Below are 144,179 nucleotides of genomic sequence, written 5' to 3'. Positions count from 1 at the left end.
TTTTCCAAAGTGTGATTGAAAAAAAATCCCTAAGCACCAGAATTACCTAGGGAGCTTGTTGGAAAGGGAAATTCCTAGAGTCTACCAAGTCAATCTTTGCAAAAAGGTCCAGGAATATGCATTTCAATAAAGCACCTCATGTGTTTCTTGTTCCTGTTAAAGCACAAGAAGCAATTATTTAGGTGAAGCTAGTGAAAATGACCTGGGAGGCCTGAGACAGTGCTATGGGCTTTCCCCTTTGTAGGAGACAAACACACTGGTGAACAGACCTGGATTGAGACTTTGCCTACTCTGAAAGATCATAGCTGTTAAGAGTCTGGGCTTTGAAGCCAGAAAGACTTGAACTCAAATCCGGGCTTTGCCCCTTACTTACTGTTGCATCTTGAGCTGGTGACTTGGTCGCTGTGAACCTCAGTTTCTTCCTATGTAAAATATGGGTAATGATGGTAACCACCTCAGAGGGCTTGGGGATGATTAAAGGAAATAATAATGCAAGTAAAGTACAAAACATAGCACCTGGCACAGAGCAAGTGCTCAGTGAATGGTTGCCTTCTTGACAACTATTATCCACTCCTGGGAAAGCATGGAAAGTATACGACTAATAAAACGTTTCCTGTAAACTTCCAACCGCTAAGCTGTGGAAGTATTGGTTCCTCAATGGGACAATATAACTAGAAGATAAATCTTTGACTTAAAATTGGGGTGCCATAAAATTTACTATCAAGCTGGGCCATTTTTGTCCAGAACAAATGCTAAAACTAATCGAATGCCTAGATAGCAGCTGAAAACTGGGATCCGCTCAGGTAAATCAGGAGACTACACGGTCACCCTGCCTATAATCCAATATTCATACTACAAAGAGCCTGTCTTTGGAATGGAAAATCCCAATACTGTACAGAGTCTGTAATTTTCTGCTGGTATCTAAAAAAATTATGATCCCTATATCTCCCCAATTGTAAAATAAATCAGGGCTAACACTATGCTTTCCAATTTTGGATTAAATAAATTATTTCATTGTTTAGCAGGCTGTATTTGCCAGAAGGAGTTACCTTTTAGGTTTGACTCCTATGCATATGTAACAGATAAAATTACAAAAATCATTTGTCAGCAGTTCATAATTTAATTTCTGTGACTGTAGAGTGAAGTATGATGCAATGGAGAACCATCATAAAAATTTAGGAGAGGTAGATTATTTGGGTTGTCATCCTGGTGCCATCACAGCTGGCTGTGTGGTCACAGGGAAATTGCTAAACTCTGCTGTGTCACACAATTCCATCAGCTGCAAACTGAGAAAAGCGCCACCTGCCCTAAGTCCATCAGAGATTGGTAATAAGATCAAATGAGATGTCAGAATAAGTGCTTTGAAAACATATGACAAAAGAACACTTATTTTTCGTAAAGGATGGAGTCTCACTTCCTCAGCAGAAAACACCCATATCTCCTTTTAAGCCACCAAATTGAATCGAAAAAAGCAATGTATAATTATAATAGAGCTCAAAAGATCTGGTCTCATGGGCCTCATCTTCTTTTCCCTCCCATTGTTGTGGCAGATGATTAATCATCAGGTTCTTGACTTCCCTCTTTGCTGCCTGGCCACCCTAGGGTCATAGCTACTTTTCAAATCCATCTTTGGGCTTTACAGCTATGCAGGGCAAAAAGCCTTCCCTAATGTTAGGGCATGCCAAAGCTGAACCCGGAACCCCCATTAGCCTAATTGACAGCATGACTTTCCCCTGGGGAGAAGAGTGATAATCTAGCTATTTATCTTGTCTGTAGGTTTATCACCACTGTGCTCAGGCAGAGATGTTTAAATATAAAAATGAGGTAAGGCACATTCTTGCCAGACTATGTGCCATTAAAGCCAGGTTGGGGGGTCAGAGCATGAAAGGGGAGCATCTGGGATTGTGGTCCTTTCTGTTGTTGCTTAATGTCTCAAGTGGCCTTGGAGTAAGGGGCTGCACACGAGGGCACTAAAGGACATCTCTTTGTAATTGGGAGCAGGCTGGAGCTGTGTGGCCAATGCTACCCATGGAGCTGCTGCCTGCAAGCAGCTGGACTGCTGCTTTACTGCGAGGCAGGAGAGGCCCATTAGAAACATTGAGGGGTGGTTGAATTCTGCCACGAGATGTGTACAAATGTGTGCCTCCTATTGAAACCCATGCAACAGCTTCCAAAATTAATTAAAAGCTAATTTTCTAATGAGGTGGCAACACTGGCAACAACATGCTATCAGTATGAGAGCTGCAGCCAGCAGCCAGTGAGGGAACAGGCAACCTCCCTCTTACAGGATGGAACATCCTACATGTACCCATTAATTAGCCTCCAGCAGTATTGCTTTAATACTAGACACCAGTATAGACTGTCATAAAATCATAAATTGCTTTGGCATTGCCAAGATATTGTTGATATTTATTTACGGTAGGACTCCTTCCAGCAGTAAGGTCACAAGCAATGAAATCCATTCCTGGAAATATTAAATCCAGGGGTCAGTGCCACAAACACTCTATTATGTCACATGACATGGGTATTTTAATCCTTTGGGCAATTGTTAATTGTAAACCAGACTTGAAATTAGCTTTAACAAATAGAAAGTGTCTTAAATTAACTGTACTTATGTTGGTTTTGCCTCACATTTTGATTTCAGACACATAGCCAAGCAGGATGACTTGTGGTCATTATCCTAATGATATGGGTCTTTTGGCCATAGTCAGAATGTGCCAGACACCTGTGGCCATTCCTTGCCATTCTTCACAAGGAGTGTATAATGATGTCATGCAAATAGATGCTGAGAACAACCAAAGAAAGTTTCTATAGAAACTCCAGAATACTGGATATTTAAGTTGTAAATGTTGGTTAAATTCTATCAATAAATAATTTGAAGACATACTTAGGGTCTCTAAGATAATCTAATAAATTGAATAAAATTTATTATATATTCATTCAATGCTAAGCAGCAGGTACAAAAATCTACTTCAGATATATTGCTTCTACAGGAAGCTTCTTGCTGCCAACTCAACAGGAGAGTAATTTTTTATTATTTGTTCATCCTCTTGGAAAATAGTATAGAGACAAGTCTTTTCAGTTAACTAGTCTTTATGCACACACTTCTTTTCCTTATTGCTGGACTCATTTTTTCTCTCTCATAGTCTGTCTTTTAGCTTCAGTCTCATTCTCTCATTAATTTCTTATTTTCTTTGTCTCTTATATTTCCATTGTTTCCCTTTCTCTTACATTCTTAGCAGATAGTATGTCCTTAGTAATGATTTTCTAATTTCAGAATGAAATCATCATCAGGCAAGTCAAATATTATATACTTTATTGATTCTTTCAATAAATATTCATTAAGCAACAACTATGTGCCAGGTGCTGTTCTGGACCAGTGCTGAGGAACCACAATTAACAAAACCAATGACATTTCTTCTGTTGGGGAGCTGACATCCCCACCTAATTCTCACCCATTAAAAAGCAAACAATCAATGAAATAAATCATAATCATATTTAGCACAGGGAAATACTGTAACTTAGAGATATTAAATACCTTGATTAATGTTATATACCAAAGCCTTGTATTTTTCTATTATACACATTGCCTTAGTTGAATCAATAATACAAAATAGCTGTGGTGGAAAATGAAGGTGGTAAGCAAATCTTATGAAGACAGTCTTCAAAATATTCAGAGTAAAGACATGTATAAACCTGTGGTGTGAGACCCTAAAATAAATATTGTTATAATTAAATTATCTAAAAAGGACAAGTTACATCTGACACCACAGAAATACAAAGGACCATATGAGACCAATATGAACAGTTAAATACCAATAAAACAGACAACCTAGGAAAGATGACTGATTCCTAGATATGTACAATCTCCTAAGACTGAATCAGGAAGAAATAGAAAATATGAACAGACCAATTACCAGTAATGAAATTGAATCAATAATTTTTAAAACTCCCAACAAACAAAAGTCCAGGACCAGACAGTTTCACAGGTGAATTCTACCAAATATTTAGAGAAGAGTTAAAATCTATCCTTCTCAAACCGTACCAAAAAATTGCAGAGGAAGGAACACTTCCTAATTCATTCTACAAGACCAGCATCACCCTGATACCCAAACCAGACAAAGATATTACAAAAAAAGAAAAGTTATAGGCCAACATCACTGATGAACATAGATGCAAAAATCCTCAAGAAAACATTAGCAGACCGAATTCAACAATACGTTAAAAGGATCATACACCATAAACAAGTGGAATTTATCCCAGGGATGCAAAGGTGGTTCAATATCTGCAAATCAATCAATGTGATACACTACATTAAAAAAGTGAAGAATAAAAATTATATGAGTATCTCAATAGATTTGGAAAAAGCTTTTGACAAAAGTCAACATCTATTTGTGATAAAAACTCTCAACTAAATGAGTATAGAGGGAACATACCTCAACATAATAAAGGCCATATATGACAGACCCACAGCTAACATCATACTCAATGACAAAAAGCTGAAAGAATTTCCTCTAAGATCAGGAAAAAGACAATGATGCCTACTCTTGCCACTTTTATTTAAAATACTATTGGAAGTCCTAGCGACAACAAGCAGACAAAGAAAAGAAATAAAAGTGTCAACTACAAATTGGCACTTGCCATCTACCATCTAAGGATCAAATCACAAGCTGCTGTGACCGCTGGCCTTCAACACACCCTGAAAGGAGTCCAGGGTGGAGATCAGGAATGAGGCACTCTGTGCTCTGAAAAAAACTAGCAGAACAGGCCTTCAGATAGTTAGATATTTTTAGGAGAAGATTTTATGAGCCCAATTCTTGTATATTCTCATATCTAGAAAAGAACTAAAAACTTCCATGGTGACATCTGCTCCTTGTGACTAGCAGTAACCTTCACAAGACTAGCAGAAACCTTCTGCAAAAATATGTGCCTGATTGCATGTACTCCCCCTTCACCAAAATCACATATATACTGACCTTCCCGGCTCCCTCTTTGGAACAGTTTCTCAGAGCTATCTGGAATGCTGTCTCCTGGGCTATAGTCCTCATTTTGCCCCAAATAAAATTTAACTCACAACTATTATCTTGTGCATTTTTTTCAGTCAAAAAAAGAAATCCAAATTGGAAAGGAAGAAATAAAACTGTCATTGTTTGCAGGTGACATGATACTTTATATAGAAAATCCTAATGAAGCTGTCAAAAAACAGAACTCATCAATGAATTCAGAAAATGTTGCAGGATACAAAATTTATATACATAAATCTGTTGCATTTCTATACACTGGCAACAAAAAGAAAGAGAAATTAAGAAAATACTTCTATTTACAACTGCATCAAAAAGTACACAGGAATAAATCTAAATGAGGAGGAGGAGACCTGTATTTGGAAAACTATTAAGACACTGATGAAAGATGTTGAAGATGACACAAACAAATAGAACAATATACCCTGCTCATGAATTGGAAGAATTAATATTGTTTAAATGACCATATTCCCCAAGGCAATTTACAGATTCAATGTAATCTCTATCAAAATACCAAGGGCATTTTCCACAGAACCTGAACAAATAATTCTAAAATTTGTATGGAAATACAAAAGACCCTCAACAGCCAAAACAATCTTTAGTAAGAAGGATAAAGCTGGATGTATCATGCTCCCTGATTTCAAACTATACTACAAAGCTACAGTAATCAAAACATTACGGCACTAGCACAAAAATAGACACATAGATCAATGGAACAGAATACAGAGCCCAGAAGAAAATCTAAAATTTTATAGTCAATTAACCTACAACAAAGGAGGCAAAAATATACAGTGGGGAGAAGACAGTCCCTTCAATAAATGGTGCTGGGAAAACTGGACAGCTACATGCAAAAGAATCAAACTGGATTACTTTTTCACACCATATACAAACATAAAATCAAAGTGGATGAAAAACTCAAATGTAAGTCCTGAAACCTTAAAACTCCTAGAAGAAAACACAGGCAGTATACTCTTTGACATTTCTTCAGCAATATTATTTTTGTATCTGTCTCCTCAGGCAAGAGAAATAAAAGCAAAAATAAACAAATGAGACTACAACAAACTAAAAATATTCTGAAGAGCAAAGGAAACTACTGACAAAACCAAAAGGCCATCTACTGAATGGGGAAAGATATACGTAAATGATTTATCTGATAAAGGGTTAATATCCAGTTATACAAAGAATGTGTACAATTCAGTATCAAACAAACAACCTGATTAAAAAATGGGCAGAGGGCCTTGAATAGACATTTTCCCTGAAGACATACAGATGACAACAGGCACAGAAAAAGATGCTCAACATTGCAAATCAAAACCACCATAAGATATCACCTCACACCTATCAGAAGGGCTATTATCAAAAAGATAAATAGCAAGTGTTGGTGAGGATGTGAAGAAAAGGGGACACTGGTGCACTCTTGGTGGGTATAAAAACTGGTGCAGCCGCTATGGAAAACAGTATGGAGGTTCCTCAGAAAATTAAAAATAGAACTACCATATGATTCAGTAATTCTACTCCTGGGCATTGATCTGAAGAAAACAAAAACATTAATTTGAAAAGATACATGCACCCCTATGTTTATAGCAGCACTATTTACAATAGCCAAGATATGGAAGCAACCAAAGTGCCAATAGATAGATAAATGGATAAAGAAGATGTGGCATATGGATAAAGAAGATGTGGCATATAAATATATATATATATATGTATATTATGCACACATACATACACAGATATACAGACAGACACAATGGAATATTTCTCAGGCATAAAAAAATAATGAAATCTTGCTATTTGTGACAACATGCATGGACCTAGAGGATGTTATGCTAAGTAAAGTAAGTCAGACAGAGAAAGAAAAATACTGAATAATTTCACTTATATGTGGGATCTAAAAAATAAAACAAATGAACAAACCCCTGGATACAGAGAACAGGTGGTTGCCAGGTGGGGAGGGGCTGAAGGAGATGAGAGAAATAAGTGAGAGAGATTAAGAGGTACAAACTTCCAGTTACAAAATAAATAAGTCAGGGGTAGGAAATATACAGTGTGGGAAATATAGCCAATAATAAAGTAATATCTTTGTATGGTAACAGATGGTAACTAGACTTAACATGGTTATCATTTGTAAGGTATAGAAATATTGAATCACTATGTTATATACCAGGAACTAACATAGTGTTGTAGGCCAATTATATTTCAAAATCAAACAAACTCTTATAAAAAAAGATCAGATTTGGGGTAACTGGAGGTGGGGTGGGGGAAGGGGGAATTGGAATAAGATGGTCAAAAGGTACAAACTTCTAGTTATAAGATAAATAAGTACTAGAGGTGTAATGTACAACATGATTAATATAATTAACACTGCTGTATGTTGTTAAGAGAGAAAACCCTGGGTTCTCATCACTAGAAAAATTTCTTTTTCTTTAATTTTGTATCTATCTGGGATGATAGGTGTTCACTAAATTTATTGTGATAATTATTTCATGATGTATGTAAGTTAAATCATTATGCTCTACACCTTAAACTTATACAGTGTTGTATGTCAATTAGAAGGAAAACGTGAAAAAAGAAAAAAATTAAATTATTTATATTAAAATTTTAATTGCCTCAATACAACTGTGATAATACTAATGAAGGTAAGAATGAGAAAGTCTTTAATTATGGTGGCTCTACTCAGAATTTTTTCTATAAGGGTCCATAGATGAAAGCCATTGGTTTATAAATTCCCTGAACTTATAAGAAATTTCAAACTGTAGGTGCATTATTCAGGGGAGGGGTGCCCCGAGCTTTCATCAGATTCCCAAAGCTTGCTCAGTCAAATGGTCTAGAACCATCAACTTTAGAAGTTACATATACCCCTAAAGGGAGCTTTCTAATGGATTTCAATGTAAAAAAGGTGTATTAAAGAAGAACAAATACCAAAAATGTAGCAGAGATTTTAAAGAATTCCATCAGGAAGTCTTAGCCCCTAAATGAATTGAAGTGAGAGAAAATGATAAGGACAAATACAAAAAAAGTTTCACTTACTTATATTCCAAATAAGAGCAGGGAAGGTCCAGGTTGCCTATTGCTCAGGTCTAATTGTACAGTACTGACAGATGACAAGTAGAGAACAGATCTGGTAAGGGCTAATGATTTTTCTGCCTTGGTTGTCAAAGGAGAGTGATCCTCAGATAGGAAAGCCAGGACAAATGCTGGTAAGAGGAAATCGAAGCCTGAAATCCATAAGAAAACTGGAAGAATTTCTGTCTCAACTACATTTGTCTCTTAGCTTTCAAACATTACTTATTTAGAACATTAAGGAAACAGTATCATTTCATCAATCTAATTGGATGTCCTAGGGAATCATGAAGATTTGAAATTTTGGGAGGCTGGAGTGGGCAAACTTGGCTCTCCTCTTTCAAAGCAGGTCAGAGAACTTGACTCTAGTCAAGAGTCTAGAATGGGTTGTTTAAAAATACATTTTGTGAGCACTTAAAATGAAGTCAACATTGTATAATAAGAACCTATTTCAGGTTCATTTTCTTTTAAGTTAATGTTTCTCAAAAAATTATGGAAATGCAGTAACCATACTTCATACCATAATGTGTTTAATAAGTTCCCTATCTGGGAACATTTGGTTTTTCCTAGAGCAAAGTACATCATGACCTTACAGATGTTGAATACGACAACTGACAAACTCAGTAGAAGTGTTATTGTTTATACAAATATATGTCTTACTGAGAGCAAAGAGATTTAGAAGCTAAATAAGCTTGGGTTAAAGACTGGCTCTTAAATCAGACATCTTTATTATGAAAACTTAGATCCATTACTTCCAGTTAATGACCTCGAAATAGTCACTTCACTTTCCCAAGCTTCAGTTTCAATGTAAAATGGGGATAACAATATGGTTTCCCTCCTGAGGTTCCGTAAGGATCAAAGAAAATGATGCACATAAAGTGCTTACCAGTAGGCCTACACTGGCACAGTGCTCAGTAAATGGTAGCTTTTGTTGCTATTATTATTACTAGCTAATAAATGTCATAGTTTTGGGGCTTCCCTGGTGTTGCAGTGGTTGAGAGTCCGCCTGCTGATGCAGGGCACATGGGTTTGTGCCCCGGTCCGGGAGGATCCCACGTGCCGCGGAGCGGCTGGGCCCGTGAGCCATGGCCGCTGAGCCTGCGCGTCCGGAGCCTGTGCTCTGCACGGGAGAGGCCACAATAGTGAGAGGCCGGCGTACCGCAAAAAAAAAAAAAAAAAAAAGTCATAGTTTTGGTAGTTGTAAGTCCAAGCAATGCTTAAGGAAAAGGGGCCAATATAATGACATGACAAATTTTAAAACTGTTAAAGAAATTAGCATATGAGGAATATTAATAATAAGTGTAATAAGCCCTAATCTTCGTACATGTTAATATAATGCCCCATTAAATTGTTATTAATAATCATTACTGTTAATTTTATTTCAGAGTGAGCTCTGCCAAGGTACTCAGAGAACTGTGAAGTCATACATAATAAATGTCTAAAACATTATAAAAACATGAAATAGCAGTATTGATGTACATATAAATGATTCACTGAAAGTAAATGAAGAAAAGATAACCACTGTAATTTGCATATTTGTAAATGTGTTTCTATATTTTAATGTCCAGTTATTCAGAACTATGAAAAAGTTATCTACTGCTCAGTGAATCTGTGCCAAACCCACCGCTCATTGAGATGCTTCGTCAAGCACAGTAATTTCAACAGGACAGGAATTAATTTGCTCACTTCTTAATTCACAGTGTGCTAGGTAATTCAGGAAGTTGCTAACTAAATGGCCTTTTCCTGGATACCATTATCATGTCATTGTAATATCAGCCCATTTATTGAGTTTCAGCTGTCTAAGGCCAATGTAGGAAAGGATGAATTAGACATGTGGCCAGCCTGCAGGGGGATGATAGGATACATGAATAATGCTAATGCTTGATGGGCTGTGGAAAGCACCTTATTAAAGGTACAGCTGAGGTGCTCTGGGGAGGAAAGGACAAGGCTATTTCAGTTGAGTCATGAAGGACCAGTACTACAGATCTGATAGTGGGTTGATGGTGAAAGTAGGAAGAAAAATCTAGAAAGTAGGGACAGTGTGACCGAAGAGCAGAGAAGAAAAACGTAGGTGAGCATTGGGGAATGAATGAATTTAGTTCAATTTAATTAGATTGGAACAAGGGACTCATATAGATTAAAGACAGAGGTGTGCTGAGAGGACCACAGATTGACCTCTGAGGAACACTGACATTTTAAGACTAGAGAGAGAAAAGGGAGGCTGCAGAGGAGGCTGCAAAGAATCAGGAGAAGTGAAAAAGTAGGATATAATGTAGTATGACAGAAGCCATGAGAAGAAAAGGTGTCAAGTGGAAGAAAGCTTCCAACGTCTAGTGCCACAAATAGGCAAAGTAAGAACTGAAAAAGTTCACTTAAGTGGATAGTTAGGTGGTTAGTAGTAATCCCAGCTGAAGCAGATGTGACAGAGATGTGAGAACAGTACAGTTAAAGTACAGTAGGTGAGGAATGAAAGGGGGTGACAAGGGGAGTTAGTGAATGCAGATGAACCTTAAGAGAGACAGCTTTGATGACACTTGGTTATGAAGAGAAGACAGAAACTGTAGTATTAAGGGCCTGAAAGAAGATGCCCTTAGTAAGGAAGGAGCAAACAGGATGCAGTAAAAGCAACAGAGGCAACATAGGCAGGATACAAAACCAACACAGCTGGTCCCTTGGCTGGAAGGGAGGGAAGAGGAATCATGTAGAATAGTGAAGCTTTTACAGAAAGATGTGCCACATATGGGAGAAGAAATCATTAGAGGAGGAAGGGAACTGAGAAAGCAGGTGATGAGTCTCATTTGAATAAGCTCAACCTTAGGTCCCTTGGAGTGTTATTTTGCAGATGAATGGATTTCTAAAGGGAAGCCTGTGCATCTTAAGAGATTCAGGATACTTGCTGTTCATTTACTGGGCCACCCTGCAGTTTATGTGCACGTATTGCCAGCAGCTCATTTTCTAAAAAACAGAATATTTATAATACTTCGTAATGAAATTGGAGTGACAAAAAATTGTTTTTACTACTCAGAAATACAGAGCTTATCTTGCAGTGTAGTAGTTAAAAGAGTAGTAAAAATTAAGGTATGTTGCATATTTATCTTTTACAAAAAGACAAATATTCTAAATTTGTTGACGTTTTCTTTATTGAAGCATTTTCTTCCCTCATATGACAGGAGGCCAAACACAATTGGTTTTCCCCCTGCCTTACTACCCTCTTTTCTCAGCCTTCCTCCCTGGAGTGCCCCCATCTTGTTGATTCCTTAACATTTCTAAGGGCCTCTTCTCTATTGTTACTTATTCCCTAGGAGGTCTCATACAATGTTATGACTTAAAATGTCACCCTATATGACTCCCAAATTTGTATTTCTAGGCTGGATTTCTCTCGCCAGAATTGAGTCTTAGATATTCAACTGCTTATTCAACATCTCCACTTTAATCATCCAACAAATTTTTTTTTTTTTTTTTTTTTTTTTTTTGTGCAGTACGCGGGCCTCTCACTGCTGTGGCCTCTCCCGTTGCGGAGCACAGGCTCCGGACGTGCAGGCTCAGCGGCCATGGCTCACGGGCCCAGCTGCTCCGCGGCATGTGGGATCTTCCCGGACCGGGGCACGAACCCGTGTCCCCCCGCATCGGCAGGCAGACTCTCAACCACTGCGCCACCAGGGAAGCCCCAACAAATATTTTTTGAACATTTATTTTGTACCAGATGCTAGTTTCAGCACTTGGAATACATTAGTGATCAGGCAAAAATCTCTGCTCTTATGGACCTTCCATTCCAGTGGAGAGAGACTGAAAATAGACAATATGCTTAATAACTAAGTAAACTATGCAGAATGTTCAAAAGTGATAAGCCTTAGGTAGTGACAAAATACGATGATGGCTTAGGAGTGCTGGTGAGGGCAGATGGCATCAGGTTGCAATTTTAAGTAGACTAGTTAGGGTTGGCCTCATTGAGAAGTTATCATTTGAGCAAAGATTAGAAAGAGATGAAAGAGGGAGTCCAATAGAAAAAACAGTCAGTGCAAAGGCCCTCAGGTCAAAGCATGTCTGGTCAAATCAAGAACAGTCTGGGACTTCCCTGGTGGCACAGTGGTTCAGAATCCACCTGCCAATGCAGGGGACACAGGTTCAAGCCCTGGTCCATGAAGATCCCACATGGCACGGAGCAACTAAGCCTGAGCGCCACAACTACTGAGCCCATGTGCCACAATTACTGAAGCCCAGGCACCTAGAGCCTGTGCTCTGTAACAAGAGACCCATGCACCGCAACAAAGAGTGGCCCCCACTCACCACAATTAGAGAAAGTCTGTGCGCAGCAACGAAGACCCAACACAGCCATAAATAAATAAATAAATTAATTAATTAAAAAAAATAGTCTGAATTGTCTGGTAGAGCAAGTGGGGTGAAGAGACATTCATTTTCCACCTCCCTCACCTTCTTTTTCTCCATAGCACTTCTCATCACCTGGCATATTATGTTTATATATTTGTATGTATTTTTTCATTTGTTTATTTTATATCTCTGCTCAGCTATTCTTCCAGAATACGAGCTCTGTGTGGACAGATTTCATTATTTTTGGTTCACTGCTATATTTCTAGTTGCTAAAAAGTGCCTTGCTTCTAGTGGAAATACAGTAAATATTTGTTGAGTGAATAAATAAATAAGAATATGACAATATGGTAGGCCTATATATGCCTACATTTGTGCATTTTTTGATTAAAGACAGCAAAAATTTGGGTATTACAGTAGTCACAGGCTATTGAGGCCTGGGAACAAATAAATTGCATACTTTTATAATAACATGAAAGTATAAAGTCTAGAAGGCTAAAAGCAAAATAATTAATGTATAAACATTATTAGGGAATATTTCTGGATAATATGATTTTGGTTATTTTTAATTCATTTTTGTATTTATTCTATAATTTTTTTCTCTCTCTCTCTCTATATATATATCCTAAAGCTGTGGTATTTGCTGAATTAACTTGAACTTTTGAAATAGAGAGAGGAGGTCTGTGTATATTAAAGCTTTGCTTTGGGATCTTATTATAATTTTTGGTTCAATGGACTATAATTGTAGTATACCTCCAAAAGTTACAATTTAATGAAACTGGGGCTTCATTTCTAGGACCAAAGAGAATTGGGAAACCTGGAGCTCGATAATACTGTTTTGTTTCATTAAATGTTCTCACTGTCTGTGTGGAAATAAATGTGACTCGTCCCTGACAGATGATAAAAGGCAGCAGACATCATTAGTGTCCATCATATGACTCCTGACACCTTCTGGAGAGAGGGCTTCTGTTCGTTCATGATCAGAGGTAAAATCTTTCTACAGATTGATTTGAAATTACTTCTTAACTTTGGTGTTCAGATCTAGCCATGAAGCCAAGAGTAGCTTCCTATTCCAACCTTAGAAACCTTCTTCTGAGGTTTTAAATCATTTTAGCTCTGTATTTCAGGATGTTTCAAGGGGCAACCATGCTCACAAAGAATGAGGGCTCTGTGGAATGCTTTATTAGAATTTCAAAAAAGTGCCATCTCTTGAACTGCTCATTACTAGGAACAACCTGGTACCAAGCAATTTATGATTAAAACATACAATTTGCATTTAAATTAAATGAATTAACAAATAGCAGAGATTACAATAATGTATTATATTTTCTTATTGTTTGCTGATTTAATTTTTACACGTGTTAAAATGAACAAAGTTTATGGGTTTCCATTTTTTTTTTTGCAGAGAAATTACTGAGAAAAATATGAATTGGAGAAACTACTTAGTCTATTATTTCCAGTTTTATCATGAGAACATGTTCTCATATTGGTGCTTCTCTTAAAACGTGGATTCTTTTTAAGAAACTGGACTACATTTTAATGGTTTTAGGAGATATTTCTCAGTATTTATCTAGGTATGAAATCTTTTTAAAAAGATATATAAAGAAACCAAATATTTTGCTTACAATTTCTTACATAAAAAGTTTTAATAACTGAATAATTAATATGTATTGAGAAGCTATTCTGTGTATGTTAGTATACCAGGTACTATGGTGAATATCAGAATTACAAGATCTTTCCCCTCAAAGTGTGGAGTCCATTTAGGGATATACAAGTTAAAGACAAAAAACATTTTAAAATTCAAAATATAATAAGGTCTATAGAAGACAAATCCAAAGCAGCGTTATACATTTAACCTAGAAAATAAGCAATTTCAAAATCTATTTAAAAATTGTGGGACTGGAGATAACGATATCCTCCTGAACTTGAATCTCTCAAGTCCTCCACCCAATGATAATATCAAAATAAGAATGCAAATATAATCACAAATGGCTCAAGTGTTTACCCTCATTAGGAAGTAGAAAACACCAAAATCAAGTTACCTGTAAACAGAGATATAAACACCACATTCCAACAAACATCTTAAGCCTGTAGGTGCCAAAATTAGGAAAGGGGACACTTAAGACACACCATTAAAAAGTGGAACACATCAACAAGTCAAAGACCCCAGAGAAAGGAAGTACAATACTAAGTGGCAAAATTTGAGGTCTGGTATTTGGCACTTCACAGTACCAGCTATAGGAAAAATATTCGAAATGGTTAATACTGAGGAAGTCAGCAGCCTCAAAGAGCATTGCTTCTTAGTGAGAATCATAAAAGTAGAGAAAAGATTATGCTCTTGAGAATGTAGCAGAAATGAGAAAGAAGGTAAGGGAAAACCTGAGGATCTTTCAGAAATGAAAGAGACAAGGCATGCGATCCTTTGTGTCTTCCCTACCACTGAAAGCATTCATTAAAGAAACTGGCTTCACTAAGCTTTTACAAGGAAGTAATCCTGAACTAGAGACTCAACCCCCAAAATGACTAGGAATAGGAAAAAAAAAAAAAAATCAAACCAACTACATACAAAGTTAATGGAAGAAGAAAACAGAAAATTCAAATCAAAATACTTCAGCTGATGAAATGGTCTGTACCAAAAAGCAACAACAAAAACAAACAAACAAAAACAACCAAAAACCACAAACCAGAAGAATATGCTTACACAATTTTTAACTGAATTAAAAATCCTCAAATGAGCATTTGAAAATTAGATATAGATACGTAGAGACACAGATATAGATACAGATATAAACTAGAAACAGAAAGTTTAAAACTAAGGCCACAGTGGGAAAAAAAAAGGGGAGTGATGGAGTAAGAGTTGATTGATCTCAGCAAAGAAACTGTAGAAAAAAACCAGCCCATCTCAGAAATAAAGAATAAATTGAGAGGTACCCAAGGTATAATAGATTCTAGTGAAATTTACTAAGGAACTTTGAAGGAAAGCAGGATAAAAGGATAAAATGAGATAAAGTAGTAAGTAAAAGGGTCAAAGAGAAAATGGTTGAAATTGACGACATGAAAAAAAAATTCAAAATACATATAATTGAAGTCTCTGAAGAAGGAAAACAAAACGTGCTATAACTGATATGTAAAAGTATAATCAAAGAAAACTTTTCAAAAGTAAGAAAAACCTTTTTTTACATATTCAAAGGGCCCACTGTGTGCCTAGAAAACTCAAAAATAATCAACTTAGAGACAAGTTCTAGAAAAACAATTAGAATTCAGGGTATACCGGCAATAACATCGAGTTGCTTATGCATAGAGGGGGTCTAGGAAAGACTGGCATCAAGCTTTTCAAAGGCAACACACAAACAAAAAAAATTGCAGGCCAAGTATTCTGTAATCACCCAACTGTCCCTCAGGTGTCAAGGCAATAGAAAAACTATTTTAAAGGTTCGTGAATCAAGAGAATAGTTTACACATGAGCTCTTCCTTGGTTGGATGACCTTCATTCAACTAGGAGATAACCTGGAAAATTTTGGCAAAATAAATGATGATAAGCATTTTATATATTTTAAATTTTTGAGTTAAATTTAATTTTTGAGTATTTTAAGAGTTAAATACCTAAAAGAAGGGTAGTGGCATGAGTAGAAGAATATACTCTAGAAAAGTAGAAAGAAAACAACTAGAAATAGAAGAAGGAAAAGACAAAGGAGAAAGCAGACTAAGATTATTGACTGTTTTATAGGTAATAGATGAAAGTCAAGGATATCATGTAAGACTGACAGTCTACTGAATAAAAGGTTATTTAAGAAAAGGTATATTAAGTGCACAAAAAAGGCATAAATATAAGTGAAATCTCTAAATAAAAATACCAATGTTCAAAAATACCAAAATAATTTTTTAGAAGCAAAGCCACATCAAATACAGAAACATAGTATATATAACTAAATATATTTGGTGACTGTAAAATAAAATTATATGCAGAGTTGATATCAATATATCACCCACATTGGAAAATGTGAATGGGCTTAATTCATCTATTAAAAAAAAAATCCAAATTGGCTCATAAAGCAAATCTGAACTCTGTGATTCTATGTAAGGGACACAACAAACATACAGTGTTTCAAAATGTTGAAATCATAGGTATGGGAAAAGACATATCAAAAAAGTGAAACTGGGCTTCCCTGGTGGTGCAGTGGTTGAGAGTCTGCCTGCCGATGCAGGGGACATGGGTTCGTGCCCTGGTCCAGGAAGATCCCACATGCCGCAGAGCGGCTGGGCCCGTGAGCCATGGCCGCTGAGCCTGTGCGTCCGGAGCCTGTGCTCCACAATGGGAGAGGCCACAACAGTGAGAGGCCTGTGTACCGCAAAAAAAAAAAAAAAAAAAAGTGAAACTATAAGACAGCAGGAATTGTGATATTGATATTAAAAAGGTAGAATTCAGGCCTAAAAGCATCAAGGACTCTCTATAATGCTAAAATCCAAAACTTATAATCAAGATATAATAATGAATATCAATACACCAAATAACAAGATACCAGATAACAAAGCAGTCATGTTCAAAATGCAAAACCCACAGAAGATATGAGAAAAAAAAATACTAATAAAAGACTTTAACACACCAATCTCAGTAAAAGGCAAGTCAAATGAATGAAAAATTAGAAAGTAAGAGATGAGTAGATCTCTGCACTTGCTGTCAGAATCATAACATTTATATAGAGGCCTTAACAGTCACGTACACAGTCCAAATGATTTCCACAATACATTGCCCTCCAAAGGTTGTGTCCTTGAAAATGGTTCCCACTGTGGAAACAGTGGGAAGAATATACATCCCAGGGAAGGGGCAAGGAACCTCCCATTGCCCTGGTCCAACTCATGGGCCAACCAGTTGTCCATCCTCTTGATGACCTCCTCCAACAATAACTGGGGCAGGAGGAGGTTCTACTGGCATCTAGTTGCATACTAGCATCTAAGTCTGCTGCTAAGCATCCTCCAATGCACAGGACAGGGCCCCACAACAGAATTATCTAGCCTAAGATGTCAATAGTGCCAATGTTGAGAAACCCTGTTCTAGGGAATGAGGTGTAGTATTTAGTCACTCAAGAATATTTACTGTGGCAAATGCCATGGGTCTAGAGGAGTGCTTGACATTTGAGATACAGCAATGAAACCCAGAGTTCCTTCCTGAAGGACCTCAGAGTCCAGTTGAAGAATTATATAAATGAATAATTGTCATGGAATAAATTCTAGCCTTGGGTTGGAGGTGTTGGTGGCTGGAGCGGGGGAAGTCCAGGAAAATCTGGGAACAGATGGGTCTTAAAGGATAGATATGTAGGCATTTTCCCGATTAAATATAAGGAAATGGTTTTAGGCAAAGGAAAGAAAGGTGACAATAAGTACAAAGGGACATTAACAAACAACCTTCTCACTCCATTTTACCACATACACTCTGTGTTTCAGCCACTCTTGGCTGCAACAGGCCAAGCACTCAAGCAGTAGTATGTATTTGTACTCTTGTATTGGTTTTCTCTCACTTCAGAATACGCTTTTCACGCTTTTTTTCTGTTTGATGAAAACATCACCATCTCTCAAGATCATATGTCATGAGAGCAAGGGTATTGTTTTTGTTTTTTAATGTTTATGGATATGTTGCAAGCACAAAAACAGTTCTGGCATGTAGTAAATGTTCAATTAAGTTATTTTTGAATGAACAAATGTATAAACCCAAATACTGTTACTGAGTCTAAGCTCGTACCACTCGCCACGTGACAGGCCAATAATCGAGCGACGAGTTGTTGGGACAAGGAATAATGACTTTATTTGGAAAGCCGGCAAACTAAAAAGATGGTGGGCATGCCCCAAAGAACCACATTGCCTGAGTTAGAATTCAGGCTTCTTTTATACTAAAAGTGGAGGGAGTAAAGTCAAGCATTTTCTGATTCCCATCAGCCTCCAGAAAGGATGTGTTAATTTCTTCCTCCCTGCAGTCATTCACAGGTGGGGCTGGTCAGGATGTTTCCTGTGAGCTAAACAAAGGTATTTTAGCTTAATGCTCATTACCTGGGAGTCAGGGTTCCCAGAGATGAGCCATTATGTATAATTTAAGCTCATAGGCAACATGCCTTGAGTTATTAGCTTGTAATAGGATACAAAAGTTCTTCCCTATTACATTATCAGTTCTTTTCTGAAGCATTCCTCAATTTCTCACTGTAAAACATACAAAAAAAACCCAGAACTGCCTTTTCCCATACTTCTTACATTGCATATAGATGGGTAAATGTAAAAGATGACTTATTATAACACCTAATAGGTGCTTAATGTTTATTAACTGAATGAAAAATGAAGAACATAATGGGAAAAAAAACCCCAAAACAGATAGATCTGCCAGGTGTCTGGACCCATGATGTAGCTCAGTAAAACATTTCCCTTCTAGTCTTTCCTGAAGAGCAGAGACTGAAGAATTCTCTCAATATAGAGAAGTAAAAATCACTTATAACTTAATATCCAAAGATAAATACTCTTTAATTTTTGCTAAATATTCTTCCAACAGACTCATATAAACACACACATATACAATACACAGACATGTATATACGTTCGAACAAGAGAACTGCATTACATGTAATCCTTTATGACTGCTTTTTCATCTCTCTCCATGTCAGTTAAGTATAAATATGTTATTTTTATAAATACATCACATTTTATTTTATAGATGTAACATGACTCATTTAAAAAGACTCCTACATTGGGCATTTACATTGCTTTCATTTTGTTTGCTTGCTTGTTTGTTTTGATGTTACGAAGAATGCTGTGGTTAACTTTGTGTATTTACACACTATAGGCATTATTATCTTGAGATAAATTTCTAAAGTATATATGAAATTTAAGACTTTTAAAGTACACTGCAAAAGTCCCTTCCATAAAGTGTGTAAGATTACCATTCCCCTAAGCAGTATATGAAAGAGACTGTTTTCTCACATCTTTAATTAACACTGGGTACCGGGTTATGTGTTAGATTTTAATTTAATGTGTTATAAACCAACAGTATTTCCTTTATGGTTTCTGACTCATGAATCAATGCCTAGAAATAATTTCCCTACTATAATTTTCTTAAAATGTCTACAATTTCTTCTAATACTTTTTATGGTTTCATTTATTTTCATACAGAAATCAAATTCCATCAGAAATTAATCTTGTTTTACGTCATGGTAGGCATCTTTTAATTTCAAAATGGACACTCAGTTGTTTTAATACATTTAATAAATAACCTATCTTTCCATCTTCATGACTTACAGGATACATTAAATGAATATCTACATTTGAATATATTTCTGGAAATTGTACTTTTTCTATTTGTTTGTCTACTTTTCCTTGACAATGATATTATTTTATGTATTATAACTTTATAATACACTTTAATATCTGATAAAGGTTCTCTTTTCTATTTCCAGATCAGAAGAAAATTTATATTTGTACAGTACTGAATGATCTCATTCAGGGAAATAGTTGGTCCCTTTTTATTAAAGTTTTATTACGTTCCCCTGTAAAGTTCTTTTTCCAATGAAGACTCTTCATATTTCTTTCTGATTTTTTCTAGATAATTCTGTAGTTTTGACTGCAATTGTAAAAATATTTTTATGTTATGATATTTAACTAATTATTGTATAGGTAGATAGATATTGATTTTCACAGATATTTTTCTAAAAGAGCATGTTATATAAAACTTAGTGTTTTCTTAGTTTTCTAGTCAATCATATAATATGAAAATATTATACTTTTTCCCATATTTACTACTTATTCCTGTTGTTTTTAAAATCTGATTGGACTGGTGTCACTTTCAGAATAACTTAAAATAGTGTAAAAGCATAAAACTTTCATGATTTTAATAACGTAAAGCATGATAATGGAATTCTCCTTTCAGTACTGAAAAGAACAAAGATTACAAAGGATTGAGCCACACCACATAGGTAAAATCTATGCCTTTATAATGATAATAAAAGAAACAACAGGAACAACAATGACACATCTTTATTGGCCACAGTTAGAGAGTGCTAAGCCATTACTCTGAAATTTGGATTTCAAGTATTTATGCTTCCTTCTTGTTATGAGCTGTGTAAGCTAACCAAATAGTTGATAAAATTGTTTTTAATAATTTCACTTAATATATGATAAAGGAATGATGGAAAATCACCAGTTTGAAATGCCTAATGAGATAATGAACCGAGGAAACAATTATGGATGGATGCTAAAAGCTTTAGGTAAAATGTTGATGTAAAACCTTATTTTGGAGGGAATCAGGTTACTAGCACATGAATCCACTATTAAATTTTAGCACCACCGTAAGTGAGACAACCAGATGTCATGTGTCTCACTATGAAATACTCTTGCCTTAAAAACAAACAAATGACAACAACAAAACTGTCTGGATCTAATCTAACTTAAAAGTTAACTCCTAGTTTACAGAAAATAGGAAAAATAGAGGAATAAAATGAATAACAAAATGAAAAAGCCAAATCTAGAATGTTGAACATCCAAAAGGACAAATAACTTGGTTTCTTCAACAATCAATGGCATGAAAGAAAAAGGTTTGTTGCAGAATACAGTTGACTCCTGAACAACATGGGTTTGAACTGCATGGGTCCACTCATACGCAGATATCTTTCGATAGTAAATACTACAGTACTACTACATGATCATGGTTGGTTGCATCTGCAGATGTGGAGCAACGAGGGATATGGAGGGCTGACTGAGTTATAAGGAGATTAATTCCCACATTGTTCAAGGGTCAACTTTAAAAGAAATTTAAGAGACATACAACCAAATGCAGTACAGATCTTGATTCAAAACTTATCTTAAATAGGTATCTTGGAGGCAGTTAAGGACATCTGAATATTGACTTGGTATTAAGTGATAACAAGAAAAAATTAATTATATTAGCTGTAATAGTAGCTTCTTAGTAACTCAAAAAATAATACCTAACAAATAACAAACAAACAAATATGAAAGTTCCTTCAGGGATGCATACTGAGATATTTACAGGTAAAATGTCAGCATATTTGAATTTTGCTATAAAATACCTCAGGTTACAGAAAATGCACGGAGTATATAAAGCAGTGGCAAAATATTGGTAATTGTTGAAACTAGGTGATGGGTAGACTGAGGTTCATTGTACTATTCTCTAGTTTTGTGTAATGCCTGTGGTTAGTGACAGATTAAAAAGAAAGCAGGTAAGAAGTAAGAGTAGAAAATATAGGTAAGGATCAATGATGATTCTAAGTAAAACAGTAGATAGAGGCAGTTAATATAGTAAGCACAAAGTTAAGTATTACAAAGTACAAGTGAGGTTCACACAAACAGAGAAGGAATGTTCGAGATTGCTGAGAATTTAGAATTGAGGTACATGGGTGAAGAGTAGGAGAAGTGAGCAAGAGAACTCAAATAAGATGCCTAGAAGGGCACTCGCTATCTGCATCACAAATGTTTAGGAACTAGTGTCATAAATGGGTTCTTAATGTCTGGATTATTTCTCTTTGGTCCACCAACTTCTCCCACACCCTTGTTTTATGTAAAGCATATTGATAAGGGCTAAGACTATGACCTCCATCTCATGGTCATTATAGCAAGACTTATATTTGGCCATGTTTATCTATAAAATCTTCTTTTAAAAAACTGCAATTAAAGAGACTTTTAAAAATGTTTTTAACCTCACTTTATATATATGAGAACAAAAACAAAAAAAAACCCTCTGAATTTTGTATTATCCTAGGATGTACAGAGAAGGCAATCCAATAAGACCTGCCTTGTCACATTCAATAGAGCAACTGCAGAAGCAATTTGTTACAAGCAGATGGATAGTTGAACACTGAAAAGGATGATAAACTAGAACAAAATTAGATATTGAAATCAATTTCTTTTAGGCTCACCATGAAACTTCAGATTTACACAAACAATTGTATTTGAAGAAGTCAGAAAAAAATGCCATACTAAGATGGGTGCCCGTGAAAACAGAACTTTACACATGCTATAGCCTTTATAGCCATCATTTACTTGGTTGGTCCAAATATTTATAGTTCATTGTTATGACTGCCAAAACTGGCAACCACAAGGATTGTTGTCTCAATTAGGACAGTAAACAGATTGTCTCTTTTTTTAATGAAAAAATCTAAAATGTAATACTTCACAGTTTAACATGTTTATTCATCTAAACGAGCTAAAAAATAATGGTGCGACATCTGTTCGAGAGGCATTGGTACCTCAAATTTTGGCTGCCTCCCCACCATTTTGGTTGTTGTTTTAAAAAATGAAGAATAGGAGGGGGTACTGTCATCAAAAAATCTTCTGGCATGTAAAGTATCTTATTTTTCTTGAAATAAGGATCTCATGTCTGTTGCTAGGGATAAAAAAAAAAAAATTGTCTAACAAAGAGGCACAATGCTGAATACGACAGCAGTTCAATTGTTTTAGATACATTTACTGACCCACTATAGATATTTCCACACTGATATAGTTCTTGAAGTGACTCTCCCAGTTCCCTCTATACTTACCTGTATAGCTAAAACCTATACAAAATAGTAAAGTGTTTCTGTAGGCACTGAATTCATCTGCTACAATTTTTACTGTAGGTTACACTGATTTTAGATACGGTGTCAGTGGAACAAAATCTAGCAAACATTCTATCCAGGCTGCATTGGAGCAATTCTAATAAAAGAAGGCAGTGCTGCTAAGGGAAAAGTGGTGAGAATCTCCCCAGAGAAGCCTCAGGTAAGTGTCTTCACCTAATTGTTGGTAAGAAAAAAATAAAAGTTTATCTTAGATAGTCTCTGACACAATAACCTTATGTTATGGATGAAATACATTAAAATTTAAGTTTAATATCTAGAAGTTTATTTCTGAAGCTTATCTAAAGCATAACTTGATCTACTGAATTATCAATGACTATATAATTTAGATTCTGGAAAATATAACACTTTAGTTTTCACATAAATATAGCATTATAATGAAAATTTAGTTTTTTTTACAATGGGAGTGAAGATTTAGACTAAGTTAAATTTAAAACAATGAGTATGATTTTTAACAATACTAAGATGAAAATAGCATATTTGATTTCCTAGAAAAGAGCAACGTTTCTGTTGTGTAGCAAATTTAATGCTAGTTGTCTTGATCTTAAAGAGAACCAGGATTAAATATATATGTGTCCCAATACAACCAAAGACCATAAATGTTAAATGCTGAGTTGATCAATATTGTGATTTTTAAGTTTTATTTATTAAATGCAAATAATTTTTGATCATCTGTTACATGCAAGAACTGTGCCAGGCTCTGAGAGGACTGAAAGAGATTAACTTAAATTCTAACATGCATTTACTAAAAATGTGCAGACCACTACACTACTGCAATTACAGAAATGAATAAGAACATATTCTCAGGATTTTGTAATCCTTGGTTGGAGTGGGAGTACTTCACCTACATTTACAAAAAATTGAAAAAGATTGGAAAATCTTCAAGTATTTTGCCACCTTAAAACAACAACAAAACCTCATTCTGGTAGTAAAATAGGATTTTGGCACATTTGTTTTAGAAGAAATTATAGATGAGGTTATATTTTTACAACATCGCCTCTCAAATGAATTTACATATTCTGTATTTTTCATGCAATATAAGAACCAGCAACCATTCAAGCTTCATTCAAAGTGTTCTATAGGCTGTACGTTAAGTCCAGCTGCGTTAGTTGAAATTTCTTCTGCAGAAAGAGTATGTTAACAGATAGATTCTAACATTCTGAAAAGTCATTAATTTTTTTTTTTTTTTTTTTGCCTTCTGAATTACTCTGAGCAGTGAATTATTGGAGGGGAAAAACCCATGCCTAAAATTTGTATGGTGCCAGTCTCAGATTTATGCCAAATACCACTCACTATTTAAAAGTGTAGTCCCCTGAAACTGCAGACCGGATATCACCTCTCTGTCTTCAAAGATTCAAACCAGACTTCAACTTGGGATTTCTCTACAGAGGATTGGCTGCTTCCCAGCTAATGTGAGTTTGAAAAATGTGCATTTCACGAAAACATTATTTTGTAAATATACATTGTCTCACTTTACCTGCTATTTATTAAAATCAGAGTTTAGCCTTTGGGACTTACCATAAGTTAATCAGTTAAGTTAGTTATGCTGTGTCTAGGCTAATATTCATTACTATCAGAAACAACATTTTTCCTCCAAAGAATACCTCAAGAGTAGAACAGGATAGTAAAGTTGTTTTTCTCCTTTTTTTCAGGGTAATGAATTTTCAAACATTTCCAAGAGTACAATCATCTATTTTAAATACTGTAAATTCTGTAATATCTCACTTGGATAGGTATTTAATAGACAATTATTACATATCCTTGCATTTAAATTACCACTGAAATTAGAAATAATCTTTATTTTATATGACTGTATTTAACACCAGATGGGCGGGGAAATAACTAAATGAAGATTGTTCACATAAATGTGATAGGAGTGGGGGAAAGCAGTATTTCTTGACATGTGGCATGTCACTCAGGAAAGTAAAAGACCCATCATATCCAAAATGCCAGCTTGGATATTCTCTTGCCACCCACTTCACAAACAGACATACCACATGGCATTAAATGCTGCAACCTTTCCTAAAAATGCCACTTGGATTTGTCCACTGTGGTGAATGTATAGGAACTCTTGGTCTGTCTCTTAAGTTTGTGATTTCAATGGGAAGAATCCAGGAAACAGCACTGGATAAATTTTGCCCTCAGATGTTTGGCATAAATGATCTGTGAGGACACTGGAACTTTTGGCTGTTTTCACACTGATGAAATAAGTTATGCTACTTGAAAAAATTCTACAGAACATAATGCTACACAACCACATTCAACTATCTGCAAAAGTCTCAAAGACTATCTAGGATATTTATCAATACTTTCTTCTCTTGGAGAGTATGGAAACAATCTTAACATTTTATTTACTCTTCATAAATACAATGTATTTACTATGAAACACCTTATGCACATGTTGCAAGCTATTCATTTTCTATACATATTTATGTAAGGTAGTAACTAACAACTCTGCTGTGGACACATATTTTTCCATTTTCTAATCTTTATGTACTCATGTGTTATAAAATTATTTTAAAATTCCATTACCAGTAAAAAATACTGACTACATTAGTCATTATACTCCAACAAATGTAAAATACCTTGAAAAATCATATAAACAAAAAACTCCATATGTGAGTAATATAAGACATATATTTTCTTCTATTACTTTTCATGAAAGGGTTCTAATTGATTTAATTCCCAAGAGACAAAATACAATTTTGTAAAACAAGTTTGTATTGTTCAGATATAAGAGACAACCCAAGAAAATGACTCTGAGTAGGTAGGACTTCTGCTATTACCGTTGTGTGAAAAACACTGCACAATTAGACAACAGGTTGCTACATATCTCCTTAACAAGAGGGGCAAACTGATACTGCAAGCAGCCAGGACAACATAATTAAAATAGAATTCCAAGTTTATATTAATAGAGTAATAAGTTAATTAAAATCAAGATCAACTGAACTTTCTATTTACACCAGTTCAGACAGCCCAAGAGGAAAGCAACTCTATTTTAGAGACATATGTGACTCTTTGAGCTTCTGTCATCCAGGTGCCATTTCTGATGGAGCACATGTGCACTGAACAGTTGGCAAAGAAGGAAAAAGATTACTGTAGATGTATGTGCAGATTGTCTCTCTAATGATATAAACTACGTCTGGAAAGAAAGCAGGGCTTCTCTGTAAAATGAAAAATTTCCCATGAGTTTTCATTCCTTCTTAGGCTCTGAATGTGACTAGAGAATGTTTCTGTAAATGAGGATATATACTTTTACTTAGAATGTATATGGAACAAAAATAGATTTAGTAATCTGTAAGTGATGGAGTTATACACATAAATTGCCTAAGACATCTGAAGAATTTAGGATCTGTTTTTCACTTTATCTAAATGCACCATGAATAGGTTGCCTGTCAAAGTAGAAAGATTTATAAAAGTATCTGGTAGCACACATACTACATTACTAGGTAAGGTTCTTTTCTTGATATCCTATGCAACATTTTAAAAGATATTTCTGCAAACTGAAAATACCAGCAGAAAAAATTCAAGACCTTGCTGTCTCAGTACTTCAGAAAGTATTGGTCCCTAGAGGTGCTTTTATAAAATTATATCCTTTTCATGCATTGATTGCTGCTCAACTAATCTTCATCTGGTTCCAGATCAGGGTCAACATCTGTGGACAGTCTGAGATAAAAGAAAGCATAGAAAGCCAGTAGGAGGGCCAATATAGCTGCAAGTAGAAGGCCAACTTCCTGAGGAAGGAAAAAAAAAGTAGATTTGAAATTCATGAAATGAGGTTGGTTAACTTTATCAGCTTCACGAGATAAAAACACACAGTCTAGAATTAATAATCACATTCTTTTTGTTTAACACTTTCTGTCATTAAGCAAAGAAACTTTTGTGCTTGACAATACCTAATATAATGGCAGGTACATCAATGGGTATAATAATAGATGTGTATTATTATTTTTATTTAAATTTGTGTTTTTCTAATAGTAAAATTAACATTTATAATTTTAATATATTTTCGTAGTTTGGATATCAAACTGTTGGATGTAAGCAATGTAGTTTGTGCCTACACAGTTTATCTTTCTCTATCTGAGAAAGAAATAACATTTGAGAAAGAAATAACATTATTTCTTGCTTCAATACGTTTATTATTAGCTATAGCATTTGGACACAGATTCTTTTTTAAATTATCATTCCTTTTCTAATAGGAAGAAACTATTATAACCAGTTTCTACATTATGTCTCTGTAAACATCCTTATTAAATATTATTTTTTAAAACTCATTTTTAAATTCTAAATTCTATAGTTTACAATGTGGCAGAACAAAACTAAGTACTCTTGGCTCATAAAGCATGATATGATATAATTAACACAACTATGAAGGATGGTCCTGGATACTTCATTTGGTGATTTGATATGGATTATATTAATCAATTATGCTGAAATAATAGCCAAAAAATTACCATATATACAATGGCAAAAATCATATTATTTTTCAAAAAGTCTATAAACTTATATATACACACACACACACACACACACACACACACACACACACACACACACACACACATACCATGAAGGAATTGTCTCAGTATTAACATATCATTTGGCTAAACAGAAAGAAGAATAAATAGTGCTAGTACAGTATCCTAAGGGGCTTAAATATTCCCTTGTAATTCTCACTTGCATATCACACCCCTTCCTGACATTATTTTATGGAGAAGCAATTTATTTGCACTTACACAAATGTAGTTTACATTTCAAAAGAATGCAAAATTAATAATTCAACATATGCCACCTAATAAACTTTAAAAGCATTAAAATAAATTTGGTTTATAATCAACATGTAATTTTTACCTGGATATTGAAATTACAAATGGACATTTTATACAGATTTTTAGCTTTATAATTAGATTTTTTTAGATTTGCAAACTATAAAAATAAATATTAATAAAATACATGGGGTTGAAAGACTTAGTGTCAACTATTTTTGTAAGATTTGATTTCTCAATCTACTCTATCAATATAATGTCAAATTAAAGTGAATTTTCTCTGCTGCAGTTGGAATACTTTGGCATCTCAAAAGGGCATGGCAGCATCAGACAGGTTTCATTTATTTTCTTGTATCCACAGCTGTGCTCCCAGACCCATCTGGTTACACAGCTACTAATTTTAAGAGGATGTAATAAACAAGTGACACACAACTGCAAACTCCATCTGTTCTGTACAGTGGACAAAAAACTGTTCAACAGCAGTCACCATTCCCATAAGCTTAACACAAGACTAAAGTTTTTACTCTTGATTAGAGTCTGTGATTCTCATCTCATTGATAATCACCTCTAATTGCTGTTTTTCAACTCCTTCTTATCCTTTCAAACAGCTCTGTATCATCTTCATTGTACATTTTCAGAATATCCAGAGGCGTGAAAAAGGGGTTTAAGGGTAGGAAGCAGAGAACATTCATAGAATACAACTTCAGAAGATCCATTAATTCAATTAAGTCTATTCAACATACTATGGTGTAGGGGGTGAGGCTTCCGAAGTATTGGACGAGGAGGTACAGCAAATCATTTGTTTCAGAATGTCCCTATTCTGCTAAGGAGATAAGTATTGTGGGGACTGCATACTTGGAGGGTTAAAACTATGGTAAAATTTGAAAATACTGCTTTCAGAATTCTGGTCACACTAACCATAACTTAGAGACCTACAGGCATTTATGACTCTCCCCACCCTTGGCCATTTTTAGTTTTAGATCAGGAATAACAAAGAGAACAAAAATAATGCTTCCAGCTGGCTCAACCCAAGGGGTTGTTAGCAGGATCTGGTTGCCATTTGAATATTTTATTTATGTAACAGATAAATCAAATTTCTGATCCTTATTTTTTATTATAATTACTTGTTTCAAATAAACTACTTAATAAACAAATATAGATTATCTTTTTCCTTCTAAATACTAGGAAACACAGGTTATTTGCATTCAAAAAAAATTTTCCCTGATGTTGCAACTCTTGAAAAATAATCTTCAAATTGAACAGCAACCAAATAGCAAATATTAGTTGTGCAAATAATTTTTAGGCGGTACTCATTACTGGGTCATAAATTATGACATTTTGTTTACATTGGTAAAAGACACAAACTAAAAATAGCTTCTCAATAGAAATAATTCCACATTTTGAAGAAGTGATATTCATATCTTATTCTGAATCATTACTGTTCCCTGAAATTTTCTATCACTAAACATACATTTATAAAAAAGCACTAGAAGCCCCTGAGGGTAAGTACCCTATTGTGTAATTTTTATATCTCTAATCCATGATTTCTCAATCATGTGATTTCTTGTAGAAATTCCTCCAAGATAATTGTGTCTTATTCATCTTTTTTTCCACAGGTTCTACAACATTGTAATGCTCATAGCAATTTCTAAATAAATGAAGGATTGAGTCAGATTTATATAATTTATGTACAAGGTATATTAAAATTATGTAATGTTTTGAAAACTTTACAGCAATAATATCCATAATACTATCTTCACAGCAAAACTGAAAACATTTTGTAATATGTAGTATAGTAACACAAAGCAGACTTAGTTGAGTAGGGGATCTTTAGGCCAATGACAAACATCCAAGGACAGTCTTATTTATGCAAACCAGTAATAGCTAATTCAAAGAAATATTTATGTTAAGTGTATTATTTAACTCTTCTGACTATACTGTGAGGTAAATGGCATAAAATCCATTTTACAAATGTGCCAGTTTAGACTCAGCTAGATCATTGTAACAGTAAGAGGAGTCATGTGATTCTAGGCCTCTCTCGTGTTCAGTTTTATCATTGCTGTTATTTTCCTATTCCTTGCAGCTGTTCATATTTTCTGTAGATTTAAATTATTTTAAAAGCATAGCAATGATTCATTCTAAAAAATAAGTAGTAAAGTGATAAAATATTATAACATTATGGCCATCCTGTATTAACTAGATAAGAGTCAAACATGTTTGATGTTCATTAATCCTTAGTTGCTTCTCTGACATTATCAACATGGATAAAATCACTCACTGGGGAAATTAAATAGCATTAAATGGCAATTGCTGAAAGAAATTTCGTTATTTAAAATACTATGCTAAAATGACAAGGCAATCAAAGTTTGACAGGGCAAACTAATTAGTATGCCAGATTTGAAATGTAAAACACCTCCATGGTTCTGATTCTAAAAAGTTTCCTATTATTTTAATGGGTTCATTACATAAATTTTCAAGCAAAGTAAACAGTGTTTAAAGATAAGGTTTTTGTTTTTCACAGGTTTACGAATCAAAATGATATGCTAGTTTATTAAAAAGGAGCTGTTTTTGATGTCAGAAACTTTTCTGTACATACTTTAAATCATCAATGAAACCTAAGAACAATTTTTTTCTCATAAAAGATAAACAAATTCTATATTGTTTTTAAAAAGACATTAGATTGCACTATAAGGTAGACTTATACTAGGAATATGGTTATTTCCTCAAGTTAAAACCATAGCAAAATGATAAGAGCAAATGAAATAGAGGATATATACAGGAAAGTGGTATACATCAATAAATGCATGGCTGCACTATCTTTCAAATTCTAATTTGCAGCTGCTCATTATACTGTGCCACAAGTGGATTGTGCTACCCCAATATTCTTCTAACAAGACAAAAACAAAGCCCTGTATTGTGAAAGATAAAAATAAGTGACATATTGCTTTCCTGGAAAATGACAGACAGTGCTCTCATTACAAGAGACAATCATCAGGTAACTAACTGCAAAATAAGAAACTAACCACTGGTTTTAGAAAGTTTGTGTCATGGAAATAATTTTAAAGATGAATGAAATTTCACATGAAATTAGAAGAAAACTTCAAAAGATTAATCATCTCTCTTTCAAACAAAAAGGCAATTCATTTTTTTTTTCTTTTTCTTCCGTTAAAAACTGACACATAGCACTAACTGAGGAGATTGTGCTGTGAAAACATACCGCAGCACACAGCAATGCTTGATCAAAATCAGTATCAGGAGTAAAAAGAAGGCAGTGTTTCGTGATCATAATAGCAAATTCTGGAAGACAACCAAATATATCATCTGGCAGTTCAACAGCTGTTACAGCTTGGTAGTAATACCTTGGCATTTGCTATAAGCTATAACTTAGAAAAATTGATTTTTCATCTGCCAGATAAAACCCAAAATCTCCTTTTAACATTTTAATATTTAAATAAAATATAGGTACTAGTCACTTTACTTTTGCACATTTGACAGTAGAGCTGTCAAATTAATTTTTCTATTTATAGTTTAATTTTACTCTAAACACTTGGCAGAGTTGACATGGGTAATAATGTAAATGTAATTTTGTTGAACTTCATTGTGCTAGCACATTGGATTAGCATCTGCTAACATCATTCTCAGTTGCTTTTATCCCTCTTAAGCAGTTAAAACACTGGTTTTCTAAAAGAACAAGTTTGGAAACATCATTAGAATTTCATCATAGGGAGTACTGACAACAAAAATAATACACGTGTAAAATTACATATATTAATGATCTAAGTATATACAATTATAATTAAAAGTTAAACAACCATAAAATGAAACTTATTGCAAGTGAGAAAAGTTTTTGATCCAGGCCACATATATCGCTGAAGTGTTTGAACAATAAATACAGTAGCTAGAGAAAAAGTAAATTGCAACTTTAAGTGTAACTGTCTCTCTTAAGTGACATTAGGTCTTATTCTAAGACCTAATAAAATCTTAGAATGGGAAGGATGTTTCTCATTAAGTAAATTCTCTTTAAAAGCCTTTAATCCTGGCATTTGACTTAGATTTTGAAATGTCATAAAACATTTAGAATTCAACATTTATGCAATCCAGTTTTAGAAAATGAGATGGCATGCAATATATCACATTTTAAAGTTATCAAATACAGGTACCTTTATGCCTATTGCTGTTTTCTTTGCTTCTGCTTTTAATTTGGTTGCTCGTAAAATAGATTTGGTTTTTTTATAATCTTGTTTACCTAGAAAGAGATAATTTCAGACAATGAGCTATAATTTAAGTTTAACGGCCATCTGAAATGTCAAAGAACCTTTAAATAGAGTAAAACTGGGAGACAAAGTTGCAAAGTAATTCCCAGTTATGGAAACCATAAACTGGTCACCCTAAGGTCAATTTTTCCTTCTCTCTTACTTTTTCAGGAAGAAGATTTGACAGACATCTTTCATTTGGTGTGAGGTGAATATCAACAAAGATAAAAAATTCTTTTAGAGAATAAGATGTTTAAAGCAAAGAGAGTAAACCTTTAGAAGCATTTGGAGACAAATGTGGAAATAAATGAAATTACATAAGATCCCTTTAAACAGATAAGATTAACTCTGTCTTCATAATTGAAGAATAACAGTTCATTAGAAATTTATTTTATTATCGATATATTAAGTATTCAATAATCAATCTGAGAAGTATCTTCAAAGTAAGAAACTAAAGACTGATCTGTAAATAACTTTCAGTTGCTGAATTCTTTAGAAAAAAGTATTTAACTTTTGTTTGCTCTCTGTGGAGGACAGAATAAATATGGCTAGATAAATGATGAAGGATAGCTATATTTAGACATTAGTTTCAATGTTCTTTACCACATTTAACAACCAAAAATGAACAAAACTGAGTTAGTGTCACCAAATTTGCTTTTTTGTGTGTGTGTATACCACCTGGTGACCCCACTAATGGGTAACAAAAGAGCTATTACACACCCTGTGAGGAAAACAGATTTAACAATAACAACAACAAAAGCATTGACTAGAATAATATACTCTTTTTGTTAACCAAACTGTTAGCTAAGAATTGGGTCCAGTTAGTCTCAAATATAATCATATGTCATTCTGAGTGAGAGTTAACATTTGACCATATAATCTCTTCAACTATTTTATATTCTTCTATTTGGCCTTGTTGTTTCCATTTTATTCCCTTTCCTTTCAAAGATCAATTACTTTCCAAAACTTACCCCTGTAGTCTATCAAAATAATACAACTGCTAACTTTAATTTCCACATCTTCCTCACACTGAAGTAAATCTGAAAGCAGTTTATCTAAAGTATACCATCAAAATTTAATGTGCAATATATTTTTTAATGTGTTTGCTAATGATTCAAAAGTACCTTTAAAATTCTATATAGATTTTTAGAGTTAGAAATGCCAGGGAGAAGTGAGACAAATGAATGGGAGGATGAAGAAATGCTATATCTGTGTTCATTAGACACATAAAAGTATTTATTTGGCTGAAGAGCTTTTTTTTTTTAAGAAGTGTGTATGCTATTTCCTTAACTGCAATGGTATAGCAGTCATTCTGGATCTATGAGCATGCAGCACCTTAATAAATATTATTTGATGATGGGGTTTAATGATCCAGAAATGAGCCAATTGTAAAAATGTATATCAAATGATCTAAATTTAAATTATGGAATGAACAAATACAGAAAAATATTACTCTGACCCATTTTAAATTAGCAACATTTAATTTTGCTGAAAAAATCTTGACAAGTGTTCACTCTGATTTCACATGTCAACAGTCAAACTATTCATGTCATTATTCCTGCTGAGATATAAACAGTTCAGAGCAATGAAACTGGTGACACATCAAATGTCTCCACTCAGGGTTACAAAGCAAGTTTCTAATGAGAACCTAAAAAGAAATTTCAATATTATAGATTTGAAGCCAAGAAGTCATTTCTTATGTTATATATGCCCTATAATAAACTCTGGGTGCAACAGGGACAAAATAAACAAAAAAAGAGATTATCTTAACCAATCTGCTTTTTGTAGACATATGCAATATTCTGGATGATGTGTCTGTCATAAAGCAGATTCAAATATGCTTAAAAGAGTCAATGTTAAAGTGAGATTTTATCATTCTACTTCACTTGCCATTGGTTAAATAATGTGTTCTATTTCAATTCAAGTCCTATAATCTCTTAAAGAATAATACTTCTAAATTTATATTAAAGTTGATATGAACATTTGAAGCAGTATTTATAATAAAAAGACAGTTTTAAAAATTATTACACACCTCATACTTCTCCAAAAAGTGCATCTGTCATTAATGTAGCATTCTCCTTGCTGACTGTGATATCCAAAAGTATATATTGCAAAACGTGGTTTCAGTCTACTAAGTGAAAACGTTTACAGGGGCATTTGTTAAGTTCTTTATAACTAAAACCAGATCTCTCCATTATACCCAAAAAGATATTTAACATTTTAATTTTTTATGGCTTCATGAAAAATACCTATGCGCACATGATTGTAAAAAAAAATATAAAATAAGAAGCTCCTGCCTTCTGAGTACTTACACCCAGGAAAAAACACATTTATGTAATCTAGATTTCATATGCAGACAGCTTTTTAAATACAATTGGATCTGATTTTGGTTATATCAATAATACGATAACAAAAGTGGCAATTTAGCAATTGCTCATTACATTTTATATGAGAGAAATTCGAGCCTACAAAGCCAATATGGGACCTCAATCATCTCGTTTCTCTCTTCTCAATTACACCATTCATCACAGTTCTGTATTTTAATTTCCTATGACATAGTTTAAGTAACAAAAGCTTTCTCCCCCATCTCCACACTTTCTGATGGACTGATTTATGCTTCCTCCCTCCAATATGATCCTATTATATTATTTCATTATATTTTATTTTTTACTTATCATACAGTGAATATAACATTTTTTTTCCTTTTGGTATACAGTTCTATGAATTTTAATGCTTATGTATAGATCATGTAATTACTACTATAATCAGGATATAGAAAAGTTATATTATTTCAAAAAACTCCCTGGCACTAACTTTCTAAACTCACCCTCCTTCCTACCATAATTCCTGGCAACCACTGATATATTGTCCATTTCTATAGCTTTGTCTTTTCAATAATGCAGCAAAAATGTGACAAGGGCTTCTTTTATTCAGCTTAAGGCCTTTAAATTTCACCCAAGTTGTATGTATCAGCATTTTATTCTTCTCTATTGCTGGTTAGTATTCCATTATAGGAAGGTACCAGAACTTGTTTATCCATTCACTCATTGAAGTACATTTGGGTTATGTCCAGTGTTTGGCAAGTATGACAAGAGCTACTATAAACACAGGTATGCAGGTTTTTATGTGAACATAAGTTTTCATTTATCTAGGGTAAGATTGCTGAGTCTTATGGTAAGTATATATTTAACTTTGTAAGAAATTGTCAAACCATTTTTCAGAGTGTTTGCATTCTCACCAGCAATGAATAAGAGTTCTGATAGCTTTGCATCATCACTAGCACTTGGTATTATTGTATCTAGGTTATCTAATTTTTTAGTGTACAATTAATTGTTCATAGTATTCTCTTATAATCCATGTTATATGTGTAAGGTTGATAGTAGTTACACTGTTTTGTTACTGGTATTAGTAATTTGTTCTTTTTTTTTCCTTAGTCTTAACTACAGGTTTTTTCAATTTCATTGATCTTTCTAAATAACAAATTTTGGGTTTTGTCGATTTTTTTCTACCATTTTTCTGTTTTGTATTTTGTTTATTTTCACTCTAATCTTTCTTATTTCCTTCCCTCAGATAGCTTTGAGTTTAGTTTGCACATTTTTTTCTAATTTTTTAGATAGAAATTTAAGTTATTGATTTGAAACCTTTCTTCTTTATTAATATAGTCATTAACAAGTATAAATCTCCATCTAAGTACTGCTTTATCATCATTTCATAAGTCAGCAAGGAGAAGAACAAAGTTATACACAAAAACACTTGTAGATATATTTACCTATGCAGTTACTTTTACTGGTGTTAACTTATTTTTTCTGTTTGTGGATTCTAGTAACTGCCTTATGCACTTTCATTTTAGCCTGGAGGACTTCTTTTAGTGTTTCTTATAGGGCAGGTGTACTACTGACAAATTTTCTGGTTTTGTTTATCCAAGAACATCTTGATTTCTCACTTTTTTGAAGGACAGTTGTGCTAGATGTAGAATTTTTGGTTGATGCTCTTTTGCTTTCATCACATCATATATAATGAATTACTTTTTACTTTCTGCTTTCAAGATTTACTCTTTATGTTTGACTTTCAGCAGTTTGACTATGATGTGGCCAGGTGTGGATCTCTGAGTTTATCCTTCTCAAAATTTTGTGAGGTTCTTGGATATACAAATTAAAGTTTTTCATCACATTTCAAGAAGGTTTTTGTCTTTTGAATATTCTTTTTGACACTCTCTCTTCCTCTTCTCATTCTGGAACTATTATTATGCATAGGCTGGTATGCTAGATAGAGTCCTATAGGTATCTATGGCTCTGTTCATTTTTTGTCATATCTCATTCATTATTTTTTATTCATGTTCCTCAGACTGGATAATCTCAATTAACCTCTCTTCATGTTCCCTGTTTCTCCTATAAGTTCAAATCTACTGCGAAGCCCCTCTAGTGAAATTTTTATATTGGTTATTATATTTTTTTCAAGTCCAGAATTTCTATTTTTTATATACATAATTTACATTTATATAATAATATTTTCTATTTGTTGGTACATCATTCTCATACTTTAATTCTTTAGACATGGTTTTCTTTATATTTTGAACATATTTTAAATGGCTGATTTAAAGTCTTTGTCTAGTAAGTCCAAGGTCTGAACTTGTCTAGAGATGCTTTCTATTCTTTTTCTGTGTATGGACCATAATTTGCTGATTTTTTTGTGTGTTTCATAATTTTTGTAGAGAACAGTTTTCTACAAAATGTTATGTAGCAACAGTTAAATAATGTAATGTGACAACTCGGCCAAACAGATCTCCCCTAGGATTTGTTGTTGCTGCTCTTTGTTCTTCTTTTGTTGGTGTTACTATTTGTTTGTTTAGTGACTTTTATGGTCTAATTCTGTAGAGTCTGTATTCTTTGTTATATGGAGTCACTTAGCTTAATGTTCATCTAATAACTGGACAGGTATTTTCTTAACTGTCTTTTACCAATATATCTTCCAGGTTTGTTGAACAGGTGTTCCATACTTTGACAGGACTTTATAGTTCTGCATTAGCCTTCACTTCCTGCTAGCTTCCTCAAGGTCAGCAAAGAGTGAGAGCTATGGCCTTTCCAGGTCTTTACTGGACATGGCATAGTCCTGCACAGGTTCATGACTTTCTAGATTCCCAAGAATCTATGTCAGGGATTTAAAAAGACACTATGAACATCTCATTGCCCAGTTTTAAAAACAATTTTAGGTCAGCCTTATGCTAGCCCCAACTAGTAATGCTGCCTCAGGTAGTCGTGATGTTAAATGCTTGCCACTGATTGTTTTTGCCAAATGCCATCAGGAAAGGACACTTCACACAGAATGAGCTCTAAGTCAGGTCAAATAAAGACAACTTCTGAGAATGGGGATTTTCAGTAAGCTCCCAGACACATCAAATAGTGATAGTTCTCAGAGGATGGGATTTGGGGTAGCTCCAAACACATTTGACCTCTCCAGTGACTGCAGGCTGCTGTTTTTCATGACTACTATTGTTGCAAAGCTGAGGAGGGGAAGATTGGATTAAGGCAAGTTGAACAAAACAAAGCTTGATGTTCTTACTCAGAGTTAGCTGTTTTTCTCAAATAAACACTCTTTGCACTGTTTTAAATTTTTTGAAAATTTGTAGATTTCTGAAAATTTTGATTTTGACAATTTTTTGTCATTGTTCTTGCTTTTATAGAAGAGCAGACTTTTGAGGTCCTTACTTTCCATTCAAGAAGTGCTTCTCTTCCATCCTTTTACCTTTAATCTCATTATATTTGAAGTGAATTTCTTATCTACAGCCTATATTTACATCAGTTTATAAAATTTCAACCTGAAAATCCTCTGTCCTTTTATTGGTATGTTTAAACATATACATTTAATGAAACTATTAATGTATATTTATTTAGGTCTACCATTTTATCTTTGTTTTCTTTTTGTTTCCTTTGATTTGTTTCTGTTTCACTTTTCATGCCTTTTTAAGTTATTTGAACATTTTTTAATATTTTGTTTAAATCATTTATTGTATTTTGATATATCTCTTAGAATAATGTTTCAATAGTTTCCCAAGAGATTACAAAATATACATTTAACTTTTAAGAGTCTAATTCAAATCATATTTTATTCAATTTCCTTTTTTTTTTTTTTTTTTGTGGTACACGGGCCTCTCACTGCTGTGGCCTCTCCCGTTGCTGAGCACAGGCTCTGGACGCGCAGGCTCAGCGGCCATGGCTCATGGGCCCAGCCGCTCCACAGCATGTGGGATCTTCCCGGACCGGGGCACTAATCCGTGTCCCCGGCATCAGCAGGTGGATTCTCAACCACTGCACCACCAGGGAAGCCCCAATTTCCTATTTTTAAAGATATTCTACATTTAAAAAAAATTTAACATGCACAATCCAATACATTTCACATTCTAATATAATGGAAACAAGCAGTACATTGCTTTGCAGTGCTAGTTTAACTAGTTGTTGTTTATCTCTTTTGACTTTGCTGTACTTATATTTGATCTTCTTGGACATGTGTCATAGGTTAGGAAAGTTGTTTCTATACAGTTGACTTTTAATAATTCAGGACTTTAAATGTCCACAGACAAAGAATTATACAAGTGAATATACTATTGTAGCACAGATGCATTTTCCTTAAAAATGCTAGACAAGACACTGGTGTTCCTATTTGATGCATGTTCTTATTATAGCTTAACTGTTTTGCAATAAAAAGTGAGAGGCACATGCATAGTTAGAAGGACTATTATACTTTGGTTACTGAAACTTTATATTCATGATAAAAACTGCAGGTTGTCCTTAGATAATACCTGTGTTTTAGTTCTGGAATAAAATTTCTAACTACTCTTCTCTAGAGTTTTGTGTTCAGTTTAGTTGAAGAGTATGCTTAAATTGCTAGATCTGTACTATTAAAAAGTTACATTAATATTGTAACTATTTATTTGTATTAATAGAATTTTCTTGATACTGTAAAACCAAAACAAAGTACAGGAACAAAACAAAGTTCAGGTTGATAAATGATGACAAATGTCACTCTTTTTTTTTTTTTTTTTTTTTGTGGTACGCGGGCCTCTCACTGTTGTGGCCTCTCCCGCTGTGGAGCACAGGCTCCAGACGCACAGGCTCAGTGGCCATGGCTCATGGGCCCAGCCACTCCACGGCATGTGGCATCTTCCTGGACCGGGGCACGAACCCGTGTCCCCTGCATCGACAGGCGGACTCTCAACCACTGTGCCACCAGGGAAGCCCACAAATGTTACTCTTAATCCTCAATCTCAATTACTTTCATCAAAACAGCCGTAACATTCCGTTTGATTTTCTCTAAAATAATGACATATTATATCTTAAACTTATGAGACATATTTATAATAATGAAATGCCACCTTTTGTACGTTTAAAATAAAGTTGCAAAATTATTATTCTAGTAAAACTTCCATGATACAGAAAACTATTTTTATGGCTTAGTAAGAATATAGATTCTATTATCCATTATGTATAAGACTTAACAATAAATATATATTTAGATGACTGCATTATTAATATTGCCAATACAAATAGAAAATTTCTCTGAAATCACGACATTGAAACTTAAAATTCCTTCAATACAATCTGAGATTCTTAATAGAGAGTGTGTGTTTCTGTCAATATCTCATTATAAAGCTTCTCCCTTTGCATGTAAAATCCAAGATCATTTTGGGAAGAAATATAAAAGGCCGTCCCCAAATATGCTAGTGATACAGCTAAGTAATGCACTTGGAACAATAAAACATATTAACTTTCGTGTTAATGCCTGGACTTACCATAACTTATATAAGGGAAAAATACACTTAGAATGTATGAACTTTGCTATTTATTCTAAAATAGAATTTAGTAATTTTTTTTTTCAAAATTAATCTGGACTTAATGCTGAAAACTGGGCATTTCAAAATAAAAAACATTAAAGCTTGCATTTTCACACAGGAAATCTGTACTATAAAATTGCTCTTTGAACAAATATTAGCAACTGATTATCAAACCTCTATGAGTATATACACATAGCTATTGAGTACATTGTAAAATCTCTGACATAAGGTTACTTTGGCTAGCAAGTAACAAAATATTGTTATCCATAAGGAAACAGAAAAGTTATACCTATGTGTTTATATATCTATATATAGATATATTATTACTACTATTATTATTATTATTTTCACCTGTATCCAAGCTCTTAATTGCATGAGACATTATTTTTTATGGTTAGCAGATAGAGTTGCTAGAATCTCTGAGAATAGTATTGTAAATAGTATAACATCAGGACATATCACCAATTATAATTTTTCTTAGTTAACCTTGTACCTAAGCATAACTGAAAATGTTCACTTATGGTCATAAGAATTCTTATATCTTATTTTCTTAAGCAGTGCTTTCATTCATTCATTAAAAATTATTGAGCACTTACACTATATAGAAACAGTGTTCAAGGTACTGAAAATAAAATAGTTTGGCAAAACAGACCAAATGCCTATTATCTTGAACCTTGCAAAAAGATGGATAATAAGCAAACAAAAATAATGGTTCAATTTGCTAGGTAATGAAAAGCACTAAATAGAAGAATACATTTGGCAAGCAGCAGAAAACAAAGGAGGGAGATGTATTGTTTCAGATAGAGTGGTTAGGGAAGGCCTTCTTGGTAACATCACTTGACATTATCATTTGATGTCACTTAACCAGGTACTTGAATGACGTCAGGGAGGAAGTCATGTGGATAACTGGTGGAAGCAATTCCAAATACTGGGAACATATTAAGTATAAAGATTCAGAAAACACTAACTTCTGGAGGGGGCCAAAATGTCACTGAAGTCTCCCAAGTCAGAAAGAGAGCTTAATAGGTAATAAAAGTAAAAAGTTCAATTTCTGATGTCAGGCTCAGTGGTCCAGAACCAACTGTCAATATCTGAGTATATAGGTTCAAATGATAACCTTGGAAATAGGCAGGATCTTCAGCTTTGTTCCCTGATATGTGATGTGAGAACTTTTGAAAGTAAGAGTGAAGTAGAAATATTAATCCCCTTGCTTACTAAAATGGTAAATCAAAGGGAATGCATATTCCTGGAGAAGTTTCAGAAACTGAGTATATCATCAAAAACAAAATATGTGGGTTTCCCTGGTGGTGCAGTGGTTGAAAATCTGCCTGCTAATGCAGGGGACACGGGTTCGAGCCCTGGTCTGGGAAGATCCCACATGCTGCGGAGCAACTAGGCCCGTGAGCCACAACTACTGAGCCTGTGCGTCTGGAGCCTGTGCTCCACAACAAGAGAGGCCACGATAGTGAAGAGGCCCGTGCACCGCGATGAAGAGTGGCCCCCACTTGCCGCAACTAGAGAAACCCTCGCACAGAAACGAAGACCTAACACAGCCAAAAATAAATAAATAAAAGATTACTCTAAAGAAAAAAAAACCCAAAATATGCAGTTACACTGATTATTTTCGCAGATCTATTTATTTCCTCACTGTGGCTAGTTGGTCTTGGAGACTGAGTACAATTAAATATAAACTTAATGTAGAATTTTTTTACTGTACTTACCATAGCAGAATATAAATGTTCTTTGCAAATGGTCACAACTAGCTAATTAATCTAGCCAATGCATTTTTCTAAATTCTGATCACAGATACCACAAGAGACTATCTGCCTTTACTGGAAGGAACAGCAGTATACTTACAAACCTGCTTTTAAACTATATCAACTCTCTATCTAATGCTATAATCTGATTCCAATAGACCAACTGCCTCACCAACCTGCAATATATCACAAGGACAATAAGACATAAGCCCTGGAGAAGATATGAAAACTGCCTGAGATGCCTCATTCATATCTATATCTATATCTATATCTATAGCTATCTATATCTATCTATGTCTATATCTGGGAGAAGAAAGAACATTCTGTCAAAAATACGGAGACTTATCAACTAAATCTGATTCATGGAAGTCCACTGATTTAGAGCATGTCAAGATTATCTCCAAGAAGAAAAGGTCAACTTGCTGCGCTTTGTGCTCTATCTACCATTAAGAAGGGAACATAGGTACAACTTCTTAAGAAACTGGCATTACTTGATAATGTCACATATCCATACCTATAATCCAACATTTTTCTACTGGGTATATATTGTAGAGAAAAACTCTTGCACATGGAACAGACATGTCTGAAAATATTTATAGAATCGTCATAATAGCATTCATAGGAAAAAAACTGAGAATCATGCAATTGTCAAAATGAGTAGGATAGAAAAATATTGATATAGTCATATAATGGAATGCTATAATGCATAGAAAATGAATGAACTATATCAACATTCATCAATAAGAATAAAACTTAAAAATATGTTCAATAAGAGCAAGATACATAACAACATATACAGCATGATTTCATTCATATAAAATTCATAAACTAAAAAATATATTGCTTAACACATATCTAGGTAGAAAATTCATAAAACAGAATTAATACAAAATCAAGATAGTGGTTATCTCTCACACGTATAGAGGCATAGAGGGTGTAGCAATTGGGAAGGTGCATAAAGAGGCAATCTAAGCTACTGGTATATGTCTAATATTTAATCTAGATGATGGATACATGGTTGCTCATGTTGTTAATTTTTTTAATCTACATGCATATTTTATATATGTAAAGAACCTGAAAAGCTGCTAAGACATGGTACAATAAAAGGTTCTCCAGTAGATTGGTGTACAAGCTCTTCTACTTCTTAGAACTTATGACATGGCATAGTCAATGGAGCCTGCAGTGCTTTAAGCTAACTGAGACATAGAAACAAGTCTTTAGCAGGTCCCAATTAAAAATAAGTGGCAGTCTCTAGGGTTTTGGAACAACACCATACTTCCTTCAACAGGTAACAGCTGCTAAGAAACAACTCCTGGATTGCTACCAAGCTCTGATGAAGACTGACTACCTGGTCATGAGACTCAGGGACCATCTGGCCTGAGCTAGCAGTCATGAATTGGGGGTTATCTAATTCAACAAATCATAAAATATTGTGTACTGTTTTAGTAGTTAAAAAATAATGTATGTGGATGGTTCATTATAATATGCTGCACAAGCTGGAAGTACACTGCTATCTTTGGAGGTGGTCCTAAAACACAATTTATAAGGGAAATCCTCCCAGTGCCCAAAGTTTAAGTAGCACATTTTGTTGTGTACTTTACCTAGAAAGAGAGGTAACCTAAAAAAAATACACAATATTAGTTTTCCTGAATTGGAAGCTGAGTCTGCTACCCAGTCAGTTTGGATTATTCATGCCTACGAGTAAACAGTAAAATGGGGACTCACAGTGTTGGCTGGGATAATTGATGTTGGCTATCAAGGAGAAAATGGTTTGTTAATACACAGTGAGGGCCAAAAGGAATATGGAAAGATGTGAAGGAACTCCTTGGTTAATCCCATGTACTACCATGACCAATGGTAGAATTTAATGAAATTTATATACAGTCAACTGTAATCTAGAAATGATTTAAAGTATACAGGAAGATGTGTGTAGGTTATACACAAATACAGTTGACCCTTGAAAAATGCAGGGGTTGGGGCACTGACCCTCTGCACAGTCAAAACTCTAGTACAACTTTATAGTCAGCCTGCTGTATCTCCAGTTCCACATCCATGGATTCAGCTAACCCAGGATCTTGTAGGACTCTCGTATATATTTATTGGGAAAAAAAAGTGTGTGTATAAGTGGGCCCGAGCAGTTCAAACTCATGTTGTTCAAGTGTCAACTGTATTTCACCATTTTACTTATATAAGGGACTTGAGAATCAGGATTTTGGTATCCATGGGGGTCCTGGAACCAATCTCCCATGGATACCAAGGGTCAACTGTGTGGTATGTAAATATACATCTAGAAGAAGCCCCATTTGGAAGATGGCGGAAGAATAAGACATGGAGATCACCTTCCTCCCCACAACTACATCAGAAATACATCTACATGTGGAACAACTCCTACAGGACACCTACTGAATGCTGGCAGAAGACCTCAGACTTCCCAAAAGGCAAGAAACTCCCCATGTACCTGAGTAGGGCAAAAGAAAAAAGAAAAAACAGAGACAAAAGAATAGGGAAGGGACCTGCACCAGTGGGAGGGAGCTGTGAAGGAGGAAAGGTTTCCACACACTAGGAAGCCCCTTCGCGGGCGGAGACTGCAGGTGGCGGAGGGGGGAAGCTTTGGAGCCGAGGAGGAGAGCACAGCAACAGGGTTGCGGAGGGCAAAGCAGAGAGATTCCCGCACAGAGGATCGGTGCAGACCAGCACTCACCAGCCCGAGAGGCTTGTCTGCTCACTTGCCGGGACAGGTGGGGGCAGGGAGCTGAGGCTCCGGCTTCGGTTGGATCCCAGGGAGAGGACTGGGGTTGGCTGCATGAACACAGCTTAAAGGGGGCTAGTGTGCTACGGCTAGCTGGGAGGGAGTCCAGGAAAACGTCTGGAATGGCTGAAGAGGCAAGAGACTTTTTCTTGCCTCTTTGTTTCCTGGTGCACAAGTAGAGGGGATTAAGAGCACTGCTTAAAAGAACTCCAGAGACGGGTGTGGGCCACGGCTATCAACGCGGACCCCAGAGATGGGCATGAGACGCTAAAGCTGCTGCTGCCGCCACCAAGAAGCCTGTGTGCGAGCACAGGTCACTATCCACACCGCCCCTACCGGGAGCCTGTGCAGCCCGCCACTGCCAGGGTCCCGTGATCCAAGAACAACTTACCCAGGAGAACACACAGCATGCCTCAGGGTGGTGCAACGCCATGCTGGCCTCTGCCACCGCAGACTCACCCCGAACTCCATACCACTGCCTCCCCCCCCCCCCCCCACCGGCCTCAGTGAGCCTGAGCCGCCGAAGCAGCTGCTCCTTTAACCCCGTCCTGTCTGAGTGAAGAACAGACGCCCTCAGGTGACCTACACACAGAGGCAGGGCCAAATCCAAGCTGAATCCAAGGAGCTGTGCAAATAAAGAAGAGAAAGGGAAAGCTCTCCCAGCAGCCTCATTAAATCCAAGCAGTGGATTAAATCACCACACCCAACTTGATGTGCCCTGCATCTGAGGAATACCTGAATACACAACGAATCATCCCAAATTGAGGAGGTGGACTTTGGGAGCAACGATATATATATATATATATATATTTTTTTTTTTTTTTCCCGTTTTCTCTTTTTGTGAGTATGTAGGCGTATGCTTCTGTGTTTGATTTTCTCTGTATAGCTTTGCTTTTCCCATTTGTCCTGGATTCTGTCTGTCTGTTTATTTTTGTTTGTTTGTTTCTGTTTTTGGTGTAGTTTTCAGTGCTTGTTATCATTGGTGGATTTGTTTTTTGGTTTGGTTGTTCTTTCTTTCTAATTACTTAAAAAAATTTAATAATTAATTTTTGTTTTTATTTTAATAACATTTTTATTTATTCTATCTTATATTATTTTATTTATTTTATTTTATCTTTTTCTTTCTTTCTTTCTTTTTTTCTCCCTTTTATTCTGAGCCATGTGGAGGACAGGCTCTTGGTGATCCAGCCAGGTGTCAGGGCTGTGCCTCTGAGGTGGGAGAGCCAAGTTCAGGACATTGGTCCACCAGAGACCTCCCAGCTCCACGTAATATCAAATGGCGAAAATCTCCCAGAGATCTCCATCTCAACGCCAAGACCCAGCTCCACTCTACGAACAGCAACCTACAGTGCTGGACACCCTATGCCAAACAACTAGTAAGACAGGAACACAAACCAACCTACTAGCAGAAAGGCTGCCTAAAATCATAATAAGGTCACAGACAGGCCAAAACACACCACCAGACATGGACCTGCCCACCAGAAAGACAAGATCCAGCCTCATCCACCAGAACACAGGCACTAGTCCCCTCCACCAGGAAGCCTACACAACCCACTGAACCAACCTTAGCCACTGGGGGCAGACACCAAAAACAACGGGAACTACGAAACCTGCAGCCTGTGAAAAGGAGACCCCAAACACAGTAGGTTAAGCAAAATGAGAAGACAAAGAAACACACAGCAGATGAAGGAGCAAGGTAAAAACCCATCAGGCCTAACAAATGAAGAGGAAATAGGCAGTCTACCTGAAAAAGAATTCAGAATAATGATAGCAAAGATGATCCAAAATCTTGTAAGTAGAATGGAGAAAATATACAAAACGTTTAACAAGGACTTAGAAGAACTAAACAGCAAACAAACATTCATTAACAACACAATAAATGAAATTAAAAATTCTCTGGAAGGGATAAATAGCAGAATAACTGAGGCAGAAGAATGGATAAGTGACCTGAAAGATAAAATAGTGGAAATAACTACGCAGAGCAGAATAAAGAAAAAAGAAGGAAAAGAATTGAGGATAGTCTCAGAGAACTCTGGGACAATATTAAATGCACCAACATTCGAATTAGGGGTCCCAGAAGGAGAAGAGAAAAAGAAAGGGACTGAGAAATATTTGAAGAGATTATAGTTGAAAACTTTCCTAATGTGGGTCAGGAAATAGGTAATCAAGTCCAGGAAGCACAGAGAGTCCAATACAGGTTAAATCCAAGGAGAAACATGACAAGACACATATTAATCAAACTATCAAAAATTAAATACAAAGAAAAAATATTAAAAGCAGCAAGGGAAAAGCAACAAATAACATACAAAAGAATCCCCATAAGTTTAACAGCTGATCTTTCAGCAGAAACTCTGCAAGCCAGAAGTGGGTGGCAGGACATATTTAAAGTGATGAGAGGGAAAAACCTACAACCAAGATTACTCTATCCAGCAAGGATCTCATTCAGATTTGATGGAGAAATTAAAAACTATACAGACAAGCAAAAGCTAAGAGAATTCAGCACAACCAAACCAGCATTACAACAAATGCTAAATGAACTTCAATAGGCAGGAAACACAAGAGAAGGAAAAGACCTACAATAACAAACCCGAAACAACATACAGATCAATAATTACCTTAAATGTAAATGGATTAAATGCTCCAACCAAAAGACATAGACTGGCTGAATGGATACAAAAACAAGACCCATATATATGTTGTCTACAAGAGACCCACTTCAGACCTAGGGACACATACGGACTGAAAGTGAGGGGATGCAAAAAGATAGTGCAAATGGAAATTAAAAGAAAGCTGGAGTAGCAATTCCCATATGAGACAAAATAGACTTTAAAATTGGGCTTCCCTGGTGGTGCAGTGGTTCAGCGTCCACCTGCTGATGCAGGGGACACGGGTTCGTGCCCCGGTCCGGGAAGATCCCACATGCTGCGGAGTCGCTGGGCCCGTGAGCCATGGATGCTGAGCCTGCACGTCCAGAGCCTGTTCTCTGCAATGGGAGCGGTCATAGCAGTGAGAGGCCCGCGTACCGCAAAAAAAAAAAAATAATAAATAAAATAAAATAAAAATAAAGACTATTACAAGAGATAAAGAAGGACACTACATAACGATCAAGGGATCAATCCAAAAGAGGAAAAAGACTCAAATCAATATTATTAGAAATGAAAAAGGGGAAGTAACAACTGTCACTGCAGAAATACAAAGGATCATGAGAGATTACTACAAGCAAGTATAGGCCAATAAAATGGGCAACCTGGAAGAAATGGACAAATTCTTAGAAAAGCACAAGCTTCTGAGACGGAACTAGGAAGAAATAGAAAATATCAACAGACCAATCACAAGCACTGAAATTGAAAATGTGACTAAAAATCTTCCAACAAACAAAAGCCCAGGACCAGATGGCTTCACAGGTGAATTCTATCAAACATTTAGAGAAGAGCTAACACCTATCCTTCTCAAACTCTTCCAAAATATAGCAGAGGGAGGAACACTCCCAAAATCATACTACATGGCCACTGTCACTCTGATACCAAAACCAGAAAAAGATGTCACAAAGAAAGAAAACTATAGGCCAATATCACTGATGAACATAAATGCAAAAATCCTCAACAGAATACTACCAAACAGATTCCAACAGCACATTAAAAGGATCATACACCATAATCAAGAGGGGTTTATCCCGGGATGCAACAATTCTTCAATATATGCAAATCAATGAATGTGATATACCATATTAACAAATTGAAGGAGAAAAAACATATGATCATCTCAATAGATGCAGAGTAAGTTTTCAACAAAATTCAACTCCCATTTATGATAAAAACCCTCCAGAAAGTAGGCATAGAGGGAACTTACCTCAACATAATAAAGGCCATATATGACAAACCCACAGCCAACATTGTCCTCAACGGTGAAAAACAAACTATTTCCACTAAGATCAGGAACAAGACAAGGTTGCCCACTCTCACCACTATTATTTAACATAGTTTTGGAAGTCTTAGCCACAGCAATCAGAGAAGAAAAAGAAATAAAAGGAATCCAAATCGGAAAAGAAGTAAAGCTGTCACAGTTTGCAGATGACATGATACCCTAAATAGAGAATCCTAAAGATGCTACCAGAAAACTACTAGAGCTCATCAATGAATTTGGTAAAGTAGCAGGATACAAAATTAATTCAGAGAAATCTCTTGCATTCCTCTACACTAATGATGAAAAATCTGAAAGTGAAATTAAGAAAACACTCTCATTTACCATTGCAACACAAAGAATAAAATACCTAGGAATTAACCAACCTAAGGAGACAAAAGACCTGTATGCAGAAAACTATAAGACACTGATGAAAGAAATTAAAGTTGATACATATAGATGGAGAGATATACCATGTCCTTAGACTGGAAGAATCAACACTGTGAAAATTACTATACTACCCAAAGCAGTCTATAGATTCAATGCAATCCCTATCAAACTACCACTGGCATTTTTCACAGAACTAGAAAAAAAAAATTCACAATTTGTATGGAAACACAAAAGACCCTGAATAGCCAAAGCAATCTTGAGAAAGAAAAACAGAGCTGGAGGAATTAGGCTCCCAGACTTCAGACTATATTACAAAGCTACAGTAATCAAGACAGTGTGGTACTGGCACCAAAACAGAAATATAGATCAATGGAGCAGGATAGAAAGCCCAGAGATAAACGCATATGCATATGTTCACCTTATCTTTGATAAAGGAGGCAAGAATATGCAATGGAGAAAAGCAGTCTCTTCAATAAGTGGTTCTGGGAAAACCGGACAGCTACATGTAAATGAATGAAATTAGAACACTATCTAACACCACACAAAAATAATCTCAAAATGGATTAAAGACCTAAATGTAAGGCCAGACACTATCAAACTCTTAGAGGAAAACCTAGGCAGAACACTCTATGAGAGAGTTCCACCTCCTAGAGAAATGAAAATAAAAACAAACAAATGGGACCGAATGAAACTTAAAAGCTTTTGCACAGAAATGGAAACCATAAGCCGAAAAGACAACCCTCAGAATGTGAGAAAATATTTGCAAATGAAGCAACTGACAAAGGATTTATCTCCAAAGTATACAAGCAACTCATGCAGCTCAATATCAAAAAAACAAACAACCCAATCCAAAAATGGGCAGAAGACCTAAATAGACATTTCTCCAAAGAAGATATACAGATTGCCAACAAACACATGAAAGAATGTTCAACATCATTAATCATTAGAGAAATGCAAATCAAAACTACAATGTGATATCATCTCACACCAGTCAGAATGGCCATCATCAAAAAATCTACAAACAATAAATGTTGGAGAGGTTGGGGAGAAAAGGGAACCCTCATACACTGTTGGTGGGAATGTAAATTGATACAGTTACTATTGAGAACAGTATGGAGGTTCCATAAAATACTAAAAATAGAACTACCATAGGACCCAGCAATCCCACTACTGGGCATATACCTTGAGAAAACCATAATTCAAAAAGAGTCATGTATCACAGTGTTCATTGCAGCTCTATTTACAATAACCAGGACATGGAAGCAACCTAAGTGTCCATCAACAGATGAATGGATAAAAAAGATGTGGCACATATATACAATGGTATATTACTAGCCATAAAAATAAATGAAATTGAGTTATTTGTAGTGAGGTGGATGGACCTTGAGCCTGTCATACAGAGTGAAGTAAGTCAGAAAGAGGAAAGCTGTATGCTAACACACATATATGGAATCTAAAAAAAAAAAAAAAGGTCATGAAGAACCTAGGGGCAAGACGGGTATATAGATGCAGACCTACTAGACTTGAGGGCACGGGGATGGGGAAGGGTAAGCTGGGACAAAGTGAGAGAGTGGTAGTGTATATATGGACATATATACACTACCAGATGTAAGATAGATAGGTAGTGGGAAGCAGCCACATAGCACAGGGAGATCAGCTCGTTGCTTTGTGACCAGCTAGAAGGGTGGAACAGGGAGTTTGGGAGGGAGGGAGATGCAAGAGGGAAGAGATATGGGGATATATGTATATGTACAAATGATTCACTTTGTTGTAAAGTAGAAACTAACACTCCATTGCAAAGTAATTAGACTCGAATAAAAATGTTAAAAATAAATAAATAAACACATATATCTATTTAAAAAATTGGTCAACTGTGTGACTTTATAACAAGAAGAATCACTTAGAAACTTCAGGAACGAAGATTTGTGTTACCCACTAATGGCAAAGGGTTCATCAAACTAAGATTCTTGCTAGAGATAAGATCTGGAATGAATATTGGAGAATGAAGGTCATAAATTATAACTACTATGACCAGCTAGAATACTGACCATGATAACCTGAACCTATAGTTCTTCGTTTTGTCCTAGAGTGTACTGCCCATCCTCTCTACACAACCAATTTCTCCTTTAAAGAACATTATAAAAATTTAAATATTTCTTTCTCATCTTTTAGGCTGGATCACAATAGAAAAAAGAAGAAAGAATAAAAAGACTAAATATTAATTAAGATCCTAGACTTGGAGAGTAACAGTCCCTGGCTTGGTTGGAAAATATCTGTGTAGTTGTTGAGGATCTTCTTAGATACTCTTCAGAATTGTTTTCATGATAAAGGACAGAAAGCCAACTTGAAATAACATGAAAATGAGAGAGAGAGGTTAATTGATTACTTCTTGATTCAAGGAGATAAGAGAAGAATAAGAGTTTATTTCTTGTTTCACTCTGGATTCACAGCTATTTCCAGCCCTGGCTCACACTTTATAAAACTAAGAGCAAAGTGGAATGTATACTTTTCTTTGGGATCATTTTAATCATCCTTATGCCCCAGAAGATTATCTCTCAAGTTACTTCTAATGACAGAGAACTAAGATTCACCTAATAATATGTGTTTAGTTCCCAATTCAAGCAACTTTAACAAAACAAACTAGTCTGTCTCTGATTTCTCCTGTTAAATATAAATTGAAAACATATACTTGACAACTCATTGTACATAATCACCAGAATTTCCTGTTTCAAGTCTTAAACAGGGATTATAAATATCAACTAAGAGCAAAGTAATAACTAAAAAGAAAACATTGATGCAAAAGAATTTTTGAATTATGCCTGAATTTTTTGATAGCAAAGATAATACCTACATTCTCATAATTTTTATTTATATATACTTTGCAAACAATCTGTGTAGTGTCTGCTTTTTTAAACAGAATACTTTAAAAGGCCATTTTCATTTATAATTTCTAATCAGTACATGTTATATATGTTAAAAATTCCTTTCTTATTCAGTATAATTAAAATATATTTAACTTTAGCATTGGCACTGTTTCTATAAAGAATCATGGGTAGATATAAGAACATATGTTTAATAAAGATCATATTTTGTTACCTCAATATTATCATTTTCCATTCCTCATATTACATTAATTTAGGAAAGAATAGAGTAATTTATATGCCCTATTTAATTCGACATAAAAACCTACATTTATGCCAAGAATTATTTTATATTTAAAGTAATAGTCTGTGTTAACTGTGCCACAGTTTTACAGACAGTTTCCTTAGTTTAATAAAATAATAGATTACTTAACTGCTTTTGGCTTTTGGCTTTTTAATTCCTTAGCTTTGCCCAGAAACAAGACTGCATCTTTGCCTTTTGTTGATATTGTGGCCTAAGCTCATTATCATGTGAATATCTGGTTATTGTTTTATAAATGTTCATTTTTCAGAAGCTCACTTTTTTTTTCTTTCTTAGAACAGTAGACTTTACAGTAGCCACACTCATTATCATCATGTGGCAGTACTGCTCTTCCTCTGCTTTTGCTGCTTTAAAAATTAATGCACTGTTATTTTCTGAATACTGCATAAGCTGCTTATGAGTACATTATGCTATCAAGCAAGCACATGCAGAAAAGCTTCCTCAACTGTTATTCTTTCAATGAAAATACAGCTGGTTCTGCTTCAAAGGCACATCTTTTCACCTGCAAATGGACTTGCTCCTACACTTATTCCTCAATTCATTGTCTTTTATTTGTGTCTGGAAATATTTAATTGCCTTTAATTAGAAAAAAGTAAATTCAGTGCTTTAATCTTGCGAACACATTCAATCATAATTCTGTCTAGGATGAATACCAAGTTCTATTCACTGTCTGATCTCTATAACAAAGATATATAATTTATTGTCCATTTATATAGACCACACCAATTAAGATACAATAGAAAAGTGAAGAGATAAGAGTCAAAATATTTGAAAAGAAAAATTTGCAATCTAAATTTAATTACTCAACTGAATTATTGGAAGATGAGTTATTTACAACATGTCAAAAATACTGACAAATAATAAAATTTGCTAATCAACAATAAAGACTTTTATATTTCCTACAACGTCTTTAGAATAATTTCTCAACTGCTTCAAATCCCTCCTCCATTCCTTAAAAAGCAAAATGCTATTTGAAATCTTACTTTTCTCATATTACCATAATTACACGTAAAAGAACAATACTATTTGGCATATAAAGTAATTTTCCAACTACTATATGAACACAATTTTTAGTTACTATATTACAAACTACAAATAACTATAGAAAACGCTTTGCAAAAGCAAGGTTCAATAGTCTTTCTTATGGAACTCTATAGCAAGCTCCAGTAGCTATGCCAGTAAACAAAAAGTCTGCATTTTGATAGCTGCAAGATGAATAAAATCACAAATTGCGTGGTCACAGGCAAAATATAATTAAAATTTTAATCCATCAAGTTGATAAAAAGAAAATTATTACAAAACCAGGAACACAATAAAAAATACAGATCTAATGGACTCTCATCAGCATTGTACACTTTTATACTTACTTAGTCATACAAAATGATGCCATATATTTACCTAGAAAAAGGAGGTATCTATAAAAGTAAATTTGAAAATAGTATTTTTCTTAAAATTATTGAGGGATATCTGGGCTATAGAGAGGAAGCTGGTAAATTAATCCTCAGAAACAAAAATCTCACACAAACTTTTAAAATCATGTCATAGAGGCAACTCAAACAATGATAATTTTTCAGTGCTTGCACAGAACAACTTAACATTAATCATACATTGTAAAGGACACATCACCATTTAACAGCACGTTAAGTCATTAAGTACTAAGAAACAAGTACTTTACTTTGGGTTTCTACAAAGATAATGCAACAAGTTGCTTATGAGATATAACTTCCCAGAAAAATACATTAAAAATGTTAACCAAGCAACAATTTAATATATGGAGAGCAACTTATACATGTAGGGGAGCAAAATTTGCCACCCCAAAATGTCTCTTTGGCATGCAGATTATTTTGAGCTTAAAACAATCAAGGCCCAAAAAGACTCAGGAAGAAACTTTGACCTTCTCCTGTTTAAAAAATTTAGGTAGCTTGTTCTAAAAATAGAGCTATCACCAGAGATATCTGCAAGAATAGGGGCTGGGTGTGGTGGGTGAAACTCATCAGTGCCTACAGATCACAGTGAACTCTGTGTTTAATTATCTCTGCAGGGCCCAGCAAACATTTGCTTACCAAAAGTTTGCTTCCATCTGCAATGTGAATTACCTTCTTTTCCTTTAAAATTCCAAACTACTACCCCCAAGTCCTCCTTTATTTTTAGCTGAAGATGGTATTTAAGGTGAGGGTTTCAGCCATTTTGGTGAGTTAATCAGTTTTTCCTGGGTCTCTCTTATGTATACATGTTATTTAAACTTTTGTTTGATTTTTCTCCTATTAATTTGTCTCATATCAATTTAATTCTTAGACCAGCCAGAAGAACCTAGAAAGATACAGGAAAGTTTCTTCCTCCCCAACAGAGGGAAATGTAGTTAAGTAAAAGGTATTATAAAGTATCTCAATCTTTAGTTTGTATTTAACCACCACTTCCCCCACCCCCAAAAAAATCAACAAACATTTTTTTAAGTAGCTGCTATGTGTAAAGTGGCCTTGGGGATACAGAGATAAAATTAAAGGAAAACAACAAAAAGTATCACACAGAAGATAAGAAACAAACTCCAGAAAAATTACATAACAGCATATATCAATAAGTTTTCAAGTTAGTTAAAGATACTGCTTATTATTTCAAGAGAGATTACAAAACAATAAATAATATAAACAGTAGGTTAAACAAAGGGCATATAGAATTTTAATTACCTAAGAATTAGGGAGATTGTTTTATTGATTATTTTAACAAATAATTATTAAGTACCTTCTATCATGAGGGATGATCATTAAGGATGCAAAAATTAGATAGAGCTTCTGCCTGCAAAAATGTTTAAGTCCTAGTAGGTACAAATAAAAATATAAATACTTAAACAAGGTAGAAAGGAAGTGGTATGTGCAATCAGCAAAGTTAAATGTTAAAAGGACTTCCAGTTCTGAAAACATGGTAGAGTGGGCTGAGATGGACCCTTCTCTGATATAAGTACATAGAAACAGTAGGAAAAAACAAACAAACAGACAAACATTCTATAAAGCTCTTAATATTAGATGTACACATATTTACATACACACATACATACATATATTTATAATAAAATAAAGGAAATAGAGAAAATGTTCAAATGCCAGAAACAAGGAAAAAACTCAAAACAAGACAGCTAGTTCCAGCTAATGTCCTAGTGGCCCTGGTTGCAGAAGTCGGGGTGGTCATATTAGTGCCTGTATTAGATGTCAAGAGGCTTGGCTATTAGATTTTAAAGGCCCAGGTCTGTATAGTGCCACTGTGAGATATATGGATAAAGTTGAGGTTCTCAAAGCACTGACCAAAACATACAAAAAATAATTCTGTGCTTGTTAGGAGAAATAGCAAGGGATCTTTCTGCTTCCTCTAAGCTCTGGGTGTGGAAGAGAGATGTGTCTCCTGTGGGAAATACAAATCTTAATACCGTTAGACCCAGAACAAGGTATGAGGTCCAAATTGTGGGAATCCTAGGCCAAGAAATAAGTCCAAAATAATAGTCCAAAATCTATAAAATCCCCATTGTCAATAAATAAATAGAACACTGTTCCATAAGAATATTTCATAATTCAGACTGCTGGGACTCTCACAGAGGGAGAAAACAGAAACAAAAACAAACCTCTGTTGAAGCTGAATACATACACACAAACTCAGAACCATAAAGCACAGAGAGATCAAAAAAAAAGAAAGAAAAAGAAGAAAACAGCATGACCTAGAATAAATAAGCCAATACAACAAATGGGGAAGTTGGTACCATAAGAAGAAGGAATAATTTAAAAAATCTGAAAGAATATATAAAATTGCTACTTAAAATAATTAAAGAGGAAAAAATTAAGGAACAGAATAAAAACAGAATGAGTTTTTAAATGATTAAATAGACTTTTTACCCAGGACAAAAAAAAAGGTCACTGAAATGATACATCTATGGGTGCAAGATAAACATAGTAATAAATAAATGAGAGAGGGAAAAAGAATTTGTGAATGCTAGTCAAAGGGAAGGTAGATCTGAGAAGTAACCCAGAGTAGGACAGAGATATGAAATATAAAAGTGATTTTAAGAGATATGGATGCTATAATGTGAAGACTGAACTTATATATAATAGGAATTCCAGAAGGAGAGATTAGAGAGGATAGTCATTATCAAAAAAAATCAGAGATTGAAGTCCTTCTGAAACTAAAGAAAGACGAGAATCCACAGGATGAAGAATCACAGCAATTCTGAAGCCCACCCCCTTTTTTTCTTTTTACCAATAAAAATAAATATTTGCATTAAATTAAAGTTGAAAAATATGTTAAAAAATTCTTAATGACAGGAAAAAAAATACACCAAAAAGAAATGACAATTAGACTAATGGATGAGTTCTCATCAGAAACACCTGAAACAATAATTCAAGTGTGAGTACAATGTAACAACAATATTGTCTTTTAAGCAGAGACAGAGGAATTTTTCCCTAATAGATATTTGCATTCAGGCAAAAGGAACAAGGAAACTTCACCAGGAGGAAGATGTAAAATATAAGAGGTAGTGGTTAGTAAAGAGAGCAAACATAAAGTTAGATCTAAGTAATTATTGGTGATTAAAAAGTTAAAAATAATAATTATTATCCTGTTGAAAACAAGAGAGAAAGTAATACACACAACAACAAGAACAACAGGAAAAAGTAATCAGATATAAAGAGTTAAAAATCTTTATATTGTTTAGGATAAATAAAAGTATTGATACACTTCAGTTTTCACTAGGTCAAATATACCAGATAACATTTGATGGAAGAAAAAATAAAACAAACAAAAAAACAAAAAAGAAAATAGAGAAAGAAATGAAAAGTAAAACTAAAATTTGAAGGAAAAAAGAAAAAAAGACAATCCAATTTTTTTTTGGAAAGAAGGTTAGGGTAGAGATTAGCAAGGAAAAACTGCCACAGATAAAAAATACAAAATAAAATTGTGGAAATATATTTAGATTTTTTTCACAGTAAATAATATACGATTAAATTTGCTTGCCCCAAAACAAAGATTCTTAGGCTGTATCAAAATCATAAAATATAACATTAAAGTCTAGATGAAAGTAAAAGGGTAGGAACAAAAATGTCAATCAGAATACTAAACAAAAGAAAGGTCATTACCAACATTAATTTAAGACAAAAAAAGATTTTCTGAAGAAAAATAATAGCACTTTATAAAGGCCAGGATTTAATAGAAAAGGGGGAATAATTATCAGAAATATATACCAATTTAGAAATGCTATGCAACAAAAACATAACCTCAAAATATACACAGTAAAAAATGACAGAATTACAAAAATTGACAGCTTCATGGAATTAGTGAGAATATTTCAATTATTCTTTCTCACAGAATGACAGCTCATACATTCATATTAAGTACAAAATAGATTTGAACACCACAGTTAATATAAGCAGTACTGCATCCCAATATTAGAGGATACCTATCCCTTGTAAGCACAGAGAGAATGTTAACAAAATTGACCATATATATAGTAAGCAATAGAGAAGAGCTTAATATCAAAAAGTAACATTATTCTAAAAACATTTTCTGAACAGAAAACAATAGGTTAAAAATCAATTTGAAATATATATATATGTGTATATATATACACATAGTTGACCCTTGAACAACATGGGTTTGAACCATGCAGGTCCACTTTTAGAAAGATTTTTTTTCCCGTAAATACAGACAGTACCACACAATTCAAGGTTGGCTGAATCCATAGATGCAGAGCCATTAATACAAAGGTCAACTATGGGACTTGAACATCCATGGATTTTGGTACCTTCAGAGGGTCCTGGAACCAATCCCTGGCAGATACTGAGGGATAACTGTATATAACTCAAGAAAGCTCTAAAATAATATAATAGAGCCAATAATGTAGTGAAGAAAACTGATCCATTAAATGAATACATTAGTAAAAAAAAATGTTTGTAAAGCAAATAGCAAAGAATTCAACTCAAATAATTATAAAAGAAAGAGACAAGTTAAAGAATTACAATGAAGGAAATCAGAGACAACACTAGAATTATGGAAAAGGAAATAATAAAATCTAGTAACAAAAGCTAATTCTTTAAGATGTCTAAAAAATTTAAACAAATCTCGAGTGATGAAAAAAGAGATAGAGTAAAATTAAATAACATCAATTAAAAATAGAAATTACAGTTATAATTTTAAAATATTAAAAGAATTTTATGCATAACTGTTTATGAATATATTCTATATTTTCCATTCAACTTTATCACTGAATATGTTACCCAAATTGGCTGAAAATATAGATCTATTAACTGATGGAAAAAAAAGGTAGTTAAAAGTCTACTCACCTAAAAAGCTTCAGACAGGGGTTTTGCTAGGGAGTTTTATAAACATTCCAGAAAGTCATATTTTCAAATTTATATAACCTATCCTGGAGCATATAAAAAAGATATTTCTCCAATTCATTATAGAAATCTTATATGACTCTGAAACTAAAACTGAACAAAGGTGGTAAGAGAATGGAAAGTTGGTGCCAATTTCATGCATGAAGAAGGATGTTAAAAAAATCTTAAATTATTAGTAAACTAAATTCAGCTGTGTATTAAAAAATATCAAGACAAAGTAGGATATATATCAGTATATATCAGTAATGCAAGGATAGTTTAACATTTGAAAATCTATAAATACAATTTGCCAAAATAACAAAAATATCCTTCCAACAGATACAGAAAAACTTCAATAAAATTCAACATACTTTATTATTTTAAAAAAGAAAAACAAACTCTTAGCAAACTAAGAACAAAGGGGAATTTCCTTAGTCCAACAAGTATGTACCAAAATCCTAGAGCTGTATTATACATAATGGCAAAATGATTGAAGTGTTTTCTTAAAAGTCAGTAATTTATATCCAATACTTGAAAAACACAACATAACAAGATATGAAAGATAAAATAAAAAGGTTAAAAAAATTTAATTATGCCTATTAGAAAGTCAAGAGAAATTACAAATTATTATTACTCTAATAAAATGCAGTCAGGTTGCTTAGTACAAGATTAATAATTAAAATTCATTACCATGTTTATATAGCAGCAAGAACCAATTACAAAATATAATTCTATATTAGCAAAAAAAATATGCAATAATAGCAAATAAATTATGTATCACTTCTGTTTAGCTCAAAAATACTCAATAACTTTATAAAGAAAATAATAAAAATTTATTGAATTTACCAGCCATATGATAATTTCAAAAGATAAAATTGATATGAATTTTCACATATAAAGACATAAATTCTCCACGAAGTAATCTACAAATCCCATGGAATTCAAATTTGACTACCAGTGGCCTTTTTCATGACTATTTAAAGTTAATTTTAAAATTCACATGAGCAGATAGAGGACCAAGAGTAGTTGAGACAAGTTTTAAAAACAACAAATAAGGGTGAGGATTTGTCCTACCATTTTAAAGACTATAAAAATAAAGTATAAAAGTATAAAAGCTATAGTAACTAAACAAGTAAGGTATTTCCAAAGCAAGAAGCAAATTGGATAATGGAATAAAGTAACAGAGAATTATTATCAGTATAAATAAAGAAATGAAACAATGCAATGAGAGAAAAACAACTCAGTAGATTTCATTCAGCTTCATCCCAGGATGTTAAACAAATTGGTTCAAGAAAATATAGATCTATTAACAGATGAAAAAAAAAAAAAGAATGAAAGAAAAGAATAGTAGTTTAGTCTACTCACACACAAAAAAAGAAAAAGAAAAATGGCAGCAATAGAATTGTCAAAGAGAGAAATCAAAAGATCAACAAATATATTAGATGATTAATCTTAGTAAGTAATAAAATGAAAACTAAAATAAGAATGAATACAATTTCATGTGTATGAGATTGGCAAAAATTTTAAGTCTAAGAAGTAACAAAGAATATGGAGAAATTGACATTTTACATCATTTCTCTGACTGTAAAATAGTGAGTGCATCCACTTTAGACAGTAATTTACCAGCATTTAGTAAAGCTGAAAATGCACCTTTCTATTGTACAGCAATAGAATATCTGGTATTTGCCAGAAATGAGAGAAAAAGAATGAAACTGGGGTAATATTTTCAGGAAACAATGGATAAGAATTTTCAAGAACATATTTTAAAAAATGAATCTACAACAACAGGAAGCCCAGTAAACCCCAAATAGGATAAATGAAGTCAAACCTATACTTAGACTTATCTTAGTGAAACTGCAGAAATCCAAAGACACATAAAATCTTAAAAGGAGGTTAAAAAAAAAAGATTGATTATTTTTAAAGAAGTAACATTTAGATTGAGTTCCTAGGAGTAAAAATAATAGACAAAATGCAAAGGAGTGATATTTTCATATATTGAAAGAACACACAATGAAATAAAAACAAAACCTTCCAAATTCAAATTCTATAGCCAGAGATAACATATTTCAGAAATAATGGTATATCAATATCACTTTTTAAAAAAAGAAACTGAGAAATTGCCACAAGCAGGCATATATTCTAGGAAATTCTAAAAAATGATGTCTACCAGGCACAAAAGAAAATGATTTTAGATAGAAGGTCTGGGACATAAAACAGAATTAGGAATAGAGGAAACAGTAAATACGTATACCATTATATACAAATTTTTAGTGAATAAACTACAGTAATAACATTAGGATTTTTAAAAATATAGAGAGAATTAAGAAATACCAGAATTTATTTTGGACATTGTATCTCTAAATTATGAGCAGAGTTTCCTCAGTCAGTCATAATAGCCATAGTGCTATTATACTGCCAATTCCATGAACTCAGATCTTATGACTTAATTATTTTTGCATCTGCCAGTACCTAATATTGTCTTTGGCCCCAAGGAAGCAGTATAGTGAAGGGATTCTGTGGTCGGTTTCTTGGAATGGAGTCCTGGCTCTACCTCTTACCAAATGTAGCACCTTGAGAAATTTCTTTAACCCATCTGTGCTGTATTTTCCTGATCTGTAAAAAATGAAGCTCCTATAGGACTACTATGAGGATGAAATAAGATGTGCGTGGCACAAGATGCCTATAATACCTCTGTTATATAAGAAAATAGGAATTTATAAGTAAATTAGTTATAATTTTTATATGATTTACCTAGCACATGTATTATTTGGCCTCATATATTTAATATCTATTTATAAAATATCTTAATTATGTTAGAAGTTTTAAAAATTCTATTCTTTTTCAATTTTGAAATAATTTATCTCTAGAATAATACATGTAATATTAGCCAGTCTCACACTATCTATTTTTAAAACATTATTTCTGAAGAAATTTAAGGCCCAAACCAATTTATTTCCCTTTGCAGTCAGCAATATTTCAGAATATTCAGTTTTTCTTAGTATACTGCCTTAAAAGTGAGAAGGGTATTCCATCTCAGTTCTCTACACATTTCAAGATCATGATACAGTAATTAACGTAGTGTCCATTTAATGTGAAAATTCTCTATCTACGAGGCGTTTCCAGTCACAGTGTCAGCTCATTTGATTCTTACCTGAGCAAAGACTATTGTAAGAAAGGCTTTTTGTGAAAGCCATTAATCACTGTCATTTACTACATAATTTAAAAGGCAAAACTTTTAGTGGAAGACAAATATTAAACAATGATACTGAAATCATCATTCAAAAATGGCACTAGTTTTGCCATGTACAGTCACTGACTGACCATACAAAAATTACATAAATAAATGAGATTTAGTAACAAGTGAACACTGAACACATACAACGCCTCTATTCATTGTGAAACTTTATTAGCAATCTAAATTAGCTTACTAACAGCTTGAATACTAAAAGAAAAACACTGTGATACTCAGTTTATTTGCTATTTGTACTTTGTTTTTTTACCATCAATACTGAAATATCTTCTTAAAATAATTCTAGTTGCTTTATTCCCTCCTCACATTTTGGATCATATCTGGGAAAATGTCTACATAGAACTCCATGTAAGGAAGACAGTGTCGGTGATAGACCATCTATCATCATTAGTATGAGTTGAGGCTTCTGGTACTTTCTAACTCTGACGCATTAAGTGAGAAAAAAAAATCCTTGAGAAAATTCTCGCATTAGTTAATATCCTAATTAATTAACTAATTAATATATTTTCTATTTCGTTTTTTTCTCTGTCTTTACAAAATCTTACATATTATTATTATTACTTACATAATATTACTATATTATTCTATAGTATATACATGAAAATCTAAACACTGCAGTGCATTATCCTTAAAAAGAGTAAACAAAAGTATACCCTTGCTATTTTAATTTTAGTATATTTTGTTTGATCATGATTACTGTATTTGCAAAGTTTACCCAGGATAACTCATGTCCATGCAACACTCTACTTTATAAACTGCTCTAACACTTTTTATGGATCTCACAAGCATCCTGTGAGAAGGGTAGATCTTGTGCCTGCTTATATTTTCAAGAGGAAGTGAAACAGGAAAGAGAACTCTATACGGGAACATAATGCATAACACAGAATCCTCAGAACAATTTAGTATAAGAAGAAGGCTGAGACTTTACAATTATATTACTTTCTCTGTCTTATTCTTTCTTGGCTCTTACATATATGAATGGAACTAAATCAAAGGAAAGATATGCAATGTTTATAGAACAGAATACTTTAGATTTTTAGGGTGTCTATTCTCAAAAATTGATCATTAGATATAATTCAATTTCAATAAAAATCTTAGCTGATGCTTTATTTTATTTTTCTGTCATCAGTGATGATAGAAATCAGAACAGTGGTTGCATATGGGGGGTGTGGGTAAGGACTGACTAGAACTATCTGAGAAGATGGAAATGTTCTATATTTTGATTGGCATATGTGGTTACATGGATATATACACTTGTCAAAATTCTAAGAATTGTTTATTTAAGAGTTGGATGTGGATTGATCCCCAATATGGTTATTCTTTATTTATGTGGTTTAGCACATCCCATCTGATCAAACTTCAATCTGGTAAGTCAGTCCTTCTGTTTAAACACATAAGTAATATAACAACCCACACTATTTACTCATGCTGCATCCTATAAGTGAAGGAAGATATATACAAAAGAAATCAAATATAATAAACCTTCTCCTAAGAAATAATATAGTCAGAAATACTGTTTTTTAATTTGCATTATCCATCAGTTAGGTGAGTTAAATCTTTCATAAGATTCTTTTGATTGCATTTTTTGTTGTAATAGTTGTTTGGTTTTGTTTGTGTATTTTGATTTCCTCTTTTATGAATTGCCTGCTCATATTTTTTGCCCATTTTACTATTGGATTTCCAGATTATTTTATTTATAGTAGGGCTTTATTTTTCTACATGTAAATTTTTAATTGGTTACATATTTTAAATATTTTTCACTTTGCTTTCATCTCCTTTGTTTTGCAGAAACATCTTTTCCCTTATGGAGTGTACCTTATGTATCATATTTATAAAACAGGTATATACTCTATTATTATCAATTACTTCTACTTATTTTCTGACTTGTATTGTAACTTCTTTGTTTATCTGTCAGTTATTTAGAAGAGGTTTTATTATTATTATTATTATTTTAATTTCCAAAAGAATGGGAACAGGTGGCAAAAGGAAGGAACATGTAAGAAGAGAGGGTAGCAGGTGGGGAAGGGGAAGTTAACTTTTTGGCTTCCAATTGATTTCTAATTTACTACACTTTGTTCAAAGTTGTGGTTGCAGGATATTGATTCTTTAAAATTGAGGGGACTTGGTTTGTGACGTAGTATGGAGGTAATTTTTTGTAAATACTCCATGCATCCTTGAAAAGATTGGGTAGGAAATCCTGTACCTAGAGCATAGTCTAAAACAGGGAAGCTTCCTGTTATCTTCCTTTGCTGTTGACTGGACTTTCCTCTAGTTCACCATTTTACTAAGTTAAAATTTTAATAGAGAATTTTGAGGTTATCACATTATTGCCACTAAGAGTCAAAAGAATTGAAAGGTTTTATAAGGATAAAAATAAATAATTAAACAGATGTTAATATTAAAAATACTGATTATACACAAGCACCTTGCCTTAAGAATAACAATAAAAGTATTTTTGCTTTACCAAATTAATAAAATCTAAAAGAGCTTTGAAAAATCATAAGTACAAAAAAGGTATTTCTTCAGAGGTAAACAGGGCTGCACTGATTTTTCTTCCTTAAAAATTCTGTGCAGTCCTTTGTTATTCATATTCTGTGCATCATATGTATTAGGGAAAAGTTATTTTCTTAATATCACACATAATTGCTTTTTTTCTTCATCTGAATTCACAAGAATGTATCAAAGGGAATTCATTGCTTACCAATTTGCTTTCTGTACTGATCAACAGGAAGTTTTATAGTGGAGGCATCTTTTCTTCCCATCTTTGATCTCCAAAGTGCCTGCTGCAAAGAAAGAAAATAATTATGATGAAGTCCTAAAAAATCAAAAGAACTATCTACAAACTTCAGAAATAATTTATTTCACAAAATCCATTTTTAAAGCAACAGGTAAAAATGCATTTGACTTATTCCCATTAGATATTGGTAAAGAATATAAAATTCGAGAGATCTTCAAGATGGCAGAGGAGTAAGACGTGGAGATCACCTTCCTCCCGACAAATACATCAGAAATACATCTACATGTGGAACAACTCCTACAGGACACCTACTGAATGCCGGCAGAAGACCTCAGACTTCCCAAAAGGCAAGAAACTCCCCACGTACCTAGATAAGGCAAAAGAAAAAAGTAAAAACAGAGACAAAAGGATAGGGATGGGACCTGCACCAGTGGGAGGGAGCTGTGAAGGAGGAAAGGTTTCCACACACTAGGAAGGCCCTTCGTGGGTGGAGACTGCAGGTGGCAGAGGGGGGAAGCTTCGGAGCCATGGAGGACAGCACAGCAACATGGGTGCAGAGGACAAAGCAGAGAGATTACCACACAGAGGATCATTGCCGATCAGCACTCACCAGCCCCAGAGACTTGTCTGCTCACCCACAGGGGCAGGTGGCGGCTGGGAGCTGACGCTTGGGCTTCAGAGGTCAGATCCCAGGGAGAGGACTGGGGTTGGCTGCATGAATACAGCCTGAAAGGGGCTAATGCACCACAGCTAGCCAGGAGGGAGTCCAGGAAAAAGTCTGGAACTGCCTAAGAGGCAAGAGACCAATGTTTTGGCGTGAGCAAGGAGAGGGGAATCAGAGCACAGCCTAAATGAGATCCAGAGATGGGCACAAGCCGTGGCTATCAGCACAGTCACCAGAGTCGGGCATGAGATGCTAAGGCTGCTGCTACAGCCACCAAGAAGTCTGTGTGCAAGCAGAGGTCACGATCCACCCCTCCTCTTCTGGTAGCCTGTGCAGCCCACCACTGCCAGGGTCCCATGATCCAGGGACAACTTCCCTGGGAGAACACACAGTGAACCTCAGGCTGTTGCAATGTCACATTGGCCTCTGCCCCACATTACATACCCCTCCCTCTCCCTGGCCTGAATGAGCCAGAGCCCCCAAATAAGCTGCTACTTTAACCCCGTCCTGTCTAAGGGAACAACAGATGCCCTCAGGCGACCTACACAGAGAGGCAGGGCCAAATCCAAAGCTGAAGCCAGGAGCTGTGTGAACAAAGAAGAGAAAGGGAAATTTCTCCCAGCAGCCTCAGGAGCAGCTGATTAAAACTCCACAATCAACTTGATGTACCCTGCATCTCTGGAATACCTGAATAGAGAACGAATCATCCCAAAATTGAGGTGGTAAACTTCGGGAGCAACTGTAGACTTGGGATTTGATTTCTGCATCTAATTTGTTTCTGATTTTATGTTTATCTTAGTTTAGCATTTTATGTTTATCTTAGTTTAGTATTTAGAGTTTATTGTCATTGGTAGATTTGTTTATTGATTTGGTTGCTCGCTTCCTATTTCTTTATATATATATATATTTTTTCCCCTTTTTCTCTTTTGGTCAGTGTGTATGTGTATGCTTCTTTGTGTGATTTTGTCTGTATAGCTTGGCTTTTAACATTATCCTAGGGTTCTGCCTGTCTGGATCTTTTTGATTGTTTTCTTTGGTTTTTGTATAATGTTTAGTGCTTATTATCATTGGTGGATTTGTTTTTGGGTTTGGTTGCTCTCTTCTTTCTTTCTTTCTTTTTATTACTTTTAATTTTTATTTTACTTTTAATAATTTTTAAAATTTATTTTATTTTATTCAGTTTTCTTTCTTTTTTACTCCCTTTTCTTCAGAGCTCTGTGGCTGACAAGGTCTTGGTGCTCCGGCTAGGTGTCAGGCCTGTGTCTCTGAGGTGGGAGTGCTGAGATCAGGACATTGGTCCACCAGAGACCTCCCAGTTCCACATAAAATCAAATGGCAAAAGCTCTCCCCGAGATCTCCATCTCAATGCTAAGACCCAGCTCCACTCAACAAACAGCAAGCTGGACATGCTATGCCAAACAATCAGCAAGACAGGAACAAAATCATACCCATTAGCAGAGAGGTTTAGTAAAATCATAATAAGGTCAAAGTCACCTCTGAACACACCACTGGACATGGTACTGCCCACCAGAAAGACAAGATCCAGCCTCAACCACCAAACATAGGCACCAGTCCCCTCCACCAGGAAGCCTACACAACCCACTGAACCAACCTTAGCCACTGCAGGCAGACACTAAAAACAATGGAAACAACGAATGTGCACCTGCGAAAAGGAGACCCCAAACACAGTAAGTGAAGCAAAATGAGAAGACAGAGAAACACACAACAGATGAAGGAGCAAGTTAAAAACCAACCAGAGCAAACAAATGAAGAGGAAACAGGCAGTCTACCTGAAAAAGAATTCAGAGTAATGATAGTAAAGAGGATCCAAAATTTTGGAAATAGAATGGAGAAAATACAAGAAACGTTTAACAAGTACCTAGAAGAACTAAAGAGCAAACAAATAATGATGAACTACACAATGAATGAAATTAAAAATTCTCTAGAAGGAATCAATAGTAGAATAACTGAGGCAGAAGAACGGATAAGTGACCTGAAAAATAAAATAGTGGAAATAACTACCGCAGAGCAGAATAAAGAAAAAAGAATGAAAAGAATTGAGGTCAATCTCAGAGACCTCTGGGACAACATTAAATGCACCAACATTTGAATTATAGAGATCTCAGAATAAGAAGAGAAAAAGAAAGGGACTGAGAAAATATTTGAAAAGATTATAGTTGAAAACTTTCCTAATATGGGAAAGGAAATAGTCAATAAGGTGCACTTCGCACAGAGAGTCCCATACAGGATAAATCAAAGGAGAAAAGGGCCAAGACAAATATTAATCAAACTATCAAAAATTAAATACAAAGAAAAAATATTAAAACCAGCAAGGAAAAACAACAAATAGCATACAAGGGAATCCACATAAGGTTAACAGCTGATATTTCAGCAGAAACTCTGCAAAGCAGAAGGGTGTGGCAGGACATATTTAAAGTGATGAGAGGGAAAAACCTACAACCAAGATTACTCTATCCAGCAAGGATCTCATTCAGATTTTAGGGGGAAATTAAAATATTTACAGAAAAGCAAAAACAAAGAGAATTCAGCATCACCAAACCAGGTTAACAACAAATGCTAAACGAGCTTCTCTAGGCAGGAAACATAAGAGAAGGAAAAGACCTATAATAACAAACCCAAAACAATTAAGAAAATGGTAATGGGAACATACATATCGATAATTACCTTAAAAGTAAATGGATTAAATGCTCCAAACAAAAGACATAGACTGGCTGAATGGATACAAAAACAAATACGCATATATATGCTGTCTACAAGAGACCCACTTCACACCTAGGGACACACACAAACTGAAAGTGAGGGGATGGAAAAAGATATTCCATGCAAATGGAAATCAAAAGAATCTAGAGTAGCAATTCTCATATCAAACAAAATAGACTTTAAAATAAGGGCTATTACAAGATAAAAAGAAGGACACTACATAATGATCAAGGGATCAATCCAAGAAGATATAACAATTGTAAATATTTATGCACCCAACATAGGAGCACCTCAATACATAAGGCAAATGCTAACAGCCAAAAAAGGGGAAATCGACAGTAACACATTCACAGTAGGGGACTTTAACACCCCTCTTTCACCAATGGACAGATCATCCAAAATGAAAATAAATAAGGAAACACAAGCTTTAAATGATACATTAAACAAGATGGACTTAATTGATATTTATAGGACATTCCAGCCAAAAACAACAGAATACAATTTCTTCTCAAGTGCTCATGGAACATTCTCCAGGATAGGTCATATCTTCATTCACAAATCAAGCCTTCATTCACAAATCAAGAAAACTGAAATCATATCAAGTATCTTTTCTGATGACAACACTGTGAGACTAGATATCAATTACGGAAAAAAATCTGTAAAAAATACAAACACATGGAGGCTAAACAATACACCATTCAATAACGAAGAGATCACTGAAGAAAACAAACAGGAAATCAAAAAATACCTAGAAACAAATGACAATGAAAAAATGATGACCTAAATCCTATGGGATGCAGCAAAAGCAATTTTAAGAGGGAAGTTTATAGCAATATAATCTTACCTGAAGAAACAAGAAACATCTCAAATAAACAACCTAACCTTATACCTAAAGCAATTAGAGAAAGAAGAAAAAAATAACTCCAAAGTTAGCAGAAAGGAAGAAATAATAAAGATCATACCAGAAATAAAAGAAGAAGAAATGAAGGAAACCATAGCAAAGCTCAGTAAAACTAAAAGCTATTTTTTTGAGAAGATAAACAAAATTGATAAGCCATTAGCCAGACTAATCAAGAAAAAAAGGGAGAAGACTCAAATGAATAGAATTAGAAATGAAAAAGGAGACGTAACAATTGACACTGCAGAAATAAAAAAGATCATGAGAGATTACTATAAGCAACTATATCACAATGAAATGGACAACCTGGAAGAAATGGAGAAATTCTTAGAAAAGTACAACATTCTGAGACTGTAGCAGGAAAAAAATAGAAAATATAAACAGACCAATCACAAGCAATGAAATTGAGACTGTGATTAAAAATCTTTCAGCAAACAAAAGCCCAGGATGAGATGCCTTCACAGGCGAATTCTACCTATCATTTAGAGAAGAGGTAACACCTATCCTTCTCAAAGTCTTCCAAAATATTGCAGAGGGAGGAACACTCCCAAACTCATTCTATGAGGCCACCATCACCCTGATACCAAAACCCGACAAAGCAGTCACAAAAAAAGAAATCTACAGGCCAATATCACTGAAGAACATAGATGCAAAAATCCTCAACAAAATACTAGCAAACAGAATCCAACAGCACATTAAAAGGCTCATACACCATGATCAAGTGGGGTTTATCCCAGGAATGCAAGGATTTTTCAATACACACAAATCAATGTGATAAACCATATTAACAAATTGAAGGAGAAAAACCATATGATCATTTCTATAGATGCAGAAAAAGCTTTCTACAAAATTCAACACCCATTTATGATAAAAACCCTCCAGAAAGTAAGCATAGAGGGAACCTACCTCAATATAATAAAGGTCACATATGACAAACCAACAGCCAACATCATTCTCAATGCTGAAAAACTGAAACCATTTCCTCTAAGATCTGGAACAAGACAAGGTTGTCCACTCTCACTACTATTATTCAACATAGTTTTGGAAGTTTTAGCCACAGCAATCAGAGAAGAAAAAGAAATAAAAGGAATCCAAATCAGAAAAGAAGAAGTAAAGCTGTCACTGTTTGCAGATGACATGATACTATGCACAGAGAATCCTAAAGACACTCTCAGAAAACTATTAGAGCTAATCAATGAATTTGGTAAAGTAGCAGGATACAAAATTAATGCACAAAAATCTCTTGCTTCCTATACACTAATGATGAAAAATCTGAATGAGAAATTAAAGAAACACTCCCATTTACCACTGCAACAAAGAGAATAAATTACCTAGGTGTAAACCTACCTGAGGAGACAAAAGACCTGTATGCAGAAATTATAAGAGACTGATGAAAGAAATTAAAGATGATAAAAACAGATGGAGAGATATACCATGTTTTTTTGATTGGAGGAATCAACATCGTGAAAATGACTATACTATCCAAAGCAATCTACAGATTCAATGCAATCCTTATCAAACTATCACTGGCATTTTTCACAGAACTAGAACAAAAAAATTCACAATTTGTATGGAAACACTGAAGACCCTGAAGAGCCAAAGCAACCCTGAGATAGAAATACAGAGCTGGAGGAATCAGGGTCCCTGACGTCAGACTATACTACAAAGCTACAGTAATCAAGACAGTATGGTACTGGCACAAAAACAGAAATATAGATCAATGGAACAGGATAGGAAGCCCAGAGATAAACCCACACACTGATGGTCAACTAATCTATGACAAAGGAGGCAAGGATATACTGTGGAGAAAGGCAGCCTCTTCAGTAAGTGGTGCTGGGAAAACTGAACAGCTACATATAAAAGAATGAAATTAGAACATTCCCTAACACAAAAATAAACTCAAAATGGATTAAAGATCTAAATGTAAGGCCAGACACTATAAAACCCTTAGAGGAAAACATAGGCAGAACACTCTATGACATAAATCACAGCAAGATCCTTTTTGACCCACCTCCTAGAGAAATGGAAATAAAAACAAAAATAAACAAATGGGACCTACTGAAACTTAAAACATTTTGCATAGCAAAGAAAACCATAAACAAGATGAAAAGACAACACTCAGAATGGGAGAAAATTTTTGCAAATGAAGCAACTGACAAAGGATTAATCTTCAAAATTTACAAGCAGCTCATGCTGCTCAATACCAAATAAACAAACAACCCAATTCAAAAATGGGCAGAAGACCTAAACAGACAATTCTCCAAAGAAGATATACAGATTGCCAACAAACACATGAAAGGATGCTCAACATCACTAATCATTGGAGAAATGCAAATCAAAACTACGATGAGGTATCACCTCACACCCGTCAGAATGGCCATCATCCAAAAATCGACCAACAATAAATGCTGGAGAGGGTGCGGAGAAAGGAGAACCCTCTTGCACTCTTGGTGGGAATGTAAATTGATAGAGCCACTATGGAGAACAGTATGGAGGTTCCTTAAAAAACTAAAGACAGAGCTACCATATGACCCAGCAATCCCACTACTGGGCATATACCCTGAGAAAACCATAATTCTAAAAGAGTCATATATTACAATGTTCACTGCAGCTCTATTTACAATAGCCAGGACATGGAAGCAACATAAGTGTCCATCAACAGATGAATGTATAAAGAAGATATGGCATATATATATATATACACACACACACACACACACACACACACACACAATGGAATATTACTCAGCCATAAAAAGAAATGAAATTGAGTTATTTGTAGTGAGGTGGATGGACCTAGCATCTGTCATACAGAATGAAGTAAGTCAGAAAGAGAAAAACAAATAGCATATGCCAGCACTTATATATGGAATCAGAAAAAAAAAGAAGTTCTGAAGAACCTAAGCGTATGACAGGAATAAAGATGCAGACATAGATAATGGACATGAGGACAAGGAAAGGGGGTAGGGTAAGCTGGGACAAAGTGAGAGAGTGGCATGGACATATATACACTACCAAATGTAAAATAGCTAGTGGGAAGCTGCCACATAGCACAGGGAGATCAGCTCAGTGCTTTGTGACCACCTAGAGGGGTGGGATAGGGAGGGTGGGAGGCAGGGAGATGCAAGAGGGAAGAGATATGGGAACATATGTATATGTATAACTAATACACTTTGTTATAAAGCAGAAACTAACACAACATTGTAAAACAATTATACTCCAATAAAGATGTAAAGAAAAAGAAAATATAAAATTCTTTCAAATAAATTGTCAAGGATACAATTGTTGGTGCAAATAAATACAATTAAATTTCCCAATTATTCATTCTTGGTAACATTCATTTTATCAAGTACTATTAATGCTCAATGAAACCACACTGTTACAGAGCTGGAGATCAGGGTATTTAAGGTGAGGGTTTCAGCCATTTTGATGAGTCACTCTGTTTTCCTGGGTCTCTCCCATGTATACATGTTATTAAAGTTCTGTTTGATTTTCTCCTGTTAATCTGTCTCACGTCAATTTAATTCTTAGACCAGCCAGAAGAACCTAGAAGTGTAGAAGAAAATTTCTTCCCCCCTGTACACTACATTATATGCACTGTTTGTTTTAATCCACAACATATCTTTCAAATCCTATTCTTTTTACTGAATTTAGATATTGTAGCAGAGACTGCAACCTACTAACCAAAATCCATATTGTCCTTTTCCTGGCACTATTTTTCCTAGCCTGAAATCAAACATTTAATTGAATTCTTATCAACAGAATATGAATTGAAGTCACGTGTGCCACTTCCAGACCTGAACACTAAAAATCTCCCGTGTTGAATCCTGTGTTCTTTTTCCCCTTCCAATTGGCTAGAATGGAAATAATCTCCAGAGAAACCATAAGGGTATCTTTGTAAGAACACAGAATCTTGATCTTCCTGGGATGGAGGAGGGTATTCTGTAACTCATTTACTATTGTCGACCGAAAAAACTGCACAACCTAGAAGTTGAGAGTTATGTTTTATTCAGTAAACATTCTTAGGACTTCAAGCCTGGGAGAAGGCATCTCAGATGACTCTGAGAGACTGCTCAAAGAGGCAAGGGGGGAAGTCAGGATATATAGGAGTTTCTGCAACAAAGACCAGGTAGTTGGAACATCAAAAGATTACTATTAATTAAAGAAAACCAGATAGCTCAGATTAAGGAATTTAGCTCTTTTCTATGTATGGGAAGATGCAAGAGTCTGGGCTCACTGAAATCATTCCTTTGATATGCCCTTCAGCTACCTGGGGCCAGTATCCTGTGTTTTCTCATCCTGAGTTTCCTCTGGTGTACTATCACAGGTGGCTACAGTGGCTGACTGCTAGATGAGCTTGGCAGTGGGCAGCCTGTTTGTCTCCACCCTGAGTTCCCTCAGGGCTCACCATCCAGTGGCTGTAATGTGATGGCTTGATGGCTGCCACATCCTTTGTTTCCTGACACGGCAGGCAATATTTTAGTTCAAACTATCATTGGACTTTACTGAAAAAGAAATGAAATTCTATTGTGATTGAATCATGTATGTTGGTAGGGACTATTACAGACTTAAGTGTTCCCCAGAGGGTGCCTGGAAGCATTCCTCAATACTTCGAGGAAGGAGCTACAGGATAAAGATGAAGTCAGGCAAGATCTGGCCAGTTCACAAGCAAAACTATGAGGGAATAGAGAGCCCAGTAATTTGGGAACAAGATTGGAAATGCCAACTTCTAAACGCCAAAAAGCAGTAAATAAAAGTTAAAGAGAAGCATTAAATCTATAGATTGCTTTGGGTAGTACAGTCATTTTCACAATTTTGATTTTTCCAGTCCAAGAACATCTGTTTGTGTCGTCTTTGATCCACCTGTTTGTGTCGTCTTTGATTTCTTTCATCAGTATCTTATAGTTTTCTGCATACAGGTCTTTTGCCTCCTTAGGTAGGTTTATTCCTAGATATTTTATTATTTTTGTTGCAGTAGTGAATGGGATTGTTTCCTTAATTTCTCTTTCTGACCTTTCATTGTTAGTGTATGGGAATGCAAGAGATTTCTGTGTATTAATTTTGTATCCTGCAACTTTACTAAATTCATTGATTAGCTCTTGTAGTTTTCTGGTAGCATCTTTAGGATTTTCTACATATAGTATCATGTCATCTGCAAACAGTGACAATTTTACTCTTCTTTGACAATTTGGATTCCTTTTATTTCTTTTTCTTCTCTGATCACCATGGCTAGGACTTCCAAATCTTTCTTGAATAATAGTAGTGAGAGTGGGCACCCTTGCCTTGTTCCTGATTTTAGAGGAAATGCCTTCAGTTTTCCACCATTGAGAATAATGTTTGCTGTGGGTTTGTCATATATGGCCTTTTTTTATGTTGAGGTAGGTTCCCTCTATGCCCACTTTCAATAAAAAATATAATTTAAAAAAATGCAATGGGGTACCACCTCACACCAGTCAGAATGGCCATCATTAAAAAGTCTACAAATAACAGATGCTGGAGAAGATGTGGAGAAAAAGGAAACCTCCTATATGTTGGTGGGAGTGTAAGTTGGTACAGCCACTTTGCAAAACAGTATGGAGCTTCCTCAGAAAACTAAAAATAGAATTACCATATGATCCAGCAATCCTACTCCTGGGCATATACCCAGACAAAACTATAATTCAAAAAGATACATGCACCCCTATGTTCATAGCAACACTATTCACAATAGTCAAGACATGTTAACAACCTAAATGTCCATTGATAGATGAACAGATAAAGATGATGAGATATCTAACTATCTATCTATCTATCTATCTATCTATACACACACACAAAGTGGAACATTACCCACCCATAAAAAAAGAATGAAATAATACCATTTGCAGCTAGAGATAATCACATTAAGGGAAGTCAGAAAGAGAAAGACAAATACCATATGATATCACTTACATGTTGAATTTAGAATATGACACAAATGAACCTATCTACGAAACAGAAACAGACTCAGAGGGGGTTGGGGGAGGGATGGAGTGGGAGGCTGGGGTTAGCAGATGTAAACTATTATATATAGAATGGCTAAAACAACAAGGTCCTACTGTAGAGTACAGAGAACTATATTCAATATCCTATGATACACCATAATGGAAAAAATATTTTAAAAAATGAATGTATATATATGTATAACAGAATCACTTTGCTGTACAGCAGAAATTAACACAGCATTGTAAATCAACTATACTTCAATAAAACTTTAAAAAAATTTTTGAAGACAGTTAAACAGATTTTGAAAAACAAATGCTCATTAAGACATCTCAGTTAAAAAAGAGAGAGAGAGGGGGGCAAAGAGCAGATCAAGGGTGTTCCTTTCTCACCTGAACGTAATGTTCCAGATCACCTAGAGGCAGCCACTATAGAAAGAGACGCGTGGGAGATCTGATGTTTATAAAGAAAGCAGACTTGAGAACCATGTCTAAGAAAGAAATCGCAGTGTGATTACTGGCACATGGAACTAACTAGAAATGGTAAAAATGTTACTAAAATATGAGGGAACTATATTTACAGGGAAACCAGAAATTTTGTTTAAAAAATTCTGTGAATGAAAACCAATCCCTGGGCCTCTAAACTTAAACCAGCAGAGTGCTGCCCCCAAAGAAGGCAAACTTTGTGGATTTGTAACACTCACTTCATATGAGACTAGGAAGGAGAACCATCCAGAAGGTAGAGCCATGACAAGGGAATTTCTCTAAAAAAGACCATAACTAGGGTCTAAGCAAGAAACTTCTACTGTCAGTATAATGGGCCTTCTCAGCGGTATCCTGCACAGCATGGATCAATGATCCCTGTGTGTTTCCCATTCTTCCCTTTCTAAATGGGAGTGATTATTGGAGCTATGAAGCAGTTATCCTTTGCTTTGCTGTTATTTATTAGGGGCCTGGTGAGGCTGGGAAACAGTAGGTAAACTTCATAGTCTGTAAACCTCAAGTAACCAGACAGTGCATTGGCTTGAGATCCTTGACTTTGTGCGGGATTCAGTAAGTGGGGAACTTTAGGATCTCCCTACTGGGGAGGCAGGAAAAAGGATGTGCATGGCTATATCATGACCAGAAAGGTGGAATGTAGGAAAAGCTGCTTCCTAAATTACATGCTCTCTTTTTTTTTTTCCTGGTCACACTCAATTACATGTTCCAGCCTCCTTTGCTGTTAGTTGTGGGAATGTGACTGAGTTTCAATTAATGAAATATGAATAAATTAATGTCTGCTACTTCTATAACTAAACTATAAAAACTTTTCATATGTACTCATTCATCTGGCTGAAATGGAGATGACCTCCAGAATGACCCTGTTAATAATGTGATGAAGATGGCAGAGCCCATGACATCCTGGATCCTGAATGACTGCATGGAGAACAGCTAGCTATTCAACCAACTTATTTTCCCTTTCATACTGCTATAAGCACAAGAAGTAAACTTGTAGCATTTGAGCCTCTATACATTTTGCATCTATTTGCCACAGTAGGTAGTATCACCCTAACTAAAACAAATAGATGTATAGATGTCTCCATATAAACTGATGCAATTATCTAACTGTAAATGAGCATTATTAACAATGCCAAATGCCAAACACATTTGAAATCTGTTCAGACCAAATTGTATTGTTTATTTATATTTATGGTCACACAGATAGAGCAATGAAAACAATGACCCCACTTTATACAGTAAAAGGCATTTCCAAAGTAATAATTTCTACTTATATATAGGAAAATTATAAATTCAGCTAAAAATTTATTTTTATATTCATAATAATCTTCAGATTTAATATTATGGTAATATCTAGGAATGTACAAAGCAAGACAAAAAGTCAAATAAATTGTCTTAATCTCTCATAAACCATGTAGTTATTACATCTAAGATAACACATGCTTAAAATTTCAGAATTGAAACTAAGACATCACCTAATCCTATATTCTCACTTGTTGTAATTCAGAATATCAAAAATAATTCTGATAAAGAAGTACCATAAATAATGTCAACAGATATATTATAATTTATTCATATAGCAATTCCATTTGCATAATGTTTTGCATTTGTTAATTGTAGAGAGGAGTCAAGTTATTTTAATCTTGATTGTGTGGGACTAGAGAAGATATCACTACATTTTAGGAGAGAAGTTAGTTTAAATGAATAAATACACAAGATATTATTCTCTCTTCAACTTAGTTTTGTTTTTTTGCCTTTATGGAATAGCTTAAATGTTTAAAAAGCAAGTTACTAAGGCAACCTACCAAAACAGTCACTAACTATGTTTCCCCCAATTCCTTCCTAGTCATTTAAACAAACATCCAAACAGAGATAACACTTTAGAGGCCAGTATTTTATTCATTCATTATCTGTAGTAAGTAAAAAAGTCAGGAACTCATAGAGAATCTTTTCACCAAAGTAAACTGGACTTTATTTACTTTAAAATGTACTTTAAATACACAAAATTATATCAAAAAAAAAAAAAGCTAAAGAACCTAAAGGTTTATAAGGGCCTACACTCTATAAATGACACATTTTATGTGTATAATAACCTGTGAATATAAAAACTTTAAGAGAATTTCAACCTAGGAGATACATTAAAGAGGAACTAGTTTTAAATGTTTGTTCCTAATTATTTTGGTGATTGATAACCCTTATGCAAAATTTCAAAAATTTAAACTTTATTCTTATCTTTGAAATTATTCTATTCTATTTTTTTTTTTTTTTGCGGTACGCGGGCCTCTCACTGTTGTGGCCTCTCCAGTTGTGGAGCACAGGCTCTGGACGTGCAGGCTCAGCGGCCATGGCTCACGGGCCCAGCCGCTCCGCAGCATGTGGGATCTTCCCAGACTGGGGCACGAACCCATGTCCCCTGCATCAGCAGGCAGACTCTCAACCACTGCGCCACCAGGGAACCTTTTTTAAGCAAGGTTACATTTGAACAAATGTTGAAACAAACAAAAAAATGCCTAGAGAGCACACACATGCACAAATGACTCACATTTTATCAGTTGCCACAAACACAAGAAGGTGGAAAATATTTTACTTTCCTAATAAACACATTGGGGCTATTTTAAATGATCTAAAGAGAAACCCATTCATGTGTATGGTGCAAACTGTCAATGCCTCAGACATCTAGAACCTCTAAAATGCTCTGTCTTTTCTTTGTTCTTCAAAGCCTTGCAGTAATCATCATTCATTTCTATTGTTTGATGGTTAGATAGCAAACCCCCTAGAAATCCAGGGAGACACTAGCACATACAGCCACAATTTCTAATAAGACAGCTATTTGCATACAAGATCAGTCACAATTTAAAGTGTGTTGTGATAGATGCAGAAAGGGAATAACAGATTTATATTAGCATGTACAATACCAAGATTGTTTTCACAATTTAATTCCTTGGAGATTACATCTCATCACCTTCTTTTACAAAGAAGACGACATTCCCTGAGCAACTAACTTGCTCTGAGACCCAGCTAAACTAAAATATGGATTAATAAGATAGTTATTATTTATGAATTTTGCTGTAAGAATTATTTTAGATTAAATCATCAGAGAAGTTTTTAACATTCTTGAAACTTGATAACACATTTTTAAGGAAGAAAAAAAGTTTATTTAATACCTAAATTGCATATTAAAATAATTCATAATTAATTTTTACTCCATTAAAACTGTACACTCTTTAGGACTTTTAAAATTAAAGAGAATACTTTTGTTTTTAATATCCTTTCTTAACCTGAATTTTGCACAGCAATTTCCCATACATATTTTTAAGCATAATATGTGACCTTTAAAAAAAAACAAAGGTAGTGTTATATTTAATCACATTCCAACCAACTTATTTTATTGCTCATTTATATCTTTTTTATGAAATCCAGAAAGAACATGTAAAGAAATAAGAAACCTGAAGCCTTCACATATGTCTCTGCTTCCAGAAAAAGCATTCAATCCAGACTGTGACATTTAAATACAGATCGAAACAAAGGTTATTAAAAAAAATTCAACCCATGACCACAAAAAATTAACCATCTCAGTTTTAAGACTACAAGATAGACTCTCACTTAAAAAAAAACAAAAAAAAAAAAACCCTCTAACCTAAGTATTAAGTTATAAACAGGCAAAAAAGATGTTTGGCTATAGCTTGATCAGAATTGAGAATCAATCATGAAATACAATCTTATGCTAGAAGCTGAACTGAAGAAAGTAGTAAATGAAGAAGATAAGGGTCCCTGATCTAACATTCCAGAGTAATGTTTTAAAATTTCAAAGCTGATCATGTAATTAACATACTTAAGTCATCCAAATTATGGCCTTTTTCCTATATGATGCAAAAATCCTTGGTATAAAGAAGCATTAATGATCCAAGTTTGTCATTTGTTCCCTGCTCATGTTCCAGTGCACTATCAAATTCAGCTTTTAGGTCCATGATTTTGAAACTCTGCAATTTACTTTAAATGTCACTTCCGTACCCCTCCCCCACTCATGGAATCTATATTTTAATATTTCAAGCAAGGGTACATGATTCAGATCTCCTGAGATAATTCTCCACACTTGAGGAAGTGAAAAATAAGTAATTAAAAGACTATCAAAATGTGACACAGCATCCAAGTAGACAATGTATACCTTGACATAAGTGTAATAGTGAGATAAGTCTGTAATAGGAACAAATTCCTATTGTATAAAACTGGAGAGCTAAACAGTGGTCTTCCTTATATTTTCAAGGATCAAGGTGACCATTTCATCTTTACTTTGCCAAATTAATTTCCTTTGTAGCTGCAGAAAGAGTATGTAAAAACTCGAATGTGTGAAAATGTGATTTCCAAAATCCTGATCACTTGCCAACATTGATATAAAAGTTCATTAGAAAAGTAACTACAAGACAGTAATCTGTATGACTCCAAAAAGTCATGTTCCAAAAGAGGAATCTTAGTGATTGGGACTACCCTTCATCTATACTTAGAACTAAAGTAATTACAGTATCAACAAATAGTGCTGGAACAACTCTATGTCCTTATGGGGAAAAAAAAAAAAACAGATCCCTATCTCATACCACACACAAAACTCAATTGAGGATAGACCATAGACCTAAACAAAAGAGAAAAACAACAAAACAATGAAGCTCTAGGAAAAAAGTTTATTTTCATGACCTTGGGGTAGGCAAATAACACTTAGAGAGAACACAGATGGTATGCACCATAAAAGCAAAAAGAAAAGGATGTAGTGAACTTTATCAAGTAAGAAAATAAGTAGGTGAGTTACCTATAGGAAGTAAATATTCATAATACCTGTATCTGACAAAAAGAACTTGCATCCAGAATGTATAAAGAGCTACTCAATAATATAAGACATACAGCTCAACAAAAAATGGGTAAAAGACTTGAACAGAAACTTCACCAAAGAAGATATGCAAATAACAAACAAGCACACGAAAAAGTTCTCAACACCATTAGTAATCAGCAAAATGCATATTAAAATTAGAATTGAAATATCACTATACACCCACTAGAATGATTCAAATAAAGATTTACTCTACAGAATATTGGGAGGATGTGGAGCAACTGAAACTCTCATGTATATAAGTTGTAAAATCATACAACCACTTTGGAAAATTGTTTAGCAATTTCTTACAAAATTAACTACCAACAATTCTACTCCTATGTATTTATCTAAGAGAGATAAATACATATGTCTACAAAAAAAGCTTTGTACAAGGGTGTTCATAGCATTTTTATTCATAGTAGCCAAAAAGTGGAAACAGCTCCAATGCTGATCAATAGAAAAACTGATAAACTGCAGTTTATTCATATAATGAGATACTACCCAGCAAAAAACTACTGATAGTGTGCAACAATGGAAATAAATCTCAAAAATACTATGCTGAGCAAAAGAAGCAATGGCTCCTTTGGACCTAAATTGAATGGGCATTCATCAGTTTCATTATAAGTGGCCTTATAATATGATTTAACAATGGTCATCCCTGCTTCTTCCCTGACACATACACTGAAACACTTAATTCCTATGGTCTAAGGAATATGTACAAGGTGAGAAAGCAGAGATGGAAAGCCTAGACAAATCTATTATAAAATAAGTAAAAGGAAGGAGAGATATAGGATAGTAAGTAGAGAGGAACTGAGGTTGAGGGAGATTTTTTTGTTATGCTTTGCTTTGTTTTACTCTTGAGGGCATGTTTGTTTTTGAATACAGATGGAAATTTGAGTTGGTCTAAATAGTAAGTAGAAGCAACCAGCACAAAGTGAGGAGGTGAAGACACAGGAAAAAAAAAAACAGAAAATGATTGAGGTTTCCAAGTAGATAGGAAGGGACAGAATTCAGTGTACACTTGAAGGAATAATCATAGCAGACTACCTATTTCACTTCAGCAGGAAAGAGGAAAAACGATGAGTAAAAATATATGTAAGTTTTGAGGTTTGGCTGCCGAAAGCAGAGGGAGCTCTAAGCTGTAGCTCTCCTTTCACCATGAATTAGGAAGCAAGGTTATCTCCTAAGAGTGAAACGGAAGGTGGGAAGTTTGGAGATTTGAGAGTGCAGAGGCTGGAATTTCTGTTGTGGAGAAATGGAAAGAGGTGTCTAGGGAAAACCAGATTAATGAGAAACACTAAGAGACCACATTAATTTGGTAACCATGAATCCACAGTAGCAGCAAGCTACATGATTGCAAATAATATATTTCTGAGTGTTCAGCTGTGCACTGCTGGTCTAGGGAAGGGATAGAGAGCTAGATTAAGCAAAGTTTTGTTTTTCCCGGACAGGCATAACAGAAGGGCAGTAGGGCAAGAAGATTAGGGTACTATAAAAAGTGGGTGAAATGATGTACCATGGAGTTTAAAGATAGAGAAAGAAGTGGAGACCGTGAGGATTTAAGAGTTAAGCAGAAAATAGATTGATTTTTGGACTTAAAGATTTGTATGAGGTCCAATAACCAAAGTCTTCATTTACTCTAGAAGAACTAAAGGTTATTAATAGAAAGTGTGAGGTGATTGATGTTATTATCGGGATGAAGCACATTAATCACCCATCATGGAGGGTGACTAAAATGATAGAAAAACAATATGGCAGATAAGGAAACGAGAGACCAGAATAATATATACTTCATACATATGAATAGTGAAGGTACTCAGGAGGGTGGAAAGATTTGGGGTAGGATGGAAAGAAAACTCTAAGTTAGGGAGACTCTGTGACCTGAATGTCCACAGATAACAGCAAAGAAGAGAGGTAAAGGGCACTACAGTCTAATGGAATGAACCACAAAGGAGCTGGGTTTTTTTTGTTTCATTTGTCATTCTATATGCATGGAAAAAGAAATGATCTGGAAGTGGTAATAAGGAAATGAAAAGATAACCAAAATCTTGATCCATGGGTATGTGGAGGGTTAAAGAAAGAAGTTTCCACTGAAGAAAGCTTCAGGGAAATGGTGTCTCTGAGAAGAATAAGGTTTCAATTAATGCCAGGAGGTAAAAGTAATAATCAATTGCTTGAGAATGGATGGGGTTCAAGAGGGACATAAAAAAAAATATAGGAACATAAGGGAACAGCAAAAGAGTGGTCCATGAAAAACAAAAACAAAAACAAAATAATGGGGAGCGTAAGTGTTAAGGGGAGGAAAAATGGCCAAATAGGTCATCTTAAAAAGTGAATGAATATAACACGAATGTGTAATATCTCGAACCAGCTTAACTCATAACTGCATGCAGTACTCAGGCCTCCCTCTTAGGAGGCAGCTGTGGCCTGGGTAAAATGGGGAGATTCCAGTCCCTGTGGAAAGGGTCAGCTGCCCAGAACTGAGCATCTCAGTTCCAGAGGAAAAGGCTCGGGTTTCCTGTTTTCAACAGGAAACCATAAAAGGGTATTGTGCAGTGAGGTAACCAAATCAGACACTTTCTAATGATATTAGAAAGACTGGAAGGTTTGAACATAATTAATAAGTTTTAAAAAAAATTTAGTTGTGTTCAAAGGCAATCCACTAAGGAAGGAATGCAGCAAATAGAAAGGAAGTGATGTTTTGGTGTTTGACTTTTAGAATTTGGGAACATGCTGGATGGGGGTATGAGTCAAAGGAAGAGCTGAAGATGACTATGCTTTTAAACTGAGTCATAACTAAAATACAAAGTCCCAGGTCTTATTCTTCAGAGACACCCGGTCAGAAATGTCGGGGTGGGTCCAAGGAAGCTGCATTTTAAACAAGCACCAGCTCCCTGCCGCAGTTTTCAAACTCAGGTGGTTCATGGCCTATACTTGCAAAATACTGGGTTAGCGAGATGGTAATGTCATTAACGGAAATAGGTAATATAGCGGGAGAAGAAGGTATGGGCTAGGCGATGAGGATAGAGTAGTAGTATAAATCCACACCATAAAATGTTTAAAATTGCTGTAAGAAAACAATGCACTTGTTTTTCCTGAAACCTAATAGAATTAGTTAATCCAAACATAATTGTATCACAAATTCCCAGGCCTTCATAAAAAAAAATACCTACAAATATTTTACTTACTTTTATTTTAATGCCTTTTTAATTCACAGATTGTTGTGGCATCTGGACACATGGCATACTTGAAAACAACACATTAAATTTATACTGCCCAGAATAGACAAAAAGCTGCCTGCATGTACCATCAGCAATGTTCATCATTTGGGGGTGGGGGAGTTACATTAGCTGGGTCCCATGGAATTATTTTTTAAAATTCTGAACCTCGCATAAATATCAAAGGAATAGGGACTTCAAATCTGACAGGGAGAGGATTTCTCTCTGGACCATGTTCCTAAGCAGAAAAATGATCATTATGATTTGCAGGGTTTAAATTCAGCAAAATGGGAAATGCACTTCAGTTAATTTCTCGTATTACATTTGCAAAAGATAATTAAGCTAGGATTGGCCTATGATATAACTTTTAATAGTTAATTAAAAAGTCATAAACTACACTCTTTCAAATAAGCATTTTATTTTTATTGTAAACTGCACTTTCAAAAAGTTTTTATAGGTTACAATAATATGGTACCAAATAAATAAAACTCCAGACCCTGTTTTTACTACTACAAAATGCTGATAAAAGAAGAGACACATATCCAACCATGTAAAAAGAGCAAAGACACCTACAGTTCTAGTATAAAATCAGTAAGTCAGGCAACATGTACACTGCATGCTAAGAGCTACTAACAGTCAAGAGGAATGAGAGGAACCAAGGCTATGTTTGGCTTGAGGGACTCAAGCAGAGAAAAGGCAGTTTCATATCTTTGACCTTTGACCAACACAGCTTCAGACTATTTTTCTTGAAGAGACAAAGAGTAATTAAAAATAGGGTTCTAGCTCTAAAGGTCACAAACTTTGATTTTTCAATACTTATAATCCCTTTAAACGAGGGGTTATTTTAAGGGAATTTTATGAAACCCAAGATTGTTTCAATTATCATATCAATAACAAAAAACTGTATTCCAACCAGATGCTACCAAAAACTGGTAGCTAAAAGATGAGGGAAAACAATAAGCTGTAAATGCAAACATCTCAGATGGCATCTATTCTTATCTCTGAAATTCCTAAGTAAACAGATGTATATCTATTTTATCATAATTCCTCAATATGAACTCCCTTACCTTGGTTCTGAAGTAACATTAGCAAATTCTTATTCAGAGCTTTCAGTAAGTTACCTGAAACAAAGCTTTACTAGCAAAAAGTATGTTTTTTATGTTTAGCCCAAAATAATATATATCTGTGTAGATGAAGTATTCTGATTCACTCTTAATCTATCAAAATCACTATTTATAACCAAGCTTGGCTTATTTTAAAGTTAAAATTTTTATTTTTCTTAATTTACATGTATTTTACATTGAAGTAAACGTGAACCAAGTTCCCAAAATGTGGTAGTTTTAGGACAAGTTTTCTGCAAAGCTTTACTGAATCTCCACATGTGTCTTGTCAATCTCTGAGAGGACTTGAAACTATGTTTCCAATGTTACTTGTCCAACTTTTCAAATTTTGCACATTATCATCCCATAAAACCTCTGTTTCATGTAAAGTTTGTTGAATTAAAGGGATTATTGGAAAGCTGATTTAGAAGGATTATAAGGAAGGGAATAAGCATCTGGTTAATGAATAAAAGATATCAAGAACTGGTTAAGAGACATGCTTATCAATCAGCTCCCCAGCTTCAGATGTGAAAGGAATATTCGAGGAAAAGAAAATCCTTAACAAGCTAGATCAGATATATAATAAGTTATTTTGAAAAATACAAATATGCACTATAAGAACATTATGAGAGTGAAAAATCATAAGCCAATCACAATTATGAAGAGAGATATAAAAATCCTAAATATAATATTATAAACTAAATCCAGTATGTATAATCAAAATAACAAAATTCACCATGAAGAAGCTGGACCAATAACAAAAATGGAAGGATAGTTTAATATTAGATAACACATTAATAATATTCTGCATGTAACTGTTTAAAGAAGAGAAAAAAATGAAAGTCCTCAATCAATAGATGCAAAAATAAAAGTTACATCTACTACCCATTGATTCTTAAAGAGAAGAGAGAAAGAAAATAAAGAAGAGTTGGGTGGGAGCAGGGGAGAAAGGGAGGGAGGAAACAGGAATAGAAAAGAACTTTCTCACTCTGCTTATGAATAGGCAAACAGATAAAAATTATCCTTAATAGTGAAAATCATAAACAAGACAAATACAGTCATTGTACTGAGAAATCCAGGTAATATAGTGAGACAAGGGGAGAAAGGATACAGGGATTGGAAAGAAAGAAAAAAAACTTATTATTCACAAATAATATGACTGGGGAGACAGAAAGGAAACTACAGGCAAATTATTAGAATGTGTGCAACATTCTTTACAAGGGCTCAGCAAGGCTACTGTATATTAAATCTAGGTACAAAGATCATAATTACTATAACAGTAAAATCTACAAAATACCTATAAATACTATGAATACCTCTAAAATGCATGCAAGATCACTTATAGAACTTTTTAAAGAGAATAGATTACTGTAAGAAAATAAGAGCAGTAACTAATGAGTATTTTGGGGAGTGATGCAGCAATATCTAGTAAAATTTAAAATATGCATTCACCAGAATCATCAATTCCTCTGCTAGTTATATGAATTAGAAAAACAATTCTAGATTTACATGCACAAAAACACTAGAAAGAATGTTCAGTGCAACATTTTTAATAACAGCAAAAAAAAAAAAGCCCTGCATGTACATCACAATTTATTCATCAATGAAATATAAGGCAGTAAAACATATGGACAAAATACATGTGTTAATACATTTATATAACATTTTAAAACATTCAAATCAATAGCCAATATTATTTAGGTAAAATATATACAATATTATATATACGTATATTCATGCTTCCTAATAATAAACACCAAAACACCAAATTCTTTAGTTATTTGGTGGAAACGAGGAAGGAAGATAACAATTGAGATAGTTTGCACAGAGGTATTTAATTATATCTGTTGATAGCATATAGTTGCGGCTTGTCTTTTTACCCAGGCTGAAAATACCTGTTTCAAATGGAGTTTTAAGATAATTTTGTTTATTGGACTTATGATATATTTCTGTTTATATCTACTATCATGCAATTTGTTCTTTATTTGTTCCATCTGTTCTTTTCCTTGTTCTTCTTTACCTGCCTCTTTGGGATTAATTGAACATTTTTTAATATTCTATCTTCACTTTTAATTTATTAGTTATTCCTCTTTGTTTTACATTTTCAGTGGTTACTCCAGAATTTATAACCCACATACATAACTAATCACAGTCTATCTTCAAATAACATTCTACTACTTAACATAGTATAAGGCCTTGCAACAGTACACTCCAAGCCATAGTTAATATGTTTGCTTTAAACCAGCATCCTTTTAAAAATTTATGAAATGAGAAAAATATATTTTATACTTACCAACATATTTACTATTTCCAGTTCTCTTTATTCCTTGTATAAATTGAGGTTTCATTTTCATTTTTCCTAAAGAACTATCTTTAATATTGCTTGTAATGCAAGTGTTTGGGCAACAAATTCTCTAAGGTTTTTTTTAAGTATTTTTTTGTGTTTCACTTTTGAAGAATATTTTTGCTGGGTATAGAATTCTAGGGTCACAATATTTTCTTTCAGTCTTCTGGCTGGCATAGTTTTGATGAACACTCTTCAAATTCACCATTTTTTCTTTGCTTCATATTTCTCCCCTGATCTAGCTAATTTAGAAGATTTCTTAAATCCTTGTTTTCAGCAATTTGATGCGTTTTGGTGTCTAATTTTTTTTTTTTTAACCTGGTTAGGATTCCTTGAGTTCTTAGATCTGTGAGTTTAAAGTTTTCATCAAATTTTAAAATTTTTCTGCCATGATTTCTACAAATATTTTCCTGCCCCCCACTTTCTAGGACTTAAGCTACATATATATTTGGCTACTTCATATTGTCTCATAAGTCACTGAGGCTCTGTGGGTTTTTGGTTGTTTGTTTTATTTTTAAGCAATCATTTTCTCTCTATTTTCCATTCGGGGCTGATTTTCTTACAATATGTCCAAACTGATCTTGTCTTCTACGGTGTCTAATCTATTAATATCATACAGTAAATTTTTTTAATTCATAAACTGTATTTTCTATTACTAGAACTTCCTTTGATTCTTTCTAATACCTTCCATTTTGTTCATGTTTTGTCTATTTTCATGTTTCCCACCAAAAATTTTTAAATATTCATAATAACTAATTAAATTCCTTGCTGGTAGGTCCACCAAATCTGTCATTTATGAGTCTGCTTCTATTGACTATCTTTTATCCTGGTTGTGGATCACATTTTCCTGCACTTTGACATGTCTAGTAATTTTTATTGGATGATGAACATTGTAAATGTTACATTGTTGAGTGTCTGGATATCATTTTCTTCCTTTGAAACATTTTGGGTTTCTTTTAGGGGGAGGGGAGGATGGGAAAGCAGTTAAGTTACAAATCAGTTTGATCAGGTGTTTTTTTTTTTTTTTGCGGTACGCAGGCCTCTCACTGTTGTGGCCTCTCCCGTTGTGGAGCACAGGCTCCAGACACGCAGGCTCAGCAGCCATGGCTCACAGGCCTAGCCGTTCCACGGCATGTGGGATCTTCCTGGACCAGGGCATGAACCTGTGTCCCCTGCATCAGCAGGCGGACTCTCAACCACTGCACCACCAGGGAAGCTCTGATCAGGTTTTATTTAAGTTTTTCTAGGCTGGATCTGGCACAGCCTTCACTCAGATCAGTCCTACTTCTAAGGCATTATAATCTCTAGGGTCCCACTAAATGCCCTACTTGACCATGAAGTCCCTCCATTCTGACTGGCCAAAGCTCTAATCTCCCCACTCTGTGTAAGCTCTCATAATTGTTCAATTTAACACACCCTTCCCATGCTATGCCCAGCCAAATAGAGTTACATACTAAACATGTATGGCATAGCACACAATAAAGATGCAAGGGAACCCCTATGTAGATTTCTGAAATGCTCTGACTGCATAGCTCCCTCCAGAACTCTGCCCCACCATATATAGCCCACTCAGCTTCTCCAAACTCCAATCCATATCAGCTAAATTCAGTGAGGTGGCTGGGTTCTGTTTGGGTTCCTCCTCTCTATACCCACAAGCAGGAAATTAATTCCAGGAAGAAATCCAGTGCTCACCGTTTTCCTTCTCTTAGGAATCACAATTCTACTGTCTGTTGTCCAATGTTTAAAATTGTTGAAATATACCAGTTTGTTATTGATAGTTGTTTAAAGCAGGCAAAGTGTGGCCCATATTCCTCCACCATGGCCATAAGATGAAGCTTTCAATTTGTAATTTTATTTCTTACTCTTGGGGGTGAGACATAGATATTTATAACATTGTTATATAACATTTCATTTGATAATGAAATATTTCATTATAAAACAGATAATATGCTTTTCATGTACAATTGACAATGAAAATGTACTTGAATTATACAAACTTAGATTGGTTTGTTTGTTCACTCAATCAACCACAAAATTTAGAGAGCTATTATTTTCTTCATAGTTAGAATTTTCCAAAAGTCAATCAAAATATAGTCCCAGAGATTAATATTTGAGGTTAGTTTGAAAGAAAAAAAAAATCTGGGACAAACATGGTAGTTAAAACCACAGAACTTAACTAAAAGACAGACATATGAATATACCTCAGTTTTTGAATGAGAATGGTAGTATTAAAGCCATGGAACTTACCTTAAATATATAAAAGGAAGGATCTGAGTATAAACAATAGTTTATTTAGTACAACAGAATCACAGAATCAGAAGAAACCTCAGAGATTAAATACATCTATTTGTTCTTAACCTTTATACCTTGGACAGTCCAACAAGCCTTATCAGAGAACCTGGGTTCAATCCTACCCTGATCCTAATAATAATAACAAAAAATAAATAATAACAAAATCTTTGTATAAGAAGACCATGTAAATGTTAATCTGAATTCTGCTGTTACAGTAATGGTGTGAAAATTAGACAATTGGCTTTTGTAAAGAATATTGACCTGGTTGAATACTCATATTTGAAAGGTAACACATCCACAAGATCAATGCCTTTCGGTATAACTCTAGGACTCAATTAACAATGGATATCCAAAGGAATGATATCTATTGCTTCTCACATTAATTATGCTTGATTATTTCCCCATCTATTAACAAATAAACTATCTAAATTTTGAAAAGACTATCTGATGACCAAGGAGATGATGTTATCTAAAAATTAAACTTCATAAACATTTAGTGAGTTTTAACTGTGACATAGGTACTATTAAAGGCACATTTACATATTATAAGGAATCTTTAAAGAAATTGACCAGATGCAATCACTACATGTCATTCTATGTTAGACCCAATTTATGTACTTCCACAGATTCACTGCCTCCTGGATCTTCAATCACTTACCCAATAGCACCAGCCATGAACCTCAACTAATCTTCAAATACCACTGGCTGACTTGGCTTCCTCTGGGGGTGAAGGTGAAGGTACAGCTTCCAACACTACCTCCACAGCTACAGCAATACCTACACCTAGACCCATAGGAAGCTTGGCTCCTCCTGCCACTTCCAAATCCCAAGCCCCATAGAACAACAATCTGAAAAGTACAGGGATAGTAACAAACCATGAGGTGAGCTTTGACCAGTGAAAAATAAGAGATAGGCAGATGCTGGCAGATAAATTACTTTCTTCTGCTCAACCCAACTAACTGGTTCTATACAGCCGGCCTGGAGAAGTCCCACATGACTACACAAAAGTCTACATTTTCTCTTGCACCTATGGCCAGCTTAGTAACCACCTTGTATTTGTTTTTCCTCCTTATCTAAAGTTTTTCTTTCTTCCATTTTTCACTCACTCTTGTCCCCCTAGTATTGCACTCAAGGTTAAGCTGAGCCTCAGAATCTGTTGTCTGGGGAACGTGTGATAATATATATATAATTCATTACTCTATTTCTGCCCCATCAATTCCTAAATACATTACAGCTTTTTGCAATTAACTGTGTTTTCTCAAAACAGTTTTGAATGTCCAAAAGAGACCCAGAATAACTCTCCCTAGGAATTCATTAGCTGCTTTTTAAAAGTAGAAATCTCAATGTGTGGTCCTATGTCTCACCTGTTCTAAACACAGATAAGAAGAAAACTATGATAATGCAGCAGAGATGTAGGAAGTAAAATGTTAGATGTAAATACAAAAATTTTAAGTGAGCAGAGCAAGAAAGACCTGGTATTAGCTACAAAAATAATGAGGTAATCTTAGAGCACACCGTCGATTAAAAGTTATCCATACACTCATATTGATAAGTAATGACTACATCAAATGTGATTGGTAGAATTCTAAGATGACCTCCAATATGGTTTTCTTTGTAAATCTCTTCCCCTCCTTAAGTGTGGGTGGAATCTGTGAATATGATAAAATATAACTCCTGTGATTATGCTACATTAACAGCAAAGGGGTTTCACATATGAGCATTTTAAATCTTGGTCTAGAGGTCAAAGCCAGAGAAGTCAGAGAAATTCAAAGTCAAAGGAATTCTGGGTATAAGAAATTCTCCATTGATGGAGGGGGCTATGTGGCAAAAAATAAGGCTGACCTGAAATAGATCAGTTAGCTGAGAAGGAAATGAGGACTTCAGTCCTACAACCAGAAGAAACTACATCCTGCCAAGAACATATAAGAGGTTAAAAGTGGATTCTTTCACAGAGCCTTGAACAGCCTGGTTGGCATTTGATTTCAGGTTTGTAAGACCCTGAGCAGAAAATCCATTCAGGCCATGTTGGACTTCTGACCCACAAAATTGTGAGCTAATAAATGGTTGTTGTTGCAAGACACTAAGTTTATGGTAATTTGTTATGCATCAATAGAAAACTAATACATACCTGGAAATTAATTATCTAATATCTAGTTTATTGAATCAGTTAAACATAGTCATGTTGGTTATTATTAGTAATTATTTTATTTATTGTTTGTTTGTTTTTTGTTTTTATGGCTGTGCCACACAGCTTACAGGATCTTAGTTCCCTAACCAGTGGTCGAACCTGGTCCCCACAGTGAAAACGCCAAGTCCTAACCATTGGACCACCAGGGAATTCCCAGTAATTATTTTTAAAGATAAAAGAATGTGTAGGGCTTCCCTGGTGGTGCAGTGGTTGAGAGTCCGCCTGCCGATGCAGGGGACACGGGTTCGTGCCCTGGTCCGGGAAGATCCCACATGCCGCGGAGTGGCTGGGCCCATGAGCCATGGCCGCTGAGCCTGCGCTTCCGGAGCCTGTGCTACGCAACGGGAGAGGCCACAACAGTGAGAGGCCCACATACCGCAAAAATAAATAAATAAATAATGTGTCACGTTTGTTAGATCCTTCCTAAACTACATTCTTATTAAGAAATTAAAGTGTCATTATATTTAGAATCAATTTTTATTCACTATAAAATGGCATTACTACTCTACAAGTTTTCTCTCTCTCCCACTGGTCAATTTTCAAGTGTTAATTAAATCCTCCTTCACATAAGCTAACATTTTACCTTGGAATCAGGTCCTCTAGAAGGATATTTCAAAAAAAGAGGGTGATTATTGTGAGCAGTTTGCTATTTTCCCCATGAACTAATAGAATAATGATAACTGATGTTCAAAATGAAAGGCTGCAAGCCTGGGAAACACATAAATACTTTCTGAATTAAAATTTCAATTATTTTAATATAGTTTATAAATATATTTTATTTCACTTTTTTTATACACTAATACTTCTATATGACTAAACAAAGCATCTCCTTCAGCCATATCATATAATAAAAGAATGTATTTTATTTCTGCCCTAGCTCTTTGTATTTGAACTTATGTGAGATTTAGATGTACAAGGTACTGACTGAAAGAACACCCTTTATTATTTTTATTTATAAATAAATTATTTATTTATTTTATTATATTTATTTATCTTTATTATTTTTATTATTTTCAAAGAATTTGAGAAATATATACTTTAGATCTCCTGGCTAAAGAAGTAGAAAATGAATATAGACAACCCCAGGTCACAGGATCCTTAAATGCTCACTCATACGGTATCCATTGGGAACATGCAGCAATAATAATAAAACCAGGAATAGTAAGGTGAAAGACTTTTGTTTGCAGTTTCATACCTTTTGTAGAATCACTTGCTTTGTTACATGGTGAGAGTACAGAATAATAGAATGCTGGCAGCTTTCACTAAGTGTTTCAAGTCAATTTGTTTATTTTGAGAATTCCATTTAAATTTTTACTAAACCCACATTAGGCAAACACTCATGCAAGGAAAAAATGGCATTTGTACAATGAACTAACATACTAGAGTGAAAAGCATTCCTTACAAAAAGATAGGGAGAGAGATGACACACCAACAAAGAGTTCACATATTCTTCACTTAACATTTTTAACTGTGATTATCATTATAAAGAATAAAGGGAGGTGTGGAATAAACTGAACTGATAAAATCTATTAAAGTTACTCATGTTCTATGTGGTTAAAGAGAGAGATTGATTATTTTATGAATCAAAGATTGAAGTTTAAAGGGTTTATTTAGAAAACAGCCAGAAACTCTCTGGAAATAAACTGTTTACTACTAATAATGGTTGGGGTTTTGTAAATTTAAGGAATATGCTGGTTTTCATGATATTAAATTAAATAGTTTAATTGTGAGTGCTGATAAACACTAAAAACTTTTAAATAAAAGTTTCAGCTTTAATTATTAAAAAGGAAAAATATATGTCTGACATAATCATAATTTGCATAATATTTCATATTCAAGAAGGTAATCTTTATGAAAATAGTGGGGCTTGCTTTAACTTGACAAGCAAGCTGTGTAAGTTATGTCCACTTAAATCAATAATCACACTTATTCACAATAAATCAATATATCTATTGATAAAATATCCTTCTTTATGGAAAATTTTGTACATGTGGGTACATAATAAGAACACATATGAACAAAGATTATGTGTGTGTATAAGCTTAGATATTCATTCTATGTCAACACATGCCCAAAAAGATAGCTCTAAGTATTAAGTTTAGAGTATAAAATATAATTAATTTTCTATTAAATTATAAAAGAAAGTTTCTAAAACATGTTCAGAGAAAAATAGCAGCATTTATAATTGAAAATAGAAACAAAGAATAGAAAATAAGAAAGAAAAACATATCTTACAAAAAACAATATAACTATAAAAAAAGAACAGAAAAAGTTGATTTCCCAGTGAAACATACTCACTCTGGGCAGAAAGAAAATGACTAACATATCAAAATGGACAGTTAGAAAATAGTTTGTTTAATAATAAAGGCTAACTCAGTGAAAATCTACTATACTTCCTAGAATACTTTGATGATAGGAAAAAGATGAGTAAATTATTTCTCAAGTGTGATGTATCTAGGAAATAGATCAGTGAAACAAAAAGAGTAATATCATCACAGCATACAAACAGAAAATTCACATATAGAAGCAAAAAATCACAGTTTACATTGCATTCATGTTTAAAATCAAACATCACTTTTTCACATTCTGAAGATTACCCCCCCCCCAAATATGGAAAGAAAAACAAGCCAGGGCTTTAATATAATATTTTTTTCAACCTGGAACAGCTGCAAAAAACAAATCTTGCTGGAGATAAGCTTGGTTATAAATATCAACATTCCCTTTAAATAAGGGAGTCCAGTTTTCATACCATCTGCCTCTTTCTAAAAGGGAAAAAGATATGAAAATCATAAACCAGGGCATTCTCTTTCAAATAAGGCATTTAGAAATGAATGTAGTGAAAAGGCTGTGAACTGTTCTGAGTCCCTGCCTTTAAACTTGCCTTGTTTAGTTCAGATCAGAAAATGGGATTTTATGAAAGTAAACAACTTTTAGTGCATGAATAAACTGATGAAGCAATTAATAAAGAAAAATATAGTTTTCCAAATTTTTCACATTATTGGCCATAATCACAATCTCTGGTTGGTCCAAAATTCTCCCTAATGAATCATATTCCTTACTGCTTATTTTTTAACTAGATTTGTCACTTTTGTTACCTTTACTTTTTCCAAAACTTTTTTACAGCCTGTTCCAAAGACTTTCATGTTATCTCATTCAGTACAAAAGTCTAGTTCCTAACAGAACTGGACTTTTAATACAGATTATATCCTCTGCAAAAATCTTTCCTATGCCTCTCTCAACACAGTGGTCTTTTCATACTTGAGTTTCGATTTTATCTTAAAACCTTTATTCATCTTTTGCCCTTAATTATTTTTCATTCTTTGTTAATGACCTTGTGATTGAACATTTTAATTTTTCACTGTACCACATCATTACTACTTCAATAATGAAGTTCATAAACTATATCCATTTTTTAACTCCTTAAAGCATACACAAGAAAGAATAGGTGTAAGATGGTCTACCAAGTAGTTACAGAGTGGTATACTAGAGACAGCTACATAAAAGAATATCCAGTATAGTAATACTGAGACCACTTGAGAGAAAATAGAAGAAACATAGAACAGAGAAAATGGCATCCTTTACTTTAACAATATATATAAATGTTTAGTCAATTCCCTGAATTATAGAGGTAGAATTCTGAGAAGCTACTAAAACAAAAGCACCTAGGGAGCTTTGGCATTATTCATTCTCATTCTCATGTTTATTCTTTCCCTTCCTCTTTTTCTCATACACACATAAACATACCCCTATATATTGCAAACAAAAGGACGACGACTGAATCTTTAATCATGGCATCTGCAGTTATTTTGGTGCTAAAATGCACTTAAATGTGTTCTACATAGGAAAAATATGTCCTAAGACTTTTCACTTTCATTCTGTTTAAGCCATGGAGCACTTAGTTCTGTAATTAAATAAAATAAAGTTATTTTACAAATGACATTTAATTGTTTTCTTGGAATGCTGCATCTTCAGTGTGTAAGGAGGGAGGAAAGGAGAGATTTCTTCAAAGTAATGGTCAATAATATTTAAAATAAATAACCATATTATAGCAATCAATATTCACCTTTTTTATGAACAAGTATACGATCAGTGTTGCAAAAGAAAAGTTATTTTTACCTTAGACCTATCAACTATTACTTTTAAAATGTTAAAAAGTTCTTTTCATATTAAATTTAGTCTATTGCTTATTTTCTGACTTCCCTCCACTAGAATGTAGTACCACAATTGTTTGTACACTAAATAATCTCAAACAATTAGAACACTGTGGACATAGTAGACACTCAGTATATTTTTGAGTAGATATATTTTTCAGAAGACTGTTACATTAACTTAAAACATCCACATTTTATGCTTAATTATTATAAACTTAATTTAAAAATGCTTTGAGTTTTAAAATATTACTATAAGTTCTCTATCTTTTATAAGAATATGAGCCTGATAAAGTATGGGTTAACTCTTCCCTGCTTTAACTCGTTTCCTTTCTGGTTCTGTTACTTTTTAGTTGTTTATGAAGTTAAGCTCATTTATCATTTTTTAAAATCAGTACAGTAAGAATTCCTATCCCATGTGGCTGCTGTAAGCATTAAATTAAATAGCTAGTTCATTTAAAGTACTTGACATGGTGCTTCTCACATAGTAAGTGCTCAATAAATGTTGTTAGTATTATTACATCATTCTGGCTTAATCAGTTACTCATTGTTGAGGCACCATACAGTCCAAATAGGTTTTTTTAGACAAAAAAATAATAACCTGAACTTGATGAGCTCACATTCATTTAAAAAGTCAATGAGATACAAAAAGAAAAGAATGGTCTCATAATATGTACCTTATGTGTAACTTAATTACATATAAATTGTACCTTTTCTGCTATTATTTGGTCTCCTAACTATCTTCTATAATCAGCTAAGTGGTTTCAGCAAAAGTATCTTTGGATAACTTTTAAAATGCCAAATTACATATGCTGTCTTCTTGTTAGTGTGTTGAAAACTTTGAATAAATAGATTATTACTTATATGTTTACAGTATATGTACATAATCAGTATGCAAAAATACTTTCTAAAATGGAAGGCTTCTGAACAACAACAAAAATCTTAAACACTAGTCCCCATTTTTTAAACTAACAACTGAATCTCTTATCTTTGTCAGAAATCTCCAATTATTCTCCATTCTAAGAAAAGAATCTTCTCAGTTCAACACTTCCACGACTTCTTTGATATTCTCTTATCAGGAGTTCAGGAGTTGTAAACTCTTGATGTTATTTCTAAGTCGATATGTCACAATTTCTCTCATATATCCACCACGTGCATTGGGCAGGTCGGTATGGTTCTTTCTACTAGAGCAGTAGTCTGACATTAGATAAAACTGGTTCTTTCAATGACCAGACTTGAATTTGCAGTAATAAATTTAGCATCCCAAATATTTAAAATGCCCATGGGTCTAACATACAATGGCAAACAAGAAATGCAATTTCAGAATATCTTTAAATTATAGTACATTCCAATGTCTTCCAAAAAACTTTAAGAAAAATATAATAAGTATTCCAATCACTTCTCTATTTTCTTTTTGAAAATTAAACTTCACTATAACATTATAGTATTTTATTTCAGTCTATCATCAAAAATGATTTTATAAAAACATTGGATAACTACCTCACTAATTTTAGAAAATTTTCCTCTATTATAAAATGATTGGGTCTTCATTATCACATTAACCAAAATTTGGGAGCAGGGGATAGGTTATATATCATGGGCCCCTCTAATGGAAATAGCATACACAAATTCATTTAAAATGTTTATTTTCAAATTATTGCTGAACGCTAAACAATTTAAAGAAAAACGCAACTGAACTTCCCAAAGCAGTTTTTGCTGTAAAATGTGTAATCTGATATTTTACAAGTACAGAACACTACCCAGCAACTTCTCAGCCCCAAGGTGATCCCATCTCCCATTTGACTCAGTAGCCATTCCAGCTTGCAGGGCTCTCCTGAAACCCATCTTCGTTTCAATCTGGGCACATGAGCTTGTTTACCAAATCACAAAGAAAACATAGATCTTTAGGTAATGCCAACTGACTTTGCAAGCTTACTCTCACTCTCTCACACACAGCAACATACACATTTACACACACACTAAACAAAAATCCACATACACATGCTCAGGCACAAACACTGCCAGTGTAAGAAGTATCTTACTTCCTCTGTGTCCTGGAGTCCACCCCATAAACACTTTCCTGTCTTTTTACCTTTTGTTCCCCTCCTTTTCTTTCCTCTGTCATTGTCTTTATCCAGGGTCTCACCAGCATTACTGCATTAGTATCATAATTGGTCTTACTGTCTCCAGTTTTTCCTCCCCTCAAAGCCATCCCCCACACTGATTCCAGAATAATATCTCACATGAAAACTCTAATTCAAAAAGATACCTGCACCCCAATGTTCATAGCAGCACTATTTACAATAGCCAAGACACGGAAGCAACCTAAATGTCCATCGACACATGAATAAAGAAGATGTAGTATACATATACAATGGAATAATACTTAGCCATAAAAAGAATGAAATAATGTCATTTGTAGCAACATGGATGGACCTAGAGATTACCATACTAAGTGAAGCAAGTCAGACAGAGAAAGACAAATATCATAGGATATCACTTACATGTGGAATCTAATAAAAATGATACAAATATGGGATTAACATATACTATACTACTACATATATATACTACTATATATAAAATAAACAACAAGGACCTACTATATAGCACAGGGAACTATATTAATATCTTGTTATAATCTTTAATGGAAAAAATCTGAAAAAGTATATATATATATATATACACACACACATATATATGTATATATACATATATATATAAAATCACTTTGCTGTACACCTGAAACTAACACAACATTGTAAATTAACTATACTTCAATAAAAACAAAAAAAACAAACAAAAACAGGAATAATCTCTCACAAATTAAATTTAATCAAGAAATTCCTCTGAGGTATATTATATCATTCAATGCTCCCTAAGTCCTTTAGGATAGAGCTCTAATTCCATAGTGTGCTATAATCTAACCCCTGTTTTCCCACTAATCTCTTTATCTGTCTTTATCCCACGCATGCACTATACCCCAACTACTTTTAACTACGTGTAGTTTTCTGAAATGATCATAATATGTAACAGCTTACTGGGTTTGCCCATGCCCTTCCTTTCTCTGAAAATGCTTTCAAATACTTCTTTACGTGGGTATCTTATACTCCTTTAAAACAGTAGAAAAGATGGTAGTCATTAATTCTGTTCACATATCTTCCAATTTTCCTATACTCCTTTAAAACAGTAGAAAGGCATGGTAGTCATTAATTCTGTTCACATATCTTCCAATTTTCCTTTCCCTTTGCGTAGAGGCCAGTATTGTACTTCACAGTCCCCCATTTGAAATAAAGCAATTTGCTTTGACCAGTGAAACTCTATATGCCAGTGCATAACTAGCCACTCTTTCTTCTCACTTCTGCAGTGATCATGGAAATACATTCAGATGAAGTCTTCAGTGTCTTTGGTCACTGTGAGTCCCTACCAATCCAATTTGGACATGTAGTCTGGGTGAGAAATAAACATTTGTTGTGCTAAGATTGGGAGAATGGGATTGACTTGTACACTGCTATATTAAAAATAGATAACCAACAAGGACCTACTGTATAGTGGAAGGGAACTCTGCTCAGTATTCTGTAATAACCTAAATGGGAAAATAATTTGAAAAAGAATAGATACATGTACATGTATAACTGAAGCACTTTGCTGTACACCTGAAACTAACACAACATTATTAATCAACTATGCTCCAATATAAAATAAAAATTTAAAAAAGAAAGATACTGAGCTTTGGGCTTCTTTGTTCCTACAGCATAACCTAGGCTATTTGAGTGATTCAAAGGGTTACATTTTTCAGGAAGACTTTCATGAGCCCAACACAGTCTGATTAAATGTTGCTTCCCCAAGTAATGATAATGTTCTGTTCATACTGCTGCAATTTCTACCTCCTTCAAAGTGTACTTCTGAGGGCAGGAACTGTGTATTTCATTCCTTATCCTCACCAACTAGCACTGCTCATGGTAAGTCCTTAAAAAATATTTGCTAAATTAAGCATTCATTCATTCACTCATCAAAGGCCAGGGACTACTCTGGTAGCTAGAATAAAATCAGAGCAAACAAAATCCCTTGCCCTCATAGGAATAACTAATATTCTTGCAAATGATAATGACAGTAAGCAAGACAAATAAGTATAAAATACATAGTTTATTAGATAAGATAAATGCTAAGTAGAAAACACAGAGCAGGGATATTTTGGAATGGTGACCACGTAAGACCTCATTTAGAAAGTGACCTTTTAATAACAACCCAAAAGAAAGTAAATAAATTGGTCATGCAGATATCAGGGAGAAAGCAATTCAGTAGAGAAAATAATGGAAAAACCCTGAGATGGGAACACGCCTGTCATGTTCAAATAACAACAAGGGAGACAGTATGGCTAAGCAAGTGAGTAGTTAGGGATGAGATTAGAGAGGTGACAAGGAGCCAGGTCTTGCAGAGACATACAGGCCAGTTTCAAAGCTTTAGCTTTTGTCTTGAGTGAAATGGGGAGACTTTGAAGAGTTCTAATTAGAATGAGGGGTGGAAGAAGAGAGTAGAAGATAGGGTCACAGATATAATGGGGGCCCATTTTCTTCCATTTTATAACATATTTCCTCTCTCCACAAAACATGTGAGACATAGATTTAAAATAATGTTGAATAATAGATATTTTATGATGATCTTAATTTGTTCATTACTTACTATGCAGGGACATTGATTTTAACCAATATATAATTATCAACATATAGTTATGTATCAAAGTATCATAGTGTATCAAACATCAAGAGAGATCAAATATTTAATGTGGCAACAAATTCTCATAGACAATAATACTAAATGATTTAACAAATTAATCAGATAAAATTTTATAGTTTTATGGATCTTGCTTCATTTTCTTGGATTTACCCAAAATCATAAAATAAATCCAAGTAAAAACATTTCCCCATTGTAATCCTGCCTCCCATAAAAAAGAACTAATTCCAAACTCAAGTTCATTGCCAAAAACAAACAAATCAAAACAAGAAAAACAAAGTGAAAGAAAACAAACCACAAGTCAAAACACCTTTTGCCAAATGTTAAATCAAATAAACACACCTTGTGCTGTGTCCTTGAGGCTGCCAAGTCTTAACTCTGGAGAGATGTCAAGGAGTAAGATGTTTCCAAAGGCAAGATCTTTACTGAGGAAGCTGCGCTCGCATTCCTGGAAAATTCAACTCCAGATACCAATAATAATACTCTTGGTTGCTTTTTCTTACTGGAATCCAAAACAGAGTTTATGGAAATATTAAATGGATGATCTCCAGTTCCTTAACATCCACAAAATAAAATCACTGTGGTAGCATTTTCCAAGTTGTGGTTTGTGGTTTGCTAACTCTGTTATATGTTCATTCAAATTAAGTTTCTATGGCCATGTATACTTGAAAAACATTGCATACTATTCCCCCTTTACACAAGGTACACTTTCATAAAAAAGCTCTGAGAAGTCCTATAATAGAAAAGCCTATTTAAATTTACTTGACCCAATGTGTCCTAAATTTATTTAAGTAAAGACCCCCTTCCACTGTAATAAACAGTAACACTATTTCTGCAGATCACACTTGAAGAATGGTTCATTGTATAGTGATTATCTGAAAAGTACTAAGAGATGTTTCCACTATATTTTAGACTTAAATATGAATGTAGAGACTAATTTTAATTTATTTTCTGTTATTGCAATTTGTAGAGTTGACCTATAAATATATTTATTCAACCATAATTGTTAAGTACATGTTACTTTCTAAACCAAATGCCAATTAAAAAGCAACAAGGAAAACATTCAAATAATGTATGGTTTATTCATTTTTGTTCAATGAATATTTATTAAATACTTATTACGTGCCAGGCACTGAACTTATCTCTAGCTTTATGCCACAATTGCTCTCACATAGACAAGAGTATCAAATTTAAGTGGTTCCAAACTGCTGTCTAACAATAATAATCAACATAAAATTTAACTCAAAGTATTTGAGAATACAAGTTTTACTAATTGTAATTATATCATTAAAAATAGCTTGCAGAGGTGGCCAAGGTGGTGGAGTAGGAAGACCATGAACTCACCTGGAGTTCAACGGACACACCAAAATTACAACTACTTACAGAGCAATTCTCCATGAGAACAACATGAAGACTAGCATATAGGATTTTTCACAACTAAACATATAAAGAAGGGACCACAAGAAGATGAATAGGAGAGGCAGAGATGTAGTATAGTCAGCACACTTCCTCAGGTTGTCAAACGACAAATGAAAAAATATCAAAATCTTAGAGTTCCTCCCCAAGGAATAAGAGGCCTGAGCCCCACACTAAGCTCCCTAGCCTAGGGGTCCTGCACCAGGAAGACAAATCCTCAAATGTCTGGCTTTGAAAACCAGCAAGTCTTACGTTTGGGAGAGCCAGACAGCTATAGGAAACAAACTCTCTGCTCTCAAAGGGCATGTACAAAACTTCACATGTTCTGAATCCCAGCACAGAAGCAGTAGTCTGAGAGGAACCTGGGTCAAACCCACTTGCTGATCTTGGAGAGCCTCCCAGAGAGGCAGGAGGTAACTGGGACTCCCCATGGGGATGGAGAAGCTGGCAACAACCATTTCTGGGAGCTCATTCTACAGCAATACCACCAGCATTGTCAATCCCCATTTTGAAATCCTCCCTCAAGCCATCAGTAGGATAGCAACAGACCCATGCCTCCCTGGACTGTGTGGACAGCCGCCCAGAGACTTGGCCATGCTCTCTAGCAGGCCAGTGCCAGCTCAGTGCCCACCTGGACCAGGCAAACAGCCATGCTAGTACTCAGCCCCACACATCAGCAGGCGAGCAGCAGTCCTATTGCCCCCAGGCTGTACAACCAACTGCATGGGGAGCTCATTCCATCCCCTAGCAGGCCTGCAGCTACCACACAACATGTGGCTTCGCAGCCAACCAGGTTGGGGCCAGCCTCACCTACCAGCATGACCATGGTAGTCAGCCCTGCCACAACAGAGGGCACATGCAGCCCATGTATGGGACACCCCTAAGACATATAGTTCTGGTGACCAGAGGGAAACATGCTGCTGGGCTACATAGGATATCTCTTACATAAGGCCACTTCTCCGAGATGAAGAAACATAATTGACTGATCTAACATGTAGAAATAAACACAGAGAACTGGGAAAAATGAGGCAACAGAGAAATATGTCCCAAATGAAGGAACAAGTTGAATCTCAGAAAAAGACCTAAACAAAGGGGAGATAAGTAATCTACCCAATAAAGAGTTCAAGGTAATGATTATAAAGATGCTCACCAAATGCAGGAGGAGAATGGATGAACACAATGAGAAGTTCAACAAAGAGCTAGAAATATAAAGAAGAAACAGAGCAAAGATTACAATAACTGCAATAAAAAAAATTTACTAGAAGAAATCAATAGTAGATTAGATACAGAGGAACAGATCAGCAATCTGGAAGATAGACTACTGGAAATTACCCAAGCTGAACAGAAAAAAAAAAAAAAATTAAAAAATTAGGATAGTCTAACAGATCTCTTGGACAACATCAAGCAAACTGACATTCACATTATAGGAGTCACAGAATAAAGAGAAGAAAGAGCAGATAATTTAAAGAAATAATAGCTGAAAAGTCCCTAACTTGGGGAAGGAAGCAGACATCCAAGTCCAGCAAGCACAGAGATTCCAAAACAAGATGAACACAAGAAGGTTCATGCCAAGACACTTTATAAATAAAATAGCAAAAATTAATGATAACAAAGGATATTAAAAGCAGCAAGTTAAAAGCAACAAGTTATATATAAGGGAACTCCCATAAGGTTATTAAAAGCAGCAAGTTATGTATAAGGGAACTCCCATAAGGCTATCAGCTGACTTTTAGCAGAAACTCTGAAGGCAAGAAGGTAGTGGCACAATATATTTTAAATGATGAAAGGGAAAAACCTACAACTAAAAATACTCTACCTGGCATGGCTTTCATTCGGATTTCATAGAGAGATCAAAAGTTTTACAGACAAGCAAAAGCTAAAAGACTTCAGCACCACCAAACCAGTTCTAAAAGATATATTAAAGGGACTCCTTTAATCAGAAAAGAAAAGGCCACAACTAGAAATATGAAACTTATGAAAGGAAAAAAAAACTCACTGATAAAGGCAAACATACAGTAAGTCAACCACTTATAAAGTAGGAAGATTAAAAGACAAAAGTAGTAAAATCATCTATATCTAAAATAAATAGTTAAGGGACACAAAAACAAAAATATAATATCAAAAACATTAAACATGGTGGTGGGGGAATAAAAATACAAGACGGTTAGAATGCCTTCAAACTTAAGAGATCATCAACTTAAAATAATCACACACATACATACACAATACATATGTGTGTGTGTATATATATATATATATATATATATATATATATATATATATAGGTTGTTATATATGAACCACAGGGTAACCACAAATCAAAAACCTAAAATAGATACCGACACAAAAAAAGAGAAAGGAATCTAAACATAACACTAAGATAGCCATCATATCAACAGGGAAGCAAAAGAAGAAAGGAGAAAAAAAAAAACAAACTACAGAAACAACCCCAAAACAATTAACAAAATGACAATAAGTACAATGCATATCAAGAATTACTTTAAATTTAAATGGACTTAATGCTCCAATCAAAAGACATAGAGCAGCTGAATGGATTAAAAAATTAAGATTCATACATATGCTTTCTACAAGAGTCATTACAGTTCTAAAGACACACAGAGACTGAAAGTAAGGAAATGAAAACAAAAGTACTCTATGAAAATTGAAACAAAAAAGACTGAGGTAGCACTGATAGACAAATTGATTTTAAAACAAAAACTGTAATAAGAAACAAAGTATGATATGACATAATGATAATGGGATCAACCCAACAGGAAGATATAACAATTGTAAATATAAATGCACCCAATATGGGAGCACCTAAATAAGTAAAGCAAGTATTAACCACTATGAAGGGTGAAACTTACAGTAATACAGTAGTAGAAGACTTTAACACCTCACTTATATTAAAGGACAGATCATTCAGACAGCAAATCAGTAAAAAAAACACTGGCCTTAAATGACACATTAGAGCAGATGAAATTAATAGATACATATAAAATATTCCATCCCCAAACAGTAGAATACACATTTTTTTTCAAGTGCACATGGGTCATTCTCCATAATAGATCACATCCTAGGCCACAAAATAAGTCTTCATAAATTTAAGAAGACTAAAATCATATCAAGCATCTTTTTCCATCAAAACGCTATGAGACTAGAAATCAATTACAAGAAAAAAAATACTACAGAAAACACAAGCATGGTGGAAGCTAAACAATATGCTACTTAAAAAACCAATCAGTAACAGAGGAAATCAAATGAAGTAAAAAAATACTTGAAAACAAACAAAAATGGAAACACAGCAATCCAAAATCTGTGGGATGCAGAAAAAGTAGTTCTAAGATGGAAGTTGACAGTGATACAAGCCTACCTCAGGAAACAAAAAATTTGAAGGAAACAATCTGGTCTTGCACCTAAAGTGATAGAAAATAAAGAACTAAGAAAATCCAAAGTTAGTAGAAGGAAAGAAATAACAAAGATCAGAGCAGACATAAATAAAACAGAGACTTAACAAAAAAAAAAGAGGGAGAGAGAGAAAAGTTCAATAAAACTAAGGGTTGGTTTTTTGAAAAGATCAACGAAATGGATGAACCATTAGACAGACTCATCAAGGAAAACAGAGGGCCCAAATAAATAAAATGAAAAATGAAAAAGGAGATGTTACAACTGACACCACAGAAATACAAAGGCTCATAAGAGATTACTACAACCAATTATGTGCCAACCTAGAAGAAATGAATAAATTTCTAGAAATGTACAATCTCCCAAGACTTGATCAGGAAGAATTTAGAAAATATTGGGTTGGCCAAAAAGTTCGTTTGGGTTTTTCTGTAAGACGTATGGGAAAACATACATCTTTTTCTGCAAGATGTAATGGAAAAACCCGAATGAACTTTTTGGCCAACCGAATATGAAGACCCCAATTACAAGTAATGAAATTCAGTCATTAATAAATAAATTAATATTAATTTACTCAATCATTAATTAACAAATTCAATCAGTAATAAAAAAAAAGTATTCTTAACAAAGTCCAGGCCCAGATGGCTTCATAGATGAATTCTACCAAATATTTAAAGAGTTAACATTGATCCTTCTCAAACTATTTGGAAAATTGAAGAGGAAGGAACACTTCCAAACCCATCTTACATGGCTAACCTCACCCTGAATACCAAAACCAGAAAAAGAGACCACAAAAAAGAAAATTACAGGCCGACACCACTGATAAACATATATGCAAAAATCCTCAAAAAAATATTAACAAATCAAAAAATACATTAAAAGAATCATACACCATGATCGAGTGGGATTTATCGCAGTGACACAAGATGATTCAATACTCACAAATCAATCAATGTGATACATTACATTATCAAATTTAAAAAAAAATGATCTCAATAGATGTAGAAAAAGCTTTTGACAAAATTCAACATCTGTTTGTGATTAAAAACTCTCGACAAAAATGGGTATAGAGGGAATGCACCTCAACATAATAAAGGCCATGTATAACAAACCTATAGCCAACATTATACTCAATGGTGAAAAGCTGAAATCATTTACTCTGAGACCAGGAGCAAGATAAAGATGCCCACTCTTGCCACTTTTATTCAACCTAGTATCAGAAGTCATAGCCACAGCAATGAGAAAAGAAAAAGAAATAAAAGAAATCCAAATTGGAAAGGAGGAAGTAAAACTGTCCCTGTTTACAGATCACATGAACATATATATAAAAATATATATACATATATATAAAATATGTATATACTATATAATTTATATACATATATAAATACATAGAAAATCCTAAAGACACCACTGCAAAACTACTAGAACTCACCAATGAATTCAATAAAGTTAATATACAAAAATTGTTGCATAGCTATACACTACCAATGAACTATCAAAAAAGAGAAATTAAGAAAACAATCCCATTTATAATTGCCTTTAAAAGGATAAAATACCTAGAAATAAATCTAACCAAGGTGGTAAAAGTCCTGTACTCAGAAAACTATAAGGCATTGATGAAAGAAATTGAAGCCACACAAACAATTGAAAAATATACTGCGCTCATGGATTGAAATAATTAATATTGTTGAAATGACCATACTACTCAAGGCAATCAACAGAGTCAATGCAACTCCTATCAAACCCCAAAGGATTCTTTACCAAACTAGAACAAGCAATTCTAACATTTGTATGGAAAAACAAAAAGACCCAGAATAGTCAAAGCAATCTTGAGAAAGAAGAACAAACCTGGAGGTATCACCCTCCCTGATTTCAAACCACACTACAAACTACAGTAATCAAAACAGTATGATACTGGCACAAAAAAAAGACACACAGATCAATGGAATAGAATAGAGTCCAGAAAGAAATGCACACTTATACGATCAATAAATCTATGACAAAAGAGGTAAAAGAGGTAAGAATACGTAATGGGGAAAAGACAGCCTCTTCAATAAATGGTGTTGGGGAAACTGGATAGCTATATGCAAAAGAATCAAGAGGGTATTATGCTGAGTTAAATAAATCAGGTGAAGAAAAAGACCAATACTGCATGATCTCACTTACATGTAGAATCTAAGAAAACAAACAAACAAACAAAACAAAATGAAAAGAGACTCATAGATGCAAAGAACAAATGGGTGGTTACTAGAAGGAAGAGAGGTGGGGAGGTGGGTGAAATAGGTGAAGGGAATTAAGAGATACAAACTCCAGTTATACAAGAAATAAGTTACAGCATAAGGAATACAGTCAATAATATTTTTGTATGGGGACAGATGGTTACTAGACTTATTGTGGTGATCATTTCATAATGTATTTCAATACATACTGTACTGTATGTATTCAATACATACTGTACATACATATGTACTGTATTTCAATTAAAGCTTGCAATTTTTAGACTATTTGAAAATAATGATGATAATTCAGGTCAAGAGTCACAATATGAAAGCATAGTCTTTTAAAAAAAATGATGCTGCAAAAGAATAAAGTTGAACTCCTACTTCATACCATATACAAAAATTAAGTCAAACCAAGTCATAGACCTAAATGTAAAGGCTGAAATTATAAAATGCTTGGAAGAAAACACAGAAGTAAAACTTCATGACCTTGTGTTAGGCAATAGTTTCTTAGAAACAACATGAAAAGCACAAGCAACAAAATAAAAGATAGGTAAATCGGACTTCATCAGAATAAAACAACTTTTGTATTCCAAAAGACATGATCAAGAAAATGAAAAGATAACCCACAGAATGGGAGAAAATATTTGCAAATTGTATAACTGATAAGGGTCATATACAGACAATATATGAAGAACGCTTACAACAGTAAAAACACAAATAACAATTTTAAAATGTGCAAGGGATCTGAATAGATATTTCCTCAAAGAATAAATACAAATTGCCAATAAGCACATGAAAAGATACCCAGTATCATCAGTTATTAGGGAAATTCAAATCAAAATCACAATTCAAATCATACCCACAAGGATGGCTATACCAAAAGACAGATAATAAGAAGTGTTGCTGTGGATGTGGAGAAACTAGAACCTTCATACATTGTTTGTGGGAAAGCAAAATGGTGCAGCCATTTTGGAAAACAGTTTGGTTGTTCCTCAAAAAACTAAACAGAATGGCCATGTGACCCAGTAATTCCACTCCCAGGTATATATGTGAGAGAAATGAAAATGTATGTTCCCATTAAAATGTGTACACAAATGTAAATAGCAGCATTATCCTTATAGCCAGAAAGTGAAAACAATCCATGATAAATAGATAAACAAAATGTGGTATAACCATATGATTGAATATTATTTCAACATAAAAAGTAATGAAATATTGATACATGGTACAACATGGATGAACTTTGAAAACATTATGCTAAGTGAAAGAAGCCATTCACAAAAGTCCAATTAATGCATCATTCCTATTGTTCTCTTTATATTAAATGTTCAGAATGAGAAAATCCATAGAGACAGAAAAAGTTTGATTAACGGTGAGGGTGAGAGCAGAACAGATGGGGAGTGACTGATAGTGGGTACTTTCTGAGGTGATGAAAATATTCTAAAATTAGATAGTAGTGATTGCACAACTCTGTGAATATGCTAAAACTCACTGAATTGTACACTTTAAAATGATAAATTTTATGATTGTGAATCATATCTCGATGAAGCTGTTATTAAAATAAAAGAATCACAATAATATAGATCTGTAGTCCTTATCTAAAATGTTTGAGGGACTTCCCTGGTGATCCACTGGTTAAGACTTTGCCTTCCAATGCAGGGGGTGCGGGTTCGATCCCTGGTCAGGGAGCTAAGATCCCACATGCCTCGCAGCCAAAAAACCAAAACGTAAAACAGAAGCAATATTGTAACAAATTCAATAAAGACTTTAAGGATGGTCCAGATTTTTTAAAGTCTTTTTAAAAGACTTTAAATATTTTTTTAATTTTTAAAAATTTTTTTTTTTAATTCTAATAAATAATAAAATAAAAATAAAATAAAATGGGCGAGATGTGTTTTGGAGACTATAGAAAGGTAATGTGTCCCATATCTACCATAATTACATGACACTCTTAGAGGAGTATAGGGGCAGCACATCAATACTTCACAGCAAAATCTTATCGATATTGACACTGACTAGAAAAATAAATACTGTATAAGTAGTACTTTGTCATTTCAAAGATGGTTTGCCTCCAATTAGTTTGTGAAAACTTAGAGAAAAATAATTTTTCAAAACTTTTGTGTTTTGAAAATGTGAATAATGGGTGTTGAAGCCTTATAATGATGATGATTAATATTACTAATAATAATAATAGCAGCAGTTTCCATTTACTGTGTTAAGCATGGCGCATGCATTATCAGAAATTCTCATAATATTCCTGTGGGATAAGTACAATTAACCCCAACTGGAAAACTAGGTTTTCTAATGATTAGGTGACTTTTCCAAGCATGCAGTTAACAAGGTAAGGGTAGAGATTTAAAATCAAATCTGTCTAATCACAGAGCACACTCACTTTCCTCTACAAGGAAGAGTGTGTTCAGATCATTTATCTGAGATATAGACTTTACATCTGTAAAATGGAGAAAAGAAATTGGGGGATTGTTTATATATCCCCCTCAGAGGAAAAACTGTTATAAATATAACATAAATGGGTATATCCCAAGGCAACTTTTGCTTCATGAAGTTATAAGTCATAACATTAAAGAATTTTAGGGAGTGCTGTACTTGAAAAATTTAAGAACAATTATTCTAAATATTAATCTGATCATGTTGCTCTACAGTTCAAAAATCTGAAATGGATCCTCATTGCCCACAAGATGAGAATTGCTTTGCATGACATATAATAGCCTTCTTGGCCTGGGCTAGCAGGTCTTATTGCCTCAACTCCAGCCACTTTTTTTTTTTCCAAATTCTGTTCCAGCTACTGAATTTCTTACATTTCCCAATCACATGACCCTACTGACAGTTCAGTGGCTTTACAAATCTTATTCTCCATGTTACCTTAGCCCCAGCCTTAACTACCTTAAATTTACAAATATCCTTCAAAACCTTGTTTCAATGTCACTTCTTCTGAAATAATTCACCTATACTTGCCAAACAAATATTTGATTATTAAATGATTGACATATAACCTACTTATTAAATGTAGTACATGCTTATCTATCTCTATAAGCACATAGAATTTTGGCATACAATAGTAAAGTACTCATTTTTTCTTCTTACAGTATTGCAGTATTAACTGATTTTTGTCTTTGGAAGTGATATTCTAAAATCTTTACATGAATTTTGTTTCTAAAGCACAGAGGTGAAAAAGAGAAAATTTGGATTATTAAATATAAAGAATAATAGATTCTTGGTTTTAACCCAAGTCCATATAAGACCAAAGAGTTACTAGGGTAAGTAGAACATTGAAGGGCAATAACTGAGTAAATCTGGGTACCGTGAATTGAAAAGAAAGTTTCAGTCTTATACACTAAAGTCCATATATATAGTTTAGGTTAGAAGTTGCAAAGTTTTTCTGTAAAGGGCCAGATCATAAATATTTTAGGCTCTGCAGGTCAAGAGACAAAATTAAGTTATAACTCAATTTTGTCACTGTGATTTGTAGTGCTCTGAGAAGCAATGCAAAGCTACGAGAGCACCACATTTACATCTCTGTTGCAATTACTCAACACTGCTGTTTTAACACAAAAGCAGCTATAGACAATATGTAAACAAATGAGTGTAGTTGTGTTCCAATAAAACTTTAATTATAAAGTTGGAATTTCATATAATTTTCACATTGCAAAATATCATTGCTTTGATTCTTTTCAACCATTTAAAAACATAAAAACTATTCTTGGTTCATGGGTCCTACAAAAACAAGCCAGATGTGGGTGGGCTCCAGGTCATAGTTTGCTGAGCTATGGTTTATTTTTTAATCTATTCATACTCTTGAATTACCAGGTTTCATCTCTGGCATAAATAAATCAAAAAATCACAATGTTTTATTTAAATTTACGTTGCTGTTGCTGAATTAATTTTTACATTATATATCTTCTCATGCAGTTTTTTTTGTTACATTTGAATTTTTAACTAGACTTAACGTAATTATTAAAGCCACCTCTATATTCTAGGGCTCTGAGATATATCATCAGTTTTGTTTGTTTTTTAATATACCATCACTTTTGTATTTATATTGTATCAGCTTCTTATAAATTATTGTCCTTTTTCCCCCCAAAGCAAAAAGTATGTAGTTTAGAGTTCTTTGTATACTTAAGAGTGGTTTTCTGTCGCTGTGTGTGAACAAGACAGATTGCATGGAATTTTGTTTTAAACTCTAAAAATGTTGCTCTGTTGTCATCTCGTATTTAATACTACAGAAAAGAAGTCTGAGACCAGCTTAATTTTTGTTTCCTGATAATAATATGCAATTTTTTTCTCTCTCTTTCTATACACATGAAAATTTTTTTTCCTTTATCATTATAATTTGAAAAAAATTTTGATACTGTGTCTCTGAGTTGTTAGATCTCATATAAGAAATATCCTTTCTGCATACATTGGTCATTTTTTAGTTAATAAAACTTTTATTTCCTGTTATCTCTTTGTTTGTTACTTTTTTTTCAAATGTTCTGTTCTCTTGTTTAGGAACAATTAGCTATTTTCTAGTCTCTCCTTCAGAAATTCCAAATGTTCATATAATGGACTTCATCTTTCTCTCTTTTCATGCATTCAGTATTTCAGCTAGGACATTTTTTCAAGTCTATTCTCCACACATTAGATTTTCTACCGTAACATCAGTTCTGCTCTTTACTGCCTCAAATATGAACTTTTAATATGTTATTGTGATAGGCAGAAATGTCCCTCCTCAAAGATGTCCAAGTCCTAATTCTTAGAACTTGTGAATATGTTACCTTACATTGCAAAAGGAACTTTGCAGATGTGATTAAATGAAGAACCTCCTGGATTATCCAGCTGAGTCTTTAAATGTTGTTAAGTTTTCCTAGTTGTGGTCATAATGTATTTGACTACAAAAGAATAGTCAGAGAGATGCAATGTTGGTGGCTTTGAAGATGGAGGACGGGAGCCATAAACCAAAGAATGTGGGTAGCCTCCAGAAGCTGGAAAAGGCAAGGAAACAGTCTCTCCCAGAGCCCCCAGAAAGGAATGCATCCCTGCCAATACCTTGATTTCAGCCCAGTAAAACCTATATCAGACTTTGAAATATAGAAATTATACAGCATGAATATAAAACTAATACAGTTCTCACATTTTTCAGTTTTTTTGTCCTCTTTTTATCTTATTCTCTTCCTAGTGTCACTTAATTGTTGCTATTTTTATATGAAGTTCTCCTATCCATAGAGGCTATGCATTCTTGCATGTGTTAGATATCAAAAAATTCCTTCAAATATTCTTCCTTAGCTTAAAATTCTTCTCAGATTTTCACAGGTATGCCTATGATATTCTGCCAATTTCCTTTTCCCTGGTTTTGTGGGAATTTTTTGTTCCACTTTATTCATTTCAAATGCTGAATTTATCCAGAAAGTCCTGGCATTGAAAGAGCCTGTATAGATCATTTCTACATAGCCCAGTGTTTTCCAAGTGTGTGCATGTGTGGAGGGTGAGGGGGATGTTGAGGGAAGGAGAAGAGACAGAGAATAGACCTCTATGAACAGACAAAATGAAATCAGGAACTGGGATATTCTTTTTAAAATTATACCTAAAAAATATCTAATACACTCCTGCCCAGAAAGATTCAGTGCTATAAACTGCTATAAGTGAATCACTGTGAATAATGAGAATTTTCATAATACTCAAGCATATTCTTCAGAAAAAAACTGGTAGAAAACAATAAATCTTCAACTCTTTCTATTCACAAATAAGGAACTTGATGCCTGGAGACATTATAAAACCCAACAAATGATATATCTATTGCTGGAGCCAAGTCTAAAACTTTCAGTCCAGTGCACTTTCTAGCTGGTGTAGGTTATAAACTGTAATCTACAATTAGGATTTTGTCACAGGTATCCATATAATTTCTTATTCTATATCTTGCAATATTTGAATATTTTAAAATTCAAAGTATGTAAAAAATGCTTTTTGTATTAAACTATCTTCCCTTCATCTTCCCCAAAATTTTAAGTTGTTCAATCTAATTGGTCTGCTGTTTTTGCACTTTGTCCTACATAATACTACTATAGAAGAACTAAGCTACTTTATTCCTGCTTCATTCTCCATGTTTAATGGCTTGAAAACCATGAAATTGAAAAGATCCTCTCATTTACAGAACTGTCTCCACCTTCTGATTCAACACAACAGAGTTTGTTAAACCACTGAGTACAGAGTATTTATCTTTCTATTGTTAACATTTCAAAACTAAAAAGTAAGCTAAGAAGTCATCTTTTCTTTTTGATGAAAATATATACCTACTCACTATATTGTTGCAAAGATACTTAACACTTGTACCATATAAGAAAGAATTAAATGTATATAATAGGGGTGAAAGAAATTTAGCTTATATGATTCTTATATGTTCAGTAAGGATATATTCAGTCTTAAGGATATTAAATATGATGAACTATGTACTGCTATTTTCCATTAATGTAATTTTAGTCATTCTGAGAGAATACCAAAAAATAACTACATTCTAAGCAGTGTTTTTATTAAGACCTTCACATTTAGAGTCAAATCTATTCATATCAAAAACATGGTAGATACTCAATAGATGAATGGATAAAGAAGATGTGGTGTGTATATATACAATGGAATATTACTCAGCCATAAAAAGAATGAAATCTTTCCATTTGTGACAACATGAATGGGCCTAGAGGGTATTATGCTTAGTGAAATAAGTCAGACAGAGAAAGACAAATACTGTAAATTACCACTTACATGTGGAGTCAAAAAAATACAACAAACAAATGAATATAATGAAACAGAAACAGATTCACAGAGAACAAACTAGTGGTTACCAGTGGGGAGATTGGAAGAGGTAGGGGCATGATAGGGATAGAGGACTAAGTGGTATAAACTACTATGTATAAAATAAATATGCCACAAGGATATATTGTACAGCACAGGAAATATAGCTAATATTTTATAATAACATTAAGTGGAGTATAATCTATAAAAATTTTGAATCACTTTGTTGTAAACCTAAAACTAATACAATATTGTAAATCAACTACACTTCAATTAAAAAGAATAAAAAGAAAGAAAAAACATGGCACATATGAACAAAGACTAGGGTGAAATTTGGCCTAGTTTCATGTTTCTATATGGAGGAACTTCCACTGGAATAGTCGAGATGATTTTGGCATTGGAGTAGGGGAAGGAAAGCTTTCATTGAGCTGGTGGACCTCTACATTATACAATATTCAGCATCCTTAAATGTCAGGGTCCTAAAAGCCAGTAGCTTTTAAAGATATCATAATAATTTAATAACACCTCCACATGTTTCAAATGGCCCAGAGGTACACTCCAGGATGAAAAACCAGAGCACTAGATTAACAGTCCTGGCCTCAGATCCCACTCTGTATTCACAGCTTCCCAACAGGGGAGTTACATGATCCGTAGCTGAAATCCTTTGGCCCATATTATTCCAATGGGTAGAGATAACCTGTTATAAACCTGTAAACACTAGGGGTTTATCTTCTTTCTCTTCCCTCTCTGCCCTGGATCATACAGACCAGCAATTCTGAGTAAGTGCATCTGTTCTTTAAACTGAAATTTTCTCTCACTGGACTAAAGTCTAGGTTCTGAGAAAGGGAGTGGAGCTAAAAAGGGGAAGGAAGTTCTAGTACTCATTTTTGGTCTCCCACTGAAAGCACTATGTCCAATCAGCTCTGTAGTAAGGAAGCAGATCTTGCCAACTCCACCTGTCTGTTTACAAATTCAAGAGAAGAGCTATTATTTATTGAGGCCCTAAAACTTTAATTCCATTAGAATTCTTGCTATAATCAGTTTGTCTTTAATCTAGTTTCTCCACTAGAAATGAAGTGAGTTGAGTAAACAAAGGAATAAATATTAAACAGTTCGAATAAAATTATAAGCGCTAAACAATCAGTGCTCCTAAATACTCTTATGTTTATTACAAAAGCTATATATTTTTCCTTTTCATTGTTTTCTCTGTCTAATGATAGTATCTACTACTGATGCCCACTTTTACCGATAAAGCTAGATAAAGGTACATTAACAAACAAAATATCTCTATTTCTAGCCTTCCATTTTAATACAGAAAAGAGGAAAAGAGCCAAAGTGGAATCAAACACAATATTTTTTAGACACGGGAAATTATAATGTTATAAAAGATCATTCATTTAAATTAAATAATTCTAGTAGCATACACTAAAAGTAATCAGCTTTTCTTTGTCCAAAATGGACTTTCATAGAAGAGAGAATTACAAAAATAAAATTTTACATTTTCCCAAAATATTTGACAATAATTTATCTTTTACTTGCTTAAATATAAGAATATTCTTTAAGAGGATGATCAAAGGGCATCTGGAATAAAATACAATTTACATGTTTTTGAAAGACAGCAACAGTTTATTGATCATTGGTAGCTCATGTTTGTTAAACACTAAAAACAGAAAAGAAAAGAAAAGAAAAAGGATTCACTGAAGACCATGAACTAAGGTAAGCTACAGTGAGATGCACTGTGTAAGAAAGGAAAGAGACCCAATTCTGCTCCCAGCCAAGCAGTTTTGGATATAAATTACTCAGTCTTTGGAGTGAGGTAAGGTGGGAGAGTAATTTCCTTAACCCTCAAGAAGTTGATCAAAAACAGGTGTTCTTTATCCAAGGTCCACTTATGCTTGTAATTGTGTTTTTTTTCTAAGGGGAGAATCAATAGCTTCCCTTGGCTTCTTACAATGATATATGACACCAAAAAGGTCACTCATCGTTGAATTAGAAAGTACTCTTTACCAATTCTTTCAGGCTATGAATATACTTGAGAAAAATCTAGTGATGTCAATGGAAAAAAATATATATCATGCAAGACATTTCAGGTACTAACAAGAACTAATACAGAATCAATAACAGAGATCATAGAGACAAAAAGATAGATTAAAAGTGTAATCAATAACAGTTTACATTCGTGTAGATCATTACTTTAATAACACTTTCACAACCAATTATTCCTCCTTACTTTTTAGAAATAAAGGGCACATAAGTATCTCCACTTTCCAGATGAGAAAACAGTTATGAGGGTTACTGCCCAAGAGCAAATATTTCCAAACTCTGCTACATTCCTGACTTTTAGGCCAGTCTTCTTCCCAGTGGTAACAAGTAGTACAAGCTTCCTTCTTGGGGATTTATACAGTAAACCTAGCAGAAGGAAGTAAAAGCAGACTCTTAGCTCCTTTGTATTTTCTCTCTGGAATGTTTGTTCTGCTGTAATCATTAAATATGGGACAGTGACGCAAAAGAGGGCTTTATAGGGTTAGTACCACCCTTCTCCATAATAGGGTCCGAAAGGGAGATCATATATTAGGGCATGTCCAATAATGAACTGCCTCAACTTCCTGAGAAGGTCATTGAGCTCAAACAGCAGCACCGATTAAAAAGAATTCCAGGTGGAAGAAATCAGATCTTCTATCTCCCTTTTCCTAGTCATCCACATGGACACCACGTGGGTTCAGGGATTCACCAAACACCAGGAAAAGACCCATCCCGCCCCACCATCCTGGCAATAAAGCCACCTCAGGCTGCCTGAAGCCCTTCTCTGCACATGTTTTGGTCTGCAGATACTTGTTCGTTTTAGAAGGGGAGGTGAGAAAAAATGTTGAGAAGAGTAACAAGAGAGAGGGAGGCCTGAGCGGGAACTATAGACGCAGAGATCAGGACAGTGAAATTAACAGACGCGAATTAACTGACAGCACACGGGAGCCAGCCCCTACCCTAGTGGAAGGCCTTGGGATGTGGGTGGGGCTACGGTTCTAGGACCCAGCAGCCAGCGCCAGACACGCTGGCAGGGCGGGAACCGCGCGTTCCTTAGCAACCACGGCGGCCACGCCCACCCACCGCACTAATCCCGCGCCCGCCATCCCCACCCCCACCGCGATCTCCCTGCTCTCCGGGAAGGGTCCTTAAGTCATTACCGTACCTACTGGGTTTCCCGGGCTCTGGGTTCCTCCTCTTCCAGAGCCCCCCCTCCGCCCAGCCCGCCCAAGTGCCGCTCCCAGGGGCGGATCGAACGTCTCCTAAACGCATTGGGGGCCCACTAAGGAGGTGCGCCTGCTTTCAGTCCCCGACCCCGAGCTTCCCGGGCAGGGCCTCCCCAATCCCCTCGCCCTCGCGGGACACACACACCTTAGCTCAGCCAACGCAAGGGCCAACAAACTATGTGTCCGGCTGGAAATGTTGCTGTCCACGGTCCTGTCACTCAGAGGAGGGGGCGGGACGAGCCTGCTGCACACCCCTACTCCTAGAGGGCGGTACGGGAAAGAGGCGGGGCTCGACGGAAAGGGGCGGGAGTAGCCTAAACTTGCGCTCCGATTGGTCATTCTCTCTCCCGCCTCTGCGCGGGTCCTGGAAGGAAATGCGCGGAACCTGTGGCATTTCCTTTTGACGCGATTCCCAGGCTCTGATACCTGTCTCACAAAGTGACCGTGGAAACTGAAAATAAGGACTGCGACTTGTTTTTCAATATAAAGCACAGAAATACGTTCTTTTGATTATTGAATTTTTCTCACGTAACACACATACACACATCCCCATCCACACTCTGGGGGGGCATCCCTGGATGGAAGAATGAACTGTCTGAAAACGATGTTGTTTGCAGATTCAAGCTTTTAACAGATTAATCAGTTTAGGAAAGGTGATTCCTGAAATCTGACCAACAACTAAGATTTGGAGATATGTCCAGGTACCCAGTCTTCACACCTACAAAATTGGAATGAAATATTGTTATTAGTTATTATTTGCAAAGCATCTGACAATTGAATGATTTATCTTATATAATCGTCAAAACACCCATTGTGAGATGTTATTATCCACAGCTTAAGAACAAAGAAACTGAGGCTGTGAGTGACGTTTATTCAGTCGTTCAACACATGAAAAAGTGCCTGCAGTCATTATTTTTATACTGTGATAAATTGAACTCAAATTTCTTTAAAAAAAATCCTGTGACTTCCAATATAATTTTTCTTTTGCTGAAATATAAGTCACTTTTTCTAGGACAGCCCATCAAATCTTTCAAAACAAACGAACAAACAAAAGAAAACCTTGAGAAAGGAAATAGCATGCAAAAGAACTGGACAAGTATAAACAGACTAACTGGAAGATTCTCTGAAATCTCCCAAGATACCAGGGCCAGGAATTGAGTCTAAAAATGTACTTTTATTTTCTGTCCTTCTAAATCCTTTGTTGGTCTCCAGTTCCTCTTCCAGAAATAAAGGTAGAGTTAAATGAGACTAATATGAGTCTAAAAATGTACTTTTATTTTCTGTCCTTCTAAATCCTTTGTTGGTCTCCAGTTCCTCTTCCAGAAATAAAGGTAGAGTTAAATGAGACTAATACTCTTGACCAGATTTGCATGTGTGCAGCTTTAAAATAATAAAATCCTTTTTTGTTCTATATTATACCAATACCCAGAAGTGTTTGTCTTGTCAGATAAGGTAGTAAGAAAGAAAATAAAAACAAACAAACAAAAACAATGCCTCTGGATAAGTGCTTTGAGATTCAATTAAAATGGCCACTATACAATGATAAAATTGTTAGAATAAAAGAAACACATTCCAATTGCAAATGCTTTTATTCTCGTCCTGCTGAATTTCCAAATTCTTCTGAAAGTTTGCCAGCTATGAATACCTCCGTACAAAAAATTTCTTCATTTGTATGACTCATGATCCCGATTGTTACTTCAATCTTTTAAAAATATTTGGTTTTACACTAAAAAGTGCTCTGATTGTATATTAATAAGTACCTTATACAAATAAATACTGTAAGAGTTAAATAAAAATGGTGAATTATTTATTTGAATCCTTTTTCAATTGCATATTCAAATAAGTACAGCAAATGTGTTTGAATATTCTCACATATATAAGAAATTATACATTTAAATAAATGTATTGTATGCATGTAAATGTGTAATCATTGAAATAAACACAGCTGTATACTCCCCATATGTATAACTCCAGATGTTTAAAGCATATATTCAAATTTCTGGAACTCTACACCTTGATATCTATTTAAACATCTCGTAGAAAATAGTGTGTTACACATACACAGGAATAAATTTTCAAACTGTATCCACAGTGAGGAAATAAGGTTAGAACAGTGGGTAATGAGTCTCTGCCAATGAATTTCTTATCTTGAACATATCCTTATGAGATAGCTTTTCCTTGCAAATTGTCTGCAAGTAGTTTACTGATCTATAAGGTGGGCACTAGCGAACTTACCTTCCATGAATATGGCTATTGCAAAGTAGTTTTGCAAGCATCTTTTAAAATAATTAAACTCCAAAAAATCATGTTTCAAATTAACTTTTAATACTTTACACTTTTGGTGTGGGAGAGTCTCATGTTATCCAGGCCTCAATTATTTATTTTTCAACTCACGCTTGTTCTCCAATACTTGGAACATGTATAATTTAAAATTCCCTCCTAGGCACAAATATATATTAGAAGAAATTATGAGGAATACACTAACCAAATATCAAATAAAATATATCTAGGGACATTGAACAAGAAATAAATGGCTTTACATAAAATTAAACATCCAGATACATGTTATGAATATGCCTATTTCTTTATTATATAGTGGCAGATATGTCATTTAGTTAAATTTGTGGTAAGTTGAATTGTAAACTAGAATCTAATAATTATATGTGCCATCATCTTTAGTCTAGATAAATGTGCATATAGATTGAAATTTGGGAGAATCATTTTGGATCAATTTGCAGAAATTATAGTCCTGTCAAAATGTATGAAATTCATTGAATATATTAAAATAAGAAATAGCATATCAAATTACTTAATCTTGTTAAGCAGTCTTTTGCCTTAGATTTTAAAAGTTGAATTATCCAAATTTGCTTTCTCAGTAGCTGGAATCGGCTACTTACTAGGTCAAACACACATATTATTATTTCTGTGGGATTGTCCTAGAACAACATCAGGGAGGTGTTTAGGGTGAATTTTGTTTAAAAATTTAAACGAATGATTTTTCATGTAAGTTCATTTAAAAACTCTGTGATCCTCTAAGTCCGTACTTGAAAGTCTTGGTTTTAATCTATTGTACTATATTTAAATCACTTAACAAAACCTGGAAAATGGGTATGTTTTCTTAAAGAAAGCCTTCCTTTTCAAAACTCAGAAAATTAATAAACTTTAAAAAAACATTTTTATTGATTTCTATATTTGAAATTACAGTTATAGAGCACATATATAGAATGAACTCCATGAAGAGAACTGACATGTTATTAAACACATATTTCAGTGTTTGTTTGCTTTTTGAATAATTGAATGCAATATTGTCTCTGAAATCTAGAAGAAAATTATCTCAAAAAATTCTTCAGATGATTAATAGTGAGAACATATATAGAGAATTATTTTATGTACACAGAAGAAATATGGACCATATATTACAAATATTTTGAGGATATAATTTCAAATGTAGAGTTGCCAGCTATTTCTTTAATCATCAAATGGCATGCATAAAAAGCATAACTTGTAGTGAGCTGAAAATGTTCACATTTACTTCTTTTTTTCTGCTTATTGAGCATTTAACCCAAAATGTCAATGACATATTTCACAAACATTTCTCAAATCAGGATGCAGCTCATAAATAATTCCCTGATAGCATTTTCTCCTTCTTAGTGGTACACATAATATTGATCATATGCTCCCCTTGTGTATTACTTCCTCAGTTTCTCCAACTCAAATGTCCCCTAACCATGCTTTACTGGTTCCTTTGTTAATAGTCATTCATCACTTTTTAGTATAATTTATACATAATTTACTTATATATTATGTAAATTGTTTATTATCTTTCTTCACCTCAGAATGTAAGTTGCTTGAGAGTAGAGATCTATTCTGTCAGTTTTATTAATTGACGTATCCCAGGTGCCTAACACCTAATAGGTACACAAGAAAAGTTTTAATTAAATTAATTGCTGTCATCGATTTGTTTTAATTCCTTATACTATTCTAACTCATGAATATGCCACAATTCCTATATCTATTGTCCTGTGATAGTGCTTTAGGGCTGTTTTTAGGTTTGTTCTATAACAGGGTGCTTATAAATATTTTTATATGATTTTCCTGGTGAAGATTCGCAAGAATTTCTCTTTGGCTTATAACCTAGAGTAAAATCACAGATTTCTAGAGCATGTGCACATTCTAAATGAAAATATAATACCAAAGTGTTTTTTCAAGGTGCTGTACTATTTTGCTCTCCTAACAGAAGTATTTCTGAGATTCAAATGTATTTGTTTTCAGAAAGCCAAATTTTGTCTTTGTTAATTTTCTCTAATGTCTGTTTAATATTTCATTGATTTCTGCTCTTTGTTATTTCTTTTTTTCTATTTAACTTTCTTATTTGTCTATGTCTTTAAGATGGAAACTAAAAAAAATTGATTTAAACTTTTATTCTTTAATAATATAAGCATTTAAATCTAGAAAATTACCCCTAAGAACCGCTTTATTAATATCCCATAAATTTTAGTATGTTGTGTTTTAACTAGAAGTCATTTGAAATTATTTTTAAATTTCCCTGTGAGTTTTTCTTTTATCATTGTTATTTGTTTAGAATTCTGTTGTTTAGTTTTCAAGTATTTGGGTGTCTTATAAATATCTTATTGTTACTGACTTTTAATTTCATTACAATTTGTTAGACAACATACTCTATAAGATTTCAAACTTTTGAAAATTATTGAGACTCATTTTATAGCCCAGCATATGGTTTATCTCAATGATTGCTCTCAGTGTACTAGAAAAGAATGTGTATTCTGCAACTGTTAAATGTAGTGTTCTACAATTCTAGGATTAATAGTGTGCATACTTAAATAATTGCTAAGATTCATCAATATTATATCCATTAATATTACATATTTAGGAGGGATCCCCCTATGCTCTTCTTTCATACTACCCTCAGTTTTCTCCCCAACTCCAGTATTCCGGAGCTGGAGTTCACAGTTTCACATTTCACACACAGTACTTCACACCTCCTGTTCATATATGATACTTCACAAATGTATAAACCTTGTAAGAGTGTAATTCTATTTTTCACACTCCCACCCTATCTTTTGTATTATTGTTGTCATGTATGTTTCTTTTAAATGCATTGTAAAACCTCAACTTAAAATTTTTACTCTAATATTTACCATTTCTGGTGTTTTGTTCTTTCCTACATCTCCAATGGAACCAATTCCCTTCATATTGCAGAATTAGCAACACCAAGTGTGTTGGTGATACTTTCTCTCAGCTTTATTTATCTGAAAAGGTCTTTCTTCCCTCTCTTTTTTGATGGTTATTTAGAATTCTGGATCATCTTGCCTCCATGTTTCTGATGTGAGGTTTGCCATTATTTACCTAACTAGTCCTCTGTTGCAATCTATCTTTTTTTTTCCACCTCACACTGCTTTCCACGTGTTACCTTTGGTTTTCAGCAGTGTGACTATCACATATCTAGGTGTGTAGGTGTACTTCTTTTTGTATTTAGCCTACTTTGATTTTGCTGAACTTCTTGGATTTATAAGCCAATACTTTATATCACTTGGAAAGCTTTGGATATATTTTCTAAATAATTTTTCTGGCCCATCATAAGTGATCTTTCATTGTGGGATTCCAGTTATATGGTGATAATTGTGTCACCCTAAATCCCTGAGGCTCTGTTAGTTTCCAAGCTCTTATCCTCTGTTCTTCAGATTGGATTCCCACTTCAGCTGTCTTTATTCTGCCCTGAAGCTTATTCAGTAATTTTTAAAAGTCATTTACTGTAGAATCACTAAATTTCCATTTAAGTGTTATATTTCTATTTCACTACTGAGATTCCTTGACTCTTCACTCATTGTGACCATATTTCCCATTAAGCACTTGAACATATTTATAATAGCTGTTTTAAACACTTCACCTTGAAATTAAACATTTCTGCCTTCTCAACAACTATTTCTATTGACTGCTATTTTTCTTTGTTGTTGGTCATATTTTCCTGTTTCTTTGCAGATATGGTAACCTTTCATTGTGTATTGGATGCTGTGGGTGATATGCTGTAAGGACACTGAATTCTGTTATATTCCTCTGAAAAGTGTTGTTGTTGTTTTTTTTCTTGCAGTCAGTTCAATATATCCAATCAACTTGCATTTATGTAGGCTTGGCTCTATACTCTGTTACAGTGGATCAGTGAAAATTCCAAAATGTTTTCCAAGACCCTCTACATTGACTGTCTTCAAATTCCCTCCTGTTCTTGTCCAGGCTTGATTTTGAGCTTTGTTAGTATAGGTCTCCAGTAAGCCTTAGTGGTCATTGCACCTAAGCTATGGCCTTTCTGGTGTCTCAGTTTTATCCCTGAGTGTTTCTGAGGTTTCCTCACTCTACTTGGATGGGAATTTCATTTCCCATTTCTGGCCAACCTCTAATATCTTTATTACTCTCTCAATCTCACAACAGCTAGTCTTTAGTAAGCCTTGTAAAGGTTTTCATGGTATAGGCACAGCCTAATCCTTGAGTAAGGACTTATAGGGAACCCCCAACGAGACTTTTGCTTCCTGCCTTATGTGCATCTTTCTTCTTTCCCGCCTGCCCTGCAGTTTCCAGCTAATCTGACAGCCCCAAATTCTGAAATCTGTCTCCACAGGCAACTGGAACTGATGTGCTTTGCTTGTTTTCCAGCTTTGTAAGCTGTATTCAGGAAATTGACTTCAGACAGAGAGCTGCAGTGAACATGGGACTTTATATCATGTTTTTTACTTCTCTCAGGGATGACAGCTATATGCTGACTCATGCCCAAGGCCTGAAATCTTGCCTCACATAACTTGTCCAGTTATTTAAGTAGAAAGACTAGTCTGTTACTAACTACTCTTCCATGGTTTAAGGCAGAAGTCTACATTGACATTTGTATTTTAATTCTGTATCTTGCAATTCTGCTAAACTTCTTTTTAAATTATCTGTATTGTATTTTTTTCTACATAATTATGCCACCAGTAAATAATGACTATTTTATTTTTCTTTTTAAAATAATTTTTATGTCTTTTTCATGCTAAAATGTTAAATAGAAGTGATGATGGAAGGCATTCTTACATATTCTGTATTCTCAAAGGGAAAGCTTTAAATATTTTATCACTGAATGTTTGTTGGCTGTAATTTTTTTAATATTCTTTATTAGGTTAAGGAAGTTCCCTTTTATATCTAGATTTCAAAGACTTTTTTTTAACAAAATCACAAGTGGATGTTAGTTTTATCAAATCTTTTTCTGCGCATTTTGAAATGATCATAAAGATTTGCAAATTTTCCTATTGGTGTTATGGCTTAAATTAATACTTTTCAATGTTGAATTTAACCCCAGTGGCTCCCCCACCATCCTACCAGGTATAGCTGAAGCCCTGACTGGTGGCCAAGGTGAACAGCTGCCAGTACACAGGGCTTCAGTGGGTCATTGGAAACCAGAAACTTTCTACATCTTTTGGCATCATGTTACATGGGATAACAAAACCAGGAGCGTAAAAACACTACCTCTGTACCTGGGCAAGGTATCAGGTAAGTGAACAGAAAAAGAGGCAATAAGGCCAATCCCACCAAGTGGAAGGCCAACCAGTGCTCAGCCCTTAACATAAACCAAGACTTTCACTCGATCTTTACTGAGTTCCTGGATGTATCGCTCAGGGCCAGATTTATGGCATGAGAACTGTGCAGGCACACAGAACCTGCAGAAGGGCCTCCTGTTTGGTTAATGCTGTCCTATTCCCTTCATGAAATTCTTAATAATAATTTTATCTTTGAACTTGTCCTTTGTTAAGGAAGTTGAATTGGATACAGGAGCATGTGCGCGAGCAGAGGAGATAAGCACAGTATGTTTGGCACCATTCCTGGGCATCCCATGTGCATACAGAGTTCTGGATGCCCCAGGAGCACAGAATTCTGTTGGATTCCAGATGTGTGGTAGTTCAGCAACACCAAAAATACAAGTAAGACAGACAGAAGGCACTGCTTCTTCCTACAGAAGCTGAGAGGGAAACAAAAAAGTCTTTGGTTTTGGGGTTCTATCCTCCTTTGAATCTACCTCTACTGGGCTATTACTAGCAAGCCTAACTCTTACAGACATCCACCCTCCATTGTATGTCCCCCTTCCCCAGTCAGCACCAGTGAGCATGAAAGGAACTCCCACAAAGAAGGATACCTGGTGTATAAGATATGTTACCCGGGTGGCCTGCTCCTATGGCCACCTCAGTTTCTGCTGGTAAGAAATGAGTGATAGCATATCATTTCACATACAGTAAAAGAGCCTTAAAACTGTGTACTTCCATTTATTCAGCCTTTGTGATACGGTTATCATACATTTTATTTCTTCATTTGTTATGGCCTTGATAATACATGTTATTATTTTTCCTTTAACAATTTAATTTTCCTTCAGAAACGTTTTAAAAATAAGCAGAGGTTTTTTTTTTTATATTCACCCACATATTTATCATTTGCAGTGTTCTTTATTTCTTTGTGTAGATGCATGTTTCCATCTGGTATTATTTTCTTTCTGCTTGAAGGACTTCCCTGAACATAACTCATGGTGCTAATGATGAATTATTTTACCTTTTGTATGCCTGAATAAGTCTCTATTTTGCTTTCATTTTTGAAAGATATTGTTGCTGGGTATAGAATTCCAGGTTCGCATTTTTCATTTCAGTATTTTAAATGTTACTCCACATTCTTCTGCCTTGCATTGATTGCAAAAAGAAGTTTTCTATCTGCAATCATCTTATATCTGTTCTTCTTTAAGTAATGATTCTTTTTTCTTTGGCTGTTTTTTAAAAATTTCCCTTTAGCAGTTCCTTTAAGAAATTTGATTGTATGTCATGGTATAGACTTCTTCATGTTGCTTCTGTTTGAAGTGTGTTGAGCTTCTTGGATTCTTGGTTTTATAATTTTCATCAGATTTGTAAAATTGTCAGTCACTATTGCTCCAAATATTTTTTCTATTCCTTACTCTTCTGTCTCCTTCAAGTACGCCAGACACATACATTGGACTACTTGATCTGTTAGTATGTTTTAATATTTTTTTCTCTATATATATAATTTTGGATAGTTTTTATTGTTTTAGGATAGTTTTATTGTTTATTGCTTTATATTTCAAGTTCATTTATATCTTCTGATGTTAATCCCACCCAGTGTATATTTTTAATATCAGATATTTTATGGAGCTAGAAATTCAATTTGATACTTTTTTGATACCATTCATCACTTTTCTTAATATATTCATCCTTCCCGCTACCTTATTGCACATTTGGAAGATAATTATATTAACTGTTTTATTATCCTTGTCTACTAATTCTATCATCTGTCACTTCTGAGTCTGTTACTATTGATTGAATATTTCTTTTCATTATATGGGTGATTTCTTTGCACATCTGGCAATTTTTTTATTGAATGCCAGATATTTTGAACTTTACCTTGCTGGATGCTAGATATTTTTATGTTCCTAAAATATACCTGAGGATTTTTTTTGTGGAAAGCAGGTGTTACTAGACACAATTTAATCCTTTTCAGGGTTGTTTTAAGTTTTGTAGGAAGAAGCAGAGGAGAATTTGGTCTATTAATATTTCTCCACCACTGACCAAATACACTTTTGTTTATTCTAACCCTTTGAATTATGATGTTACTACTATTGAATTACTACTTTGGCTGGTAAGGACACAAACTTTTCCTGACCCTGTGTTAACCCTGCAGATTTTTCTTTCTGTTTCTTCCAAATAGTACTTTTTAAAAATTCAGGTAGTTTCCTGACACTGATTCACTGATCAGTATTCAGTTGAAATTCAAGAAGTAATTGCTTTATCTATGCAGAGCTCTCACTCTATAGGACTCTCCTCTCTGCTATTTGACCCTGTGAACTGCAGCTGCCTTGGCCTCACCAGTTCTCAACTTCATTATCTCAACTGAGCAACACCACCAGGCTCCACCTAGGTGTTTTCTCCCTGAACTATGGGCTGGAAACACTATCCAGGGTGCAAGTAAGGCAGTAATAGCCCTCAGTTAATATTTTTTTTCTCCCTCAGAAATGACTGTCCTGCTGCATAATGCCCAGTGTTTAAAACCATTATTTGAAACCAGGAAGAAATAGAAAACATAAACAGACCAATCACAAGCACTGAAATTGAAACTGTGATTAAAAATCTTCCAACAAAAAAAAGCCCAGGACCAGATGGTTTCAAAGGTGAATTCTATCAAACATTTAGAGAAGAGCTAACACCTATTTTTCTCAAACTCTTACAAAATATAGCAGAGGGAAGAACACTCCCAAACTCATTCTACAAGGCCACCATCAACCTGATACAAAAACCAGAAAAAGATGTCACAAAGAAAGAAAATTACAGGCCAATGTCACTGATGAACATAGATGCAAAAATCCTCAACAAAATACCAGCAAACAGAATCCAACAGCACATTAAAAGGATCATACACCATGATCAAGTGGGGTTTATTCCAGGAATGCAAGGATTCCTCAATATATGCAAATCAATCAACGTGATACACCATATTAACAAATTGAAGGAGAAAAACCATATGATCATCTCAAGAGATGCGGAGAAAGCTTTCGACAAAATTCAACACTAATTTATGATAAAAACCCTGCAGAAAGTAGGCATAGAGGGAACTTTCCTCAACATAATAAAGGTCATATATGACAAACCCACAGACAACATCGTCCTCAATGGTGAAAAACAGAAACCATTTCCACTAAGATCAGGAACAAGACAAGGTTGCCCACTCTCACCACTATTATTCAACATAGTTTTGGAAGTTTAGGCCACAGCAATCAGAGAAGAAAAATAAATAAAAGGAATCCAAATCGGAAAAGAAGAAGTAAAGCTGTCACTGTTTGCAGATGACATGATACTATACACAGAGAATCCTAAAGATGCTACCAGAAAACTACTAGAGCTAATCCATGAATTTGGTAAAGTAGCAGGATACAAAATTAATGCACAGAAATCTCTGGCATTCCTATACATTAATGACGAAAAATCAGAAAGTGAAATTAGGAAAATACTCCCATTTACCATTGCAACAAAAAGAATAAAATATCTAGGAATAAACCTACATAAGGAGACAAAAGACCTCTATGCAGAAAATTATAAAACACTGATGAAAGAAATTAAAGATGATTCAAATAGATGGAGAGATATACCATGTTCTTGGATTGGAAGAATCAACATTGTGAAAATGACTCTACTACCCAAAACAATCTACAGATTCAATGCAATCCCTATCAAACTACCACTCGCATTTTTCACAGAACTAGAACAAAAAAAATTCACAATTTGTATGGAAACACAAAAGACCCCGAATAGCCAAAGCAATCTTGAGAATGAAAAATGGAGCTGGAGGAATCAGGCTCCCTGACTTCAGATTATACTACAAAGCTACAGTAATCAAGACAGTATGGTACTGGCACAAAAACAGAAATATAGATCAATGGAACAGCATAGAAAGCCCAGAGATAAACTCATGTGCATATGGTCACCTTATCTTTGATAAAGGAGGCAAGAATATACAGTGGAGAAAAGACAGCCTCTTCAATAAGTGGTGCTGAGTAAACTGGATAAGTACATGTAAAAGTACGAAATTAAAACACTCCCTAACACCATACACAAAAATAAACTCAAAATGGATTAAAGACCTAAATGTAAGGCCAGACACTCTCAAACTCTTAGAGGAAAACGTAGGCAGAACACTCTATGACATAAATCACAGCAATATCCTTTTTGACCCACCTCCTAGAGAAATGGAAATAGAAACAAAAATTAAAAAATAAGACCTAATGAAACTTAAAACCTTTTTCATGGCAAAGGAAACCATAAACAAGACCAGAAGACAACCCTCAGAATGGGAGAAAATATTTGCAAATGAAACAACTGACAAAGGATTAATCTCCAAAATTTACAAGCAGCTCATGCAGCTCAATAACAAAAAAACAAACAACCTAATCCAAAAATGGGCAGAAGACCTAAATAGACATTACTCCAAAGAAGATATACAGACTGCCAACAAACACATGAAAGAATTCCCAACATTATTAATCATTAGAGAAATGCAAATCAAAACTACGATGAGGTATCATCTCACACTGGTCAGAATGACCACCATCAAAAAATCTAGAAGCAATAAATGCTGGAGAGGGTGTGGAGAAAAGGGAACACTCTTACACAGTTGGTGGGAATGTAAATTGATACAGCCACTATGGAGAACAGTATGGAGTTTCCTTAAAAAACTACAAATAGAACTACCATATGACCAGCAATCCCACTACTGGGCATATATCCTGAGAGAACCATAATTCAAAAAGAGTCATGTACCAAAATGTTCATTGCAGCTCTATTTACAATAGCCAGGACATGGAAGCAACCTATGTGTCCATTATAGGGTGAATGGATAAAGAAGGTGTGGCACATATATACAATGGAATATTACTCAGCCATAAAAAGAAACGAAATTGAGTTATTTGTACTGAGGTGGATGGGCCTAGATCTGTCATACAGAGTGAAGTAAGTCAAAAAGAGAAAAACAAATACCGTATGCTAACACATATATATGGAATCTAAGAAAAAAAAAAAAAGTCATGAAGAACCTAGGGGTGAGACAGGAAGAAAGACACAGACCTACTAGAGAATGGACTTGAGGATATGGGGAGGGGGAAGGGTAACCTGTGACAAAGTGAGAGAGTGGCATGGACATATATACACTACTAAACGTAAAATAGATAGCTAGTGGGAAGCAGCCACATAGCACAGGGAGATCAGCTCGGTGGTTTGTGACCACCTAGAGGGGTGGAATAGGGAGGGTGGGAGGCAGGGAGATGCAAGAGGGAAGAGATATGGGAACATATGTATATGTATAACTGATTCACTTTGTTATAAAGCAGAAACTAACACACCATTGTAAAGCAATTATACTCCAATAAAGATGTTAAAAAAAAAGAAAACATTATTTGAGATGTCCAATTTTTGGTGAGAAAAAGGCCACCTCCCGGAGGGCTCACACCAATGAGTACTCCCCAAAACTACCACCACCAGTGTCTTTGTTCTCACAATGAGGCACAGCTGCCCCCCACCTCCACTGGAGACCTTCCAATACTAGCAGGTAAGTCTGACCCAGGATCTTATGAGGTCACCGCTTTTTCCCCTGGGTCCTGGTGTGCCTGAGACTTTGTATGCACCCTCCAAGAGTGGAGTCTCTGTTTCCCCCAGTCCTTTGGAATTCCTGCTATCAAACCCCACTGGTCTTCAAAGCCAGATGGTCTGGGGACTCCTTCTCCCAATGCCAGACTCCCGGGTTGGGGATTCTGACCTGGGGCTCAGAACTTTCACTCCTGTAAGAGAACCTCTGTGATATCGTTATTTTCCAGTTTGTTGGTCACCCACCTGGCAGGTATAGGATTTGATTTTATCATGATTGCACCCCTCCTACCATCTCGTTGTGACATCTTCTTTGTCTTTGGATGTAGAATATCTTTTCTGTAGGTTCCAGCATTTTTTTGCTGATGGTTGTTCAGCAGTTTGCTGTGATTTTGGTGTTTTTGTGAGGGGGGTAAGCTCAAGAGTTTCTACTCCACCAAGTTTGTAGTTGTTTTAGGTGAAGGTTAGATCTGATCTTTATTACTTAATCATAGCTGGGAACAGAAGTTTTGTGCTACTCCATTTTATTTGAAAATTAATTATCAGAATTTTTGGGTGTAGGAGGAAGGAGTATTATTCCAGAGAGGATTTGTATTACCACTGTAAGCACTTTAGGTCAGTAAGGATGTAGAATAATTTAAAACTTAACTGAAGCATAAGAGTCTCAACTTTTGACTGCAAATATATTCAAAGTCCACCTTGTGGGTACAACTTCCCAGGGATTTGTTTTTTTTTTTTCCTTTCTCTGCTCAGAGTCGGGACTACCATAGTCCTTTGAGGATAGAGGCATGCGTATATTTACTTTTGCTTCCTCCTTGCATCGACGTTCCCATCTCAGGGTTTGAGAGTTTCTTATTAGATTTCCTACCTTGGGTGCTCCCTGACTCATGAAGGCTGTGAAAACCACTGAAGTTTCCAGCTTCTGCATACACATTCAGGGCAAAAGCAGTTTCTGTATTCCTGCCACTTGCTGAAATACAGCTGTTTCAATTAACTGTTATTATAAAACACACCACCAAAAATCTAGTGATATAAAACAATAGTAATTTTATTATGATCAAAAATTCTATGGGTCAGGAATTTGGACAGGACTCAACAGGAAGTGCTTGACTGTTCCACAATGTCTGGGGTCTCAGCAGGGAAACCTAAACTCCTGGGGAATGACTCAAATGGCTGGCTATTGGAATCAATCATCTTTAAGCTCCTCTATACAAATGTCTGCTACCTGGGTTAGGATGTTTTGAAAGCTGGATTGCACTTAGCTGGGACTATTGACACGAGGACCTGTACATAGCATTTCAGTGGCTTGGAATTCTCACCTTGCAGATCTGTGAGATGGAAAATATTATTGTGTCCATCTTTGGAAAATACAACTTTCCATACCCTCTATTACATTTGTGATTGAAAAATGCTTTTGTTTCATTAGGTCTTTGGAGATATGTCTATATCTATCTATATCTATGTCTATATCTATATCCAGTCTTCAGCATTTTTATTTGTTTTCAGCATGAAGAATTCCAGAGGTCGATCGGGATATTTAGGTTCAATAAAATATCACTAGATATGGAACTCTCAACTTTCATATATATTTGAGAATCATTTTTTCAAGTTCCACAAAAATATTATCCATTTTTTGGTGGGTATTTCACTGATATTCATTACAGGCATATTTTGGATATACTGTGGGTTTGGTTGCAGAATGCCACAATGTAGTGAGTATCACAGTAAAGTGAGTCACACAAATTTTTGGTTTCTCAGTGGATAAAAAGTTATGTTTACACTACAGTTTCTTAAGTGTGCAATAGCATTATGTCTAAAAAAACAATATGCATACCTTAATTTAAAAATACTTTATTGTTAAAAAACTCTAGCCATCATGTGAGCCTTCAGTGAGTCATATTGTTTTTGTTGATGGAGGGTCTGTCTTGATGTTGATGGCTGCTGACTGATCAAGATGGTGGTTGGTGAAGGCTGGTGTGGCTCTAGCAATTTTTTTAAACAAGACAATAATAAAGTTGGCTGCACTGATTGACTCTTCCTTTCATGGATGATTTCCCTGTAATATGCAATGCTTTTTGATAGCATTTTACCCACAGAAGAACCTCTTTCAAAACTGGAGGCTTAACCTCTTGAATCCTGCCCCTGCTTATCAATTAAGTTTATGTAATGTTCTAAATCCTTTGTTGTCATTTCAACAGTGTTCACATCTTCACCAAGGATAGATTTCATCCTAAGAAACCACTTTCTTTGCTCATCCATAAGAAGCAACTCCTCGTTCATTAAAGTTTTATCATGAGATTGCAGCATTTCAGTCACATCTTCAGGCTCCACTTCTAATTCTGCTTCTCTTGCTATTTCCATCACATCTGCAGTTACATTAGTAACATCAAAGATCACTGATCACAGATCATCATAACAAATATAATAATAATAAAGTTTGAAATATTGCAAGAATTACCAATGTGACTCAGGGACATGAGATGAGCAAGTGCTGTTGGAAAAATGGTGCCAGTAGACTTGTTCAATGCAGGGTTGCCACAAACCTTAAATTTGTAAAAAACACACTATCTGCAAAATGCAATAAAGTGAAGTGCAATAAAATGAGGTATGCCTATATTGATTTTTAGATGCCTTTATAATATTGAGTATTCTTACTCTTGAACATACATAGTATGTCTTTTTTTTAGCTCTCATTAACTGAAGTTGCATAATTTTTTCCATTCAGGTCATGCATATTTATTTTTAGATTTTTTTTGGAATATTGTATTTTTTGTGGTTTTATGAATTGCATTTACTACATGCACTATATTTTCTAAGTGCTTACTACTGGTTTGTGGGAAAGCTATTGATTTTTGCAAACTGATCATGTATAAAGCCATTCAACTTGGTTTAATTTTTTAGCTGCTACAAAAGTTTGTTGATTCTCTTGAAATTTAGAATCATGTACAAATAATGATAAACTGTCTTGGAATTTGGAATCATGTATGACTGATAAGAGTTTTTTCTCCTTTCCAATATATATACCACTTTATTTTTATTATTCCCTTAGCTAGGACTTCCAATATGATGTTGAAGAATAGCAACAATAAAGAGAATCTTCATCTTGTGTATCAATTCTAATTTGAAATATTTCTAACGTTTCAGCATTGTGACATGACGTTCACTTAAATCTCTGGTACTTTATTAAGTATGTTCTAATCTAGATTTGTTTTGTTAAATATTTTTATTAGGAATGAATATTTGTTTCTATTTAATGTTTATTATTACCCATTGAAATAAACAACAGCATTTTACAGTTATTACATCAGTAGATATTCTAATGTGAGAATATATTTTATCATGGAGAAACACTACTGAGCCGTGCCTTTTTTTCTTTTTATCATGCTGCCTAATTTGGCTGATTAATACTTTATATGTTTTTTTGTACCTATTTAGGAAGTGTAATTGGCATATTGTGGGGCATGTATGTGTGTGTGGGTGTGTTTACTATCATTTCCCAGTTTTGGTAACTGTTGAATATATTAGGTTAATAAAAAGAGGTAGGTAGCTTCACCTTATTTTCTTTGCTCTGGGAATCTTTTGCAGAAGTTAGAAAATTGTTTATTTAGTAGAGTCTTACCAGAACTCGCTATCTAGGGAAAAATCTTCTGGTCTTGATACTGCTTCAGTTTACTCTGGGGTTAAAGGTTTAATTCAATTGTTCTACTTTCTCTTGAACACACTTAAAAATTCATTTTCCCAAAAGCATATACATGTTATGTAGGCTTAAAAATTTATGGCCTAGAATTCTACATTCTCTTACAATATCTTAAATAACTTGTAAAGTTATTTCAATAACTTTGTCAGTTTGAGTTTCTAATGTGTTCTCCCCTTTTTCATGACCATACTTTCCAGTTTTTTTTTTTAAATTGGAGTATAATTGTTTTACAATGTTGTCTTAGTTTCTGCTGTACAGAAACTAACAGAAAGTGAATCAGCTATATGTATACATATATCCCCATATCCCCTCCCTTTTGAGCCTCCCTCCCAACTCCCTATCCCACCCCTCTAAGTCTAAGTCGTCACAAAGCATCAAGTTGATCTCCCTGTGCTATGCAGCAGCTTCCCACTAGCCATCCATTTTACATTTCATAGTGTATATATGTCAATGCTACTCTCTCACTTCGTCCCAGCTTCCCCTTCCCCCACTGTGTCTTCAAGTCCTTTCTCTACATCTGCATCTTTAATCCTGCCCTGTCAGTAGGTTCATCAGTACCGTTTATCTAGATTCCATGATGTGTGTTAGCATATGGTATTTGTTTTTCTCTTTCTGACTTACTTCACTCTGTATGACAGACTCTAGGTCAGTCCAACTCATTACAAATAACTCAATTCCGTTCCTTTTTATGGCTAAATAATATTACATTGTATATATGTGCCATATCTTCTTTATCCATTTGTCTGTCGATGGACGTTTAGGTTGCTTCCATGTCCTGGTTATTGTAAATAGTGCTGCAATGAACATTGTGCTACATGTATCTTTTTGAATTATGATTTTCTCAGGGTATATGCCAAGTAGTGGGACAGCTGGGTCATATCGTAGTTCTATTTTTAGTTTTTAGTTGTTGCTGTTGTTGCAATATCTTCTATTTCTTATTTTATTTATTTATTTATTTTTAAACACTTTTATTGGAGTATAATTACTTTACAATGTTGTGTTAGTTTCTGCTGTATAACAAGTGAATCATTTATATGTATACATATATCCCCATATGCTCTCCCTCTTGCATCTCCCTGCCACCCTCACTATCCCACCCCTGTAGGTGGTCAAAAAACATGGAGCTGATCTCCCTGTGATATGGAGCTCCTTCCCACTAGTTGTCTACTTTACATTTGGTAGTGTATATATGTCAATGTTACTCTTTCACTTCGTCCCAGCTTACCCTTCTCCCACCCCGTGTTCTCAGGTCCATTTTCTACCTCTGCGTCTTTATTCCTGTCCTGTCCCTGGATTCATCAGAGCCATTTTTTTTTTTTTAGATTCCATATATATATATATATTAACCTATGGTATTTGTTTTTCTCTTTGTGACATATTTCACTCTGTATGACAGATTCTAGGTCCATCCACCTCAGTACAAATAACTCAATTTTGTTTCTTTTTATGGTTAAGCAATATTCCATTGTATATATGTACCACATTCTCTTTACCCATTCATCTGTTGATGGACACTTAGGTTGCTTCCATGTCCTGGCTATTGTAAATAGTGCTGCAATGAACATGGTGGCACCAGTCTCTATTGAATTATGGTTTTCTCAGAGTATATGCCTAGTGGCGGGATTGCTGGGTCATATGGTAGTTCTATTTTTAGTTTTTGAAGGAAACTCCATACTGTTCTCCATAGTGGCTGTATCAATATACATTCTCACCAACAATGCAGGAGGGTTCCCTTTTCTCCACACCTTCTCCAGCATTTATTGTTTGTAGATGTTTTGATGATGGCCATTCTGACCAGTGTGAGGTGTTACCTCATTGTAGTTTTGATTTGCATTTCTCTAATGATTGGTGATGTTCAGCATCTTTTCTTGTGTATAATGGCAGTCTGTATGTCTACTTTGGAGAAATGTGTTCTTAGGTCTTCCACCCATTTTTGGATTTGGTTGTTTTTTTTTGATATTGAGCTGCATAAGCTACTTGTTTATTTTGGAGATTAATCCTTTTTCCGTTGCTTCGTTTGCAAATATTTCCCCCATTCTGGGGGTTATCTTTTCATCTTGTTTATGGTTTCCTTTGCTGTGCAAAAACTTGAACTTTCATTAGGTCACATTTGTTTTTATCTTTCATTTCCATTACTCTACAAGGTGGGTCAAAAAGGAGCTTGCTGTGATTCTTTTAAAAATTATTTTTTTATTTATTTTTATTTTTGGCTTCATTGAGTCTTTGTTGCTTCACGCGGGCTTTTCTCTAGTTGTGGCAAGCAGAAGCTACTCTTCATTGCAGTGTGCAGGCTTTTCTCATTGGGTGGCTTCTCTTGTTGCAGAGCATGGGCTCTAGGCACACAGGCTTCAGTAGTTGTGACACTCGGGCTCAGTAGTTGTGGCTCACAGGATCTAGAACGCAGGCTCAGTAGTTGTGACTCATGGGCTTAGTTGCTCTGCAGCATTGTGATCTTCCCAGACCATGGCTTGAACCCATGTCCTTAACATTGGCAGGCAGATTCTTAACCACTGTGCCACCAGGGAAACCCATTGCTGGGATTTTCGTCATAGAGTGTTCTGCCTATGTTTTCCTCTAAGAGTTTTATAATGTCTGGCCTTACATTTAAGTTTTTAATCGATTTTTAGTTTATTTTTGTGTATGGTGTTAGGAAGTGTTCTAATTTCATTCTTTTACATGTAGCTGTCCAGCTTTCCGAACACCACTTATTGAAGAGGATGTCTTTTCTCCATTGTATATTTTTGTCCCTTTGTCAAAGATAAGGTGACCATATGTGTGCGGCTTTACCTCTGGGCTTTGTATCCTGTTCCATTGATCTATATTTCTGTTTTTGTGCCAGTACCATACTCTTTTGATTACTGTAGCTTTGTAGTATAGTCTGAAATTGGGGAGCCTGATTCCTCCAGCTCTGTTTTTCTTTCTCAAGATTGCTTTGGCTATTCTGGATCTTTTGTGTTTCCATACAAATTGTAAAATTTTTTGTTCTAGTTCTGTGAAAAATGCCATTGGTAATTTGATATGGATTGCATTGAATCTGTAGATTACTTTAGGTAGTGTAGTCATTTTCACAATATTCATTCTTCCAATCCAAGAACAAGGTATATCTTCCCATCTGTTTGTATTATCATTAATTTTTTTCATTAATGTCTTATAGTTTTCTGCATACAAGTCTTTTGCCTCCTTAGGTGGGTTTATTCCTAGGTATTTTATTCTTTTTGTGGCAATGGTAAATGGGAGTGTTTCCTTAATTTCTCTTTCTGATTTTTCATCATTAGTGTATACGAATGCAACAGATTTCTGTGCATTAATTTTTTATCCTGCTACTTTACCAAATTCATTGATTAGCTCTAGTAGTTTTCTGGTGGCATCTTTAGGATTTTCTATGTATAGTATCATGTCATCTTCAAACAGTGACAGTTTTAGTTCTTTTCCAATTTGGATTCTTTTTATTTCTTTTTCTTTGATTGTCATGGCTAAAACTTCCACAACTATGTTGAATAATAGTAGTGAGAGTGGGCACCCTTGTCTTGTTCCTGATCTTAAAGGAAATACTTTCAGTGTTCTACCATTGAGAATGATGTTGGCTGTGTGTTTGCCATATTTGGCTTTTATTATGTTGAGGTAGGTTCTCTCTATGCCCACTTTCTGGAGAATTTTTATCATAAATTGATGTTGAATTTTGTTGAAAGCTTTTTCTGCATCTATTGAGATGATCATACATTTTTTTTCCTTCAGTTTGTTGATATGGTGTATCACATTGATTGATTGGCACATATTATAGAATCTTTGCATTCCTGGGATAAACCCCACTTGATCATGGTGCATGATCCTTTTAATGTGCTGTTTGATTGTGTTTACTAGTATTTTGTTGAGGATTTTCTCATCTATATTCATCAGTGATATTGGTCTGTAATTTTCTGTTTTTGGACATCTTTGTCTGGATTTGGCATCAGGGTGATGATGGTGGACTCGTAGAATGAGTTTGGGAGTGTTCCTCCCTCTGCTATATTTTGGAAGAATTTGAGGAAGACAGGTGTTAGCTTTTCCCTAAATGTTTGATAGAATTCACCTGTGAAGCCATCTGGCACTGGGATTTTGTTTGTTGGAAGATTTTTAATCACAGTTTCAATTTCAGTGCTTGTGATTTGTTTGTTTATGTTTTCTATTTCTTCCTGGTTCAACCTTGGAAGGTTGCACTTTTCTAATAATTTGTCCATTTCTTCCAGGTTGTCCATTTTATTGGCATATAGTTGATTGTAGTAGTCTCTCATGATTCTTTGTATTTCTGTGGTGTCAGTTGTTACTTCTCCTTTTTCATTTCTAATTCTGTTGATTTGAGTCTTCCCTTATCTTCCTGATGAGTCTGTCTAATGGTTTATCATTATTTTTTATCTTCTCAAAGAACCAACTTTTAGTTTTATTGATCTTCACTATTGTTTCCTTAATTGATATTTATAAGACATTCCATCCAAAACCAACATGGTCCACTTTCTTCTCAAGTGCACATGGAACATTCTCCAGGATAGATCACATCTTGGATCACAAATCAAGCCTCAGTAAATTTAAGAAAATTGAAATCATACCAAGTATCTTTTTTGACCACAATGTTATGAGACTAGATATCAATTACAGGAAAAAACTGTAAAAAATACAAACATATGGAGGCTAAACAATACACTAGTAAACAACCAATAGATCACTGAAGAAATCAAAGAGTAAATAAAAAAATACCTAGAAACAAAAGGCAATGAAAATACAATCACCCAAAACCATGGAATTCAGCAAAAGCTATTCTAACAAGGAAGTTTATAGCAATACCATTCTACCTCAAGAAACAAGAAAACTCTCAAATAAACAACCTAAACTTACACCTAAAGTAATTAGAGGTAGAAGAACAAAAAGAAACAAGAACCGCAAAAACAAACAAACAAAAAAAAAAAATTAGTAGAACGAAAGAAATCATAACAATCAGATCAGAAATATTTTTTTTAAAATGCAGTTTTTTAATATTAATCTCTCCAAAATCTTGCTTTTATTTTCTGTTGATCAGTTTTAGAAATTATTTTTTAATTTTATTAATATATATTTAACTTTATTGACTTTTTTTTCTGTTTGCTGTTTTTTATTTATTTTTAGTCTATTGTTTTCTAATAGTGCATTTGGGTCTATAAATGTTTACCTGTGTTCTATCATGGACATAGAGTATACACTTTAATAAATAGTGTCTTTTACCCTTTAAAAGTTTATCATTAGTATTTCTTAGCGTTATTTAGAAACATTTTCTTTAATCAATATGTTTGTATATTTGGAGGGAGCCTGAAGAAGTGTTATGATTTTGTGATTGATTTCTTATTTTCTTGCAACATTCTCAGTAAATATGGCCTCCATGATAACATCTTTTGGTATCTTTTTTAGATTCCTTTTGTAATTATTACATAGTCACTTGATTTCTGTTTTCTTTTGGTGTTCCATTTGTGTTTATATCCTTTGCTGAGTACAATCTTATATAAAATTCTACATATATCTACTACATCATTAGTTAATTGTGTTATGCATATATTTTATATCCTAACTTATTTTCACATTGCCATTCAACAAATCAAAAATTTCTAAAGTTTGTCACTATGATTATGGATTTATTACTTTTTTGTGTGTATTTATCAGTTTCATTTTATATATTTTGTAGCTATGTTCATTGATACATAAAGAACAATTACTACTATATACTGCTAAAATTCCTACATTATATTTAATCAGTATGAACTATCCCTTTCACCTCCTTTAATGCTGCTTACCTTAAATTGTATTTTGTCTAATATTAATGTTGCTATTCATTTTTTTCTTAACAAGTTTCTGGCTTATCTGTTTTTCTTTATTTTTTTATTCCAATATTTCTGTGTCATTTTGTTCCAGGTGAGGTTTCCTACTTCCATTGAATTCAATCTTCTTTGAATATTTTAAATTTCCAATAGTTTCTAGACCAAAATGGGATATACTTTTTGTTTTCCAGTGCAATAATGAATATTTTAAATATATTTTTAATACCAAATCCAATAAATTGAAACAGAGGGAGAGGATGTAGCATTTAACTAGTGTGCTATTTTGATCTTAGTGCATTATAGTATTTTTAAGTTCTGCAGCATTTCATGACATCTTAAGAGCATTACTTTTCCTTATGAAAATATAATTTTCATTGTACATTTCAGAACATACAATAAAGCTTCATTTTCACGCTGTACAGAAAAAAAGTAAATAAGGCTTTCTATTTTTGTAAGAATCTTAGAAAAAGAAATTAATAGAGACAAAACAGAAATACTTAAATTAGCAATCACTAGTAAAAGACATTACGTTTTGGAAATTTGGCTACTCTTTGGTCACCTTTTATTTGAAATCTGCCAAATTAGCAATATCATAATTTGCAGTACTACCTTATTTTAATTTTTTTATGGGAAACATAATTTTGAGTTTCAATTAGACTTAATGAAGGAAAACATAGTTGACCCCAAGTTAATTTCAGTCATTTACATTCCCTGTATGTTAATGGAAATAAAGATTTTATGTATGATATATGTGTTATGGATAATTAAAACCTAGCATAGATTTAGCACTGTTCCACACAAAACATTGAAGGACCCAAATATGTAGCAAATTCCATGACAGTTTTAAAGTTGAGCTGCTATAGTAAATAACTGGACATTCTTGATACTTGAACATGGAATATGTGCACAAGGAAAGGAAATAACTTTGCACTTTATAAGCAGTGTGTTGTAAGTGGAGAATTCAATGTCTTAAATAAAACTGTATTTTAAATAGATAAATAAATAATGTTTTTTTGTCAGTCAGCCAAATGCATAGATACTGGACAAAAAAAAAAAAAAAAAAAAAAGAATCCTTTAGCAACCTGTCATTCACTGAATTAACCCTATATTCTTTACTGGTGGGGAATATCCAGGATGAGGGATAGATCATGACTGACTGCTTTCTAGGCAATTTTCTCATGCTGTAATGTCTACCAGAACTGATGCAAAAATCAGAGTTAGGGCTTCCCTGGTGGCGCAGTGGTTGAGAGTCCGCCTGCTGATGCAGGGGACATGGGTTCATGCCCCAGTCCGGGAAGATCCCACATGCTGTGGGGCGGCTGGGCCCATGAGCCATGGCCACTAAGCCTGTGTGTCTGGAGCCTGTGCTCCATAATGGGAGAGGCCACAACAGTGAGAGGCCTGCGTACTGCAAAAAAAAAAAAAAAAATCAGAGATAAATAATTGTTTTTATTTTTCAAATAGTTGAGTAGATTAAAGATATGTTGGTCTTTTAAGTGTTCCTGTAGGATCAGATGTCCCAATATCAGTGGGAACTATTATATTCTCTTTTTCATGTAGCCAGCTGTCTTCTGTTATGCTTCCTGAAGAGGGTCACATTATAAGCCCAGAAGTAGGATGAAGTTGTGATGTGATATTGAGGTTCTTCTTCCTCCTCCTAGGTAGGGGTTGTGGTGCCTTAATACTAAAAGACATTTTAAGAGAAAATTGGACCCTGCTGCAATCCATTTTGAAGAGCTCTGGGGACTTTCAGAATTGAATTTAAATGCTAGGTCTATCTAATCTATATGTGACAGATTGCGAAAGTTATTTAATGTCTCTGTGCCTTAGAGTTCTCATCCATAAAATTAGTCTAATAATATCCAGTTCATAGTGCTGCTGTAAAAATTATTATAAAATAGTGTTTGAAAGGTTATAAATACAATAAGGCCCAAGGTATGAATGATATGGTTTCCTAAATTTAACTTTACAATAAATTACTTTTATTTACCCTAGAAGTGCTGGACAAAGGAGAGGAACAGGGTTGCTACCTATCCTATCATACAGATACTAGTCCTATCAGACAGCTCCCTTGGAAGTAATGCCACAGGAGACACAAAGTAGAAGCAGACAGGAGATGAAAGATCTTAACTTCAGGTCAAATCAAGACAAAATATTTTGTGATTGTTTATAAGCACAGAGTAGATTAACTGATGAAAGAAACAAGTGCCAAATTCCAGTGGTTTAACACAGCAAATTTTATTTCTTGCTGACTTTGCAATTTCTTTGACTCCTATATAGGAAGACAGTGAGACCTCTGCTCCATGAAGTCATCCAGGGAATGAAGTTTCTTTCATCTAGAGGTTCCACTATTCCTAGAGTGTTGAAGATCACATGTGAATCTATTCATCTAGCAAGAAAGAAAAGTAAAAAAGAGTAAGAATAGAGAATAACATGGGTGTATCTTTAGGGAACATGTATAAAAGTTGTATGTGTTATTTCCAAGTTTTTCATGTTGCATTGGCTAGAACTTAAGTCATATGATCCCATCAACTAGGTAAGGTGAGGTTTAGAGATATAATCTGTGTGTACAAAGTCAGAAAGAAAACAGAGTTTGGTAAATACGTAACATTGTTTCTGCCTGCCAGAGATGTCATTTGGTCAGATGCCAGAAAAAGGGCAGGGAGTCAACTGAATTTTTCTTTTGAATTTCCTCACCTAAGTTTTTTTCACACTCCTTTCTTACAGTCTTAAAAGTAAACATCCAATTTTTTATTAATCTTAAGAGTAAATGCAGAAATAGTTTATAATTTGCTAATCAGTTTAGCTCGGCAGATCTTGCTTCAGTGCTGGATTCTTATACCTAGCTCTTTGTAAAGTTCAAGTCATTCAACCTCCTCCAGTTTTGGTTATCTGAAAAATGTCTATCTAAATTACAGAAATGGAAAGTTAAATTGAGATATACATAAAAATGTGTTTATAAATTAGGAAGTATGAGGCATTATTTTTACTAATGAAAAGATAGCTGAAAAATTACTATAATAATGACTTGGCATTCCATTCCACTCTGCCCTGTCTTCATCAAATCCATTAGCAAACCTGTGCAAATCATGCTGTTTAAATGTCAGAAGTATATTTGAATTTCACCTGTATTATACAGCTGGAATCTATGTTTAGTTAACACTTTCTTGTACTGACATGATTCAAATAAACTATGATATAAAAAAAAATGAAGTCATCACAGAGAACATCATACCATTACATATGAACCAAGGGTGTGGAAGACAAAGATTCAGAAGGCGATAAGAAAGGAGTTTTTAAAGGTCAGGTTGGGCTGGGGTCTGAAAAGTGGAGAATTCAGTTGGTCATCAACATTATATTAGATATTGGAATAATAGAGAAACCTAAGTAGGGTTGGTTTTGTTTGTTGTTATTTTTTTAACCTCTTGAATTTATCCTCTAATTTTGTTTTGTTTTTTTATTGAGGTAACATTGGTTTATAACATTATGTAAGTTCAATGCATACATTATATTTCTACTTCCATATACACTACAGCAAGCTCACCACAAAAAATTTAGTTTCCACCTTAAGCTAATACTTCATCAAAGAATTGAAAAGAGGAACTTAATTCTTTAGTTCCCCTTTTATTCTATTATAGACATTAGTCTAACTTTCAAAACGTATTTCCTTTCCAATAACATTAACATTCACAACCCTGTCCTTAATCATCTAAATTGCAACTTAAGATTAAATTGTTTTTCATGCAAATCAGAAGGTATGCCAGTTCTATGAAGGCCCACATTATAATTTTTAGATAGACTGAAAAACAATTCTTTCTTTTCTCTTTCCTCTCTTACTTTCCATTTTGCCTTTCCCTCTCTTTTTCCTACATTTTTTTCATGATTTTTCCACAAATTTTCTTGATTTTGTATATTATGTCTTTATAAAATCTGGAAATCATGAAAAGGATATTCAACAATTATGTATAATGCAGCACTTGTTACCTCTAACTGAACAAAATTCCATGTAAGAATAAAATAGTCCTTCTGTCAGTTATCAGGAAAAAGTTCTCTCAACCTATCATGTGTCCAAAGGTTAATAAACACATTATCTTAATTTCTTTCCTAGATTCAAGTCAGATACTACTATATACTTTTTTCATTTAGTTTTCTTTTTCAAATTTGACTGACACTGTGATTGACTTTGAATGACCATTATTGATCTCCAAAATTGTATGAGATCGTTTCTTAAACACATAGCTTTTTTTGCTAAAAAGTGAACTGAAATGTGTATGTGTAGGCAAAAGAGAGAGGGAATGTCTGTAGAGTAAATGCTTATTGAAAATTTTGCTAAGGACCATGAAGTTTTCATTCCTTGTGACCATGCCATAGCTTCTAGACTCCATCCCCTATTTCTTCTTCCACTTTCTTTTTGATTTCCTAACAATTCCCATCGTATAATAAGTGGTAAGTGAAATCAATGGACCAATCTTTTCCTACAAGAAATGGAGGAATAGCTTAATTTAGAGATGTTAGAAGAGATTTGGCTTCACCCTGCTTTCAGTTTCCATTTGCTGTGGAAAGCCAAAGGCTAACATTTAATTTCATATATTTATTTTTTTGTCCATGTCTGACATGTCTTAAAGCCTCCAA

The 144,179-nt window shown here is 34.4% G+C and overlaps 1 protein-coding gene across 10 annotated transcripts; it reads right to left on the bottom strand.

The window, feature by feature from the left end:
* Window positions 1–23,635: 23,635 nt before the first annotated feature.
* Window positions 23,636–117,154, bottom strand: TRIQK (triple QxxK/R motif containing). Of its 10 annotated transcripts, XM_067711789.1 has the most exons (7): window positions 117,020–117,154; window positions 115,857–116,035; window positions 102,370–102,418; window positions 100,146–100,305; window positions 64,142–64,223; window positions 31,938–32,023; window positions 23,636–26,745 (listed from the first exon to the last, which is right to left on the bottom strand). In XM_067711789.1, exons 5-7 carry the CDS (start codon window positions 64,200–64,202, stop codon window positions 26,632–26,634), a joined length of 261 nt encoding a protein of 86 aa, XP_067567890.1. In that variant the 5' UTR covers window positions 64,203–64,223; window positions 100,146–100,305; window positions 102,370–102,418; window positions 115,857–116,035; window positions 117,020–117,154; the 3' UTR covers window positions 23,636–26,631. The 10 variants fall into 10 exon arrangements, with proteins under 10 accessions (XP_067567890.1, XP_067567889.1, XP_067567893.1 ...); XM_067711788.1 differs by lacking the exon at window positions 102,370–102,418; XM_067711792.1 differs by lacking the exons at window positions 102,370–102,418; window positions 115,857–116,035 and adding an exon at window positions 64,490–64,544.
* Between the last annotated feature and the right edge of the window lie 27,025 nt (window positions 117,155–144,179).

Source organism: Pseudorca crassidens, chromosome 17 (genome assembly GCF_039906515.1).
Source record: "Pseudorca crassidens isolate mPseCra1 chromosome 17, mPseCra1.hap1, whole genome shotgun sequence".
Classification (NCBI taxonomy): domain Eukaryota; kingdom Metazoa; phylum Chordata; class Mammalia; order Artiodactyla; family Delphinidae; genus Pseudorca; species Pseudorca crassidens.
This window is presented reverse-complemented; position numbering and strand designations above follow the sequence as displayed.

Excerpts from the sequence above, each read along its gene's own strand:
- TRIQK (XM_067711789.1), bottom strand. The coding sequence starts at position 64,202 with ATGGGAAGAAAAGATGCCTCCACTATAAAACTTCCTGTTGATCAGTAC. Across the intron at positions 32,024-64,141 it reads TCAGTACAGAAAGCAAATTG|GTAAACAAGATTATAAAAAA; the intron begins GTAAGCAATGAA and ends ATCTCTTTCTAG. Across the intron at positions 26,746-31,937 it reads AAACAGCAATAGGCATAAAG|GAAGTTGGCCTTCTACTTGC; the intron begins GTACCTGTATTT and ends TTCCTTCCTCAG.